This window comes from Argiope bruennichi, chromosome 10 (assembly GCF_947563725.1).
Source record: "Argiope bruennichi chromosome 10, qqArgBrue1.1, whole genome shotgun sequence".
NCBI lineage: Eukaryota > Metazoa > Arthropoda > Arachnida > Araneae > Araneidae > Argiope > Argiope bruennichi.
In genome coordinates this window covers 63,461,188-63,605,366 of record NC_079160.1, presented here as the reverse complement: position 1 = coordinate 63,605,366, position 144,179 = coordinate 63,461,188, and the positions used below count along the sequence as shown (strand labels likewise).

At 28.7% G+C, this 144,179-nt stretch overlaps 3 protein-coding genes and 1 long non-coding RNA gene across 4 annotated transcripts; 1 reads left to right on the top strand and 3 right to left on the bottom strand.

Moving 5' to 3' along the window:
* Positions 1–33,483: 33,483 nt before the first annotated feature.
* On the bottom strand, positions 33,484–53,941 carry LOC129988586 (mutS protein homolog 5-like). Its single transcript, XM_056096839.1, has 18 exons — positions 53,796–53,941; positions 53,647–53,709; positions 51,977–52,048; positions 51,793–51,849; positions 50,790–50,862; positions 49,222–49,331; positions 49,039–49,119; positions 47,735–47,780; positions 45,259–45,300; positions 44,493–44,589; positions 43,067–43,156; positions 41,052–41,178; positions 40,162–40,311; positions 39,479–39,553; positions 39,209–39,346; positions 37,687–37,824; positions 35,814–35,887; positions 33,484–33,774 (listed from the first exon to the last, which is right to left on the bottom strand). Exons 1-18 carry the CDS (start codon positions 53,838–53,840, stop codon positions 33,654–33,656), a joined length of 1,599 nt encoding a protein of 532 aa, XP_055952814.1. The 5' UTR covers positions 53,841–53,941; the 3' UTR covers positions 33,484–33,653.
* An 82-nt stretch (positions 53,942–54,023) lies between these two features.
* LOC129987556 (mutS protein homolog 5-like) lies at positions 54,024–66,027 on the bottom strand. The gene is made up of 10 exons (XM_056095522.1): positions 65,940–66,027; positions 65,300–65,447; positions 63,013–63,139; positions 60,673–60,753; positions 60,144–60,236; positions 59,415–59,536; positions 57,772–57,869; positions 56,967–57,002; positions 55,341–55,423; positions 54,024–54,073 (listed from the first exon to the last, which is right to left on the bottom strand). The coding sequence occupies exons 2-10, from the start codon at positions 65,435–65,437 to the stop codon at positions 54,024–54,026; spliced, it is 828 nt and encodes a 275-aa protein (XP_055951497.1). The 5' UTR covers positions 65,438–65,447; positions 65,940–66,027.
* Positions 66,028–70,962: 4,935 nt separating this feature from the next.
* Positions 70,963–127,292, top strand: LOC129987555 (acid-sensing ion channel 1-like). The gene is made up of 11 exons (XM_056095521.1): positions 70,963–71,051; positions 88,104–88,351; positions 93,055–93,245; positions 94,819–95,068; positions 99,227–99,417; positions 100,451–100,581; positions 101,665–101,845; positions 121,086–121,160; positions 121,498–121,591; positions 123,140–123,216; positions 127,096–127,292. Exons 2-11 carry the CDS (start codon positions 88,110–88,112, stop codon positions 127,290–127,292), a joined length of 1,629 nt encoding a protein of 542 aa, XP_055951496.1. The 5' UTR covers positions 70,963–71,051; positions 88,104–88,109.
* LOC129989303 (uncharacterized) lies at positions 106,382–117,773 on the bottom strand. Its single transcript, XR_008785750.1, has 4 exons — positions 117,640–117,773; positions 116,623–116,773; positions 115,106–115,219; positions 106,382–113,779 (listed from the first exon to the last, which is right to left on the bottom strand). It is a non-coding gene; the product is annotated as an uncharacterized LOC129989303 (long non-coding RNA).
* Positions 127,293–144,179: the final 16,887 nt, after the last annotated feature.

Genomic DNA, 144,179 nt, shown 5'->3' with positions numbered 1-144,179 from the left:
TTTCTGAGATCTGTACAGCGTCTCTACGCCCTTGAGGTTCAAACGCCTTCAGTAGAGAATCTACTAGAGAAGAGAGCATCTGAAATGGGGTCAATTCACGGTCACGTGTCACGTACCAAACAAACCGCTTCTGTTCAATTTCCAACTGTTCTGCGCATGTCGTGATGTCTGCCGATAACGTTGTTGGACCATCATTTAGTAAATATTACGCTAGCCGATCAATTATTAAAAACTTCTGATTTTTTTTTAAAAAAAAGATATTATTTTGAATTATTTAATCCAAATTTTAGTAGTTATATAATTTTATTTCTTATATTAAAATTTTAATTAGTATTTTCAATGGAAATATTTTTTTTGCATAATTAATTAACATCGCTCTTTAATTCGTTTGGTAGTATTGAATCTTATGAATATAGTTCCCCCAGTTAGTTCGTTTTAAAAATAATTATTAGTCTTAGATAAGTTAATATTTTAAAGCTTACTAATAAAATTATTATATTTTTTTCTTATGCAATTACTTTTATAAATTTTGATATTTTCAGTTTGCTCAGAGGAAAGAACATAAAACTCAAATTAGTATATATTGAATAAATTATGTTTACAATTTCAAATTATGAAATATAAAAGACATAAATACCTTTTTTTTAAATCTATGCAACTTATGAATCAGTTATTTCATTTTAATTTGTAGAAATCATTAAAGGAAAACAAACAAAATCACATTTTCATAATTTTTATTTACACATTACAAAACTATATATATATATATATATATATATATATATATATATATATATAATACATATGATAATTATTTGGAAAAATAGGATCAAATGGATATTTTAATGCACTCACTAATTCATAAAAACTATTTACTATTTATCACCATTTATTTTTCCAGACAGAAATAATATAAACACAGTATTACAAGAATGTCAATGTAAATGATGAAATCAGTTTTATTCAACAGAAACATCCTAGATACTGAACAACATTTTTTTTTTTTTTTTATCACCAATAAAAACATAATGTTGAACAATATACTTTTAAAGCAGAACATTTATGAATTTTTTTTAATGCTAAAGTTACATTGATAAAAATTACATTGAATGAATATCATAAAATAAAACAAAAACATATAATACAGTAAATTTCATAAACAAGAATAAGGTCATGATAAATATATATATAGAGAGAGAGAATTAAAATAGGATGTAAACAGTAGTTGAAAGAAATACTTTTATGCTTTTACAGAATTTTATAATTCAAGATTGATATGTTAAAGAAATAGAAAAAAAAAAAAAAAGAGTCCAATATTTTCTGGGACGAATCTCTTTTTTTCTTACAGAATCCTGAAGTTCTTGTAGCTCATTTTGCAAATTGCTGATCCTGTCAATTATTTTAGAAAAAGTAATAGTTTGGGAAGAAGCAGAGTACATTCCAATGAAATCAGAATTCATATAATTTTGCTTAGTAATCAATTCTCTTGCATTTATATACTTAACTAAATGACATGTGTTTTCACAACTTAAATATATATATATATATATATATAGCATTCAATTTATCAAATTAAGAGCACTTTTAATAAAATACATCAATTATATATATATTATAACAGTCAATAAGAAAATTGGATTTTCAATAGTTAGTAAAGAATTCACTTACTAAATAAATCTTTAAGAAATTTATTCACTTCCACCTAAGTTTAGCATTATAGCAGTTGTTATTTTTGCAACAGGAATTTGTTTACTTACGTTAATTAAATTTAGATAAAATTTTGTAGAAAAATGCAATGTAATATTCATGCAAACATTTGAAAACCTTCTAAGCATATTCAAAATTATCAGAAATTTCATCAAATGTGAATAAAGTGAATTAGAAATGCTCTCACGATTTTGTTTGATTGTTTTTGATGGCAAATCGCTTAACGATTTCTTTTTCTTCGAAAAGTTTTTCTAAAAAATTACTGGAACAGCTCCATTTAATAAATGGACACACACTGAATGAATTCTTCAAAATGATCGGAGCATATCACCGACTTCGAAGGCTTGAAAAAATCTATACCAAAGCTATCAACCTAAGTCAGGATTGTTGAAAGGAAAATAAGAAAACATTTTATCATGACAGTCACTCTTGTGTTTCGCATTAACGCATGCATCCATCAGCACACCAATATTTCCTCAGTTAACACATAATAAGAGAAAAGAAAATGATTCAAAAATTAGAACTTCAAATGTAAACAAAAAATCCGCTTCATACTTGGCGGAGAACGTTAATGGCAGACTGCTCGACGAAAGCGGTGCGGATGAAACTTAAATGCCATGCGCCAGAGGTACATGACATGTGACTTTTACGTCACATGAATTGACCCCATTGAAGATGAGAAAGAAGAGGCAGTACAACAGCAATATGTTAAACATCTTGAGAAATTACTGGAATCGGACAAAACGTCTCTACCAAATCTAAATACCATGAAAACCCGTTTCGGCCGTAAGATTCAAGCTCCCAAACGACTGGACCTGTGAACTGTTTGGACTAAAGAACATTTTGAGTTTTCTTGAAAAGAAAAACCCAAAAGGTAGGAGTGTAGCCACGACCTTCGTAAAACAAGGCCTCACAACTGATTTGTGACGTCACACGAGTAGGATGATTGGCTGCCATGAGCAGAATCCCGCTTTCTTCCTTGATGTTTAGGTATATTTTAAATTCACTTAAAAATAACTTATTATTAATAGTAAGACATTTACCTTGCATAAAATTCAAAATTATTTATTTTTTCCCTGAGTGAATAAAAGAAACGGCATGGTAGAAAATTTTAAGGTTCTCTATAGCTTATTGATCATTTAATAACATTCAAACTTCATTTAATAACATTTAAATCCCAATGTAAATTTATTAGATATATACATTAGGGTATTATTGTTAGTTTTTCTTGTTTTAATGGAGATTTTCGTTTTTATTTTATTAAAAATCATTTTCTATTTTCCCTGAAAATATTTTTTAAAGCTTAAAATTAAATTAATCTAATACTTTTTAAAGCTTTTGATGACTTTTTTTTTATTGTAGTGACAAGTAATACATATATTTTATAAGTAAACATAAAATTGTTTACTTCTCAAATTACTTATGAACTTTCAAATAAAATATTAATGTATTTAATATAAAATTTAAATTTTACACCAACTAATTCTGTTGATAAAAAAGAATTACTCTCACAGCTTGTTTTTTCACATTAAGAATTGTTTTCATTTAATATATTAGTAATTCATACAATTTCATAAACTAGCTTTTATTATATCTGATTTTACATTTTAATGCATTTATAATTAATTTGAATTCAATCTGTAGAAACAGTAAAAGAAAACACAAATAAAAAAATATCACACACTATTTGAATCATAACATTTTATTTACAGAGAGACAATAACAAAATACATTTTGTTTTCCAACTTTATTATAAATTTCACACAGACAAATGAAAATAATTATAATATTAAATAAAAATACAATCTTACAAATTACTTCTAATTTGGAAGAAATTAATAAAGAATGACTTAGGAGCTTGAGAAGTGCCTAGACAAATAAAAATTATTTTGTTTGCTTTTTGAATTATACTCCATGTATTTGATTTAAAGTTTTTAAATTTTAAAATTAAATCAGAAAAAGTGTTGATTTTTTCTGTCTCCTCTCTTTTTGCTATGATCTGGAGACTGCTATTTAAAGCTGCTTTTAAGTTTTCCCATTTTTTTTATGTGTTGCCCTATCTACTGGAGTTTCTCTTCTTGCTTTTGATTCTGAGGAAAAGTATGTGGGTAAATTAGGGAAAATTGAAGGTACAAGCCTAGAAAAAAAAATTGGAATTCTTTAGATAAAAAAAAAAAAAATTAGTAATTTATTAAAACTTAAAATTAAGAACAGAATAGATATTTTCTTAATACATAAACTAAAAGCTAACGTATGTTGGACAGTATTAAATAAAATCATATTGAGTATTAAATAATAAAATTTAAAATCAACAGAAACATTCATTCATCCAAAATAAATACGTAGTTCAATATTATGTTGGAATATCTATAGTAATTATTTATACTACCATTCAAGGAATACAATATTCTACATGAATTAATCAATTGATTCTACACGGTATGAAAAATTGTTATGGGCGAGGCTAGAACCTGGGACCGTGTTCTGGTGAAAAGCTTATAAGCCAGATAACAGTTACAAAACACGAGCAATTGCTTTTGTCTTATGGTCTTGTTACTCGGCTGCGAACCACAAGGTCCCAGCTTCTATCCTCGCTCATAACAATTCGCTATATATTCATTATTGTTATTATGAAAAAGAAGATAATCTTTCTTATCATGTGTCCTATGCAATCTTGTAATTGTACCAACAATGAATAGGATAGTTCCAATTCAGAAGTAACATTAATTGCCACTATCTCATTCATCAAAATGTAGTATCTTGTATTTTATGTAATAAATAAGTTAGTAGATGCATAATCCACGATTTTTTGAATAACAAATAATTTTGCTATTGTTATTTTTAAATATTTGTTCCAAATATCTGTTATTTCAATCAATTAATTAAAAATTATTACTTAGTATTAAATATAAAATTTATTAATTGTAATTAATACTTAATTTACTAATTTAAGTAACGTTTGATTGAATTAATTTATCTATTTCAGCTTACTTCTTAAATTTGATTTTTTTCAAAACTATTTATTTAATTTCTTTATTGGAGTGAACCATTTTCTGAAAAATTTGAATTAAATATATATGTCATTTCTTTAAATTGTTTACTTTAGTTTTATATTCTACCAATAGATAGTGCCAGCAGTAAATGGAATATATGCAAAGTCAAGTCACAAGCAATTAAAAAGGATTTGTATGGAATAGTGCATCATCAAATGCGAATATCGGAAAATCAAGGTTACTCTCATGAAGTGGAGCGGCGACTTCACACTTTCCTGTGAAGTCACCGCTCCGATAAATTTCAGTGATATGCAATTCAATGATACGGTAATTCCAGTAACCGGTCCGTTAACTTTTCAATCCATTCACAGATTTCTCCGTTTCTGTTTTGTTCGAGGTTCCATTGTTACTTTCCAGTGAAGTCACCGCTCCGGTAAATTTCAGTGATATCGTATCGATTATTACTTCCTATAGTGATCCAAAACCTGTAATCGAAATAACACGAGTAAGATCTTATCAAGGATTTGAATCACACCCCTCTTTGAAAAGTATTGATCACTGGTATTTGTAACTTTCTGGCATTGGTTACGTAATAACCGCTCGTAAAATATTCGTTATCCCTAGTTAGTAGAAAGTCGACTCTTTGCTTCCGGATGTCACCTCCCTTGCGTCATTTGTACGTTTCGTCATTTCGATAATAATAATAATAAAAGAAACTTACAGAATTATATGTATTACATTAATTTTTCTTAGAAAAGAGAGAGAAAGAGGGATGAAATTCTAGTATTCCCGTTATGATGGCTAGTTCTTGTCGCCCTGGTAAATACAGAAATGTAATGAAGTTCGCTAGCCCCCTATTGATGAAGGATCGTGTCTTCTACGGAAGTGATTGTATCGCGTCCGGTGATGACCTTTAGGCTATTAAAACGAAGACCTAAAATATGAAATACGACCATTGTTGGCGCCAATAAGTCAGCAGAATGTTCCGCCTACTAATTTTGTAGCGCCACCAAGTGGTGAAATGATATAACCCTGTTAGAGTGTTTTGTGAGTGTTGAGAATAAAGCAATGGAGATACTGTCCAAGAGTTTGTGTTTCATTTACATGTAACTGAGTTTTCTAAAAACAGCTATCGCCGGCCAAACAACCATAGATCGTTATTTAAGTTATTTATTTATTATATTCATGTTATATGACTTGTTAATATGATCAAGCGCAGTCTGTGGAAATAGATGCAATATGTTAATTTAATGTTAATATAAAAATTGATTAAAATATTTAATTATCTACTTTTCTACATGTCTCTCTTTAACCATATATATTTCAGATGTTTAACATTTACATATGGAAATTGATTTATTTCTAATTGTAATATGATAATATTAAGGAATATATTTGATATTAGATGTGTTTAGTAAATTATTCCTCTTCGCTTGCTCTTTTAAAATATAAATACCGGGTGCTGCATAAATTCGTGCAAATTCAAAAAATCATAATAAAGAAAGTAATACTCGAAAAAAATTGTGGTTTGCAGGAATATGTTCAGAGAGCCTTTGGATTTTATTTCCAATAAAAAAAGTGTATTTAGAAAATCACCGATAGATGGCGTTCACACGTCATACCGAGACGATTTATGAAAATCAGGAAATCTCTGAACATATTCCCGCAAACAGCAATTTTTTTCGAGCATTACTTTTTTATGATTTTTTGAAAGTTGCACGAATCTATGCCGCACCCGGTATATGCTTATTTCTTCAGTAATTGTAAAAAAAGAAAAAGGAAATTTAAGGAAATTTTTTATACACTTAGAAGTATTGAAGATAACACGATTTTTTTTTTCATTTAATATTATTTTGTGTTAATATGCTTTCATTTCAAGCGTTAATTATTAAACTTTTACTTTTTATATCGCCTCTACATAAATGCGGTTATTAGAATTTGCATGATGGCACCGAATAGGCTTGACGTGTCCCTGTTCTTCTTTAGCTATCACAGCTTCGTGTGAAGAAATGTAATAGTAAAATTAATTACTGACACCTTATATTTTGTTCTTTATTGATTGTGTCGTGCTGCATTTTTTTTACATTAAACCAGTCGCAGTACCTCATTTCACCTAGTGGCCTTTGAACTTTTTTTTCCCGACCGATTTTCTATGGTTTTATATGTATCCTCTTCAAATATGATGATGTTGTGTCCACTTCTCTCGTCAGGACGTCCCCAGCAGGGATACTTGCATTTGAAATGTCCTGTAGTTAACACTTATTTATTATCTTCCTTTTCTGTTTTCATTTCAAAACATAAGAAGCAAAGAAAAATCTCACAATTCTTTGAATTTTCTACGGGAATCGAGAGGAAATACTGTGTGATTCTTAGAAATGAAAGAAACCATTTTTTTTACTCCCCCTAAGAATATCGTTAGTATCCCTATTCATGCAGACTTCGGAATGCAGAATGCAGTCATTAGAAAGTCACAGTTATTAAAAATTCCTTGATCATGGTGAAAGAGAGCAATAGCTTAATCAAAAATTAATTGCATATCTCCATTTCCATGAAAGAAGTTATTTCTTTAATTTAGAATTATCATTTGGTAAAAACTAAAGAATACGCTTGTATCAATCTTATTCTCTCATTTAAAACTACTCAAGAATTGATATAATTTTTATCGATTTGCAATTATAAAAAAATATTTTTAATTTTAAGATTAAATTTAAAGATTCCAAAGAATGCTAGAAACAGACATTACTAAGAAACTAATAAAAATAATTTAATGATTGAAAAATGAGTCGCAATTTAAAAAATGATTGAAACGATGTGACTATAACGAATTGAAGAATTCTATATATATTAATGTTGACTAAGCTATATTTATTCTGTATAGTGTTTTTGAAAAAATATTTAATATTTCTTCTTCACTTACAGATACCGAGTTTCACAAACATGACTGTTGGATTTTGAAAAATCAATAAAAAAAATTACGGAAAGCAATAAATTTATCGTTTGCGGCCTTAATCTTGAGAAATCAGGGAATTTTATTTAGATTAACAATTAGTTAACATTGCCATCGACAGGCAATCTACTGCAGACAATCTACAGCAGCTGTAGTTAAAACAAAGTACTTGAGATCATCAATCTGTTATTCATCGTCAAACTGATAGCGCGACCTGTATTCAATTGCAAATTCGCTGTATCAATATATATATATATATATATATATATATATATATATATATATATATATATATATATATATATATATATATATTTTGTCCCCTTGAACAGTGGATGTTTCTTGATGCGGAGTTCCACCGCCTGGAAAACATTTTTGTTGAAACGAGGCACGGTTTTCAAAGGATCATTAGATAGTGGTATAAATTTTATATTTCAAACATTCGAACGAACGGGAAAGTTTAAAAATGACCGTATTGGAAATGTCAGCTGTCCACGCGTTTCATTTATAGATTCAAATGCTGAAACCATACAGCAGATTGTCCTACAGCAGCCCAAGATTTCCTGTTTGACGTGTTGCATATCGTTCTCAACCTCAACTCTGAAAAATGACCACGCACACACACATGTACCACAGTCTTGAAAGGTTGCCATATAAACCCCTCGGAAAACCCTGATTCCGAATGTCATTAATACACTCTAATTTTTTGTGAGAAAAAGAAAGTCAAATTCTACTATTACATTCTTATTTCTCTAATTATAAATAAAAGATAAATTTTTTCTTATATTCAGTGAATTATAACTTTATACTATTGCTTTTCTGCATACAGAAGGGTAATTTAAAGTCATAAACTGATACGGGGCAGAAGTTGATTAGTATGATATATTCATTATGTTACTACATAAATAACACTTTGTATTTGTAAATAATCTAGAAAATTATGTGTGAAGCTTTGCTGTATCGTATTTGAAGCAATCGAAAATTCATTTATCATGTTAAAAAGCAAGTGCAATTTTTCATTCGAATAAAATATCAATTTGATGCAATTAATGTTTGCTTAAAAGAAGCAATAAACTTTGCTAAACTTTTTACAGTAATAAATTTTTTAAACTTTCTAATAACATTTAGGCCGTCCTACATAACGGCCACTAAAGCTGAAATGTTCTTTTTCTCCTATTTTAAAATCTTTGTTACCGTTTCTGAATGCTATGTCAGGAGTTACGTGATAAAGCCAAGAAGGCTTCTGGTGAATTCAATCATTTTGTGCTTAACATTAGCCTTACGATATTCCCTATAAACCTCTAACTCTGATCAGCAACCATTTTGATTACTTTTCTCGAGTATAAGAAACATAGAGCTGATATATTTCAGCTCTGTGATAAGAAGGGTATTCTCGAAAATAATATAATGTGAAGTTAATAATATTATGTAAAGTAAAGCTTATAAGTACCGGGTGTTTCCAACAATGACTGATAGATTTTGAAAAATCAATTAAGAAAAGACGAAATAAGACGGAAATGCATCATTTGGCCTTATGCATGGGAAACCCCGGGATTTTATCACACCAAATTGCAAATTTAGTTCACATTGTTACCGATAGATGGCCCTGCAGGTGATCTGCAACAAGTGTAAGTAAAACGAAGAACTTGAGATCTGGAAATTTTTGCCTCAGACTGCAACATATTTTTGATGTAAATGGGGATTACATTGAAAACATCATTGTTTAATTTTTACAACATTTTCACACCGTTTTTCATTTTTTCTGTGTTACAGCGCCATCTATCGGTACAATGGTAGCAAATTTGGAAGTTCGCTGAATAAAATTTTTTGCTTTCCTACGTGTAAGGCTGCAAACAATATATTTCTGTTGCATTCGGGTTTTCTTTATTGATTTTCAAAATTTATCAGTCATTTTTGGGACACCTGGTGTATAATGAGCTTGTTTAATAATTAAAGATATATAAACAAAGGATAACTTTAATATAAAAAAATTTAAGTACTAAAAAAAACTTTCGTCAAAAAAAAAATTAAACTGTTTTTATTGTCAGCATAAGTAAACAAAAGACATTAAAAAATTTAAAATAATCAAAAATCTTTCTAGTTATTTTTAAATCTGTCAACATCACTTCATAACATTTTTCATTATGAAGTAAATTTATTAAAAACTACATAAACATATTACTTACATTGTTCCATTTGTATAAACAATTGTTTGCATGAATTACTGATATATTATTTTTAGCTATACAAGTTCCACAAACTTGTTTTGTTAGTTTTCATAAATGCAGGAAGTTTTTATGGCTTTACACGCATTTACTTAACTTTATTTACGCGAAAGGATATTACAAGTATCGATTTTCTCTCGGTTAGATGTGGTAAATTCGAAAAGTTTTGATGAAATGTTTTTTTTTCCCCCGAAGCTCCTCAGTCGTATCCAAAATAAAATTATGGCGACTGATAATTTTATATTCATTTGTAAATCTGAGCATTTATCGTGACCAAATCAAGAATGTTAAAAGGATGTTGAACTGAAATGTCTGAGTGAAAATTTCACTGAGAATTTTCTGATTATTTGGTTCGATGCATCAACTCACTATCTTTTGTCAAATATCAAAACTTGGGGGGGGGGATATATTTTTCCATTAGATGTCGGGTGTAGGGTTAGAAATATAATATTTTTATTCTTTTTCTACTCAATAAGATGTAATCAATATATTGTCATGCTTAGCAGTTTTGCTAGAATACTGTTCATCTATCGTTCTTTTGAATGATTAAGATATTTCTCTATTTGAACAGTTTATTGTGCCAACACAGTTCATTCCGGGGTCCTCATTCATTTCTCTAATTTCAGCGAAGTAAAGAAATTGCCCATTGTCAAATTTCCTCTAATGTTGTAGTATTGTTTCGTCAAACAAACATTCATCTACCGCTTCTCCAATAGGCTTTGTTTCACCTTTACCCAAATAGGCATATCCATTCAATAAATAGTATGACTTTAAATCAGCGGCAAGCCAAAATTTAATACCAAATTTATCTAGCTTTTTAAATATATATTTAATAAACCGGTTTCGAATCTTCGATCCACAATTAGATCTGATGATACCATCACTTAACTAGAAGACAACTCTTCTAACATTAGCGTTGATTAACATTCCAATTTTGAAATCACACAGAAACTATTTGGGAATGGACCCTGGCATTTTTACTGAGATCAAATGACGACAGCGAGGCCTAAATTGGCGTGCTAATCTTCAAACTTTCACGCCAAGATGAAGACTTTTAGCTTTCTGCGATGAATCTAATTAATGCGGGGTACTTATCATAACGGATTGTCATTAAAATTAAATCTTGAAAAATTAAAAAAATTCGGAATTTTAAAATTAGGTCTTAGATTCTATGACCTTGTCCTCTAGACCATGATTAAAAATTGAGCTGAATATCTTTTTTGTATCTTAATGATGAATTTTAATTCAGTGGCACCAATAAATGACAACAAATATAATATCATTCACTAATTTAAACTATAAGATCGCTTGCATGAATAATAAATTTTCCGAAAACCTAATCGATTTATTTTATCTCTTAAACAAGTTTCTTTTCTATGAAACATGTCCTTTTTTTTACTTGTTTGAAGTTGATCAACATCACAGCTAGAGTTAATGGATGTCTTGGGTTGAGTGTATTGATCCATTTTGAATAAATGATTCAGATAATGAACCGCACGCATGCCTCTTTAAAATAGGTTTAGAATTTACATGAAGTAATTACGAAGTTTGAAAGCAATTTAGCTACGTTAAGGCAATTTCGTATAAGCATAGAATTTTGATGAGAACGCTACTATTATTATTCTGTCTTGTAATAAGGTAATTTTGCTTGCCCAGAAAATTAAATAAAATTACTGAAAGTTTCAAAATAGAGTTTGAAGATGTACGAAACGGATGTATTCAATAAGGTAAGACATGAATATTTTTTATATTTATATAATTAAATAGTTGTGATTCATTGTTTTTTGTGATTCAAGAATTGTTATATAAAAAACTCATTTATGACGGAACAATTTTTTTTTCCAAAAAATAATCGAATTTAAAAGAAAAAAATCCAATTTCTTCGCTGTCTATTTTCTTTCCAATTTCAATTTTTATTAATCTAAACCAATATGCTTACTTATTCCACGCCTTTAGAGTAAAAAATTCTGTGCGTTTTATGTTTAGCTTTATAGTATAGTGAGTTGAATCGAATATATATTTTTCTAATAGATAGATTATATCCAAATTTCAAAACTGATCTATACTTTGATGTCAAGAAACTAATTTGCATTTGTTTTTCCTTTTATGTTTTTGAGTTTACTTGCTGTAAGTACACAAGCGGATGAATTCTCTTCTTTTTTTTTTTTTTTTTTTTTTAATTTTTTGGGTACAAGTATGTGAACGAATAGATTTCTGCTGATAGTTTTCATCCTATATACAACAGATATCTATCCATTTGAAGTAAAAAACCACATATCAAATTTAATTTGCCTATTTTCTTGTATTTCTGAATTAACGTGTTAACAATCTCCTTAGTAAATAGACATAATTCAGGTAAAAGATCCAGTAAAGTCGAAAATATGAATAATCTCTAAAATTTAGGTTTATTTCCTTAACGATTGCAATACTTTTTTTCGTATTAAGGGTAAAAAAAGGGTAAAATATTAATTTTTTCGTATATTAAAGGGTTAATTTATTTATTTAACGTTTTAAATAATTTATTTAAAGAATTTATTTAAAAACGTTTAAACATCCAAAAGCTTTTGAGGGACAAATCTTGTTCCATGCACGATAGAATAAATTTATCTAGATTATTTTTTAAATCGCTTTACTTTATCATGAATAATAATCGAGTTAGTTAAAGATATTAATTCATATAATTCACAAACTTACGAATTAGAGTGAGAGAACGGGAAGATAACATCTTTATTGGAGAATATGAGAGAAAGTTTTGCGGAGACCATTCGCGCTGGTTTTTATTTTGTTTCTAATGGCAGCAAATGATACTCCTGAAATATTTATGTGGCACTCTTACCTATCCTTAACATTTTATATTTATTTGTGTTACAAGTTTTTCAGTCACCAACTTTAGGCCGAAAATTTTTATTCAAGGAAAAGATTAAATGAAATTCGACACTTAAGTTGAGTTTATATAGGTTTTTTCGGAGTCCGTTTTTAAAATTCAAATATTAGCTACTCTCCTTTTGTGACCTACTGTTTGACTCACCATATTAATAGCATTAAGTGAGAGATGTCGACCAGTTTTAATGAACTACATCTTATCATATCAAATGAAAGTTATTTTAAATTATATTTTCATTTTAAACATAGAATATTCTGTTTGGTTAGCTGTACATTCAAAGTAGCTAAATTGATTTAGTCACTGAGTTTGTGTTAAAATTTTATTTTGAGATATCTATTGAAAATGGTGAGAGATCTGGCAATCATTGATGACTAACCTAAACGACATGTACATTCAAAAGATACGTTGATTGGGGCTAGGAAATTCTGTCGTGGTTTGTTTTGTTTTGTTTTTTTCCCATAGAGAAAGTACAGTAAAGTAGCATTTTTGAGATTTATAACAAAATTGTTTGGTGGTAGAGATTAAATTACCGGTCAGAATATGTCTAATGATCATGAGATTTCATATGAAATAAAAACTGTCGAAACTAGACCAGTGTCTGAAGATGAGGAACGTACCTTTTGATTTTCCTATTTTAAATATACAGATAATAAATTTTAATAGAAAATTAACTATTGATTAATTAGTCAGTTTTTCCCAATTGATTTCATTATTTACTGTTAAGAATTTAGATTTTATTTTATCAAAATCAGTAGGCATGTTATTCAAGAAATATAATATCAAGACTGGCCTACCTTTTCTGCCGTTCCGGGAAGCAGGGCTTTTGTTTCACTATTTGTTAGCTGCAAAAAATCCATTTATGAATCGACTCCATCAAATAATGCTGATGAATAAAAGATTATATTGAATTTAAAACATGCATTAACACTTTACATATTACTGCACATTAAACACTGAGGAAGAAGAACAAATGTAAGTTTTAGCGTTCAAGAGTGAGCAGCGTTCCGAGTTTATTTTTCGTATTCGAAGCTGCATGTGTGAGATTACCTCTAACGGTGAGAAATAGATATATCCCGCGATAAAAAGAAAGCGCAGTCTATCCTGTACAATTTACTGTACAGTCTAAAATTATCTTAAAATTAATTCCAATTAGTGTTTTTTCATTTAAAAATTAACGAATTCCTTGAAATATTTCTCCAGAACCATCTTCATATTTCTTCAACAGTTTATATCTGATTTATTTAATTTCAATTATTGCCTTGTTTCTTTTCTTTTCTTTCTTTTTTTTCATTTAGCCCAATGATTTTATTGCTGAGAAATATAATTGGAATTTGAAACCCCGCCATACAATGTACACAGACTGGTCTACATATCCTGATGCCACGAAAACAACAGAGAATGGCTCTTCGTGGATTTGTGGAAACTTCAAGAAACGTAAAAAACTCATCAACAAGTTTGTCCAAACGGCCAGTTTGCATGGAGTTAAATATTTGTGCCCTCGACGCAAATTAAGACGCATTTTCAAGTTCTTCTTCAGGTGAATATTTAACTGTCTTTTCCCAGACTTAAAATTTGATTCCGTGTAAATAATGAATTAATCCATTGTAGCTTAGTTTTTTACATTTTTTTTTTGTTAAATTCTTTACAACCAAAGAAAAGGAAGTGAAAAACAAAAGATTATAAAAAAAAATTCGTCCTTTTCTATGATACGGTTTATAACGTAAAATTCAATTCTTTTAATTATTTTTTTAACATGATGATGTTTATAAATTGCCAAATTATTTGTAAATTATCTCTGTACTTGATACAAAAATTATTCAAAACTCTGTATATATTGGATTATTGGATCTAGAACTTATAAATTTGGTACAGAATTTCTACTTGAGTAATAAGTGCTCCGAGAGAAAGGTTTTTAGAATTTTGATTCGATTCTTTATCAAAAATTTAAAGTTTCCAGCAGATATGATGTGTTCTATCTTGCTTTTGTAGTACATCCCTACAGATGATTATAATAGAGGCTGTGATTCCGTCTTTAAAATCAGTGATTGCCATCGGACGCGTAGATGTTATTACTTCAATAACATGTGATAACCACAGAGGTTGATTGGCTCCCTGCTTATTAGAAATACAGAACTATTATCTTGGTCACTGCGATATCCTTGTAGCACTATGTGATACATAGTGCACTTTTAGCACTATCAGTGGTTATTTTTATGATTGCATTAAGAAGACCACTTGTATGTGTCGCCATGGAGCACTATTAGTGATTATTTTTATGAATGAATGGCGCAAGAGCAAAATTAAGCCCAAATAAATGGTGTTAATAAAACAATGTAGCATATAATTCAATACTTAAGTCTAAAATGATGGCCTTTTTTGTGAAAATTGGAAAAATTCATTTAAAACCAAATCAATAAATTTGCAATACATGTTAGCAATGTACAGAATGTTAGAGCACATATTGAATTGAACTTTTCGATGTTTTTATCAAAAACTGAATATTTTATCTTTAGAATAAATATAATCACAATAATTTTTCGATTATCCATCGTGTTTATTAACCACAAAATGTTACTGAAAATTTTAATCTTCGTACTGATTTGTTTCCATCATCACTTATAATACGAATTATCCATGGTGGCGCTGAATCCATTTCTGCAGATTAATCGGGAATTGAAGTTGACCATGTTACCTTTTGTGCATTGAAGTTTTGAAATCATGAAATTCATTTCGATACATAATACTTAATCTTTTTTTCAGGTTCCTCTTTGCTATCTGCTTCTTGCTGATGATTGTCAATTTACACTTTCTGATACAGGAAGCCTTTGGAGAGGAATCGACTTACATGACCAGTGTGAAAAAGGATATGAAAGCTGGGGAAGAAGCAGACCCAGAATATTTTCCTACATATCCTGCTATCACTGTGTGCAGAAAGCCTCCTTACAAAACAGGTAAGATATTTCCTTTCTTTTCTACATTTACTGCAGTTTTAACGGCCGATATTGTTTTATTGTTTGTGCGTGATGCGAGGTATGATTAAATTTGTCAAAATAAAAAATCCAATCCTAAGTAGTATAAGGATGAAAACTATCGATAAGAAATTGAATTACAGTCCCACATATAATAAATATGAAAGTTTTATAATTAGCAGAGGTTAGAGATATTATTATTGTTTGAATGTGATTATGCGGTATATAATTTTGTCAAAATAAAAACTCTTATCGTGAGTAGTATATAGGATGAAAACTATCGATAAGAAATTTAAGTACAGTTCTACATAAATATGAAAGTTTTATAATTAGTAGAGGCTAGACATATTCTTTAAGTTTTTTTAGGGCCATTAGTATGTTTTAATACCAACAACGTAGATAAGACGCAATAGATGTCTAAGCGGTATTCCAAATCTCGCTAAGTACTTTTGAACGCATTCGGACTACTGCAAAAGTTGTAGAAGCTTTTCAACATAAATCTTCTAAATCTTGTACTGGGTGTCGATGGATGATGTTCTTGACATATGCTCATAGAAAAATTCCTACTGGTATTCAATGGAAGATCATTTTGTCACACGTCTTTTCTTTCTTTATTCCACCCCCCTCCACTGGATGCCTGTTTCTACTTATGCCATGATTTAATGATATATTTTTGTGAACTTTTTCTTAGTGGCTGAATAATTAAATTGTGCTGACTTTTCTCTGCGTAATGGAAGCGATTCTTCAATAATTTGAGCTAGTGAAAATAAAAATGCTACCACTAAATACAGTTAACATTAAAGTAGTCCTTTGCGTAAAATAAATAAATAAATAAAAGAAGGGGGAAAAGAAGTAAAAACTCTCATGCATTTTAAATGTTTCTATTGCTTTCTTTTACTTATTGATGATATTTTCCAGATTTTAACAATAGCTACATGGAATTGCTAGAATACGCCTTCTTATCGTTAGGATTTCCAATGGTGAGCTTTACTCCGAAGGAAACCAGCATGGTGACTCAAATGGCCATATTTATTAACGAGTCCTCCGAACTAGACAACTCAACTCTGATTTTCAAGGAACATCTTATTACACTGGAAAATCGATTTCAAAATATGAAATCGAAACCGACCTTTAATTTGACTCATTTCATCATTGAACATAGCATGAAGTATGATTCTTTAATTTTTGAAACTGAACAATTAGTTTTAGAATTATTTTTTCAAAAAATGTACTCTTTAATTATAGAAAACATATACCATATACTTTATCTTTTAACAAATTTAATTAGTGCTTTTTAATTACATTAAGGGGTGATTGATTATCTGGTAAATTTTATGTAACCTGAATGAGTAGCTTTGCTTTATATAATTTTTACAGTCTTGATAGAATCCCTCTCTATATAATCGCTTGGGAAATTCAGCGATAAAAATTTCTTTTTTCAGTTGCTCTGAGTTTTTCTACAGATGCTTAGCTATGGTGCATCCTATGAATTGTTGTGCAATCTTTCAACCCGTCCTTACAAGCCTAGGCTTATGCTATACAATGAAAGATAGCCATATACTCAAGGAATTGAGTAGAGACACCCCCATTGATAGACCTTTTATTATGGATTTAAAGTCACCACCTCATTCAGGTAAATTGCACTACACAGCTATAATAATTAAATTAAAAATACTAGAAAACAATTAATGCAATTTCAATACTAGTAATTTTAAGTAATAGAATCGATAAATTCACAATTAGGCTGAGTATCCACTCTACTAAATAACAAACTCAATTGCTAATTTCTAAAGAGTTACAGACATATTCTGACAGATAGAAAAATATTTTAAATGATGTAGAGAATTATACTTTGTGTTGTCGAATCGATAAACGATTTGCTAAAAAAAATTAAGCAAATTAAACCCATTTAGTAAAATCCTAATAAATAAACTCATTTAATGAAACCGATTCAGTAAAAGATTTTTGACACAATAACATTTAAAAAAACTTCCATGCCTCTACATTTAAAACCCAACCAAGTTATGAATCGTTCATTTTCATAATTTTACAAATAATGATTTCATCGAGGATGCTGATTGGCAGGCCTTTCTCGTGACAGTTGTTGAAATATTTTAAAATCGTCTGAAATGGCAAAATTCAAAGCTTCGTAAATCAATCAGTTTTTAAAAATAAATGGCGTAAAGGATTATATTTTGTATCGTTTAAGTCAATAAACACAATGTTGAAAAAATGAAGGAAATTGAATTTTTCTACAGTCAAGATGCAAGAATTTAATTTCTGCAATTTTCCCCATTCTATGTCATATTCATCATATTTATATGTCAGTCAAAAATAAATCATATTTAATAAAATATTTCATAAAAAGTTTCATACTTCTGCAATAAAAAATGTGCGAGTTAAAAAGCTTTGACTATCACCACATTAAAAATGCGAGTTCGCAAATTGTACAGACTATCTCTATGGCAAAGGATACCGACGTGCTCTGATTGGTCGATTTCTTTCGCACCTACTTCCTATGCTGTAGCTGCTGCAACCCTATTGCATTGTTTAGTTTTTACGTACTTTTTTGCCTGCCATTTTTCAAAATGGAGAAATTAAATCTTCCAGAGAAATTCAATTATAAAATAATTGAGATTGGTGAGAATCGAGCTATTTTTCGTATTTCAGATCTTGTAAATAAAAAATTAGCACAGGTAGCAATTTTTCTGTGAAGTATTATTAAAATAAGACTTGAAAATTAAGCTTTTATTTTACGGGAAATGATCGGCCAATTTTTTTATTAAATTTTCACGTTAAAATCATTACCATAAAATATTTATATGCAAATATACTATATTTATTAAGATATTTAGATGACATTAAACAGAATAGAAATCATTATAATTCTTATTGAATATTCATGCAAAATAAAACAACACAAGGAGATATTTATTTATTAATTTCGTATTCAAATTATTACCATAAGATGTCTATCTGCAAATGGGCCATATTTGTTAAGATATTTCGATTCATATAGTTATTAACAATCTAATTATTAATCTTGATATTTGTTATAAACTTAATATTAAGATTTATAAATATATAAATAGTTTATACATTTCTTTTGCATGCTTATTTCTTGCATTTCTGTAACACATATTTTAGGAATGGATTCAAGAATATCAACAAAGATCGGAAACAGTTTGGCACAGTTTTGCAAGGTTTGAGCCAAATAAGCGATAACTACACTATTATGAGTGCAAAACATTGCCAAAAAGATGCCAAGGCTTAAACCAATCAGAGCACGTCGGTATCCTTTGCCATAGAGAGTTAGTCTGTACTATTTGCGAACTAGCATTAAAAATTATTAAATGATTTCAACTGCCATCTCGAGGAAGATCTGCTAATCAGCATGCTCGAGGTTTCATTGTTTTCTAAAATAATGAAAATCATAGCTTCATAACTAGGTTAGCTTTAATCGCAGAAGAGAAAAGCATTATTGTTTAAAATTTTAGTGCATCAAAAATATGTTATAAAATATGACCGGGGAGGTTGTTTAAAATTTAAATATTACAATTTTTTCAATTATGCGTTTATTAGCTCGAAGGACATAAAATATAATTATATGCGTTATTTTCCCAATTGGAAGTACAAGTTTATCTTCCAAATGGAAGATAAGTTATTAACAATTGGCCCATAATTAGAGTGGACTTCCTATTTTAAAATTCTATTAATCTTAGATTTCACTTAATTGTTGGTTTTCCTTAAATAATTATATTTTAATGATATTTAGATTATTAACGTCCAATGTTCGAGCATTTGCTTTTACATATGAGATTAGAAACGAAGGAAAATTATACCTAAATTAGCATAATGTTACGAAAGTTGGAAATGCTTGTAAATGTTGTAATTGAAATGCTTGTTATTGAATTTACCATAAATGTTATTTATAACACATTCAGATATGGCAATTCGCTTCTTTTCCATTTTCTTCTTTTTAATTGTCTAACTTGAATTGAAATTAAATATTTTTCCTTGGTACATTACACATTTACTAATTTATACTGAATAAAATTCCAAGAAAGTTTCAGGTCCACAAAACGGTTTACAAAACAATTCATATCAAGAATTGGAATTTGCAACCTTTGTCAAAAATTATATTTTATAGTAGTGTGTCTGAGCTTAATTTAGATTAATTTAATTTTATAAAAGTCTGTTTTATTAAAAGTTAAAAATTTCGTGAAGTTCGTAATTTTGAATCATAGTCAAACGATAAGAAAGACTCACGAATCAAATTTCTACGGTGAAAGGAATTTGATCCTAGTCTTAGCAAATGGCGTATTTTGGGTCTCGAATCCAAGACCCTCTAATCTCGGCCATCATACCACCATCCGTTGAAAAAATTGTATGAAGAAGAAATAATAGCAGAATTAAAAAAAGGGGGGGGATTCTTTAAAGGGTGATTCAAAATTGATACTTCAGGTGTGACTGAAAGGTCTGAAATTGGAAAATAAATTACTTTCACATAAGAAAATATAGAAAGAAAATGAACTTCAACATGTCATGTAGAAGTATAAAATGTACGTGTTCCTTTGCTATTCCCTAACTATTGTGGTGAAAGCTTATAAGCCAGTTAACAGCTACCCTACAGGAGCAATTACTTTTGTATTGTGGTCATGTTACTCGGCTGCGAAAGATAAGGTCCCAGGTTCTATCCTCGCACATTCCAATTCGCCACATTAGTGACTTCAGACGGTGAATCCTCAACCTTCGTACAGCTGTTGTGGCGCCATCTACCCACAGCAACGCAAAGTCGTCAGACTCACTTCACGCAGCAACAGCATCAGCAAACACACACGCTTGCCATAACGTTTGGCGCTACTCAAATGGGTACAGGCGCCTTAGAATCAACAACTAATACATCACCAATCAACAGCCCTATCGTTCGTCTCACTTCCGACTCACTGGAGGGAGAGTCTGTGGTGAAAGCTTATAAGCCAGTTAACAGCTACGCTGCATGAGCAATTGCTTTTGTATTGTGGTCATGTTACTGGGGCTGCGAACCACAAGATCCCAGGTTCTATCCTTGCTCATAACATCCGTTACACTATCTGCAAAATTTGAACAATCAATTTTGAATCATTTTGCATATAAAATTGATTGTTGGTTTATTCCTTAAGAAAAAGTATTTCCTGAAAAAAGCTCCTCTCTCTTAAAGAAAAGATTTGAAGGTTTAAAATAAATCATGCTTTTTAATGCTATATATATATCTTGGTCTTCTTTGCTGATGCAAGTGCAGTTTCACTTTCTATAATAATTTTATATCGAACAAAACAATTTCGGAAATCAGATTTTATTAAAAATTTCATTCGTATATTTAGATATTTTTCTTAACTTTCGTAGTTTTCTTGTAGGGAAAGGAGTCGAAGAAGGTTTCAGCGTGTTTCTAACCGATCCTTTGGATTCAATTGTGTCCTTCAGCGGCGATGAAGGACAGAAGATCTTATCTGGATACTCTACCACTATTTCCGTCCACCTTGTAAAAGTAGGAAAATAAAACTTATTCTAAAACATGTATTTAGCACAATGGGTGGATCTTTAAACTCTTAGACATTTAAATGATAATTTGCATGGAATCAAAGCACGCATTTCTTAGATTTGAATTTCGTCGCTGATGTGGAAGGGCATATAGTTTTTTAACCATCTTCCCATCTATTTTCTGCCCTGTTTAAGATGTCATTACCATTCATAGTCCCATTTTCAAAATCATCTCTAAAAGATTCAATAAAAGTTGTTGTTTTTTTCAAATAAACGCGAAATTTTAAGCAAATTTACTTTTATTTTATTCTCCCGTTGTTTCACTTCCGAAATGTAAGAAAATAAATAAATAATAATTAAAAATTAACAAAAATGTATTTTTACAATACTATGCATATTATTATTGATTTACTATACATACATAAAGCTGAGACAAAATGATATAGCGCTCTCGAATAAAGATCTGTACAAACTAAAAGTTAATGCAACAGAATGCCGTTAGAGTAGAATTGATAAATTGAAGATTAAACGCTGAATTCGCTTCTTTAAGATAGATGTTGTACTCCAATAGATTTTAAACAACGGGTGCGTCATAGTTGATCCAAATTTATCAGGAAATATAAAATGTATCGCATTGGGAAAAATAAAAGTATTAAATGTTTGTTTCCTTTGTAGAAACAACGCACCGCCTTGCACACAGCATGGCATGGATTGTCTGAGAACTGCCCAGTTCTACCAGTAGACCCAAGAACTGAACGCTTCACACGCAAAATGTGCAACCAGTTAGTAACTGCAAGAATTCTAAAAAGAAATTGTAAATGCACATCTCTGGTGACGTTCCGTAAGTCATCTCGTCTTCAATGTTTCCTAGCCCTTTTTCTTCCCCCCTTTTTTAAAACCCAAGTGATCCACCCAAAACTTTCTCGCATACTCCCTAATAAAGATGTTATACCACAGAACACCTTGCATGGCATTGGTATACAATAATTATGAAATATTAACCTTTGGCATGTATATATTTTTACTGATTCTGTCGTGTGATCCTTGGCGAGTTATTTGGCGACTAAGCCCTGGTGCGCGAATATAGCATTTGAAATTCGAATCTGTATTTTAATCCAAATCTGTATTTTTTTCAACCGATTGAATGTTAAAAAATTACACTTGCAGTCACAAAATTCAATACTTCAAATTTGTTAGATGTCGACACTATAAACGTTAAATGTGTGCCAAATTGTATCCATCTAGTTCTCTTTGTTTTGTAGTTATCATGTTAACTTATATTCAAACAGCTGAACAGACATACTTTTTATTCAACTGATTTTGCTCAAAATTTGATAGAAATCTACAAATTCGGTGTAAAGATCGTATATCAAATTTCATCTATCTAGCTCAATGCATTTTTGAGTTGTCTTTGTCACAGACAGACAGATAGACTGACGGATATTTTCCAAAAAATCCATCTTTCGAATTCAGGGATGTCTAAAACGTGGAGATTCATCAAAATCTCGAGTTCGAAATTTTTGACGATTACTATATTTTCTCTATACTACGTATACTATAAAGTTAAAAAAAAGCATGAATATAGCATATAAAAAATCTGTATATAACAACACTGTAGACAGTTACTTCAGACATTGTTATAAACATGTTAGTGTTATAGGCAGTTTGAACATATAAGATATTTTTTAAGCTGCAATTTATTTAAATCTTTTATAAGAACTTCAAAATGAAAATTTTACTATCAATAAACACACAAAACAAATTACGCATAAATGAGAAGTATTAATACCAGTTGCCTTTACAAAAAATTACAGAAGAAAAAAATTTTAGAAAAAATTTGTTAATTTCGTTTATTTACTTTTTGTAACAAATGATATTTGCATGTATATATCAGAATGACTTCAGATGCATTTCTGAAATATTTGGTATTATTGTAATAAAATCTTGAAGAGGATTATATTTTGGAATTTGTCGTAGTAGTCTTTGATTTGTCTGCTGTACATTCCATTGGCAAGAAATACGAATATAATTCTAATCATCACTCTTTTCCGTCTCTCTTGATCCCTCTATTACAAAAGGGTTCAAAACAACAAAAGCCTCCACTCAAAATTCTATAGATAGGGAGGCAAACAGAATTCTTTAGTTATTTCGCAGTCCAGGTGATGGACTGTCGTTTTCCAAGAAAAAAAGATTAGACTATACGGAAATATCGGGGTTTTTTTATAGAAAAAATCTTTGTAGACAGGTGCAGCTGAAAAAGAGTTATGGTTGTTGGCAGACTCAAAATGCAATGAATAGGAATTTTGCTAGGACATAAGAGAAATATCATTGTGGATAGATTTACCGTATGGATAGTTTCGTTACGCACAGGTTTCATAGTAATTTTATCCTAAAAAGTGCAAGAATTGAGTCTCATATCGTCAACAGATATATAAATTCCAATTGCATTCAGCTTAATTCCTTATTTATTTAAAAACATATTATTATAATTATTGAAAGCTAAGAATTTCTAAAAACAAGGTTTTGCAATAATTTTCTGAGATTTTTTTTAATAACCATAAAGAAAAAAAATTTCTTCCTATATATATATATATATATATATATATATATATATATATATATAGTAACCCAATTAAAATATGTGATCTCTCATAGAATCTCCTATTTTTCAATCTTCCTAGGAAGTTTGTAATACGCAATTCTGCCATGCGTACAGAAGAATTAAGATGGTCAACTCGTAACTCGAATTAGTCATTACTTTTTTTTTACTGCTGTCGGGAGCCTCAATGTGTCTAAATGACATTCGTAATTTAAATGGATAACCATTATTCGAATATTTCCAGTAACTGACAAAATTTTGCATTTGCATAAACTAAGTTATGAGATTTCGACATATTAATTATTTATATAATAATTACCCAAAGTATAAAACATTTTTCAGGATAGAGCGCATTTTCTCTTGCTTTTAAGTTGCGTGTAAAAATAAAAAGTCTTCACTTTCTCATCGAGGATGCAGAATATTAACAAAATTATCGTCATTTGAATCAGACCATCGAATTTTACATAAAAGTTGTGATAAAGAAAAAAAAATATTTTTAGAATAATTGGAGAAAAATTCAGCGTTGCTGCTGTCACAAGAGAACTGTCAATGGAGTTAAATTCTAAATCAACACAGATATCGCCTGTGAATGAATTCCATGAAATCATTCAAAATGTATAAGAGCTGAAAAACGACCTAACTACACTCATGTCCAAAATTAAGGTCACAAAAATGTTTTTCAAAGTTTATTCTAAATGGCTACCAGTAAAATTTAAACAAATTGTATTTTATGTATTGTGAAGGACCGCTAACACGATATTAACCGTTTTTTGTGAGAAAAAATGTTGTTTAGCATTAGTTTTTGGGGAACTACTGAAATTAGACCGTTTAGGCATTTGGGATATTTGTCTGCAATTTTGTGAATATTGCATTAAAACAAAAATTTTAACCTGTTTCCAGTGAGAATGAGTTCTCATAATCGTTTAGACGATATCTTGAGATGGAGAACCGTTGGTAGCCTTGAGGCTGGGCAGTCTCAAGCGGAGGTGGCTCGATGGTTACAAGTGGCACCGAATGTGGTATCCAGGTTGTAGAATCAATTCTAAACAAGTGGTACTGTAACCAGGAAGGCTGGCCAAGGCCGTCTCAGAGCAAAGACGCCTGCACAGGATCGCTATTTGGCATTAAGCGCATGACAGCATAGGCTGACAACGGCTACTCAACTTGCTCATGCTCTTGCTGCTGCATCTGGAATAAGAATTTCCAAACAAAACGTATACAGACGTCTAGCTGAAATAGCTCTTTATGCCCGACGACCAGTTGAGTTCGTCCCTTTGACTGCATCCAACAGAAAAGCCCGGCTGTTGTGGTGCCTAACATATCAGTCTTAGGCACAGCAAGATTAGGGGCGTGTTCTTTTCAGTGATGAGTCGCGATTTACCACACAGAGTGACACTCGTCGAATATTCATCTGGAGAGAGCGAGGAGCTCGCTATCATCCCTCCTACGTAAAAGAAATCGACAGATTTGGTGACAGAGAAATCCTTATCTGGGGTGGCATAATGTTGGGCAGACGTACGCCACTGCACGTCTTCGATGCGGGTACTGTCAATGCACATCGCTATAGGGATGAGATCCTTGAAGCCTATGTGAGATTGTTCCGGGGTGCTTTTGGCCCAGACTTCATGTTTATGGATGAAAACGCGCTTCCACACAGAGCCCAGATCGTTGATGATTTTCTTGAGGAAGAGGATATTCGATGTATGGACTGGCCCTCGAGGACTCCTATTGAACATGTTTGGGATGGTCTCGGAAGAGCCATTGCACAGCGTAACCCCCCTCCTAATACCCTCCAAGAGTTAAAAGCCACGCTTTTGGAAGAGTGGGCTTTGTTGCTCCAAGCATTTATTGACACCCTCATAAACAGTATGAAAGCTCGTTGTGAAGCCAGTATAGCAGTGCACGGTGGTCACATTCCATATTAGACAGGAATTTTCTCGAGATAAATGCTTTATCTCTGATTCATAATGTAACACTTTTTGATATATCCTGTTTCTTAATTCCCAATTAAAATCTTTTCCACGTTGTTATATGTCTATGTTCTTTCTTCCATTGTAGTGTACCTCTGTGCCAAATTTCGTGGCAACACAGTGAATAGTTTTTCATTTTTCGCAGATTTTATGTTTGTGACCTTAATTTTGGACATGAGTGTATGTTATTCCTTAGCTGCAATAAAAATTCTACCGAATTAGTCTTCGAAAAGCTTGAATGAATAAAAGCTTTATTTAAAAATGTTATTTTCTTTTTCTTTTTCTTTTACAGGTGAAACTGCGGAAAGAATATGTGAGCCTTCGGATGTTTATCACTGCCTGCTATCAAAGAGCCTAAAGAGTAATTGTGAGTAAATGCATAATCAAGCTTGTCTTTAAAAAGGAGAGTAATCATTTTTATTTGTTATAAGAAGTTTCTAATAGTGGCCGGGATAGCCTGGTTGGTAGGGCATTGGATTTGCATCCTTTGGATTGTGAGTTCGAAACCTGCCGGCCGAAGACTCTCCGTGTGTGTGGTTGCTGGCGCACATATTAATCTGTCGTGGCCACAAAGTCCTCCATGTAGAGAGTAATACCATTGGAGGTACTGGTTCAGAGGTGATCGTTCTCTGATTCAGATCTAAATTACGATCGTGGATGAGTGAATGAAATGCATGAATGAAGTCTGCCCCGTAAAAAAGATTGTGACGCGTGAGTAGCTAAGACGTACTCTTGGCCCTAGATGGCGCTACTGAAAAACAAGAGAACGCTCTCTTGGTTTAAAATCGCTGACTTTGTCAGCGGGCTTGTCTATGACAAATGCCATTAGAAACAACAACAATTTCTAATGGAATGCAGAGCAAGACTACTATAATAACAGATTTTAAATGCGTTAAACAATTTGACGTTTAAAAATAAAATATTAAACAAATCGTGAATTTTTCAAATTATGCATAAAAGATTCAATTCAAATGTAACTCGGGCGCTGTTACCTGATAAAAAGTTGGTTTCCAAAGGCATCTAATTATAGCCTATTCATATCATTTTTTACTATTTTTTGGTGATCTGTAACAACTAAATATCAGTTATGAAACAGATAGGCTAATTATGAACTAAATAATAGTTGTAAAGCTACAGGTATATCTTCACCAAAAGTCAAATGAGCTCTTTGCCTAATTGATTTCAAAGAAGAAGGAAAAAAAGGGAAAAAGAAAGTCTCACAAAAATTTTCTCGCTTACGCGTTACTCCCCTCACTTCTAATAAAGGTGTATTCCCTTCCTCTTTAATAAAAGTGTTATTAAAAGTGAATATCATCCCGTCATCGTGCATAAAATTTGAGACTTTGGTTAAGGCCGCGAATGCACGGCAAGATGAATAGTTACGAGATATGGATCTTTGATGTGACTTACTAAATCTATTGTGTGATGCTAGGACTTTTTTTTTTTTTTGCTTCTTAATGTATGCCATGCAGTTGATAGTACTCGAAAATCAAATTTGTATTTCAAACGCTTTTTTCCTAGTCGAATGAAACCAAGATTTGACCTATAATAAAATATAATAAACATAGAACATATAATAAACTTAAGGAATATGAAGATGCATATAATAAATGATGATGATGATGTCGTGTCCGCGTTACCACGGAAAGGGAGTGCAGTAGCTTCTGAAGGTAAAGACCCCTGAGCACCCGAGGGCAAAAGTCTGACTTCTAGCTCATATGAAGATGAAACACACACATTCGCTTGCACAACCCTTTTTTACAGGAAAGCACATTCACACACCTCACAGATAGAGCACAGATGAAGAACAACCATGCCCGAACCGGAATTCAAACCCGGGGCGCCCAGATCACGGGGAAGATGCACTACCCCTATGCAAGGACGCCGGCATATAATAAATCTAAATGTATAATAAACCTAATACAGATTATTTTTTTTTAACTTTGTATTCGACAATTCCTGTGTATGTATACAACGAGAGAGCTATCCCCACAACATTCTCTCTAATAAATGTATTATCTCAGAGAGGGCCTTGCATGGCATAGGCGTGAATTTTTTTTAATCTACCGTGTGATCCCAGGGGAATTTTTTAGTGATTAATCAATGTCATTCGGTGAAAAATATCTGAAAAATCCAATCTTAGTCGCGTTTTTACCAATCAGTTGAAACGAAGATTTGATACAAAACTGCAGTTGTAATTACAAAATCAGGTATGAAATTTGATGTATTTAAGTTATCGTATTTTTGAGTTCTAGAGCTTACATGCTTGTGAAAGTACAGACAGACAAAAAGCCAACTTCTTGATGAATATGATTCAAACTTTTGATTAGAATTTACACATTAAATATTAAATTCATGCACCGAATTTTATTCATCTAGCTCTCTTCGTTTTGTAATAATCGTGCTAACTTATATTCGGATAGCCGGGTCATTGTTTCGTTAAATATTTATGGCTTTATTTTTTTCTAAGGAATTAATATTGTACTTATTATTTGCTCAATTTACCCGAGGAATAAAAAAAGTGTATAGTAATGTAAAAGACTGCAGGCAATTAGATATAATGTATATAATGAATAGAAAAGATGTAAGGCTATTAATATAAAGTTTTAATGTCTTTGGTAAATTGTTGCTTAAGAATGCTTTATTGAGGGATCGTGAATATTAACTTATATATAACAGATTTAATATAACTTACTCACAACCAACATTCCCAGAAGAACCAGATGGTTGCCAAAGGTGCCTGGCTATCAATGTAATCAACAATTATTAGAAACATTTGAAAAATAATAGAATTATTACAACATCATAATATTCAACTGCGCCAAATTGTGATGGTTTTGTTAAAAACGACAAGAGAGTCTTCTGATCATGATGCCAATAGCTGCAAAAATGAAACAAGGCGCAGCACAGGATTTCTTAATATGTTCTAAAAATTACTGTTGCACATGATTGCATGCTCTCTGAAAAATTCCATATATAAAATTAAAATTACAGTTCTAAGTAAAAATATATATATATATATATATATATATATATATATATATATATATTACTTATAACTACAGTAATATTTTTTACACAGATTTTGTAAAATGCTCCTCTTTAGCTGTTTTATTTGTCTCTTCCAGTATCTTATATTCTTAAAGATTGCCATGAGCCTTGCATTGTCTATAAATACCATACTGCGGTCACTTGTATGGGAATGGGCTCTGCAAATATCAGGCAAGCATATTTCTTCCTTGAAATATAAATGCACGTTACTTAATGTTTAAAAATTCATTTAAAAAATTGTATTATATATATATAGTTACAAATCTGTAATTTTGCTTCCCAGCATGGTTAGTTTAATCATTGGAAAGACCGTTGTAAGCAACAGCAACATTACAAATCTGTAATGTTGCTGGGAAATAACATTACAGATTTATAACAATATATAGTTTAATCTGAAGAGTCTTATTACTTACTCTACATTGAAAAAACTTATTTCAATTTTATTGCGGTAGAAAAAGCAAGGAGTAAAGTGGCTGAAAAGCAAACATAGGCGATAGCTAGTGAAAAATAGTGTTACACTATTATCTAAGCAGTTAATCATAATCATGTCGATGTACATTGAACATAAAAATCCTGATATAAACACTTCTTAAAATAATCATTGTTTCTGAATAAAATCTATAAAAAAAACCTACATGTATAAAAACGTACGAGGTACAAAAATCATTCTTATTACCGAATGGCAACTGCCAAATGTCAACAAACCTTCATACAAATTTCAAAATCTTTCGAAACGTTCTATAGCGTAGAATAAACAAATTTGGCGTAATTGCTTTTTGAGTTGTAGGTACTCATTGAAAATGAGTTTTCAAATCTTTAATTAAAAATTAATCAAAATTTTACGTGAATAGGCCAATTTACGCCATTTGAATAGGACACGAGAAGAAGGGAGATGGTCGCCCCAATTAGATGGTTTAAAAATATAAGAACGGCATGTAGTGTAGTTGCCATCATTTTATTAGAGTGGGTTGTTTGAGAATAATCGACTTAAGGGATGATGCAGTACATTTAAACTTTTTTATGTAGAAATGTAAAATAACGCAAATAACGAGTTTAACTCTTTCATTCCTCAACTCATTCGAACATTCAATTGCTCGGGCATTCAGAATCCTGGAATGTCCGAGTTTTTCAGTCAAAGATGAGAAAAAAATTAACTTCACCTTTGTGAACCGTAATGATATCTCGTGTTCTTAAAGGGTTGCTGTAGACTTACTAGCTGATAGCTATTAAGCAAATATATGCTAGGACATCTTTTGAGAGTTCTCAGAAATCCTCTCACCCCCCCCCCACCCATTTGGATGTGTATTTCTAACAATAAAATTCATCGGGTATTAATTCAATTACTTTTAACGAAAGGTAGAGAAATGTTTTTAGTGATATCTATGCATTTAGAGCACGCGCCATATTTTTGTTGAATGGGCATTTGGGACCTGGCTTTCAGTACTGATCGAGTTAAACATAAATACAAGACAAAAAACAAAGGAAACAAAATATTTTCTAAGAAAATCGTAAACAACTATTTTTTTGCAGCAATGCTTAAAATTATTATTATATTTTCGGTGATAGTTAGTTTAGTAATAATAGTAATTCACTAACAATGACACATATTTGGAAGAATTTACGGAATCATTGGTGTGCATTTTCGATCTTCCTCTATTTAGGACCTCATTATTTGAATATTAGCCGCGACTGCAGATAAATTAGGAATATCTATAGTGGAGAATTTCCAACCAGGCAGCCTAAGCAATTGACTAAAGTCGCAAGCAGATCGAATTTTAAAAAATTACTAGTTTAATTGCTAAATAAATTTATTAAAAATACAAAACTTTAATCAAAATGCGAATTATAAAATATCAACACTCATCAAGCATAATTAGTCAAGTACCAGTCTCTTTCATTGTCTATGTACTTTTTCTCTACCTCAGTATAAAACAGGACTTCTGAAAACCTCGGAAATTTTGCTGAGATACATTTTAAGTTTGTCTACAGAAATCACAATAAAGCTTAGGAGTTAATTGTTAAAGGCTTGAATAATTTCGAAGTTTCAGTAAGACTGCAAACAAAAGAGTTCAGTTCAGACTATTTCGAATTAAGGTGGTTTAAGGGAAATAGATCGTTTAATAATGGCATTTGATTATACATGTTTTCTTCATTGTGGCCACAGTATGACTGTTGATGATTGGATTAGGAAAGCTCTTTATTTGGTTGAAACATTTCATAGACAGTTTCAATATGTAATCTTCAATTCTTATCAATTGTCTAGTCTTTGTATATGCTATTATTTCTCTATAACTATGGCGTGTTCATAAGAAAAGGAAGAATTTTACTCTTCAGAATTTGTCTTCTTTCCATGAGTTTTCACTGTAAGCCAGATAGGGGATATATGTGTCAAAATAGAGGGAAGTGATTGAATAACATATTTATAAGAACGGGAAATGTCTACTAATGAGGGAAAGAATAAAGTAGATTTTATTCCAGAAATATCAGCATTTTTTATTGGTATTACTGCTGTTATATGTAATTTTGTGCAATTATTCTAAACGAATGCATCTCAATGTGCAGTAAATAAATTATTTGTTTCCTTTTATATCTCTTTCTTGCCCGTTTGTGTCTCAATGCTTTAATTGTATCAAAATATAACTCCAATAAGAATATTTCAGTTGATGAGAGAATGCAACCCAGTTCTTTATAGCAAAACCGAAAAATATACACTGAAAAAAGAATTTATTATTCATGCATTTAATTATTTGCCTTACTAACCTTTGCTACCCAATTCATAACAGTATTTCTCCTTTATTAAACATTTATATTAGATTTTTCTTCAATATTTTTTTCCTATTTATTCCAGCCGTGTGCAAATACTGTATGATGCACATCAATTCATGTATTTCCAATACCGAACAACGACCTTTTCCAGCATTTTCAGTAAGTAGAACAATCATAAATTTCATTTCTCTGTATGTATCAATCATTTCTAAAGTTAGGTAACTCATGAGAATTTTTGACACAGACTGTTTCTTAAATTTGTCAAAATAAAAACAGAAACAGAAATGCAAGATGACACCAGAAAATTATCATTTGATAGCTATGCTAAAATATGAACCACAGGAGTTATTGCCTATAATTCATTTCAGCACACATGTATACCATTATGTGATGAAGTAGTATCAAATCCATCTCAAAAGGGGTAAATTGTCAAATTAATTAGATTGGAAACAAAAGTAGGACAAAAAACATTTTTTAAATCCCTGATTGCTATAAAGCATTAGCATAATTATATTAAATTAATAAAATACATTATATTCTCATTCATTAGTCTCTTCATGTATATTTTTTTCTCCTTAAAGTAATAAAAAAAAGCGTAAGTATATGTAAAACTTTTATTGATAATGTAAATGTAGTCACATCAGTTATTACTACTTACAAGCCTCCTAACGTAGAGTATGAAATGAATTTTTGTTTAAAAATTATCAGCATTATCAACGCAAATTATTTAAAATATGGTAAATTCTTCTGATGAAAATAATTAATGATAGTAAAATTGCTGTGAGCAAAATATGTTAGCAGTTTTCATGAATTAACTTTCCATTTATGCTTTTAAATTTTAATGCATAAAGATTCATGCACATAAATCCGTTTTGAGAAATAGAAAATTTTTTAAAGTTTTGGAGAAAAAATTTAAGAATTTCTGGCATACAATATCTGTTGAAAAGTATGAAAATAAAAGTAATAATTTCATCTCTTTTGTAGTATTTTAAGTAACTAATCCATAATCAATATTGTTTTAAATTGCTTTTCAAAATTTATTCATTTTCTGAATGTATTTTGAAGGTAATATTGGTGGATCTCTGGGCCTTTATATTGGTGCAAGCATCATTACTGTGATGGAAATCAGCATTTTCTTGATGTCATGGCTTTGGTTCAGGATATATCCTTCAAGGATGGTAAAGAACAAAGAAAAAGCTCACTTTAGAAATTGTTATTTGTAATATAGAAATAGTTGAAAAATTTTGTTCTTTTAATCGTCCTTTTTATTAGGATAATACATTTTAAGGGGATACAGATACTTAAATCAAACAATCAAAATTTTTACAGTAAAAAAACTTGATAAAGATAAATTACAATAAAAAAATACATCATTTTTTTTAATGCTTTAAGGCCTTTATTTAAAGGGAAAGCAAATTCTGTAAATGGTATGAAGAACTAATGAAGAATATGCTTGTTATGAATTTCTTCAATGTGAAATTTAATCATAAAAAAAAAACTTTCATTCATCATTCTTCTCTTATTTCCCACCTCATTTATTTTTCCATTTCATGCGTACAGCATTTCATTGGTGCAACTTTCATATCTGTTGCTTTACAAATCTTTGAAAATATGTCTTCACAAGTTCTTTCTCATTAATTGAAAAATTGCCAAACTCACCACCACTCAAATTTTATTTCAAAAAAGTTTATTTTTTATTTTTTAATAAGATTACATCATTTTGTAATTTATTTATATATTTTTAATAAGTTTAAAGCAATTAAAACAAAACATGAATTGTAAAAATAAAAAGTGAGAAGGTTTTCTTTGTCTAAGAAAAAGGATGTAATGAATATAAATGGTGGATTCTGTTTTAAAATGCTAATATTTTTTGATAACATAAATGAAAAAAAAACAAACTTTGCATCATTAATGGTTATTTTCTTTTATTTTTACAAGAATAAATCATGTAGTTGCTGAAGGTTATTAAATTATAATTAATTAATGAAAAAGATATTTTTAGTGGTCTAATTTTATTTCTTTTCAACTGTGATGAATTATGGTGTGTGGTTCAGTGACTGCTTCCTTGACAAATTGCAAAAAATCTTGAGGATTGCTTATATGTATATCAAGAGTTGAAAACTTTTCAAAAATAGTAAAATACCTGAAAGGAAATTTTGAAAATGAGTATATTGAGGTATTTTGGATGCATCTAAAATTGTATATTTTTACTTTAAGCATAAAAAGCTTAGAGATCAGTTTATAGTGCTATTATTTGTTAAATAATAACTATTCAAAAACTAATTGTGTGTTTTTATATTATACTAACGTTTTTAATACTTTAAACAATAATAATAAAGTGATTTTTTTTTTATTCTGATTGGCTGTTCCTGATTAATTTCTGTTTTACCTTTTGATTTCTCTTATTCCTTGAACTTTGAAACATTTATAATTAACTAACATATAAAAGACACTTTTTCATAAAGCACTTTCATCAACCCCTACAAAGGTCTACAACATTCAAAAATAATACTTGTATATCCTTTACAATATTTCAAACAAATAATGACAAGGCATCAATTCAAAATAAATATCATTTTACATTGCAATATAATAAACATTTTGTTTTCACATATTTTGGATACAAAATATATCTTTACATTAATATACAAATATATCAATGTATTACTCTACATTGATATATAAATATATCAATATAGTGTGTGTTTTTTTCTAGTTTACACATTATTTATTATAAATATGAATCAACTATAGTTTTAATCCATATGTTTGCAAATTAAGTTAAAAGATAAAGAAATAATTATAAAGAAATTATGATTCTGCTACAATAATTAATATGAAAATATGGGATCAATTCATAACAATTTGTAATAAATGGTTTACATAATTTTTACTTTTTCTGTAATTTATATTCAATATGGATTTGCCTAAGAAATAATCTGATAATAACTGCATCAACTTCAATTATTTACTATTTGGTCTATTGCCTTTAATAACAAAGTCAGTTTATTTCTATGATAGGAAGTATTTTTTTTTTACCAATAAACATATTATTAAAACCAGAAATAAAACATTAATTATAAATTTTCCTCAGAAAAATAGAATTTTTCCAGGAAAGAAAAGTAAGTACAGAGTTTTTTAAAAGAAATCTTTCCTTTATTCCTGCTTATTTTCTTTATTCCTCAAAGGAGTTCAGTTTTTAGATATTAAGATTTCTTTATCTGAATTTTAGATAAGCAGAAACACAGTCTTAATAAGATATCAGAACTTTAGAAGGTTAAAATATATCTTTTAAATATATTTTTAGAAGGGAATTTAACTGAGATAGTACTTCAGTTTCAGTGAGTGCAGAAAATAAAAGCCTGCACAGCTCAGAAGTTAAAGTGAAGACTGAATTTGATTGATTAGAAAATATTTTTTTTTAGAACATGAATAAACTGAAATTCATACACATATGAAAGACATATATACATATAAAGTCTTACATTATTAATAAACTTTTTACATAAAAAACAAACATTTTTAATCAAATAAATTATGTACTTAGCTAAAAATTACAATAATTTTGAAATTGATGTATATTAATATAAATTTAAAACAAGGCAATATATGGCTTTGGAAATGGAATCAATTTCATTCTTAGTCAGAAGAATTCAAAACAAATGGGAATTTAACTTTTAATAATTTTTTTAAAGTTACTTTTTTTTTTAATTTAAATAAAAAATATTATTAAATGCATCATTACAATTTTAATATGAAAACTATTTCAAAAAATTTTAATAGGGAAATACTATTAAATCAAATGAAACTTCTCAAAGCTTTTTCTTTTGAATTACCTTGCATTATTTTATTCAATCTATTAGTTTTTAATTGAAAATTCGCTTATAAAAATGTATTTGTAAGTACACAAGTATAATATTAAAGTAATTGAAAGCTTGATTTTAAAATTCATTTTTAATACCGATTAATTATAAGTTTTAAATAAGGGAATCAAAAATTATTAAATTAAGTATATTACTCAAAAAATATAAATATAGTTGGATAGTTTTTAAAAATAATCTAGTTACTTTAAATAATAAATTATCTTGTATAGAATTTGTTACATTATGCTTGTTCTTAAATGTGCATCCAAAAACATTACAGGAACACTTTCAGAATACTCAAAAACAGAAACTGCCTTACCTTCTTAATTTATCATGGACCCAACTGGATTCTTCAGGAAAAACTGGTTCTCTTGCTTTAAGAGCTTCAGCAATCTAAAATAAAATTGATAATCCAAATTAACCAAATTTTATATTAATTTCAAGCCCATATTAAATCATTTCAAACTTTTATTTTATGTATGGAAAATAATTATTATCCAAATCAATTTTCCATCCTGTTGCAAAGAGGATTGATTTGCAATGTCTAAGTTATTGAACCAATATTTAATTTTAAATTGATTGGTAACTGTGCAAATTTCATATTCTATAAAATGTATTCATAATCAAACCAATTAACTTTAAAGCAATATCCTATGCTGAGAGAATATTTAAAGAAATATTTGGTCTCAAATACATAAATTTCATAATATTAACATTTCTCATATTATATATATATATATATATATATATATTTCAATGTTCAGATATACTTTTCTTTTTAACAAGGCATTTACACATGACTTTAAAATAAATATAGGATTACGCTGAATAAAATGAATTTGAAAATAATGCAAATACAACTTTATAATATCTTATGTTTTGGTAAGCATTCATTGATACAATAATACTGGATACATTGAAATTATATGCATTTAAATTAATATGATACTTCAAATTCAGCAAAGAATAAAATGCTTTAGCTATTAAACATTTAGCATCATTAAGCTGCTAAAACATTCTTTTATACATCAGTATGACATTTTAAACACTTAATTATTTCATCTCAGATGATGACTTTTGAAATAAATTAACAATTTTCTAAAAACTCAGGTAAAATAGTTATCTATTTTTTAGTTCTAGATATCTAACTACATAACAAAAAAAATCCTTAATATAAAATACCTGGTTTATATTTTTTTGTGTATGCCTAAATGAACTGTTATATAGAATGCTGGAAATACACTGTATACTATAAATGTTTCATAAGAAATATTTATTTCTAAAATCACAGCAACTTTTTGCAAAATTATTTTATTCTTTTGTGCAAAATAACTGTTTGAAAAAATTGCAAATGCTTGGCATTAATCTTTTGGTGACTTACTGGTGTGCAATGAATGCTGGTTTTATACCATTTTACTTAAATATCTTACACAATTTGAGCTGATGATAAAGTCCTTTATGATCAAATTATGACATACATTAAAATTGTTATACAGGATTGTTATCACATCTGTTTTGCTTATTGTATATGTGAACCTTTCAAATTGAGTTAAATACCATTGCATCAAAGAAAAATTAATTTTATTTAGGAAACTTATCTTCTAATTGTGCAATGTGCTTTGTGATATTGAAAATACATTTCCTAATTTCTTATGCAAGCATCAGAGATAATTGACAGAATATTTCTCTCTTTTAACTCTCAATAATAGAAGAAAATCATATGACTGAATACTTTATGATAAAAAAAACTGTTTGCATTTTATCGCAGTAGTTAATAGTAGTGTTCAAAATTATACAAAAAAATATTTTTAACACATTTGTCTAAATTGAAAATATATATATTGAACCAAAAATAATTCGATGGCATTAAAAATATTTTTTGAATTTTTAAATCATAAAAGTAATTTTTGTGCAATAATGTTTTTTGGAAATTATCATAAATAAATGCTAAAATCTTCATAATTAATTAAAATTTCAAAACAGCCTTGTAAAGTCTTGTAAAGTAGATTTATGCCAAATTCAGAAGCTCTAGATAACTACTCAACTATAGAACTAGACAATTAGATAAATAAACTATAGAACATCAACAGACACACATTTTCATTATTAGTTTCACATTCTCAGTTTAAGTCATTGGGTTTTGAATGAAATTAATGAGAGTCTACAGAAAGTACAAAAGAATTTTAATTTACTTTCAGGTTTCTTTTCACTATTTTTTTAGACAGCCCAGCTTTCAGTGCTGTAAAGGAAGCAAAACTAGATGTTGCTGTACCTTCTACTAGCTGATAGAGAAATGCTAGATCTTCTTCATTTTCAATAACATCCATTGTCTACAAGAAGTACTTTTAAATATAAATTCAACAAAATAGATGTTTGAAAGAGCAATAGTAACAGCAGATATGGAAATTTCTCAAATACAAAATACACAATTCCATTTTAAATTGTACTGCTTCCACCAGCATAAATTATTTATTAAAAGTTATGAAATGAGTTTTAATGATTATGAAGACAATAACGAGAAGACTTTTCCTGTTACAAGATCAAAGAGAAATATTTCCTTCATTTAAGAGGTAATTATTTCCTTGTAGTTTTGTTTGAACTAATGTTGAAAAAGCTTGAACTAATGTTTAAAAATAGCATAATTACAAAGAGACCAAGATCATCAGTTGATACATATATATAATAATGAAAGATGAGAGACATACAAAAGTCTAGTTAAGTAAATGAATAAAATGCACAATAGTTTAATAGTTTTCACACAAAGACTAAATTTACAGAAATGTGCCAAAAACCTAAAATCAATTTTTTAAAGAATATTTTACAAAAAGTTTGTTTTTATAATTTTATAAATTGTATATAGATTTAAAAATAGCTCTCTATGTTGTAGAATACTACAGTGGTAAAGAATATTAATTGGAAATGATATAAGATTCTTAGTTGAAGGCACATTAATTTCTACAAGTTTTAGTACAGAATTCACTAGTTTTACATTAAAAGAACAAAACAAAAAAAAAGTTGCTATTAAAATGATTAAACAGAAATAAAATTATTTGCCATCTGGATCCGTATTTTATTAGAATAAGACAACAAAATTAAGAAGTTAAATTTCTAAAATATATGGAAGGATAAAATTATGTATTGTATGAAATATTTCCTAAAAATAAACATTTAAAATAATCATTAGGTATTTGAATTGTTTTTCCCCCCTTAAAGTATTTATGCCTGATAATACTTTCAAGCTTAAACATTAAGATATAAAAATTTCAAAAAAGTAAGCAAAATTTTAAAAATATTTTAAGCCACACATAGTTTGGGAAATCCTTAACTAGATCATTCCCATCCCATTTTCTTTGCAATTTTGATGCAAATGTGAAATAGATAAAATTTTGTTACAGCATTCATCGACTTGGAAGTAATGTTGCACATTATAAGATTAGTATCTCTAAATTTACTCAATATTATCTTGGGAATTTGTTAATCTTATTAATAATTATATCTTGTTTTGACAGTGACCATTTTTCCATTTTTTTAAACACAATTTTTTTTAAAAACAGGAGCATTATTTTATACATATTAGCAGTAGTTTTGGCAAACAGTATTCAGAAAATGAAAAATATACATGTAGGTAGTATAATAATATTTTTAAATCTAAATTATATCATAAACTGATTCTAGGGTAAAAATATAAAGAAAATTATTGAATTAAACCCTTACCAGGAATTTAATCGACAAAGATTGAGAGAAAAAAGTACTCAGAGACTGATAGTGAGTAGCAAGAAAGATATGAGGAGATGCTAATCCTTTCTGAACCCAAAATTCCAAACTAGCTATCAAAAGAGCCAAACCACTTTCCTGCATTGTAAGAAAATAAAAGTCAATATGAAATAGTAAATTTTTAAATTATCATCACAAAAGAAAAAATTCGGTATTTACTTCTTGAAGAATATAGGATTGATATTGCAAAAATAAGTAATAATTTCTTACTGATTCAGTATCTTTACCAAATTCATCTACAATAACTAGAGATTTTCCAGTAGCATTATTTAAAGCACCAGAAAACTGGAAAATGTAAAGAAATTAAGAAATATGGATAAAAGACAACAAATATTAAAGAAATAAAATATTTGTAAAAATGAAAATCTTAAATTAATTAATTAAAATGAAACAAAGGCATACCTGCCCTTTTATGTTTTTGCATAAACGTGAAATTTTGTAATGCTATAAAAGAATACTAGTTAATCAATGCTGTAATTTGTCTAACTGGGCACAAGGTTTCAATTTTGATTACAACTATAAATGAATAAAGTAACTACAATTGTGGCAAATACTATTTTGATTTAACCATCTCATGGTCACATCTGCTTAATTACTGCTGCATTATTTGCAATTAAAAATATAAATAATTGAAACATAGCTTCCTTATAAAGAAAATGTTAAATAAAAAAGTAAGCTTTAAAACTAAGGAGATTTATTACTTACAAATATTCAGAAATATACTAATTAAAAAATAAAATTAACTACGATTTCAATACAATTCAAGAAATATCAATACAAGAAATTACTTATAATTAATATCCTAATATGTAATAAAAATTGTTAGATATTTTATGTAATAAATTTGAAAATAAAATACAGAAAATATGGGAAAAAATAAAATATTAAAATACCTGATTCAGAGAAATTAAAAAACCTGATAAATTGAGAGAAACAGATTCAGCTGAATAAATGCAGGTAAAAATTTTATCCAATGTTGGAATTTTTGCTCTTTGTGCAGGTACAAAGCTTCCAACATGAGCCATAAAAGCTATCAAAGCAATCTAAAAGTGTAAATTAATCTAATAAGAAAATTTTAGCCAAATCATTGAAATCATTAAAAACTAAAATTAAATATTCAAAATACAGCAAAATTTAGATTTAATAAAAATATGTTTAAATATGAAAAATGATAGAAAAAATATAATCAGTTTTGTTACATGTTTTAGTTATATCAATGAGAAAAATGTTATATGCCGTTTCATTACAATAATCAGAATCATAAGTGTGCATTGTGTAATAATATATTTCTTAAGAATAAACAGTTTTTATCTAAAGTAAAAATAATCAAATGATAATTAGAGGATCTATTTAAGAATAGTGGCATATTAATAATTATTTCTTCAATATTAATTTCTATCAAATTAGTGAAATGAAGCTAATTTCACTAATTTACTATATTAAAAACTAAAGCCATATTTTAAATTTTGGAATATGAAATGTTAACTTTAAATGCATTATTTCAATATTTTTAGTTTAATGCACATGACTTTTTACTTACAATTTAATAGTATTTTTAATTAGTAATTTATTTATACAATATATTTTCAAAACATTTTATTTAAAAGTATATTTTTAAAGAATAGTAATTGTAATTTTTATCAATTTACTATAGGTACCTATTTAGATTAATTTGATAAAGGTCACAATCATCCTTGCATCTTTGTTGATTTAAATGCAATATATTTATTTTACTCTGAAATTATTGCAAAATAGTAAATAAAATAAATCAATAAATTTTAACCTGTGTTAAATAGATGCTTTTTCCGCTAGAGTTGGGACCAGTCAAAATTTTTATTTTACTTTCATTGCCTCCACTGTAAATATCATTTGCAACAAATGAAGGAACACACATTTCTTGCAGTGGATGCCTATTAAAGAAATATCAGTTTTTGATTTGACAAATGATTTGCTTTGTAATGACTAATAATAGCAATAGCTATAAAAGAGGATTTACCTCATATAAATGCAGCTTTTAAAGTAACAAAAATTTTTTATAGTTTTTAAAAATAATTTTATTAAAAAAAAAACTTTATTTTGAAAGGTAATAAAAAAATAAAAATAATGTACAGAAAAAAGCTTGAACAATTAGAAATCAGTATTTATAACAAAATGAGCTAAATTATTTTTAACTTTAGACATATGAATACAAAGGACATTTTCCCAGTAATAAATTTTGAAATTCACAGCATTATTTAAATGTTAGCTGTATCCCAGTATGTAATGGCTTGTAAATATCTTTTCACAATTAATATTCCTCATTATATCAGTTCTGAAACAACTCCAAAGTGCTCAACTTTTTGTAAAATAAGCAAAAAATTCAAAAAATAAAATGAGTTTGATATAATTTGATGATGAAATGATGTAATCCAATAAAAAAATACACAACTACTGTTTGGTTTTTAAAAATTTTACATCATTCTAAAGTTTATTCAGAAATATATTACATTCGATGATGTCTTAAAGGAAACAAAATAATTTTTAATATTATGTACTGATAAAAAAAGTTATTTAAAGTTTTAAGATAACTAATTAATTCAAAATTCTCTTTAATTATAGATGAAATAAGAAAGAAGAACTGCATTACAAAACCAAAAAGAATAAAATAATGCTTTAATAATTAAATAATTTATTATATTCTGCTATCTATTGCTTTTGTATAAAAATTTTTTAACAGATATGAAATTATTATCTATTAATATTTAGCAAATCAAGAATTATGACAAATTTCAATTTAACCAAAAAGAAGAATTAGAACCATTTATAATGTTATTACTAATTAATAATAATCAAGTTAAAAAAGAGGAGCTAACCTAAGCAAGTAAATAACATGATAAATTTACTTCATTACTACTTCAATAAATAAAAAATAAGTTTATTGATAGCAAAACTGATAGGCAGAAATATAAAGACGAAAACAAAATACATATGACAAATATTTAAAAAAAAGAAAGAAAGAAAACTAGTTCCTGAAATCAGTATTACATGTAATATTATTAATAAAATTAATCTCAAATAATATACATAAAAAATAATATACTAACACCATAATGGCTTCATAGAAATCAAGACTAGTAAAAAATTATAATTTATAAGCTGACATCTTTTGTACAAACCTTATTAATAAAAAAAATTTTGAGGGAATCTATTACAAACCTCTATTACAAAAGTGAAAAGTAAAAGTGAAATTTCTCATAGCATTTTCCATACAAATATAATTAAAACCATTAAAAAAAAAAAAAAAAAAAAAAAAAAGAGGAATTAAAGAATTCATGAAAGCTTAAAGCTTAATTTACTTTCTAAATAAATGGTGCTTGATTGAGATCAATAACTTAAAATTAATTATTTGTTTGTTTAAAAGTTCGTTAAATAAAAAATTGTAAATATCCAATGAAAAAAACCAATAAAATAAAGTATTACATTACATTATTAATGCACTTGTTGATTATGCACTAACAATATAATATTTCCAACTCCTTATTTAATAAATTAATGAACAATACTATCACCATATTGTTCCATTTTATAATAGCTATAAGAATTGAAAATATGTTTTTCTTTTCTGAAACACTCACACGATACTCATTAATTACTATATTCAGAAATGGCAACATCCACACCAAGTTACATAAGAGATACTGAAGAATTTTGGAGATATTAAATTTATTAAGTTGATTTTAAAGCAAGACCTCTATTACAAGGCAATATTCAATAATGCAGTGTGTTTTTATGAATTATTAAAGCTGATTTTTAACATACCTTCCTTTTTCAACTACAAAATCTCCATCATTAGATATTTCAGGCTGAACCCAGTTATATTCTTTCGCAGTTACAGCTAGAGCAATCAGGCTAAATAAATTAAAATTCTAGATTTAATTTTTTATAATGATTTTTAATACTTTAACATATAATATTATCATGAAGTAGAATGATTGAAAGTTAAAAATATTTAAAAATTCTTTTAAAGAGCTTTCAATTTCTGTTAGGGACTAGGCAATTATCACATCCCTGTCTACTTTGATGACCATCAGTAACATTAACAAAAGTTCTTTAGCATATTTTTTGAAAATTCTTAAGATTTTATTTCTTGAAGAAATCAAGATAATTTAAAAATACAAAGGAAATTTAATTTACTTGAAGTATTAAATTTTAATTACAAAAGGAAAATCATCATAAAAGAAAAAAATTTTAATATGCAAAATTTTACAATATCTGTTTTATAAGTCATAACATGTTGAACCAATAAAAACTATCTAAAAATGAAACTTATCATCTCCATTAAAAAAATAGTAATAATTGTATAACTGTAGACATTGATGTCAATTTTAAAAACATTATTTATATAAAGAACATTTCAGTGATTTAAAAGTTGTAACTTTTAATAAAAATCAAATATTTAAAATAAATACATTTTCATGATAGAATGGAGTAATTTTTTAAAATCTGAATAGTGCCTAACATCACCATTGAGGATTTTGAGTCGCTTGTTGAAAAAGTTTAAACACTTTATATATCTACATTCTGTAGAAAAGGGCAGGCAGAATATTTTTAATGATGTAATATAGACTACAAACACTTAAGAATTATGGGAAGTATGTTTTTCATTTCTAGAAGGAGACAGAGATATTCATAATCTGGGAGATTTACTATGAAATGAACTTTTAATTTAAAGATAACTTTTCACAAAAAATAAATAAGTTGCAGCATTATAAGAATATTTAAAAGTTTAGAAACAAATTCATAAAAAAATTGGTCACTATTATTCTAGTTAACTTATTTGTATAGAATAATGAATCAAATTTGTTAAGTACATTTGTTGTTGTGATGCATATAAAGGAGACAGATCCATGGTATATTTGAGCAGCAAAAATATGCATAGATCTATAGTATTTTTTTATTATTCATATATTGCATTTTCTAAGAACACTTTGTCCATAAAATATCAACAATGACTACCATGCAAATGAATTGTCAATATCTTGACTTCTTAACTTCCTTAATTGAAAACCAAATATAGAATTGATAAGAAGCACAATTATATAATTGAAGTAATCTATAATACATTATTCAAACTTACATCAGCAATAACAAAAGTCAACTCAAGCTTTTGCCGATATCAGTACATTACAAACAAATTGTAGAGAGCTCAGTTTTATTTTATAAAATCAAGATGAACATGCATTACCAATCCAGTTTAGCAGCATATTCCATCACACCAATGAGAACATCTTTCATTTCTAAAATAACATCCTGAAGTTTGTGCATTATTTGTGTTTCTTTATCTGTGAAATAGAATTTTAAATTACTTAAATTATCTAAAAGCATAGCATACTTTATTTTAGAATAAATAACATTTTAAAAAATTCGAAATAAAACATAATAATTTTTTTAATTGCAGAAAAACTCATTAATTGATTTCACTGCATTCAGTTTAAAATTACAGACTTTAAAAATGCCATTAGCAAATATTTTTTAATTCCTTAAATAATTATTTTTATAAGTAATTATTGATTTGAATCCTTGCTTGCAGGTAGCCATTTATAAAGTCTTCAGACTAGATCATTCATTTTTTCTAATTTTCCATTTTATTCTATTTATTAAAGAAGAAGAATCTTAAAACTTATTTAATGTTCCTATTTTGGAAAATTTCATATGTGTTCTAGATGTAGCAGAATTAGCGCACTCTAAATGTAATGTTTTTCCTCATAATCCCCCCCCCAGAAAATATCTTTCAAATAGGTTAATTTATTTAGTTTTATTTTAAGCTTTGCTTTTATATATTCATAAGAATAAATCATATCTTAAAAATTACAGAAGTTAAAGATGGAATTATTAAATATTTATTAAACATTCATTAGATAATGTTCAATATAAAAAAAATTTGAAATAATAATGAGCAAACTATTCAGACAATCGGTTTCATCTTTTAGAGAAATTGATATCATACATACCATAAATATCACAAAGTGTATCACCAAGGAGGGCATCCAATTCTAAAATAATAATATTAAAATGCTATTTACAACATTAATAATTAAGAACAGAATATTTTTTAACAAGTCAGTCACAAAAATTAAATTTATGATTTAAAATAAATATGAATAAGCTGATGTTATTTTACGGCATGAAACAATCATCTGAAATTTATGAAATTGAAAATATGATTAAATAACTGTAAATGCTTAAAAATATTAGAAATACATTAAAACTAAAAATTAAATAAAAATTGTTGCATAAAAAATTTGTGCAACAGAGTTGCAAATAGTATCACAATATTGAAGTTAAAATGGTTTATTAACAAACAAATTAAGAAGCTTATACTAAAACTTTAAAACTTAAAATGTACTTTCATTTTGCATGTTCATAAAATCTTTTCATAATTCTTTCCAAAATTATAGAATATATTAAATAGTTTGAATTTTTTTTTATTGTTAAAAATTTAAAAACGTTTAAAAAATTTAGGCTGAATGGATTTTATCTCATAAGTGTTAAGCTGGTAAGAGAATATTGTACCATATGCTGTTGAAACAAAATTGTGATTGATGAAACAATATATTAAAAATATCTGCTTATAATTTTGTCTAAAGAAAATGGAAAATGCTTTAAAAAAAAGAAAATGGATAAGCCAATAATAAGTAAGCAATTAAAACCTGACTAAAATTCATTCTTATACAAGAACAATCAATTTGAATCAATGATAAATTAAAGTGAAATCTTCAAATAAATTTTTAAAAAAGTGATATCTTGGAGATGCTAAAAAAAAAAAATGAATCTGAGTGCAAGAGTTGATTTAAAACTAGACACAAAGAAGTGCCGATATCTATTTATTCTTATGTCTTCTAAAAGAATTTGAGATTAAATCCAAAGTGTAATCCATTTTAAAGCAAAATAAAAAAAATGAAACCCTAAAATGGAAAACATTTACATAGCAGATGAAAATGCAACATTAAAAAAATAAATTTCTTTAACATTTAAAATCCAGATACCAAAAATTCATGCTTTCTATTCTTTATAAATATTCAGGCGTAAATAGGATGGCATTTTCTTTTCTATCAAGAAATAGTACACATGCATAAATTAAAATTATGCCCCAGCTAGAAAAATTGTATATGTATTTGTTTTACAATTATTTTTCAGATTACAGTTTTATTAATTTGCATTTATAAAAACATGAAGTGTTCTTAAGCTATTAGAAAAAAGCATGCATTTTTATAAATTTATAAGCAAATGATCTGCTACATCATTTCATTGTAAAAGCAACAGTCAGAACGGTCATGTCATAAATAATTAAAAAATATATCACTTTCACTTCAGTAGTGCTATATTTCATACAACTATGTTTTAAAATTATTATTTATGTTTTCAGATTAAACCATAAGGAAACTCTCAATTTAATTTGGAAAAATTTTACTAGAATCAATAATTTTTGAAATTCTTAGCTTTTCAATAATGTTATTTAAAAATTATCAGAAGACTAATCATGGAAAGGAAATGAAATATTAAAGGGCTTATATTTAATCACATAAAACTGATATTAATGTCACATAACCGTAAGCAGCTGTTGAATGATATTAATGTAGAGAATCTACTGAAGATTAAGAATTTTTCTCCCAAATTAAATGGGATGCAATACCAATTTTTGTGGAATTTGAGCTTAAAAAATAGGAAATAAGCATTTTCCCTACCATTATATTTTTTTAATTTGCAATTTTTTAAATCAGATTATGGGAAATACCTATGTTAGAAGGTAACTAATGCAGCAATCATCTTTATTATCACTGCCAGATTGTTAAATTCTACAATCGAGAGTGCTAGCAATACTCTATTGCAATTCAAGGGCTTCGTTTCAAAAGTTCAAAAAGAAAAATATTAGGAATATGCTGGATTAAGCTTTGAATTGCTGGTTTTTGTAATAGATTTAATGGCAATAGATTTTTTTAATGCATTGGATCAAGCGTTGAGTAAAAAAAAATTGAATGATATTCAAAAGGAACAATACCAAACATTGTACAAATGCACATTCATGATTTAATAAATATTTTTTGAAAGTTTGTCAATACATATACTATAGATTAATAAAAAGAGGCCAGCATTTTGAAAACAGTGTCAACATTTTACAATAAGCATCAGTTTCCTAGGCACATTAAAATAAATTGTTGCTCTTTATAATAAGCTACATTTTTTTAATTTGTTTATTTTATATATATATAATAAGTTAATGATATTTGGTAAGTCCATAAGTTTAATTTGATTTGATTTTATACACACAGGAACAATTATTTTGTTTTGCAGTTTAGATCAATGACATATAATTTAGAAAATAATTAAAATTAATTAAAGAAAAACTATATTTTTAATATTAATTGCACACATATTTTTATAATGTATTTAAAAAATTGATAAACTAAAACTAGGAAAAAAACATACTTTTGGTATTAGCACTTTTATAATGTACAATATCATTCACAATGAACTAAAATAAAAAGAAAGTTGAATCAAGAATGATTATAAAATAATTACAGAAGAAAATTTAAAAATTCAATGGGAAAAATTTCATTACATTCAGTTAATAAGAAGTTTCATCATAACTCTGATCTAAAGACAAAGAGAGTAAAATCCATGAAAATTAGGGAAAAGAAGAAGAAACTTAAAATTTCAAAAAAAGGGTAAAGAAGATAGCAAGAATAATGTAGATTTAATTCAGTATAATATCTAAAATTTAACTTTAATGAATAATTTTTAATGATAAAACTAAAATCATTTATACAGGTATTACAAGAAGATAAAATTAGCTATACAGAGTGCTGAAAATAACAGCATATGAATGACCTAGAACCTTAACATGGCAATATAACACATTACAATGGAAGTACTGGAAATTGTTAAATAGAATTTCTTTTTACAGTTATATATCTCTAGTAGGCTGAAGAAAGCAAGAAAATCTAAAATTTTGCTTGAAATTGTATTTAAATGTATTGGACATGCTTGGCATTAATATGCTGATGAGACAATGAATGATTCATATCCTCTAAATATTATTCAAAACATTTTCTTTTTTGGTATTTGTTATTTTATAACTCAATTCTTCAATATCTGATATACAAAATTTAGAAAAACTAATCAGAATTATACCATTTTTTATGACATAAATGATCAATCCCGTAAAGTTCTTAATGCATATGAATTTCTAGCCAACCATTTGTTATTCCTTCTGTGCTTCTCTAATGACTTTCTCTTTCTTGCAAAAATAAAACTGAAAGAATCCCATCACTGAGAGCCAAAGTAAAATTCAGAAGATTATGGATATGTGCGCATAAAATAGTTTCCAGACTACATTCCAGTAATGGCTGAAATACTGAAAGTAATGCAATACTGTGCAAAGTTTTATTTTTTTAAAAGGAATAGCTTCAAATTTAGATATAAATGTATATTTTTGTCAAGAGAGATAATGCATAATTTTTTTTTATCAAAGCCTTTAGCTGCATGGTCAAAAAGTTTATGAAACATGAAATTTTTCTTTTATTTGAAGATATAAGATTACAATATTTTAAATGGTTACAAACTTGTTGTATACTACTCCAAAGTAACTTTTAAAAAATTTATTTTGTTTAAAAAGCAAAATAATTGATTCATTTAGAATACAGTAAATTTAGTATTTCAAGCATTTATTTGCTAGTTAAGATATTCCAATTAAACCTTAAAATTTGAAACATAAAATAAAACAAATTTACCATGAATCGCAGATTTGGGATAGAATAATCTTTGGCTCCTTTCATATGTTCAGTAGCAGGAATGGCTAACAAGTAACCTAACTAAAAAATAAATATTAAATTATAACAACCATTCATTAACTAAAACTTGTAGTTTATATATAACATCCATATAGAGCAAGAATTCAACTGAAAATAATTTACTTGTGGAAGGTATATAACACTGCATTGTTGGACGTCTTGACTGAGATCTTGCAATTCTTGGTAAGCCACTTGAGTCATGAAATCTGGAAGGCCATTGTAGGTTCGCTTCACTAAAAAATTTATGTTTATTATTATCACTATCATTAGATTTATATAAATTATTAGTTTCATAAATACTTTTCATAGCTTTTCATAATTAATGAAATTTTGCTACCAAACAATAGATATTTGCATATAATTCTTATAAATTTAATAATTTAAATTTTTTGAATTTCTTTTACATTTTTTTTCATTACATAATTCTCCACATTTACAAATAATTTTTGTTGGGCACTAATATAGGATATGTAACAATCTTAGATACAATATACAGAATTTAATAAATAATTGATAGTGCAATATAATAACAAACAAATAATTAGCAAATAAAATTGCTCAACTATAACATTTCTCAAGCACAAAATAAAAATAATTCTTTCCAAAAAACACAGTTATCTTTAAGAGATTTATAAAATATTTTGTAATAGTAAGTATAAAGTATTTTATAATATAAATGATATAGAATTGCAAATTCAAACCAGCATGAAGATTTATTTAATTTTTTTCTTTAATGGAATGAATGCATTTTCATGAATATGTTACTAATCATATAATATAGCACTTGCAGTAAGTGGAGAGGATAGTATGTGGAAGGCATGTTATAAAACTGTATGTAATTATAAAAAAGAAATGCATGAGTTCTCTCTTTTTTTGTTTTGCATTTCTTACTTTGGATTCATTATTTCAGCATTAAATCTATCAGGATCAAATGTCCAGTTTTCATGGTGCAGAAGTTTGGACTAGTGGAGGAAGGGAGTGACAGAGCTTGTTCAAAATTTTAAAGTCCATCCCAAAATGGCCTCAGTGCTGTTTCAAAATGGGAGTTAATAAAATTAAATTATATTAAAATGATAATTATTTTGTTTCTTTATTAGCATCATGATAATACTTCTATGTGAAATTGTTTCTGCGAATTGCATGTTATTAAAAAATATTTGATACAGAATGAAACAACTCAATTTCTAAAAAGCTTAATTAATGAATATATTAATGCAAGCTAAATGGATCGGATCACATGTTTTATTATTTTATTGAGTATTTATTTTTATAGATGCTTTTTTTGCCATTAATTTGTATTTTTTCCAAACTTCTAAAAAAATTTTTTATTCTTGCTAGTTTATTTGGATATCTCTCAAAAGGTGTGTGTATGTTTTTTTAATTTGAAAGTATATCCCACAAAGCGATCTCAAATTCAATCGTGATATTTCAGAAATGTTTAAATTTTCATTTTTCTCAATGTGCATCTGCCAATTTCTTTCATGAACTGGGTTCAATGAATGAGGCTGCATCATGAGTTTAGGATATAATTGAAAATTGCATTCATTTGTAAGAAATTTGTAATTTTAATTTTGGATAACAATATTATATGTTTAAATTACTAATAACAATAATCCAAACAGCAATACAATTTTTTCATCAGATAAAATTAAAATTTAATCATGATTAAAAGGGGATGAAAATTAACTCACTTTTATCTAATTCGCTATCTACACCAGGTTTCACAACAAAATGATTCTGTTTTGCATACTCCTCAAAATCAATCTATGAAATAATGAAACTCATTTTATTTATCACTTCCATTTAGTATCATTAATTTTGTAAAACAATTAAATTTGAATTTCTTAAAAAAACCTTTTTGACAGCATAAATAATGCTTTTTATGATATAATTAAACTTATGCAAGTATCAAATTATATAGTATCATAAATCATATGCATATTTAAAACCTAAAATTCCAAATGTTATTTTATATAAAGTAATAAATATTGTATTAAATCAAAGTTATTATTCTTGGACCAGTAACATCTCTTATCATTAACATAACAATTAAAACAATAAGAAAAATACTTTATCAGAAATTAATATTAGGTTTGAAATAAATAATTTAAAATTATTCTTATTAAAATTATTCAATAAATAATTCAAAATTATTCTTATTCCAAAACTGAATTTGAATTAATACAAAACAACTATTCATATAATAAAACCAGCATTTTTATTCTTACTTGCCAAATAAATTCTGAAATAATTACAATTTGGACACTTTTTATAGAACTTATTAAAATTTTTTTGATTAAATGAAAAATTTTTGTGGTAAATGATAGAGTAAAAAGGTAATTATTAACTAATAATAAAAAAGCCAATTGAAATGTTTATTATATTTAAATTCTTGAAAAAAAAACCTACATACTGCATTAGTGAAATTCTGATACTTTAGATTATCTAGTGTAATTAATAAAGATAAATTTAAAAATAGCTTTCCTTTTATTTAAAAAAAAATCTGAACTTTCTCCTAACTAATTACATTCTTATAACGTATACTAATACATGCTATTATCATGATCTTTTAGGTTTCATGCCTATGAACAAAATCCATAATAACACTGAATTAAACAAAAACTTATGGAATTGAAAACGAAAAAAAATAAATAATAAGTAAAAAATGGAAATAAATTAACAATAATAACTTACAATTTTGTTCAATAAGCTTGCAATTCGAAACAAATCAGTTGAAAATACTACACTTATCTAAGAATTAAAAAAAAAATTATAAACAAACACTATATTTTAAATAGGCTATTTATAATCATAAAACTACCTTTTGAAAATTATTATGAATTTCAGAATTTATCAGGAACATACTTAAAAAACATACCTGCTTAAAAATTTCCAAGCTATTTGAACGTGAACGACAAATTTCACCAACTAACATAGCATGATAAGCAGTCTGTAAAATAATTATACATAATTTCAAAAAATTCAAAAGAAAAAACATTTGATTAACAATTGAGAAACAGAATACAATAATAGTCCAAAGTGAATTAAAAGCTTCCATAAGATGACAGTGTAATATATATTTTTTCAAATTAGTTATTATTTTCTTTAGTGTAGTTTTGCTGATATTGCCAAGAAAAGAAATGCAGATATACTATTTTAGCAACTAATATATATTAACTCTTAACATTAAACATTACAAGTATTATTCAAGTACATTAAAGTATTTCAAAATGCCATATTAATATTGAATCTGCTAATTATAATCAAACTATAGTAGTTTAAAATTAAGAAGTTAATTTTAGATAGCCAAGAAGACGAGAATAAACAATTCATGTCATCGAAACAAATCTTTCAGCATAAATAAAGAAATTATCACCAAGTAAAAAGCAAAATAGAAAGCTCTTATAACTTATTTTGGCACTGACTGAAGCATTTTGCTTTGTAAATTTGCCTTTTATTCTCTATGGTATGATATGGTCAGTTGATTGATTGGTTAGACAGTTAGATAACAAGAAGAGTAATTGTAATGACAGTTTGTAAAATTCATCTTTGAATTAAAACTTAAAAAAAGTTCTTCTGATGTTTCTTTATTTTCTTTTTCTTTTTTTCTTCTCCCCCCCCTCAACTTGTGAAAACTACAAACATCAGTCAACTGGATCAAATTTCAAACATAATATGGGGACCAGAATGCAATATATCAATCAGAAATCCTTTAAAAATGTTATAGAAATGCCATTTCATAGGCTAAATGAAAATTAGAGAATAAAATTAAAAGCATTAATTTCAGCTATTTAACAGAACATGCTGGCTTTTCCAAAAAGAAAACAAGATAAATATTTATGATTTTATATATTTCACATTTACCTCTGTTATATAGGATTTATAGAACTTATGATTTTGGTTGTTATCATATTCAAACTTTACATAAAAATTAAGATAGGTAATATATATTTTCCCCATCATCCATTATACATACAAAATATTATCTATCTGCTGGTACATTAATAGTCGAAATAATAAGTATATAAAATTCACTTAGGTAAACAATTTTGAGTGAAGTAATCATAGGCATAGAAATTTGAGTGAATAATAAATAAAGTTTTTAGAATCTAATTCCACAAGAAATTATCAAGCATATGTCCCTTTAACATTTAACTGCTTATTATGAATGCAAAAAGGATTGAAGTGAAGGTATAATGATTTATCGTTTGTTTTATTATCATGTTAGTTTTGTAAAGGTATAATGATTTATTGTGTTTTTATTTATTATCATGCAAACTTGTTATGTTTATTATTGAAAGTTCTAATGGAATTTCAAATAAAATTTATTAAAAGATTTTTAAAAAATTCCAATGGGATACTTTAATTCTTATTTTTATAATAATTTTTAAATTATAAGAAAATAAAGAACACGGTAAAACTTTGGATTTGTCATTAAAACTGATATAATTTATCATTAATAAATATGGATGAAATATCTTGAAGAAACATTAGCCAAGATAAAAATGCAAATAAAATGTATGTGTCATAAAAAAAATTTAACAATACCTTATATAGTGACTGCCAGTCATTCATGGATGCTTGAGCAGTTTTCATACGAGTTATAATTCTCTGTTAGGAAAAAAATGATTATGCATTTGAAGATAAAAGATACAAGGTTGTGAAGTTGCATACAAAATGAGAATAAAAGATTTTACGGGCAAATATTTTATATGTTTCAAACTTCCTTGTAAGGTATTCATAATATCTGCATTTTTTGAAGACACAAAATATTTTACAGCTGCTTGTCGCTCTTCAAGCAATTTTCGATCATTACTAGGAAATAAGAACCAACGCCTATAATAATCAAATTTCTATATTTATAAATAGATTCAAATTTGTTCACACACAAAAATTTTACAAGATAAGTATTATTTCAAAAAAAGTTACTTTAATTCTTTCTTCCCAATTGCTGATTTACATTTATTGCAAATACCTGCAAAATGAAAACTAGTTTTTAAATATATTTTACTAAAAGAATGATTTTAAATGAACTTACAAAGAATATTTTTATTGCATAATTAATACATAATAGGAGATATAAATTTATACTATAAAAGTAAGAACATATTTGTAATTCAAAAATAAAAGAATTTTAACCTACCATTAAAATAAGTATAATTTGTATTTAAAAGATAGAATAATATCACACTTTTTTTTTTTGGAATTATACCTAAAATAAGTGAAACAGATGCAATATTGTTCACTTTAAACAAAAAAAAATCTGAGTCATTTTATTTATAAACATACACAAACCTGGACATATTTTAAAATTAGACTCAAAGAATCAAAATCCAAGAATGTCCAGATTAATCAAGACATTTGAACATTTTATTTAAATTAAGGCATGCCATATTTCAACTACTTTTATATGTTACACCATCTCAGCAATTCCAAATAAAATTACTCAGATCAAGATCATTTTCATAAAAAGTACAAAAGTCATTCGATAAAAATTTCAAAATTTAATGTAGGGGATTAAGAAGAAGAATGGAACTAGGAGTTATAGGAAATGGTGAATACAGACTGCTAATGTTCACCAATGAAGTCTTGGAGAGCTAGAAAACTTGCACCGGCTTTAAGGTACTCTAGAGAAAGGTAAACAACAATTTCCCATCTTTTTTTTTTTTTTCATTGTCATTTTCTAATGCTTACTTTAATAATTATTATTTTTAACAAATTGGAATCAAAACTTTTCTAAACATCATTATTTATTTTCCTCATCACTTATCTGTAAAATAAATTGCAAAATTATAAATTTCTTGGATCTAAAGAATATAACTGCTAAAAGTAAATCTCAGTGTTCATTTTTGGATCTTCTTTTAAAAAACAAGGCATTGTCCTCAGAAATACTTGACAGTTTTCATTAAGAGATATTTAATAACAGAGTATTAACATTATAAAAACTTTTACAGTCCATGCATTTTGAAAATTATATGACAGGAAGTGAAATTAAATATAGGAATGCTGTAATGTCCTGAATAATCAACAAATAAAATTAGAATCAACAAGTATAAGATGTTTCTTAATTGTAAATTTTTCTCTTCTTCTTGATGTTGCGTATATTTGATTGAAAACACAGAAAATGTACATTCTTTTCAGATCCTTAAATTAAATAAATGCCCATACCAATGATTAATTTTTTTTAATTAATATTATTTATGGAATATATAAAACAAAATATTTAAAAAATAAATCAATACCATATAAACTTAAACCCTCTTTAACTCCAGAAGTACTCTTGTACACTGAAGGATGCCTTTCTTCTTGAAATATCTGAAGAGCTCTAAAAAAAATCAATTTTTTTTCCCCTTAAAGCAAGTAAGATTCATTTAACAAAATGTGTTAATATCTTAAAAGCACAAGAAAGTGAACATAAAATTATATAGTCATTGAGATACATATATAAATAAAACACAAAATAAAATTATATAGTCATTGAATAATATAGCCACTGAGACACAAAACAAAATATTAGTTTAAATTTATCTGAACTAAAATATTGATTTGCATATGTATCTGAAGTTTATTGAACAGTTTACTCAATAATTATAAAAATGGCTGATGAATAATAAATAATATTAAATGGAATAAACAATTTAAATGAATATGTCTTAATAGATATAATTTTTTTTAATTTTTAATATATTTATTATTTTTTGCTTCTTAGTAATACTTGTGAAATAAACAATTACAGATATATAGCCTCTTATCTTGATAAATGTATAGTTTGACTGATTTATATCAAAATACACAGATCATCTTTCCTCCTTCTCCATGTCTTAATTTTAATAATGAAAAAAGAACTTGCTGATATTTAATAACAGTTTTTTTTAAGCAATGGGCTTCAATTGATTGCAAAAAAAATTATTTTAAGAAAAAGAAAATAAAGATGTTCCTGCATTAAAGCCTTAAAATTATTTTGAGAGTGTACTAAAGAATTTTTTCTATAATCTTTTATAAGCAAAAATCAATGAAATAATTATATTTAAATAAAATCATGAATCGGTTTTTAATAAGAGTAGAAACAGAGCCGATTTATCCAACTAATAAGATAAGCCAAAAAGAGTATTCAATTAATGTAGTGACATTCACTAAGTGGCTATATTTTGTTTACAGTAAATTTTCTAAACAAATTAATTTATTCAAGTATTTGCATAAAGTAACTGAATTAGACTGACCATAATCATTCAATTGTAAAAAAAAAATCAAAGTTGTAAAATAAAATAATAATTGTTATATATTGATATGCATGTAATTGCTTATATATAAGCATTCAGAAGAAATTAAAAATTTGCTTCAAAAGACCTTTCAAATCTGAATATATAGAAAAATCAAGAATTATTCTGAAATAAAGACTATATGATTATTCAGTAATAACAGTAAGAATTTCAAATTGTAAATGCAAATAAATGCAACCACTTTGAATAGAAATGTTTTAAAATACTATAAAATTGCAAAAAAAGAGAAAAAAATTATAACGATTAATATTTTATAGAATATTTGTTGAAACAATACTGGAGGTTCAAGTAATACATTAAAAGAGAGAAAATTGCCCCATTAAATTAGAAAGCAAAAATAAAGAGCAATTACATCTACAGGAACTGTAAAATGTTGAATGATTTTAACATTACATCCAATAAAAACTTATAAAATGATAGAAGTACTAAATCTTTAGAATGATCAATAGAAAATAAATATTATAAAAGTTATGCGATTTAAAAATTTATAACAAATAAAAAAACTGCATATTGTAAATAATATAACAAGCATATACTTCTCTTCTCACAATAATACATCAAGAGATGCCTTTTAGAGCATTAACCTACCTGTATGAATTTTCATCAATGCTAATGATATTCTTCCTATAAAAAGAATGGATAATTTCTTTAAGAATAAAGCATTTCAAAACAAACTACAGTGATCATTAACAATTGCATACAATTTATAAAAATATATGTATTTACTGATATAAAGAACAAAATAAATAATTGAAATAAAAGCAGCAGATGAATTTGGAGAGTCCGAAACAAAATGACCAATTTTTCCCAATCACAAATTAAAGATTCACCAGCTACATGTAAGGAGTTTTCACATCAGCATAAATTTTAAAAGAATCAGATTCTGAAACATTTCATCCAATTAATTTCTAAGTTCAGGAAATTAAAATAAAAATACTCTGAATTTGAAATTAGTTTTTAAATTCAGAGAATTCTTTTTCTCTAACTATCAACAATATATGCAATTACCAGCGTAATAAAAAAAAATAATGTAGTGCCAAATAATGTGCATTAATAAAAAAAATTAATTTAGAGGCAAATAATGTACATTAATAAACATTATTTCTAAATCAACCTAATAATTTACTCATATAAATTGTAATCATTGATGATAAATAATACAAAATCTTGAGAAAATTCCTGATTCTGATTTTATTAAAACATAGATAGAAACTACATTATGAATTCAATAAAAATTTTCATTCAGAATTTTATGACTATATGTGTATCAAAAGGGAGCAAATATTTGTGATGATTACACTTTTGCTAGTTTAACAATAAGAAGTTTCAAGAGAAATAAATGCAGTACAGAAAAATACTACTTTAAAAAAAGAAATAAAATCTGAAAAAATACAATATAAGAGTAGAAACAGCTGAAACAGTCTTTGAATCAAGACGAGGGCCAAAGGGGTTATTCTCAATAAACTTTAATAAGCCACCAGCCGCTTTCACCTAAAAAATAAAAATAAATAAAAATTATTTTTAATAGTTTTCAAATAAATGTATGCAATAAAATTTTTATTTAGTAATTACAAGCAAACAAGGAAAACTGATGATCGTATTAAACAAAATCTTTTCAAAAGTAGTTATTAACTAAGTTGGTAATTAAGATGCAAAGTTAATGTATTTTATAAATTATTTTTTAATTTATACCTCTTATCCAAACAAGCATGCTTTAAATTAATTGGGGAAACAAGGGAATATATAAAACAGAAAACAATTATCTATATTCATTGAATCCATCATATTTACATGAAAGTGATACTAAATTTCTCTGAGAATTTATTAAATAAATTATTCCATCACATACCCTTCTCCTTTGTGAAATATTTTGCAATTTCTCTTTCAAATAAAAAAAATAAAAATACATATCAACTGATAGGTTTTAACTACATATTTTTTCCTAAAAAAAAATACTTAAACTAACAATAGTTGTAAAGCATCTATTTTTCCTCAGAAAGTAATTCAGCCAGAAACAGGATCCATAATTTTAACTATGCATTTTAAAATATTTTAAATAATACATTTCATATTATAGTCCTTTGACAGAACTTTAGAAATTTTCTTCCCACATTCTCAAAAAAACATGTTTCCTCAATTTGGTTTTTTTTATTACTAATTCTTTGTGATCCACTTATATAATTATTGTAATTGCTTTAGTATAAATATCGATGAGTAAATTTTGAAAAGACTTTGATTTTTATCTTCCTTAAATAGTTTTACAGAAAAATCAATTATTAAATTACATTAATTATTAATTGTTAAATTTTTCTACACAATTTATTGTACTTTGGTGAGCTCAAAAGATCTTTCATTTGAAAATTTTAGTAAATAAATGCTTTAAAAAAATTGAAAATGATTTCTTTTGTATTATTTATATAAAATTATTTAAAATGGAAAAATTATTTTGGATATTTACTCTATGATCAGAGCCAGTACGATTAGAATGATAGAACTTGTTGTTTCAAACTAGAATATACAATCAAAAAAATTTCAAGGATGAAATTCATAATACTGGGACAAATGAAAATTTGTCTATAAATAAGGAACTATTTTCAAACAAGTTAGCATTTTCATTAAAAATTATTTAAGAAATGAAATATAATTTTATGAAAATATTCTGATTTTACTCTGTTCCTAATGTAATAAGAAACATATGAAAGGAGTGAAATCAGTCAATTGATTCTAAAAATAATCATATATTCCTTAACTGATAACTAAAAATTGATAAATAACATCCAAGTCACTTTCATTCAATTCATGGAGCACAGCATATTTACTAGCTTCAGAAAAGCAAAAATTTTAAACATGTTGTTATTTAAAATAGCAAACATAATATACTTTTGATACATCTCTCAATGTAACACAATAATTTTTTTTTTCAAAATTGTTTAAAATTATATGAAAACAGTATGCAAATATGAGTATATTCAAATAAAATAACAAGAAAAATAAAAAAGCAAATTTGAAATTTTCTTTAATAAATAGTTATTTTACCATACAAATGTTTGTAAAATCAACTAAAGATGAAAAATAGATTCTTCTTTCAGCATCATTCATATTCTTTGGAATATCAGGTAGTTCTAAATTTTGTAATCGGTGGCGACAAGCTTCAAGTGCTAAATTAAAATTAATAATTATTAATCAACCATTTTTATGAAAATATTTGTAATTTTCTCAAAAGCTTGACAACCTATACATTCAACAGACAGTTGTTTGAATAGGATTTAAAGGCTAAGTAATCATTGCTGTTAATTGAAAAAATATCTAATATATCATTGTGTGTGTGCATGCATGTGTGCATGTAAATTTTTAAAAGCATCAAAGATAATATTAATTCTTACTTAAACATCAATAAAGTAAATGATGGTCCATAAGAGTAAGAATATGAAACTGTGTTTAACTATAATAAAATTAGATTTAAATATTTAAAAAATAATTGAAATATAGCAGTAAGAAAATTAAATAACTAATAGACTGAATTAAATGAGAATTGTTACCTTCTTCATATTCATTTGATCAACAATTTTAATAACACTAAATAATGGTATTTTGAAGTTTATTTTTAAGAATGATTTCTCACATAATGCTATAAATTTCTTAAATAATTTCACTAATAAAAGATAATTAATAATCCCAAGATATTCAGCAGCATTTCATTTTATTGATCAATCAAGAGATATTGTACCTTATAACAGGAAAAAAAATTGTAGCATGTTTACAAACCAAAATCAATCCCAGGTAGTAAATGCAATCTGTCTTTTTGCAGAGGGGACATAAGTGAAGTATCTGAGGATTCTGAAGGCCTGCTAAAATTATCTATAAAGATAAAAAGGGGAAGAGTGTAAGACAATATATAAATTTAATTAAAACAGAATCATTTCAGACTCAAACCTTTATTACATATGAATTAAAAATGTGATATGACATACATTTTGATTTGCAACTCACAATGTTCAATTTAATATGCATTATTGTTTAAAAATAATTATTAACTGACAAAAAATGAACTTTCAATGGGTTTTTTTCCAAAGTTATATTATGAATCTATGGAGTTTAAAAGTGTTTAATGTAACTAATAATCATATTTTAATTATAAATAAAGTTGCAGCTAATTAAAAGCAATTTTTATGTAACCAATAATATAAATATTTTTTATGTCTTTAAAATATAAAGAAGAAATAAGAAGTTCAATCACAAAATATTCTACATAAAAAAAAAAATTCAACAACAGAAGAAAAAAAACATAGCTTACTTATTTCTTTTAATATACTAAGAATATTCTCATCTACTCGATTATTGGTAATGATAGCACATGGTTGAGTCTGCTTAAGAACTGGAACAGGAAATGAAAGAAAAAAAAATGTGAAATAAATTAGTTAAATGAACAAAACTGTTGTAGTCAAAATTTGTACAAAATGGTACACATTTTTAAACTTGTAAATAATGATATACCTAACAGGAAAATGATTAAAGCTGCTTTTTTAAAATTTCATGCTTCATTTAGAATGGACATTTAAAAAATCTATTTTATAGTTGGTACGCAACCCCTGGGGGGACACCACGAAATGAGGATGAGATGCTTCAGGCATGGTGATTGGATTTCGCCACCCTGGAGGGTACACAAATAGGTGGGGGATCTGACTCCTCCCATCGATGACGGGAATTACTTCCTTCGAGGAGGATTGTACCATGGCTGGTGATGGCCCTTAGGACTCAACCACAGTTCCCACCAATGTTGCTGTTGCGGCGGTCTGGTCATTCAGCTTTTATGATTTAAATCTGTATACCTTTGTGGCGGGTCGGAGAGTCAGATGGCTGACTTATAGATAGTACTCATGAAAATGTAACAGTATCACTTAATTCATGTATAGATATAACTAATTACTCTAATATCATATTTAGAATTTAACACATAAAGTGGATCAGATAAGCAAAAATGATATATAAATACTGTAAATGGCTTTATGTTCAATAAATCCACAAACAATTTTTTTCTTTAATGTAAATTGTTTATAAAACATTTAAGAATGGACATTATTATGTAAATGTCAAAAAATCCCAATAAAAAAAAAATGTAATAAGGGAACAAAAATTGGCAGAAATTTTGGATATTTAATCAAATTATTAGAAAAAATGTAAATAAAGGGTCTATTTTACAATCTTTATCTTTTAATTATAAATAAACATAACATAAAATATTTTTAATAATATATAAACCATATACAATGATTTGATAAGACTTAATCACTAAATGATAACAAAAAAAAATCATGGGCAAAACTTCTGAACAAATGCAAAGTATACCGTACCATATTTTTAAGAAAGCTTGAATAAAATTGTATAAGAAATCCCGATATCCCAAGCATACATATTTAATCATTAAGGCTTAAAAAAAATTTTTTAAGTAAAACATTTGCATTTCCTTCTTTCTCATTTAAGGATTGGAGCTTTATAAGATAATTATTATTCTTAAACTTGAATTAGAAATAATTTTTGGCCAAAAATATATTTTTTGATTTCTAACTTATATTTGAGATTTGCAAATCTATGTAATCATTTCTTTAATAAAACTTAAAACTTTTTTTTTGTCAATTAAGTAACAACATATTCAATCAAATCACGTCATCAAAATGCATTAATATTATCTTTAGGAATCATACTGTATCTTTTCTAACACTTTAAACTGTTTAGAAACAAGTCTAATTTTATATTACAATTAGCTTAGATTAACACAATAATTAATAAAATAATTTAAAAAATTCTTAGAATCTAGAGTTAAAATTATTAATGAAAAAATAATAAATAATATTAAAAGACAAAAAGTTTAAAAAAAAAAACTGCTCCCTTAATTTATTCTTCAAAAATGAAAGTATAAATAGTATTGCTGACAATATTCTTATTTAGAACTTTTAGATTTTTACAACTCTCTGGTACTCAACATTGTTTGCTCTACCATAAATAAAATTTGATACATATTTCAAAAGAAAATATAATTTCCCAAATTAAATTATTATGAATATTAGATTTGAATTCATATAACTAATATAGAATTAATTTCAGTTATTAAAAAATGAAGATAATCAACAGTTTAATTAGGTGAATTTACAAACATTTAATTTTAAAACACAAGATAATCAGATAATCTCTTAAAGAACTGCTACTTTCTTTGTACTTGATTGTACTGTTTCTTCTGTACACTTGTGTTATAAGTCTTTACCACAAATAGAGTAGTATACAAGTGGAGTATATACATTTAGAGGCACAAGAACAACCCTAGTGCATGTTTTTTCCAGAATTTTCAACAATAATTAATTTTGTATGATTCATTAAAACTTGCAAATGAAGCACTAAATGGTGTTTAAATAAAATTAAGAAAGATGAAAGAAAGTTATTATTTGATCAATAAAATAAATATATTTTGCAAGTATCAAAAGAAATTTCATCATTAATAGGCCATTTACTTCTTTTCTCTTTATATATTCCATTAGGCTTTTCCTCATGTATATAAAAATAGATTCTTTAACAAAAAACTTTTTGTCTACAAAGTAAATTATAAAGCAAAATGGAATAAATAACTTTTTGGAAAACTCACGTAGCCTAAGAATTGAATAAGTTGAAGAAGTTTCGACATGATCAGGAAGAAGGCATAAATGACATGTATCAAGGTCATAATAAGCAGCACCCATTTTATGCCCTTGAAAAATAACACTCAGTACAATCTATAACAAATAAAAAAGTGTAACAATCTTAGAATAACTGTTTCAAAATTTAAACAGACAATTATCTTAAAAAAGTTAAAAACCAAAAAATAAAATAAAAAATGATAAAGTGCAAATTATATTTTCTAACAGAGTTGCATGAATATCCTAAATATTTATATTTTTTGACAATCTATTATCCATTTTATTAATATTAAAATCTAAGTTGCAGAATTAATTCAGAACATAAAATTAAGCAAAAATATTTATTTTAAAGGAAGAGATGTCTTTGGATTCATTAAAAGTCTGAAATAAAATTTCATTGACTGAACTGATTTGAGTTTTTTTTTTTTTTTTTTTAATTTCTCTCTTTGTTTATTTTATTTTTAAAACAAAACTTATGTTAAAAAGAATAATTTTTAAAAATATTATTAAAATTATATTAACAAGCTTTATATCTATATTTTTTTAATATCTTTAAAAGCATTAAAAAAAATTCCATTACATAATTCAACAAGCCAGATAATGCCTTTTACATAATGCAAGTTGTGTCACCCTTCCCTCCTCTCCCCCCTAAATTTCAATAACCTAGTCTTTTCTATTAATCTTAATTTAATATGTTTAACAATTTTTATGTAACACGTGCTATAATAAATTAAAATAGCAAAATATTTCACAGTAGGTCACCCTAAAAAAAGTTGATTTCAGAATCTTGCATATAAAAAAACACTTAAATTTAAAAATATATTGAAACAAAATGGTAAAAAAACTTTTTAGCACATTCTATATACTAGAGTTTGCAAGTATTATTGTCTAGCAAGTCAATTTGCAAAATGAAATATATATATATATATATATATATATATATATATTAATCTAATGCACTAAGCATAATACTTCCTTAAGCAATATTTGATTTTAATGTGAATTTGTTCCGAGTACAAGCCTTTTTAAAACAAATATAAACACAAAATTAGATTACCCTTAAAATAGTGTAAAAACATCTTGATATCCCCCCCCCACACAGACATCCATAAAAGTGAATTAGAAAGTTGAATTATAATTATAATTAGAAAGTTGAATATTTTACCTATTGGATTATCATGTCCAACATTTAAAATCATCATAATTAGAGCTAAAAGAATTTTGTTATTGGGGGAAAAACTATTAACTAAATTAAACTAAACTTAACAAAATTAAACATAAGATTGCTTGCTTTGTGACTGTAAGTAAGCAGTTTTAAATTTTATTCTTCAAAAAGGTAGTAAAAAGTTTTTTTTTTAGGGAAAGAAAATATAAAGAATAGTCTTATGATGTGTGTGAATATGGTTTTTATCAATGAAATATTAAATTGCTGTTATATAATAAAATTAATACAAACATTACATCAGACATAGAACAAATTATAAAGAATAAACAAAATAACTTTTAAATAATATGAAAATTGTCATCATAAATAGTTACATAATATTAGCATATTTTAACTGAAATACTAATTTAAGAAAACTATTTTAAATTAAATCTGGCTAAAGATTCAATACTTAACAAATATTAATAAAAATCATTCACAATAGAGATCTTACTGCGAGAAGTGAGAAAATTATATTAATACAACAAGAAATAGTTGTTTTTCTAAAACTTCTGTCATAAAAATTCACGACTGATTAATTTTTTAAGAATTCTATTTATTTAATATCTTTTTATTTTTTAACCAAAGTTAAAAATAGTTATGACCTTTTCGTACTTTGTATTAACTGCAGGACATAGGTAAAATGGCACATCAATAACAAAACTTGGTCAACGGATATTGTAGTTAATATCTCATCTTTGACGTTTAATTTTTAGTTGCAATGCACATGACATCTTTAGACTTTAATTGCTGACATCAAACAATACACAAGTACTGAATCATATTTTTTTAAATTTTAATTAAGAAATTTACTTATCCGATACATAATACATAGTATACACATATTATAGAGATACAGTCCATCTATTATAAATTTATATATAAAATGCTTATATTGTTTTTTAAATAATGCTAAAGTATATTTAAAATTCATTCATATCAGAATATACTGGAAATACCCAAATTAAGAAGAGAAAAAATGTTCAAAATTTGCTACAGGCAGGAGACAGGATAAAATGGTTTTAGAGAGCAAGTTCAAATATCAGTCTCACCAAAGAAGATGCATCTTCTTCAGTCTCTGTTGAGAATTCAGGATTGTTTGCATGCAAACTTTCTTTTGATGACGAATTGCTTTTTTTAGTGCTTTCAGATGTTAACACATTTCTATCCCAGCAAGTTGAACTTGACATTGCAAAGATTCTAAAAGTAAAAAATGTCAATGTTTCAAGACCACATAAAAAAAAGTAACATTTTGCCTTTTTGATGGAAATTTTTTTTAATAAAATAATTTGCAAATATAGAAAGCGAGAGAGTGAAAAATGATAATAATAGTTTATATCTGGTAATGGATCAAAATTCTAGCATCTTGTCTCATATAATATCCAAACTTCAAACTATTATGCTTTTCTCATAAAAATGAATTAAATCAATACGATATGTTATAAATTTTCAAAATTTCTTTAACCTTAACATTTCAAAAGCCAAATTCACTTATGTTTACTTTGAAAATCTCTGAAACCTTATATGTTTCAAATATTCTGCAATTCTATAAAACATATAATATAAATACAAGATAAATTTAATATTCTACAACTACGCTGCAATATATAAATGCAATTTATATATAAATACATATAAAAAATAGATTATTCGAAACAAAAAATGAACCTTTTTCCGAAACAAACGACTTACACAAATTCGAATATAGTTTGGGGGATTTATGATGAATTTGAATTACCGCTACATAAAAGTAAACATCGTCTGCTCACTTTTGCTTCACTTCATTTTATATACCAGCATTTTTTGTTTCGGTTTAAAATAAATTAACTGGATTAAAAAAAAGTCAGCACACTGACCATGTTACTATTTTTTTTTTTTTTAGTTCCTTTCTGCAAAAAAAAAAAAAATGGAAACCAATATGTAATTTTTAAAAATGGCAGAATTTCGATTCTAACTTCGAACAGAAATTAAATTTTAATGAAACTAAGGTAATTTAGTTTCTTTAAAGGTCTCGCTCTCTCGTGTTGAAACTATTTTGGGACGGACTTCAGATGGATATAAGGGTCAATTTGCATCGTGTCTTGCAATTTTTAACCATAGCCATTTAGCGGATTGTATTGCGCGAGGATAGAACCTAAGACCTTATGGTTCGAACTCCAGTAACATAACCATATGCAAAAGCAATTGCTCGTACAGCGTAGTTGTTAACTGGCTTATAAGCTATTCAACACAGACTCTCCCTCCAGTGAGTTGGAGGTGAGACGAACGATATGGCTATTGAGTGGTGATGTATTGGGCTGTTGATTCTAATAGGCCTGTACCCAGTTGAGTAGCGCCAAGCGTTATGGCGATCGTGTGTGGGCGAGTGGTTGCTGATGCTGCGTTTTGCTGCGTCAAGTGAGTCTGACGACTTTGGTTTGCTGTGGGTAGATGGCGCCACAACAGCTGTACGAAGGTGAAGGTTCATCGTCTGAGGTCACCAATTTAGCGGATTGTATTGCGCGAGGATAGAACCTGGGACCTTGTGGTTCGCAGTTCAGTAACATAACCATTATGCAAAAGTATATGCTCGTGGAGCGTAGTTGTTAACTGGCTTATATGCTATTCACCACAGCCATGTGAATAGAGTAATATCCGAGTCAACACTCTCACTTACTTGAATTCCTCTCCATTTCAGTAAGAATAGTTTTAACTTATGACATCAGATCTGCAGTGAAGCTTTATAAGCCAGATAACAGCTAGGGGACGCAAATAATTACTTTTGTCTTTTCACTCGGCTACGAACCCAAACGTTGCGAGTTCGGTCCTCGCATATCGCCAATAGATGCAGATCTAACATACATTCTGATCACAAATGTGGTGGTTTTTTTGTAGAATAGGAAACATCAATAAAATCTATTTACTTCGGGTTTGTATGCAATATCTGAATACATCAAGAATGTGATCTTCCTATTTATCCATTTTAAATTGAAAAACACAAAGTTGGGGGGAGGGGGGCATGAAAAAATATCGACTTTCACAAAGAAGCTTGATTTTTCTCTGAGCACTTAGACTTCTCTTTGCGCCGATCTCTGATTAAGCATGCAAATTAGAAGATTAATTTCCTCCTTTCTTTTTTCCAGCTAGGCATTTAGCTAAGAAAAGTACTGCGACAGCAAGAATAATTAAAGAGGCTTATGCAGGAATCATTATCACGTAATGTAAAGTTTAAAGTTCCAGCATTTTCGCAGTAATTTATACATTGATTAAATTGAAATTATGCTTGTAATTTCAATTTAAATGACATTGATTATTAATTATAATTATGTACTTATTATTTATTTATTATAAAAAACCTTTTTTCAGCTAACATATTTTAATTTGGACAGGGGAAGAATGAATTCAAGGGAATATAATAAAATAAGACATTAAAAATTTTAGTTTCATTATTTCTAGGGCATTAACTTCCGAATTTTTTTTTCCGAATTTCTATAATCAACCATGCTTAAATGGAATAAATGAAATATGGCACAAATATTGTATTGCTTATCTGCAGCTGTTGCTGATTTGTGGCCCAAGGAAAAAAAAAATGCCCAAAAATCAATGTCGATCTGCTCAGTTATTATTAAAAGGTACAGTATTTCAAAGCAAACTTAAAATTATATCTAGGAAATTGGGAACTCTTCAGATCTTCCGCGTTGCTTTTAATATTCTCTGCTATGATTTTACCTAAGCTGGCCGTCAAGTTCGATAACGAAAACATTCCTTTATCTGATTCCCTTTTGAAACGAACTTCAATTAGGAAATTAAGTAAGAATAAACTGGTCACCTTTTGTATTATATTAGTCAGGAAGGGTTTTTTTTACAAGCCATGTTTTTATTACCCTTTTTCAAATTTTTTGCAAAATATTTCATTTTTTAAGACTCTAATATGTTGCAGTCTGTGTATTGTAATCCGTTGATCTCAACATTCTGAATTTAAAAGGAATACTAAAGTTAATGTAATTTGGAACTTAATTTGTATTTCTCTTATTTTTTCATCCTTTCAATAAAATGTATACCTGGCAGATTTATACAAGAAGTATTATATAAGATATATTTTACAGATTTATATACGAACAACTTTTATTTATTATTCCATCTAATATTTGCTATAAAATTCATGTAAACTTCTCTTGCAAACTTCGAGATAAAAAAAAAATTCAATTTTGCTTTAAAATTGAATTAAAATAACTTATTAAAACGCATGAACTGTAGGAATGGTCAAAGAAGTGGTCTCCAATTTTTCTCTTCTGTAAGTTATTTCGACACTTATTTCGATTTCCGATTCCTAAAATCATAAAATCTCGTAATCTAAAGAACCCTTTCTGTGCACGAAATTTGGCAAACACGGCAAAATGTTGCGTAAATTTAAAACAATAATCACGAATAAGATTTGCATTTCTCTTCTGCTTTGTTCGTTCTTTATTGACAGAAAATTCGATAGTTCAGGTTTCACTTTTTATCGATTCACTTTCCGTGTGCATATAATGTTAGATTTTAGCTAGGCTAAGCTAAAAAAATAGGGGGGGGGGCATTTAAATATTCTATCTCTTCCGCAAGAGTGAGTTTTACGTATTTTGAAATTCCCAATGATGTTTCTATGACATAACAATGTACTTGACGGCTAACATATTTCGTTAAACTGTCTTTAATATATAATGCACATTACGCAATTTCTCAAAAAACATTTTTACAATTAAAATTTACTTTTCTCTTAGAAACATTTCCAATGATAATAAGACTTGATATTATATAAAAAAAAAATTTCTTAATAACGTCTGTATGACAACGTTGAGAATAATTATGTGGGGGGAAAAAACTATCTCATCTTATAATTTAAACAATATGAACTTTGGGATAAGAGGATAATATGCTTAAAAATACTTGTTGATCATATGTTCATTGATTCAAATAAAATTTTTGTTTCGATTGTACTCATGAGTTGAGTATATTAAATATTACAGATTCTCTAGCTGGAATGGGACTAAAGAATTAAGAGTGAAGTATTTGGAAAGGAACCTTTCTTAAAACCTAACAAAAGCTGAAGAAGATTAGTTAATTTATATTACATTGTTCAAAAAATGTTAGAACTTTCTAAAATTTTTCCAAATGAGAATGATGATATTTTACATTGAGCATGCAAAAAGCCTCATGTTACTAAATATGTGCAGCTGTTGCCTGTAGTTCGGAATAACAGAGGAAAAGATGTTTTCTTCAACTGCAAGGAAATTATATACAATCAATTTCTTGTATGGTCTTAGAAACACAAAAGAAAAATATATTTAAGTTTTTAAAGTCTGAATCATTCGGTGAGAGACCAAATCTTAGGAAAGACTAAATCTAGCTTATGATATCACGACCGACTTATGACCATCAGAATGATGCACCTGGATATAACTGCTTCCTGTTATCAAATTATCTTTCAAAATATCATATTCATGTATTTTCGCAATCAGTTATAATCTTGATTTCGTATCATGCGATTTTTACTTCGGTTAAAATTTTGCTTAAGGGGCAATGATTCTCAAATTCTGAAGAAAAGCAGCAGGAAGTGACGAAGGAACAAAATGATAGTGCAACAGGAGGCTTGTACGTCACATTTACATCATTGTATAAATGACATTAAAAAAATTCATAAGTTGATAAAGTAATTACATTAAAGAAACACCAAATAAACAGGTTTTATTTGTATCGATTCTTCCTTAGTAAAAAAAGTTCCATAGTATTTTGATCAATATCAATATATACTTTTCTTCAAGGATAATATAGTAACAATTCATGCATAATATAATTTCTATCTACATTAAATATACAAGAAAAATATAATGGGAGAAAATTAAAGGTCTAGTGTTTCGTAACATAAAGTCAGTCAAATTATAATGGAAATATTATTTCCCTTTTCAATTATGTTTTATTTTAATATATCGGTAGAAGTGCGGCCCCCTCAGACAATAATTTGCATTAAATATTCATCTATTAATTTTATCTGTAAATCAAGTTCAGTTTCCTATACAATTAATTAATTAATAATAATTCGTTTCACCAATCTTTAGGAAATATGGTACCCAATTCAAACAGAAACTTTAAATAAGCTAGAGTCAAATGCTATTATTGTTGACTTATTTCCATCGCTGATACATTAACTGCTCTACTTATTCGAACCTCAAGGATAATGCAAAAATAATTCCGTAATCTTTTCAAAATAATGCAAAAAAAATTGAACATTCAATATTGATTAAACAAACTTGGTAGCTATGTCTATAGAAATTCTTTAAACTAAAGAACATTGCAAACTGACCGAACTGCTGAATACCAACAACTATAAATTTTCTACATTTTTATCGCAAATGCTGAGTGTTTTCGTCGACAATAAGTAATGATTCTTTGCAAACACGCTAGTTTTTATCACATTATCGTGCTAGGTGGATTTTCTAAAGCACGAAAGAAAATCTCTATAGAAAAAACAATAATGGCATTCGTAACTATCTGCATGATTTCATCGGAATGTTTAAAGATGCCAATAAACAATTTCGAGATTTCGGTAGGCCAGAAGAAATCACTGCAATTTGTTAACATATATCGAACTAAGGGATTCGATTTTTGTACAGGAGTCCCTTATAGCTATTTTCTTTCGTTGATTTTTGTGATACAAAATGGTAATAAGTGTAGTAAGGTTCCCTAAATATTAGAAGAAAGGATTCAAAAGTTCCCAGATTTATGAAATAGACAGTGGCCTAGAATTGTTTACCCGCTGAATTCCGATTCTCCAAGGAAGGAATTTAGGTGAGAATATTTATATTTTTTGGCTTTAAAAAATATAAGCGCCTACCTACAAATTATAAATCCGTATTTGATAATTTAAACTTAAATTTTTGAAGAGAAAACGATTCTAAACGATTTGGACAATCAACTGCTGCCTAAAACAAACACTATCCTTTGATTGCAGATTCTCTTTCGGGAAATCCTTTGAAATTATCTAAAATCGTTTCAAATAGTGATATTTAAAGCTTCAGAACTCGGTTAGCTTTAAATGTAAAAAAAATTGTACTTTTTTTTTACTTATTTAAAATATTTGTCAAGAATATTTTACTAGATATGACTGCATAACAAGAAAATATATAAAAATTTATGCGTCATAATTATTTTCAATAATACGTTTATTGATTCAAACATGAAAAATAATTCTTTACTTCGATTAAAGAATAAACCAAGAAGTTCAGAAATTAATCTCTATTGGTTTAGAAATTAATTTGTAAACTCAGTTAGAAAGAAAATCCTGTATATTGATAGATAGAGAACTTGTGTTTATTTATATTATTTGAAAATGCTATACAGCATTATGAATATTGTTATAAGGCCATGCATTTTATGTTCTTTGGAAATCTTGGATTATTAAGATATGTGACTATAGTCACTTAGTTTGCCATTCTTTTTTTAAAAAAGTCTTTTTATTTTTAGATGTATTTCAGCGGTCTTTTCTTGTATTTACCCAACATCAAGACATTAACTTAATGTTATTCTATCATCAGTGTCAGCAATTCAACAGCTTTCAATTGTTTCAGTCACTAAAAATCAACAGCTTTCCAGAGCTTTAATTCAACTTTTAGAAATTCGACTATTGTCCTAAAATATTTATAAATAATCTTTTATAACCTATAAGAAATCATCTGGTTTTCAATTGCAAACAAACTGTATATTAAGAAGCAAAGCCAACTGACGAAGTACTTCTTTCCAAACATGATGATACCGATAAATACCTTTCTTTGCAATAAATAGGGACAAGTCAGTTTCATTTCGGTAATCGATTTTGGCATCACAACAATGAGGCATTACCCATCAAAAGAATGCAATATTGTCTATTGAATAAATGCCTCATTGAAGATAAAAATTAAATTTGATTTCTATACAGTAATCTAACAAAACTTTTCTGGAAATCAATACATTAATTCAATCATTATAAAGAGCAGAAGAGCATAAAGTTAATTTATCTTTAATTGTAACTGCATTATTGTAATGAATTTTTGATGTGTAAAATGCAAGCTGCTAAGAAAAACATTGAACATACTTCCCCCCTTTTTAATGCTATTTATTTATTTTCGTTATCAAAAAAAATCAATAATTTCTTTTAATATCAAATTGGTTTATATTCGGATGTGTTATTTCTGGTTATGCATGCGAATATGTTAAATTCAGAAATATAAAGGGGATGTCAAGTTCACTGATTAAATTTTGTAATTTTAGCACCTTAGTTGAGATTAAAACCCGAATCTATCGCGTCATATCAACAAAGAATCAATCATTGCAATGTGGACTTAAAAAATTAATTAAAAGAAACAAATAGAAAAATTATTGACGCTGTATTTTCAATTTATCGTTCAAATGACTTAAAATATTGACTTCATTTCTTATGATGAACGTGCTGCAGTTTTATAGATTTTATCGAATGTTTTTTCGATATTCTTTAACTCTTTTGTTTTATCCGACATTTTGCTAATATTGTGTGATATGACGCAAAACGCCAAATTCTAAAGATTAAAAAAAAAAAAGAATATAATGGCTGGGCAAAAAATAAGGTTGCAAAAATGAAGAACTAATCATCTATGTTCTTTTGTAACCTTTATATTCACATAATTAATAAAAGCTCTTTTTTTTCTCCTCTACACCGAGGCAATAACAAATTAATCAATTATATATATAAAAAGCATGAATTATCGAAAATTATATTCCGTAATGTTTATATCTCTCAGATTCCTCGTAACTTTCATATAAGAATATTATTTAAAGTCTGTTTCAAAACTGCTTTTGGTTAAGTGATAAACGAATCAAAATATCAAATTTTCATATCAATAAAACTATTTTGTTATTTCGCATTTAAAATTATCATCACAACTATACATCGCATTCAAAATTATCTTTTCTATGGACGGTGTGACACTGTTGATTTTAATTTCACCGTTTTAATCTGAGCATGTGAAATAAATCATTCTTATGCCATCTTAAAATTAAAAAAAAAAAAAAAATCAGATTCGAACCTCTAATGTGGAACATTGCGACGTAATGATGTTTTTGGAATGATTGGTCTATTTTTATATTGTTTTAAAAATTTAATTGTAATTGTACCAACGATAGCGAGCACAAAAAAAAAGTATTTAATATCATTAAGTGGCGCATGTATATAAAAATAAAAATAAAAGACATATCATATTTATAAAATTTATTTATTTGTGCTTTACTTATAAACATATACATATAATATGAGCTGAATTATACGTGTATAAATATATAATACAATAAAAAGTACTGTTGTGAAATATATTTAAAAATAATACGAAAGAATATTAGAATTAAAGTAATACTGAAAAAAATTATCTCTATAGACTAACCTTTAAATTCGAAATTGCATAATAATGATTTTTTGAGCAAGAATATAATTCGAAGTTATTAAGAAATGTTAAAAGTTTAATAAATTTTTAATTAAAAATTAAAAAATTTTCTTTGTGAGCATATACTATTCAAGAAATAACTAAGAGCCAAATTTGGTAGCTTTAAGTCCAATGATTTTGTAGAGCGTTTTGAAGGATTTTTTTTTTCATCATGTGCACTGAAAAGCTGGAAAACCTAGTACAAGCGTACATCTCTACTTATATAAAGCTGAATGTGTGTGTGTGTGTGCGTGTGTTGGCGTTCTATAGACCAGACCGTTTCACCTAAAGCTACCAAATTTGGTACATGCATACCTTGGAGGTGGGGAATGTGCACCTGGGGTTCCTTTTTTCGAATTTTTAATTAGAATTTTAATTATTAATTAAAAACCAACTTTCCCGCCAAAAAAATCTTCATTTTCCTCACCGCCAAATGAGTAAGGCTTCAGTTTTTTTCCCACACTAATGAGGCTAGGGTTAACATTTTTCGGTCGATTATTTCAAACAATTCTGTTTATTTTCTTAATGTTTGGTGCATTTAAAATTAAACATTGTTAATTAATCGATCTGCTTATGATGAATCTGAGAAAATTTTGTTGACAAATTCTTGAGATATTACATAAATTAAGATATATATTCTTTAGTGCCCGTAAAGTTTAAACGCTCAGTGACTCTGTTTTCAGTAATCCTATTATAAAAAAATGCTTTGTTTCAGTAAAAAATATTATTATATTAATTGCAGATTCATCCTTTCCACTTTAATTTAAAGCATAAATTCTACGGGAGCTAACAGAAATTTAGAAAGATACATATTACATTATGACTGAAGGCCTTTATAATATTATGAGTAAATTATATGACTATTAAAATTTGAAATTTTAAAATATTTTGATGAAGAAGTTATTAAAGTAGGAATTGCATAAAATATTTAATTATTAAAATTTTAACGAACATTAAGATTGGCGAACCAGCTGCTCGCTAAAGGCGGCTAGTATGCAAATAAAGGAGCAATGTAACCAATCAAAGCGTAATATGATGTAGTCGGCAGTGCTTATATAATAGGTATCTGGCAAAGCTGTTAGGTTGGCTCTTTCTGATAAATTACATGTTCTCAAGATTTAAATGATTGACATGGCGTTAAAGTCGACAAACTGGAGATGGGACATAGCTTTTTCTAGATAATGATGAAATCAGGATTTTCGAATATGACAGTTTCATAAGTTTTCCATTAATGTTGATTATCGATAAGACATCAAATCTCCAACATCGGTGCGCTTGGAAAAAGATCTTGAAAGAACAGGACCATCGATGACGTGTGATAAGCCTTAAATAAGAAAAATGACCAACGGTCCCTGAAATTGCTGCGAATTTCAATGCTGTGCATCATCAAGTGTCAGTGCGTAAACTTTAATTATGCAGGGTATGGCAAAAAAACTTGGACAAAGTTATTACATTATAAAATAGAAGTTAAATAATTTCTTTTTAATTTGTGCTTCTTTCTTTTTGTCTACCACTTCAATTATAAGATATTTTATAACGTATCTTTTAGTTTACATATTATTTTTTGGCTTTTTTACAATTTCAAACAAAAGATCTGATATTTTAGAGCAAGGAAAACGACAGTGTGAAATCATTCGTTTGCTTAACATATCTCGGCAGACTGTGTCTGATGCAATCTGTCACTTCAAAGAGCTTGACAATGATAGTCGACTTCCAGAAAGGGAACGAAAACATATGCTGAACACTTTCAATAGCTGTAAGGCCATTAAAAATCGAATTCAATAAAATTCGAGGGTTTCCGTGAGAAAGATCGCTCGTGAGCTGAGAATACGGAACCGATCAGTTCGACGAATGGTAAAAACAGAGCTTGGACGGAAGCTTTACAAGTTCCAAAAAGTTCAGCTTCTCACTGAAGAAAAACTAAACTCGTGCGGCTCCGAAGACGTCGAAAACTTTTGAGATGGCTGCAAGCGAGCGCTGGGAGATATTCCTTAAGCTCATAACTTCTTGAACTATAGGATCCAGTCTGTAGACGCTCTAAGCACTTCGGCAACTGTTGAACATCGACAACATCCAAAGTCTGGTCATGGTCTGGGGCGGAATCTACGCAAGCCGCAAAACACCTCTGGTTTTTGTGGATGACGGCGTTAAAATAAATCAAAAAGTGTACCAGCGGAATATTCTAGAAGCTGTTAGACTTCCTTGGGCCATAACGCACTTTGGCAATGTAAAGTGTACGTTTCAACAGCACTCCGCATTAGCTCACAAGGCTAAAAATACAGAAGAATGGTGCAAGCCGCATTTTCTGGACGTGATATCATCCTGAAAGTAGACCCAATACTCACCGAATCTCAATCCCATGATTACAGTGTATGGTTCATTTTGGAGTCTAGAGATTGTACTAAACTACACAAAAGTTTGAACTCTCTAAAGCAATGGCTTCGGCGGGAATGAGATAGATTATAGGTAGAAGACCCATTGCTGAAAATTTCAATAAACGTTTCAGCCTCTACATCACTACAAAAGACGGCCACTTTGAAACCAATTAAATTTATTTATTAGTAAAAGTCTTCTCTTATTCTTTGTTATGTTTTGTTGATTAATTTATTTTTAATAAAGTTATATTGAAAATTGTTTGTCGAGTTTTTCAGCCGCACTCTGTACTCCATATACTTTAAAGTACAGTGTGCATTTACTTTAAATATATTTCATATACTTTAAAGTAGAGTGTGTATTTACTTAAACTATATTTTATATGGGAGAAAGCAAAGTGGTTTAAAATGGCGAAATTCGTCAAAATTCCGAGAACGAATTTTTTGAAAACTAGAATTTTTGTTCAAGAATATTGTACCAGAAAGAAAGAAATTTTCTCTTGTATAATCGATTGCTTAATATTTTCCATCGCCTGTTGATTAGGAAATAAAAATAGTTTAATTTGAAACTATGTGCTAACGCTGTGTAGATAATTATAATAGCTAATCATGTAGATGATTATGAAGTCTATTACTTCATCTATTTGTAAATGCAGTCAGTTCATCGACGTGATTATGAAACTTGTTTATGAACTATAACGATAGTTAGAAAATAATTATTCTTTTTATTACTTCCGTGTTTTTTGTCATTAGCTGCTTAGTTCATTTTTTATACAATTTTCGAGATAACTTTTAGAAGTGGATATTTTTCTTTTTATATTAAGCCTCATTTCTTGTAAACAAAATAAGTTAAGCACAAATCTGCGTGATATCTTCACTTAAGGCTTGATGAAACGATATGTTTATGTTTCCAGTGCACGAAACGCTTTTTTTAATGTTAGAGATTTAATGTTACTATGGCAAAATAGTTTCATTAAAATAGGTATATATGAGAATTAATTGTTAGAACTTCGCAAATATGTTGAAATTATTTTAAAGAGGTATATGCAAATTAAAGAAAACAGGCTCTTCACAAAAAAAGTGGATTTTGCAGATGTCTTTTTAAGATAAGGATATAATATTTTTATTTAAATTTTCAAATACCCTTAAACCTTGGAATATAGGCATGTTACATCACTAACAAATTATATACTCGGCAAAATCGAATTTCGAAAAGTAGGAACATACAATTAAAATTACATCAGTGAAGTGATATCTCCGAAACGTTTTCGCATAAATCTTTTATCCAATTCCTTTTCCAGTATAAAAATTTTGTACTTTGATCAAAATCGTGAATGCTAAGATCTTTATTTTCAGAGCTCAGCAAATGAGTGTTTTCAGTTTCAGCAAATAATTGTTTTATATCAAAAGGAACGAGATACATTTTGATCTTTTTTTGTGGATTGATTGAAATCAAAATTTGCCCGCGTCCTGGCAGAGGGGTAGCGCGTCTTCCCCGTGATCTGAGCGTCCTGGGTTCGAGTCCCGGTTTGGAGATAGTTGTTCTATCTGTGAGATGTGCCCTTCTTTAAAAAGGGGTTGTGCAAGCGAATGAGTGATGAGTGATGAGTGAGTAGCAAAATCGTACACTTGGCCCTAGTTGGCACTACTAAAATAACAAGAGACGCTCCCTCACCGGCTTAAAATCGCTGTCATCGTAACAGTGGGCTTGTCCATGGCAGGTGCATAAGAAACAACAACAAATCAAAATTTGACCTAGAATTGCAATTTCAGTAACAAGGCCTCATACCAAATTTCGTTTATTTAAATCATTATTTTTGAGTTATTGCTTTTATATGAATGCAATTTTTTAAATTGACCCATTTGTCATCCCATTGATGGATTTGGTTCAATATGTGATACCGATCTATATTTTTCAAATAACGAAATTGCGATTAAAAAAATTATGTACTGTGGTCAAGGCCTTGAAAGCTGCGAATGTATTCAGATTTTTATTTTCAGAGTTCAGCATATGAGAGTTTTCTGCTTCGTACTATGTTAAAAAGAAACGAGATACATTTTGGTCATTTTTTGCCAATTTATTAAAATCAAAATTTGACCAGAATTTTAATTTCAGTATTCCAAGGCTTCATGCCAAATGTTCTTTATCTAAGTCATTATTTTTTAATTATCGCTTTTACATGAATGAAAATGTATAGAATGACTGATTAGTTAAGCCATTGACGGATTTGGTTCAATATGCGATACGGATTTGTATTTTTTTAAATGATAAAAAAAATACAAATCCGTATTTCAAAGTTTGAAATTTTGTAGTTAGCGTGTTCACTTGCTTTCAAACCGATGATTAGAAATATTTCCTATGAATGGGGGTTGCTCAAAATTTGATTTTTAAAAAATCTAAAAATTTGCTAGAAAGGCAATAAACGAAATTTAGTCCATCTAGTTCAAATCATTTTTTAATCAACTTGTTTTTAGATAGACAGACAGATATAAGTCCAAAAATGAATTTATATTTCAGATCCGCTGAATTCTTTAAAAGTAAATCAAAACTCAAGTTCGGAATTTTTGACAATTACAGTACTTGCTCTTTGCATATTTCATATCTTAGTAAAAAACTATTTTTTTTTAAACTTAAATATTGTTGCAATTAAAAAGGAATAACAAAATAAATGTTAACTGAAAGAATTTTGAAACTCCAATGTAAAATTCTTCTCCATTCAAAATAAAACAAATTATAATTGGAGGGAAGATGAATTTTTATTGCAAAATTAGACAGTTCTTTCCTTATAGAGCACCTTTGTTCAAGTATCATTGGATACTTTGATACTAGACCGAATCTTTTCTTCATTCTCCAGTATCGTTCTTTTACTAAATATAGTTTATAGCTAATTCTGTTGAAGTAATGAAACTTAGAGCTTAGAAACTAAAAACTAGTAGTTTTTAGAAAGTTTCTAAGCCTAACTTACATTTATTTTTCTTTTGCTGCTTTATCATTTTCTCGCCAGAAATCATATTAAATTTGTAAAATTAAAAAAAGTTACTAGGACAATATATAACATGCTTTGCTAAAAAAGAAATTATATTGTTACACATATTAACTGAAGTAATTCGGATAACACATACGTGAAAAATTGCGTTCTGTAATTTGCGTTAGGCGAAGTTTTACGGTAATTCTTTTCTTTTACATATATCACATTCTTAACTTTCTTGTTTAAAAAGATATTTAAAGAGAGGATTTTTTTAGAGAAACTAAAAGAGGGCGGATATTTTATTTTAAGGACAGAAAATAAATTTATGTGTCAATATTTGCGATTTTAAAATTAATAAGCTTTCTAAGATACAGGTGAAAAAAATTATCTTAAATAAATAAATTACTTTGGAATTACTGAGTGAAACTTCAAATGCTATACTATGGAAATTCAATACGCATCATGGGGCCATAATGGCCTGATGGCAAGGTTACATCTTTGGGAGCAAAGGGCTCCAGGTTCGCATCCCGATTCCGCCGAAGAGCCATCCTTTAAGCGGAATTGGGGCACGCTAAATCCTTAACGGCGAAATATTCCCCATGCCGGTGCGGCGCGGAGGCTTGGGGAGCTCGGCTTGGGAGGCTCAGGCGCCATCTTCATCAACTGACCGAGGCTCAAAATTACGAGGCCGGTTCGAAAATATCCTTAGTGTTGCTTTAAAAACAGGAAGGTAATTAAATTAAACCAAACTCAAAATTCATCTCATTATTTGACTTCATGTTGTTGCTTCACAGTATGCTTAGTAATTTTTTTATCTTATTTATTATGCTCACTTATGTATGTATAATAAAAAAATATGATTAAACGAAATATGTTAAATATATTTCATTTCACTATCTTGTTATAGCTATAGAAATTTGAGATATTATATACTTAATCAGTTTTAAATTAGATGTTTTATGCAACGAGTATGTTCGCCGAGATTAATGACTTTTTAGACTGTTAAACGATTAATAATGCATTCTTTAAAATATTTTTAAATAATATGCTACATTGTTAATTGATACGATTGAAAAACATGAATTTAATTGAATCAGTCTGCAACAAATTACTGTAGAGATTTGTGCGAATTAATAAGTGAATGATATTACGAAATAAAAACGGAAAGGAAACTTCTACTTCGAGTTGTCCAAAGAAAGCAATTTTTTTTATTTTCATTTTAATATTGAAAAAAAGCAAGAGATTAAATATTTTAATGGAGCAGTTTGAATTTCATTATAACATTAAAAATATTATTACAAATTGTGTATCAATTAAAATTATTAAAAGTAAATATAAACTGCACAGAAATGAAATTGATATTATTAAAAATTAATTTTTTGAGTTTAAGATAATGCAAAAATTATATTTTTGGAATAATATATTTTAAAGACAGGAACATAAATTTCCTATAGTAAAAATAACATAAATTTCCATACGCAAGTTACAGTGATTACTCATCTGAAGATAATTAAACCTATTTTCGCGCTCAATTAATCTTGCTGTTTGACACTTATTTGTATTATTTTAGTTTGGATGGAGTTTTTGGTGACGATGCAAGCCTGGCCTCTGGCATTTCTAATAATATTTTGCATCTTCATAAATTCTTTAAGCGATGTGGTGAATTAAGTACAGCTATAAAAATGTTCAAAGGAGCAATCTGAAAGGCTTGTACGGAGATTTGCTTAAATTGGATTGCTGTCATTCGACAGTAAATAATCAAAGCAATTTCTATGCCATGTACATAGCATTTTATATATAAAAATAATTTTACTAGTAAAATCTCAGCCGTCCAGCAGAATTAAGAAAAAAATAATTGAAGTTGTGTTCAGTTGAAGTGAATATTTATCCTTCTACAATATTCATGTTTTTTTAAAGCTTTAATATAAATTAAAGGAATTCATTACGTACTCTCGAATAAACTCTATATTAAATTTTTATCCAAAAATTTTTTAATTAAATTTTATTTAAAATTCTGATGTTATAAGCTAAAAATATATCCATTTAACTTGCATTTTAGAGTAACTGCCTTTATGTACACATGAGCTGACAATCTGTCAGACAATCGACTGGCCACATATGACAGTCAACAGCAATTCTGATGGTAAAGTCCCATTAACAATTTTAAGTATGAAATAAGAATTATGTATAAGATTGGTAATAAAGTTTCGAGTAAATTTATATAGCTTATATGCACAAGGACGATCAGTCATCAATACATTCCGACTCTTTCCTTTGACGAATTTTTGAAATTTTACACAAATATAAAAATTTATGACAAAAATCCTATATTAAATTTCATTCATCTAGCTTTTTCGGATTATTTTATAGGATGATGTTTATAACCTGGCATAGTATCTGTAAATCACAATATACATATTTCAAAAAACGCTTAAAATACTCTATAGAGCAGACAGCTGCATATAGAATTAACAAATTTAGCATATGGTTACATCTTGAGTAGTAAATGTTTTCTGTGGAAGGATCTTTTAAAATTTAATTAAATTTTTTAATTTAAAAAATTATAGAAATTTTTATTCTTTTCATAAATAACTTTATAGCTTATTATTATACAAAAAATAATTTTTTATACCATTTTATAGTTTAAAAGTAATTTTTACTGTATTTCCATTTTTATTTCTATACATTTTTGCCCCCATTTTTTTATAAATTTGTAAAAATATTTTTAAATACATTCTACAACAATATTTTTCACTGTTTTAGGTACAGCATTCAAACTCATGCAATTGTGACACTGTTAAATACATTCTTTTTATGCACACTGTCACTACCATAAGGAGTTAAGAAAATTAGGAAATAAAATAAAAATGAACAAATAAAATATAGCATTATTACTTTGCCATTTTTCAGACAATACTTTTTTTTCCCTCTGAAGTATTGTGTTCATTGTCAAAATTTTAAAAATGATTTTATCGAAATTTATCGAAATAATAACAATATAAAAATCACTCGAACTTTTTAATGGACCCAATTCTTGATATTCTTCATATACGTGAAAATGAAATAGTCGGAAATATTTGCATATATCAAAACTTCATAAAGAATTCTTATTGATTCCTTTTCAATTCATCAGGGAAATTAATTACAGTATTTTGTCATGATATGACACGAACAGTGAGCCAGAATTAGGAACGTGGTATTATGTCATCCATATTCAATTTAATAAAGTATCTTGTAATTACATATTACAAAAAAGAGACAACAGATGATGGAAATGATTAATACGGAAAATTTATGGCTCGTTCGGAAACCGGAATATGTCATACAATAATAAGCTATTGATATTAACAAATTAAAAATGTAAGAGCTGAAACTTATTTTGAAAATAGTTAGTGCGTTAATAGTCTGAAGCGATTGAATTTCCATTTCTTTTAGAAATAAAATATAAAATGCTTATTAGGAGGATAAATAATAGTTTATCGATTTATTTTTATTTTTACAACTGTGGAATTAGAAATTTTATGGAAAGAAAAGAATTGACAGTTGGAAAGAAAGAAATTCTCGTTGGCTGTTCAAAAAGATTTCAAATTTTCAATGCCTATCAAATTTATCTTCACCAGAGCACTAACCATAAAAAAAGTGTTTTAAATATTTAATTTCAAGATAGCTTTACTAGCTGAAAAACGAACATTGATTAGATTACAAATTGCCCGATATGTTCTATACCTTTTGAAATATATGATATAAAATGTGAAAATATCTTTCCAGTCTCATTAGTGCATGGAAGGTGAATATATGAGAGATAAGGAGGACCCCGTCGAACTTTTAGACAATATTTTGTAGCCTGGAAGGAATGCTGCCATAGGATTGGTCGAATTTAAACAATTGATTGGCTATATATAATTGCTTGATTTAAAAAAAAACTTTGATCAGGCAAAAGAATGATGGAAATAATTTTTTTTATATTCCATATTTTTTGGCCTAATATATCTAATTTCCTTGAGCATGACCCCTTCCTTTTAAAATGTTTCTATCTGTCTCTGTTTGTATAGTACTTGCTTCTGATGTAAAAATTTCACGAAGTGTCCCAGCTCTTTCAGAGCAAATAGCTCATTAAAATATAAAGTAATCTTACAGATTCTTTATATTTTAATTCTTTCCTTAATTTTTTTAATTACGGATATTATGATGTTGATCGGCAATCAATTCAAAATTGGATCAAAAATGTAAAATGTGCATGTTATATTATCCGTTTCGAAAAACCCCAGGAGCACTTCGAAATGAGGATGAGATGCTTCCGGTATGGTAATTGGATCTCGCCACCCTGGTGGGTACATAAATAGGTGGGGGATCTGGCTCCTCCCAACGATCGGGAGGGATTGTACCATGGCTGGTGATGGCCCTTAGGACTCAATCATAGTTCCCGTCAATGTTACTGTTGCGGCAGTCCGGGCATTCAGTATTCTTTATCCGTGTGCCTTCGGGCGGGCGGCGAGTCAGTGATATGACTATCCCTTTCGAAACTTATTTATTAGCTTTTTAACATCAAGTGAAGATTATCTCATGTAGAACAGAAGCTTCATTCTTAAAAACGATAGATTTCATGGAAAATTATGCAAATTGAGATAGACAATTTCCATTGGGGAAAAAAGCTAATGTCTAAAATTGATTATTAATATAATTTTCATTATTTTCCATAAAATCTTCACTCCTGGAAAACAGGATTCCTGCTCGATTGCCAAAATAGTTTCTGCTATGAAGAACAATTTTGATTTTATCTTGCAATTCTCAGCTATTGCCATTTTACACCCTAATTACTAGGAGTATACTAGGGGCATGAATTAATCTAAAAAAGTAATGACTATTAATAATCTCATTCCAATTGTTTAATAGATGCGAAAGAATTTTCCATTCAAAAGGAATTAATAAGAAGGCTGCAAGACACCTTGTCGAGTGAAATCTTCATTCTCATCTATTTACAAGGAGGATCGTTTTATAATTAGAACTGCTTTGAAAAAATATTTTTGTCTCGTAGTTTCAAACATTCCATCGCCCTTGACTATGTACATAACATAACATAACGCCATCCTGTACTCCCGGTGCCTATGACACTGAGTTATTTAACCAGTTGGATGAGCATAAGATGGAAGGAAAAGAAGACTATCAGGTATTTCCCTAATTGGTAATATTACGATAATCAGATTTGTCCATTGTTCATAATAAATTAATACCTCGTTATAGGAAGAATGGTAACATAACAAATAATATCCGCCTATTTCTTTTAGAGAGTCGAACTTTCCAAGGAATTCACAATTCTCCAATAATATAAAAATGCTATACAATGAGATGTGGTGCCAAACAATGGTGCAATATCGAAAAGGTGTCTACGTATACTACGTGCATAAAGAATATATCTAAGTATCCCGTAGATAGAATTTATCTACTGAAAATTATGGTATGATATTGCCATTTTCTACTCTTATATGTAAACGTATTAAGGCATACAGAAAAATCAGGAATACAATTCTCCCGAATTTCTCGTATACTTTGACAAAGTAAGTTTTGTGTTCAATCTTTTCGTACTGTAGTGAAGAGAATCAGGAGGAATACTCATCTTTGTGAGATTTAAAATTTGATATACAAGTTTCATGCAAAGACAGCAATCATCCACCATCCATCAAAATTCCATTTTTTAACATATTGAATTTTGGGGATAGTATGCTCACAAAGCGCAAACGAAATTACAAAAATGTTTTACTAACTCACCAAGATGTGAAATATGGAGATTTATCAAATTTATTGATAATTACCTCTCTTTCTTTTTGTATTTGGAATCCAAATAGAAAGTACTATGATATAATAACTATACAAAGAGAATTATACTTCACCAGGTATTCAAAGAGAACTGTACAAAAGGGAAGCATTGTACTACATCAGATACACAGAAAGAATCTACATACTATGTTATGTTACAAGGAGAAAGTTTTGCAATATACCAAATATAAAAAGAGAAAATACTATACTGAGCGCATACAAAGAAAGTACTGTTCCATACGAGGTATACAAGAAAAAAGTTCTGTGCTATACCAAATATACAAAGCGAAATTTATACTTGATATACAAGGGGACATGCCAGGTATTCAAAGGGATATACTGTAGAACTCTTTGCATGCAAATAAATAATAAAAAAGTGAGATGTGGCATGAGTTTTTTTTAAATAATGGTTTAACTCTTTGAGTGCATTTGATCGCTGAGACTCATCATATAATAGTTTTTCCTAAGTTATGGATGACGAATTTAATTTACCATTATTTTATAATAATAAATTTAATAAAACTTTTATATGCTATTTAACCTTTTTTACCTACTATTATGCTATTTATATACTATTCCACGCATCGTCAAAATAACGCAAAAGATCAGCACCCAAAGGGTTAAATATGTTCTGATAACTATAAATTATTGATTTTATAACATCATCTTATTGAGTAAGCGAATAGAATATAATATTTCTTAACACGAAGATTTTATAGCCTTACTTTATTAGGAATATCCATTTTACGCAATAAAAAATGTCACGTTTGTAATATAAAATTCAGTTAATACAAAGTTTTAATTCTATTTAACACAAACTTTTCACATTTATTGCCAATTTAAATACAACAGCGCGAAATCTTGTCAGAATATTAAAGAAATACTTTATAGTATTCATTTCTGTGACATATTAATGACTTATTCCAGTAGACAAATAAATGGAAGCTATGTCAAAATTTTCAAAAAAAAAAAAAAAAAAACTGCTGCAAATATTAAACAAACCTGGAAGCGTGCTGACAAAAATGGAAACTCGAAATGAGTATTGATTGTTATGTCGCTTGAAAGAAATGACAAAGAGGCTTCCTTACGAAAATTGGCTTTTTCATCGGAAATGGTTTTAAAGAGAAATGGTAATTTGTAGGGTACTATTGATTAACCACAGGTGATGCGCCTGTTGATGATAGACGACATGATGGGAGGCCAGGTCAAACAGTTTTCAATCTTCAGAGCTCGTAACGAAATTTAAATGGTGCACACTCACGGCCCTCTCTGTGTTTTCAGAGTTTTGAAAAATTATCTTTGTCATCAGGAAAGACAATAAGTGAATGTTGGACATTAACGTGTTGAAGTTTTTAAGATGAATCGAAAAGTTGTGCGGTTCCCTACAGGGATATATATGGAAAACTGTTGAAATAAATTATTCTTTAAAAGGTACGTATTCTTTAAAATCTTGTTTTACATCATGATTATATTATTTAATTTTATCACTTTATGCAATTATAATGACAGTATGAGATAAGCATTCAATAGAGACCTGCACAATATCATTAATTTGAATTCTTATTATTATCATTATTATTTATCATTCTTATTCTTATCATTATTTGAGTTTGATGAAGATTAAACTATTTCTGATTATGCAAGGCCAACTATAAGGTATATGCAAACATATGGCTCATAAAAAGGTTTAGGGTCATATTTCAAAAGGCTAATTAAAAATTCTATTCAATGTTACAAATATTCTATTTGCTGGATATAAAAAAACTGTTGTATAGGTTTTGAAACATTAAAAGAGAATGAACAATACTCATATTTAAGATGGAAGAAACCAATCATTTTTAAAAGGGTAGTAAGATGAAGATGAGGCACTTTATGAAGGATGTTTTTAAAAATAATGTGAGAAGAATGAAAACTTTGAATCGTTGAGAATTAAAACGGGAGCACTCTATAAGAATGCGCCGAATTGTCACTAAGCATTGAAATTTTGTGCATCGAGGGGTGGTTGTATATTTGACCTAGTATCGGATTTGCCAAGTATTTGAAGAAATTAAAGAAAGTACTGAGATCATCAAAAACTATGACTTTGAAATTTTGATGAATTTCCTCGTTTTAGATTTCCATGTGTTCGAAAAACACTTCTTTATTTGTAAAAGCAAACAAGGAAATAAAACAAACAAGACGGGTAAATTTAAAGTATGACCTTTTGAAAAAATGTAGATTTTGTTTTCTGTGTGCATGTGAACGCGACAACTCAGATGGAAGAAATCTAAATAAACGAAATTTGGCATATAATTGTACCTGTTGGATCTCAAATTTTCATCAAAATTTAAAACAAATCTGAATACGAGTTAAGAATCAACCTTTCTGCCTATTCTTATGAATGTAAATGTATTAATTCAAAATCTCAAAAAGCAATATAAATAAAATTTATCATCTTTTTCCCAAAACTATTTATCTATGCCAATTTTAAAACTAATCTGATTAAAAAATAGAGGCACGAAATACATTATTTTCTCCACAACACGGTTGTGAAGTGTAAAAAAAATTATGCCATTTTATGAAAATATAAGATAAAGTTGAGAAGAAAATACTCCTACTGATTTTCATTTCGGTTTTACCAGAACCAGAATTCAAATCGCAACCATCTTATTTTGTTATTTAAGCCCGTTATTTTATATAAAAGAATAAATAATATGAATTATGCAATAGAATGAATAAGTCTCAAAAGCTTGCCCTTTAATGAAATAGTATTTGAAAAATGCATTTTTTTGTATACTCGTCATACATACTGAAATTTTATTATTTATTTTATCTAAAATTATCTCATTAAATTCTTTAACGAATGCAGATCAGATTCTATTATAGACTCAATCCTTGTGGCAAACAGAATGACTTTGTGTATATTCAGTGACAATTTAAACTTATTGAAGCACGTTATATCAGACGTAAAATTCTGTCTGATATAACGTGTTTTTACATATCTCAGGTCTTTTAAAAGCTATTTAAATAATTTCTTTTGAAATATAGACATTTATTACATGGCAAGTAGATTTATTTTCTTAGAAACTGAATTCTGATCAAGCTTATAAATTACTTTTATTTAGTACTATTTCTTGAACGTAATGGCATACGATGTATTTTTATCATACAATCTTCTTAAGTTGTCATTAAAAGTCTCTTAGATCCTAAATTTTTGAGCACAAAGATTGCATTTCTACTGGTTATTGGCAAAAGTATTGAATGTCTCTTCTTGTTTAGATAGCCATGAATACATCGAAAACACTCGCTTGGAATACAAAATTGGGGCACCCTAGCGATCTGGATTGGGGTTTTGATGATTCTCACACCCACCAAAAGAAAGAGCCTCATGAATCGAGCTGGAACTGCGGCAATCCTAAGAAACGTAGGCAGTTAGTGGAGAGATTTGCACAGACATCAAGCGTCCATGGAACGCATTTCATTTGTTCCAAAAAGAACACATCTTGTCTTCTGAAGTTCATGTACAGGTAAGGGAAAAAATTTAATGAAGTGCTAATTAAGTAAGATTCCAAAGTGAACTTCCTGGTTTCTAAGCGAGGGGCAGAACAAAATCTCATAAATTCATGAATTATTTCAGTTTTTTAAAATTTAATTAACTCTTGATCGAACATAACTTTTCATTACATAAAGATCTGTATTTTTAAATCGATCTAATGTTTACCGTTAATTGCCTTGAAATTTAAAGGTCTTTAGGACCTTTAACAGCTAAATAGACCTCAAAAGTTGGTCAAATGTGACTCTCCCTAACGTAAGAAAAAATTCTTAAATTTAATATTTTTAAAATTTGATAAGACATTTAACCTTATAATTATGAATGCTTTAGTCAGTGAAATAATTTTCATTAGTTGAAATATATGGGGAAAAACATGTTCCATGAAAATTGTAAAAGACATAATTTGCTTTTGCTTAAAGGTTTTCAGAAAATATGCAATTTATATTAAAAAATGCTACACCAATTTACTCCCAAAGAGCATAACTTGATAATCATGCAAAGTGATAGATATTTTAACAGATTTATTGAAGTTATTTTACTTTTTTATGTTGTTAAAATATGCTAAAGCTTTTTAAAAAAATATTTTTATCATATTAGTAAGCACCAAAAAAAAATACATAATAATACTTTGATTTTGTATAATTTTCTTTATTATGTGTGTATATATTGGAGAAATTTCATATTGATACGACGAACTACTTTTGTTTAATCATGCGCACAAGTTCTGCAAATGAAAATGACTTTGAAGTAAACGTTCTGAGTGAAAAGTCAACAGTGACCTCCATGTTTTTGACTATATCTTTTAAACTAATAAATGTACACACATTTGAAATACCGCCAAAAAAAATCTCAGAAAGGTTTCGGTTATAAAATGAAATCATAAAAAAAAATTCGAAAAATTAAAAGGTTAAAGGTCATATAGCCCTTTAAATTCAAGTCTTCAGATCTGTAAGGAGTTCTTTTCTTTATCGTCGTTGCATTTCAAAGGAATGATTCATATCTTTTCATTGCTTATGCTTTTTATCTTTTTACTGCAATGTTTTGTCCTTTTTATTGTTGTTTCCCCTGTAAAGGCTTACATTCTTCATCTGTATTGTCTCCAATTAAAACATCGTATACCTACTTCTGTAACATAATTCATAATTCAATGTTCCTCTTAAAATAAAGCAAATTGAAAAAAATCTTGAAATTAAGCCTTCTTTTTTATTTCTGACGATTGATTAGCACTTGGTTAAAAAGTTTTACTTTTTAAATTTACGTTTTGTCAAAACAATGATATAAAGCAAAAAACATTATTAACTATCAATGCATATTCGCTTCGATTGTTTTAAATTTTTACAATCGGTTGCGCAGCTGGTATATCTCATCGTTAACAATTTTTTAATTAATGAGGCGATTCCCAACAATCAAATTAACCTTTAATAACAAATTTTACAATAATCAAAACTTTAATTTAAAAAATTTACAGTAATCTATTTAGAGATAATTGCTTCACAATTGCTGCTCATAAAATTAATTTCAAGATTTCTTGCATACACCACATCCTAAAAACAAAATTCCTAAATTTAAATGCCTTGAATATTGACCTGATATATCAATATTGGCATGTCATCACATATATAATGACTTACAAATTTGCGTTAAAAAATGTATAATTTTATGAAATCGATAAAAATTCGTAGAGGATAATTTATTTAAGAATTACATATCTTAAACTTTTATATATTAACAGATCCCAAAACTCTGATTTAATTAAATGTTTTCTGCGAATTAAGAAGTCCATAATTAGCAATTCGTCATTATTAACCCAGATTTATGGAAAAGTACTAATTTATACTACTTATTGATATCTCTACAAAGAAAAAATATCATGTGAGTGAATTGTCTGTCATAATTCTTATGCAAATAAAAAGATAAATATTGGCTCAATGCAGCAATAATTATGTTCTAGAAATAGTACATTTACGTAGATAATATTATTAAATGCTAAAAAATAAACTTGATTGAATTGAACAACTTCATAAAAATGAATATTTCGGACAGATACTGGAAGCAGGTATCTTTTGCATTTTCACACATTTATGTGCTGCTTAAATACATATTTTCATAAACAATATTCACGCCTCACTTTGTAACCAATCCTGTAAAGTTTTAAGGTGTTTTTCAGGAATCCATTTCTTTCTAAATAAAACTGAAGAAGTAGAAATATTGTTTTCTCGTTTCTAAACATTTATGAATTATATTTATGCTCAAAATATTTACAGTTAGCTTTATGTTTCATACGCCATTTTGTTAAAAGCAATGATGAATCAAAGCACTAAACTCCTTTATGTAATAAAATAATTCATCTCGGTATACTTTAAAACGTAAATAAACTTAAAAGAGAAACAGCATTATCACAAAAAATGTTGGTCTGATACTTACAAATTTCTTGGTTTTGATAATGATATTTGGATACGCTGCTCTAAGTGAAGTCGCAAGTGCTGAAAAGGATTCATCTTAAAAGAATTTGGAGACCATTTCAAAATGAAAATTCATTTTTATAGCACATACAACATACCAGAATTTGTATGCCTTTTGGCACGAAATTACTCTGTTATCGCTGCTTTGGAAAGATGGTGAGAACGGCGGGCATGAGAATTCGGTCAATATTAAATTGGTCCTGCGAGGTGTCTAAGTCTTAAAATTGCCAAACCAAGTTTTTCTATGATAAATCGCTCAAACATTATACATCGTCCATCAATTTCTTTTTAACAATGATGACGGGTTAAAATAGGGTAAATTATTTACCCCGATAAATACTTCAATGACCACAATTCAAATTATTAATGTAATTCTTATATCTGCGACCTGTCTCACTCTTCAATTTTTCCAGTGGGCTTCACTATGGACTCATAGTGTGTTGTAATGTTTATAATGCTGAATTAGAATCAGTAAAGGCATAAGAATTGGAGATTACTTCGTAATCCCTTAGATAACGACATAAGATGAAGAGTTAATTTCACATATCAGGTATCATTCATCGCTTTTAAATTCATTCATTGATATTTCAGTCACAGTAATATGTTCATCCCACAAACATGTTGATGAAATTATCGCTTCTTTCTACTTTCAATAGTTCTTTGCCGATCTCAATGCACTCTTCTAGTTGTCTTATCTATTTGCCGCCATCTCTGTTACTTTCTACTTTAATTTGCTTCTTAGTACTTCTTTTAGAGAGTAATTTTAGAATTAGATGCATAAAACCTTGAGTTCTGAAACAAGTTTTTCATCTCACCTGAAAATTAGTGTTGCAAGTAGGGTTTGCTGCATTTCGTAACATTGTTTTTTTGCTGCCCTTTTTTTACTGATACCTTATATCATTCGGTTATACTTCTTTCATTTTTCTTCTCGTTATTGAAATTCATGTAAAATACATTTATTCTCTTCATGACTTTGATGTTTGAATGTTTGTTTGAAGCAGAGTCATTATTATATTTATGTTTTGACATCACAGGTTTTTTTTTTTTTTTTTTTTGTACTTAAAAACTCAAAAAACTTTGTTACCATTTAAAAATTATAAAACTATGCTTAAAGTTGAAAACTACTGTAATCTTTTCAACATTTATTCTAATTTTTTTTTCACCTTGCTTCAAATTCCATTCATCTATATGTTAAACTCCATCATGTTGAAGCACTTTTTTTTTTATATGAAGACAGTTAATGCTTTAAAATTAAAAGCAGGATTGCGCTGGCTTTTCTAGGTTACAGTTTACAGTCTAGGTTTCAAGATTACAGTTTCGAAACTATTCAATCAAACAACTTCCCATCACAAGTAAACAGCTCTTTGTCAGAGTTCAATTAATCTTGTTACAGAGGTTCAAACTTCTGCTCAATTGTGTATAGTGGCACACTTTCATATTATAACTCAACCCCCCCCCCCTTCCAATTGTTTGGATGCTTCTGGCTATTTAATTTGAATAAAGCAGAAGTAACATTAATAATTTGACTTATCGTCTTGTTCGTTCTTTGGAGTTTTCTTTTTGGTAAATTTAATTATGATATTTTTTGTATAGTACCTAATTAATGTATGGAAATCAAACCTTTTCTGCTTACGAATTTTATTAAAATTTAATTTTTGTATTTCTTTAGAAAATGATAGTAAATTCAAATTGATTTCATAAATTTCTTCATTATTTTTTTACACAATATTGTAATTTAAAGTGTTTATCTAAGGAATTAAAACCAAACCCAATTTGGAATTTTAGACATCCAGTACATGCAGTTCAGTTATATTAATGCTCCGTTTTAAAGCAACACTAGGGCTATTTTGGGACAGACCTCGTAATTTTGAACCCCGGTCAGATAACTAGGACTACACCTGAGCTGGGATCCCCTTTCCAAACTTCCGCATTACACCCGTTGGAGAAGGTTTGGCCCCGACAAATTTAGTGTGCGCCAGATCCGCTTACACGACAATTCTTCGGTGGAAATCGGGTCTCGAACCTGAAGCCCTCCGGTTCCGAGTCCTTTCCACCAAGCCACCGTGTCCTTCCAGTATATACAAGCAAGTAGACATGCAGATGCTGATTAATAAAATCTTTTTAAAATTCAAAAAAAAATTTAACTTATTTTGTAAGCTCCTTAAATATTCGAAATAATTCACATTAAAATGAGAAACACAATATATATTTTTAGGGTTCTATTTGCTCTATGCATCCTATCGGTGTTGGGCAACATAACGATGCTGCTACAAGAGGCCTTTGACAAAGAATCCACCTTCATCAATACAATCAATAAAGACATTGAATTGGGAAAGGAAGAAGATCCGATATTTTTCCCAGAATACCCCCGTATCACGCTTTGCAGAAAGCCTTTCTACAGAACAGGTAAGATTCTTTTCCCACATTGTTTACCAATTTTTATTAAATAAACATGATAATGGACATGTTATAAAGTACTTTCTCTGCGAATTTATTTACTTTCTGATAAGATTATGAGCAAGACCAAGTTGAATAAAAGAAGTGATAATCTTGTTAATTATATGACAGTAGAATGCAGATGCCCCAAAATACACACATTGAATAATTGCATAGATAAATACAGTACACTCCCGAGTATCCGGCCTAAAGTGGATGAAGAGTAGGCCTGATAGCAAAAAAGCCAGATAGGCTGGAAGTCTTGTTCTATGGTAACTGAGTGATTGGCTGCAATTTAAAAAAAAAAACAGAGTTCTATGAACTCATTTCTTTGCCCTCCAATACCAGAAGACAAAGTTTTAATACCAAAATTCAATGTTATAATACGTATTTTCACACTTCTTATTGAGTACTAAGCCTTACATTTATCTCAAACCACGTAGAATCGGAACGCAGTCCGGTGTATCATGGAAACAGTTGCTGGTACGTGTCAAGTTAAAATAGAAAGCTCTGTATTGGTAGTTTATATATTTTTATATACTGTACTGCACATTTCAAGCATTTATGTACTGTGTACTGTGCAATTATAATCAGGAATAGCGGCAACAATGAGGTCCGTTACACACTGATGAAACATTAAACAATGAGTAGCACGTTTCTCTTTTCCTGTCAGAACTTGTATTTCGCACATGACACATAGAAAGATTGTAGCAGACGCCCTCTCCCAATGCCTTGGCAATGTTGCCAATGCCTTGCCTTCCTCATTTAATTACGATAAAAGGAAACTAGGCCGGATAGTCGCTTACCGGATACTCGGGAGTGTACTATAATTACAACTGTGCATGTATGCATTGAATAATTATTATATGAAGTTCTAATAACAAACATCTAAATTTCTTAATACTAATGTGAAATTTTGTCAGTTAATGGATGTGTTAGAATAGCTGATCATTATTGTCCACGGACGCTATTGTCGATGGAATCATATCATTTGGAATATAAACACAACTTCTTTCTACGTATTTCATCAATTGTTGTTATCCAAGGTACTATTAGCATTCTGTTTCTGGCATCCTCATAAAAATAAATCCATTAAGAATGAGATCTTATAAATTTGGGAGAAATATAGTATTCCCTTTTCCTCCTAACCTTATGTTCATCAAGTTTCATCAAAGCATACCGTGAAGTAATATAGTATTTCCTTTTCCTCCTTATCTTATGTTCATCAAGTTTCATCAAAGCATACCGTGAAGTAATATAGTATTTCCTTTTCCTCCTTATCTTATGTTCATCAAGTTTCATCAAAGCATACCGTGAATTTATTAATAATTATCATTATTAATAAATTTATAACATTATTAACTGATGTCCGATTAATTTCATTTTATTGTTTATGTAATAGATATTAAAACATATACGTTTCATTAAACTTTCGATATTAAACCAAATGTACACAATATACATGCTTCGATTGTGATTATCCTAATATATATACTAAAATATGGTTAGACACACTTAAAAAAACGATTCGTTTCTCTTACAGATTTAAATGACAGCTATTTGAATTTAGTGGAGTATTCCTTCCTGGCCCTTGGTTATCCTTTCATTCCTCTCACGCCAGATGAGATAAGTATGGTGGTTGATATATCCACGAAAGATAAAGAAAATGAGCTACCTTCCCATATATTACAGTTCGAGAATCGCTTGAATGAGTTGGACGAGAGATTCCGAGCATTGCGGAATATCAGCGAAAGCTTCAACCTCAGGGAATTCGTTATCGAAAACAGTGTTGGGTAAAAATATTTTTCTGAATACCAACTTAGATTCTTTTTTTTTTTTTTTTTGTCGTGCGACAATTTTAAGCCAAATTTTGCGCAGTAGCTTCTGAAGGTAAAGGCCCCTGAGCACCCGAGGGCAGAAGTGTGACTTCTAGCTCAAATGAAGATAGCACACACGCACTGGCTTGCACAACCCTTTCTAACAAGGGGGCTCATTCACGCACCTCACAGAGAGAACACAAGGAAAAGAACAACCATGCCGGAATCAGGACTCGAACCCGGAACGCCTAGATCACGGGGAAGACGCGCTACCCCTATGTCAGGACACCGGCACTTAGATTCTATTGAACACTTATTTGGTTTTTCTAGAAGATAATATTAACCAATCATTCAATCTTTTAATAAAAAAAACAATAATACGTTAAAACTTTCATTTATCAAAAATATTATCTCTCCTTAAAATTTTCTTTAAAATTTCATACTATTCTTTCAAAGTTGTAAAAATTTTTGGGTAGTTTCCCCCACGATTTCATAACAATAACTACCAGATGGATTTATTTCGTCATATTAAAAATAATTATATAAAATCTATAATATTGAATAAAATTAATAATATTGAAAAATAATAATAACAGTAATAATATTTTGAATGGGGAGTAAATTTTTGACATTCGATTGATAATTATTGGACACATACAGTGGGTAAAAAAAGTCTCCGTACGGAAGACTAAAATAAAAATAAACTAGAATAATTTCTAAACTTTGCTTTTTATCTTTGTAAACTACTTATATATGGTTAAAATGGGTCTTTAAAAGGGAGTTTCATAATAAATTTCTATTTTTACAAAACGCAGCAATTCTTTTTGCAATTTTTAAGACAAATGACGAAGTGGTATGCAAAAAAAGTTTCCGTACGCAATTTGGAATTTCCTCCTGACGTGTTCTACAACTGGCCCGGAGTAAATATTCGATATGTTAAAAAAACATATTCATAGCCCTTCCCAGTCTCAAGATTTAATCCCTATAAGACATTTATGGAAATGAATCAGTCATGTACTAAAAAAATATGACGCAAAGAACAAGGTTGAATTCAAAAGGATCATTCAAGACATTTGGAGCAATATTTCTTCAAAAACAACTGCAAAAACTTATGGGGGTTATGCCACAACGTTTGAGAGAAGTGACAAAGGCGAAAGGAAGGTTTACCGATCATTAAATGCAAGTTGGTCAGAATGGAAAAGATCTTTCATGTATTATGTAAATACCGTACGGAAACTTTTTTGTTCCTTATTAGTGGTATCTTTTGATTCTTTCAATTTACTTATTTAATTTTCACCATACTTATTTAATTTTCCTTTATAATATTCATAAATAATAAATGAAATTGTGTTAAACCAATTTTCAAATTTTTATTTTCATAACAAAATATTTTGTGTCAAAAATTAAACTTTCATTAGCAGTCATAGCTGCGTACGGAAAAATTTTTTACCCATTGTATGTCTTTTCCATTGAATGTCAAATCAGTTTTCCAGAGTCGAACTATGTATGCTTCTAGAAAGAAGAAACTTATAATGATGGAATTTCTCCTCATTAACTTTCAGCACATATCATCATAAATGTTTTGAGAATTATGAGATACCATGGCACAATAAATATATCATTATTGAAAAATTTTTGCATGGCATAGTTCAATTTATTACCAGCTTGAATTATTGATGACAATATATTTGGCGTATCTAGAAAAAAATATTCTATATCTTTTAACTGTCTAGACAAAAGTTTCGTTTCTACACTATTGACTTCTTATTTGACCAATGAGCTTTTCCTATGCTTCTTTTTATTTTCTAATCCTAGTTATCAGCCAAGTTATTTTGAAAATGGATATATCAATTATGACCTAATCGCGTTTTAATTCAATAGTGTATATTAAGGAAAACACCATTTTTAATGAAAATTTTCTTCAGACTAAGCGAATAAGTGAAAATGTCTCATTGAAGAGAAGATTTATATCGCTTCATTTTGTTCGCCATATTTTTCAGAATATTGATTGATCTAATGAAAAACTGCATGCCATCATAAAATCTGTTAATAACTAATATATTTTCCTCATTTTTCTAATAACAATTTTGTATATCGACTTTCTTTTTTTTTTTTTTTAATTTCACCTATACGATGTATAGAGAAAATACTGTAACCGCCAAACAATTTAAACTCGAAATTTTGACGAATCTTCATATTTCAGACTTTATTGAGTTCAAAAAACACATTTTTTGGTAATATGTCAATGTTTGATCACAATAATTTAAAAGAACTTTAAGCTAGAACGATCAAATCTGGTATACGAATTTTAGATCAAATTTGCATATTTTTGCAAAATTTTAAATGGAATCCATTCAAAGGAAGTTTGTTTGGCTGGCTGTTGGAATACAAATGAACTCGATAGCTACAAACCGTACAGGGTGATTCGATAAAAATGGTACATCGGTTTAGTAAATTTTTATTGAATAATTCTTGGAAATACTGCATAAATTATAAAAAATATCTTTTTTTACACGTAAGGTTATAATGCTGAAGGATTTGATTTTTTATAGTCATATTTTTTTAAAAGTATGTTTGATTTCAGCAAAAACATTTTCATATTTATTGAAGTTTTATCTCTTCCATTTTAAATTCAGATTTAAATTTAAATCTTAAGACAGCTGAAAGTAAATTAGAGAGATATATGGACAATGTACTGAGCATCGTAAGGCTTCTATAATAGTATGAGTTATATGACTATTAAAATATGAAATTTAAATAATTCTTGGAAATAATGCATAAAGTATAAAAAATATCTTGTGGTACACGTAAGATTATAATGCTGAAGGATTTGATTTTTTATAGTCATATTTAAAAAAAAGTATGTTTGATTTCAGCAAAAATATTTTCATATTTATTGAAGTTTTATCTCTTCCATTTTAAATTCAGATTTAAATTTAAATCTTAAGACAGCTGAGAGTAAATTAGAGAGATATATGGACAATGTACTGAGCATCGTAAGGCTTCTATAATAGTATGAGTTATATGACTATTAAAATATGAAATTTAAATAATTCTTGGAAATAATGCATAAAGTATAAAAAATATCTTGTGGTACACGTAAGGTTATAATGCTGAAGGATTTGATTTTTTATAGTCATATTTTTTTAAAGGTATGTTTGATTTCAGCAAAAACATTTTCATATTTATTGAAGTTTTATCTCTTCCATTTTAAATTCAGATTTAAATTTAAATCTTAAGACAGCTGAAAGTAAATTAGAGAGATATATGGACAATGTACTGAGCATCGTAAGGCTTCTATAATAGTATGAGTTATATGACTATTAAAATATGAAATTTAAATAATTCTTGGAAATAATGCATAAAGTATAAAAAATATCTTGTGGTACACGTAAGGTTATAATGCTGAAGGATTTGATTTTTTATAGTCATATTTTAAAAAAGTATGTTTGATTTCAGCAAAAACATTTTCATATTTATTGAAGTTTTATCTCTTCCATTTTAAATTCAAATTTAAATTTTAATCTTAAGACAGCTGAGAGTAAATTAAAGAGATATATGGACAATGTACTGAGCATCGTAAGGCGTCTATAATAGTATGAGTTATATGACTATTAAAATATGAAATTTAAATAATTCTTGGAAATACTGCATAAATTATAAAAAATATCTTTTTTTACACGTAAGGTTATAATGCTGAAGGATTTGATTTTTTATAGTCATATTTTTTTAAAAGTATGTTTGATTTCAGCAAAAACATTTTCATATTTATTGAAGTTTTATCTCTTCCATTTTAAATTCAGATTTAAATTTAAATCTTAAGACAGCTGAAAGTAAATTAGAGAGATATATGGACAATGTACTGAGCATCGTAAGGCGTCTATAATAGTATGAGTTATATGAGTGTTAAAATATGAAATTTAAAAATATTTTACTAAAGAAACTATTTAGAGACCAAGGTGCATAAATATTTAATTGAAAAGTTTAGGGAGCATTATTCCTGGCGAACCAGCTGGTCGCCCAAGGTGGCTAGTTATAAATAAAGATAATGTTAATCAAATGTCCTTTTTTTGTATTTATAATTTAACATAAACTATTTCATGATTTATACTTACCCATGCATTGTTTCAATAGATGTAAAGATTTCTTTTTGTATTGCATCGCTTTGGTATTTCCCTTGGATTGCTGTAAGATCTTCCAACCTGTTCTAACAAGTATGGGCCTTTGCTACTCTCTGGAGGATAGATCAGAAATCCTGGATCTAATAAAGAAGTCTCCCATAGAATTCTCTGTCATTATAGACCTCGTCTCACCCCCTCATCTCGGTAAAATATATTCTTCTTTCATAATCTTCGCTTCAGTTAAATGTCTATGCTTAATTTATTTACTTATGACAACGTTATCTAAGTCAGAGAGTGTAAGACACTATATGTTTATGATTGCCGATATATTTTTAAATACGCATTTTTTTTTAAAATTTGCTTTGGCTGTATATTTTACCATCACTATTTATGCTTCCAGATCAGTACTGAAATGAAAGGAATGTTCTTTGTTTCTATGAGAACTTCATTTCTCTCAAGTAACATACGCATAAGTAGAAAAAAAATTAACGTTAAGTTTATTGCAACTTCCTTCTAAACAATCGTTCAAAAACGTTCCAACCTCTATAAAACTAGAAGATTCACTTTTGTTAAAAAGATACAGCTCTTTCTTGATCGCCAAGCACACATTTTTTTTCATCAAATTAGCTGCAAATGATTAAATGAAGTAAATTCTTGGAAATTCAGAACTGATCCTGGGGTTTCCTTGATTTACTGATTCTTGTGTGGTGCGACTGATTGTACTGTCTACGCCTGTTTATATTTTGAGTATATGAAATAATAAATAGGAGAATTATGTTATTACTTGTTCTCCCATTAGATTTCTTTGAAAAATGTCTTTTATTTTATTTTGATCCCTTCCCGTCCATACCAATTTCTGTTTGAATGGAAATGATATATAGGCATATATATTTCAAACCTACATACATATTTCAACCTTGCAAACCTTCAGCTCGAAACACATTAGAGTATACTTTAATCCCAAATAAATTTCGTCACAAATCAAATTTCATTAGCTTAGCGAATGGAAAAAAGAATGGACATTATCGAGTTGTTTTCGCTTTCACATTCCCAAAGTCTATTTTACTAAAATTCTGCCATGAGTATGTACATAGTATCAACTTGCCGATTTGTGAAGAGATATTGTTGAAGTACTAATGCCTTCTTCTCTGAACAAAAATTGAGTTAAAAGAGGCTAAAACTATTTGCCAAGATGACTACATACTTTGTGCGATTCACTTCTCTTACTTTCTTCCAGATCGTGAGACTGAGGAAGGCTTCAATGTGTTTATGACTGATCCTCTTGAAATGTCCCTCCTCTTCCAACCATCTGAAGGTCAAAAGATAGTACCTGGCTTGCTCACTTCCATCAATGTCCAATTGGTTAAGGTAAGATGATTGAAGATTTAAAGTAAGATTACTGAATGGTTGTGTTTAAAAATTATGCTTTCATATCTGATTCATAACAACAAAGAAAACATGAAAGAATGTCTAAAGATAATACCTCAAAAGAACAACTGAAAATGTAAAATCTATATAAATAATAAATAACAAATCAATCATGCGAAATCAATCCAAATGTAAACAGAAGAAATATAAAATACAAATTAATTTAAATTATTGTAGAAACCAAAATTCATCAAAATAATTATTAAATCAATCGTTTCCCATCATTGCATAATAAAGCGTTTTTGCAATAGTTATTAGACAATTAGAATATCTTATTTAACAAAATGGCTTAATTCACAAGTAATACTTAAATTCAAAATAAAGTCCCCATTTCATGTTGTGATTAATGCTTTGTAGTACTAACGAAAAGTTTAATTTCTGATACAATGTCTAACTTATCATGATTCCATAAGGTTTCTTTTAATCGGCACCAAAAAACGAATAATGAAAACACTCGAATACTTATTTTGGATAATGGTCTATAGTTATGCTACTTTTAATAAAATCCTTAATAAGAGCAGAAACATACATTATCCTTGTAGCACCAGAACTGTAATGCATCACCGGATGTGATGACAGATCTCTGCTTTAAGCGAACATTCTGGCAACCCTGACACCGGAAACAGAGTATTTCCGGAGTTTTTCTTCAGTCTGTGTGCGGTTCCCTTGCTTGCATGTGAGGAACACATGTTTATTTAAAGAATGTAATTTTTATAGAACTGATTAATTAAAATTTCTTTTAAATTATTACTGGACTAATATCTATACCCTCTCATTCTCTTGGTTAGCTGAGAGGTCAGCCATTTAAGAGAGCTCAGAATTCATGAATGTTCTTTTCGGCACCTTTTCCAATTTCTTTCCTTGCGTGCATAGGTGCGTGCAGCAGTAAGAATTACGGTACTGGTGGGAACTCATTTTGAAGAAATATTTACAGTTGCAAAAGACATTAAGTCAAAAAATGAGCCTGGTTATGGAAAAAAAATGTATTCACTCATGATCAATGTAAGTATGCATCTTTTCCAGACGGAACGCAGCGCATTATATACTCACTGGACCAGCATAACGGACTCATGCCCAAAGTGGCCGTTTGGTGTGGATTCCTTAGCCGAGGATTCAGATCGTTATTCCCATCGCGTCTGCGACACTCTCTCCTATTTCAGCACCTTACGAAACGCCTGTAGATGTGAATCCATATTCTTCCCAGGTAACATAATCTTGATATTTTATTCGAGATTAATAGTACTCTAAATCAGATTTTTTTTTAATTTGGATTTCGACAATTTTCTCTTTATTTCCACGTATATAAGATGGCTCTTTCCACTGCATTGGTTAAAATTTCAAAAGGAAACCAAACTTAAAAGTTAGAATGTTCCTTCATTCGTTGTTTCGAAGATGTAATACGATACGCTCGATATACAACCACAGATATAAACAAATACAAATCTCAATTTAGAAATTAATTTATTCGTTTTAGGATTACGAGACTACCGCTTTCCGACGCTAGTATTTCGAGCCTCTTTACTCAGCGAATAATCTGATTTTCTTCTATTGCTAAATGTAAACATCCTTCACTGGCGCTTTTTTTTTTTTTTTGACGAAATTAAACGCCCTCTCAGGCACGTGCAAAAGTGCAGAGAGCTTCCGAATCCGAGAATGAATAACATCCATTTCATCGGTTATCACTACATAATGTTCAATTTGGGTAGCATGGTGAAAATAGCCTAGAATAAGTACAGTTTATCTTTCCTATCAATATAGTGCTTCACTGTTTCTCTCCCCTTCAATAGTGTCTAAGAAATGCATAACTAAAAACTTATAAAAGAAAGCAATTTTAAATATTTTTCACTTGGTGAACAATGAGCTGAACACCATGTAGCATCCCCTCCCTCCCTCGTATTAGTCAGTTATTCGCCTCGTGTCAGTTTATTTACTATGTTTACTATTTTAGTAATATATCATGGCGAAATTTTGTAGAAACATAAGGTCCGTGTTTGTAAAAACAAGCGATTACATTCTATCCTAAAAATAGAGACAAAAGTATAAAATATAATTTACAGTAAAAATAGGAATGGGATAAATTTTTTTTCCATACGAGTGCAATTGTAAACACAGCATGAAACACATTAGGGTTAATTTATTAGAAAAAAAAAAGTTGAATATGTTTTTAAAAAATAGGATGTTGCATAATTATAGACAATGTTTTGTCGATTATATTTAATGTTCAAGAACACAGTGACAAATGTTGTTATTTAATCGTGTTCCCGTTATGTTTTAACAATCCAAATGATTTTTCATCGAAACTACTAAGTTTCGCATTACACCTGGGGACAGTCCTTACCATGCTTGCTCTATCACCGCTTTAAAATGCGCGATTTTGTATCAATTCACGTGTCTTTTTTTTTTTTTTTTTTGCTAGATATCCCTATGCATTCACCATTGGATTTATCCAGTCTAAGCAATGGTCAGTCCATTGCATTGATATTAATAAAGGTTGAATCGCATATTTGGAGAGTTGGATACATGGATGGCCGCTCAGTTCTTGTTGAAATACAGTTTGGTCCTCCCAGCAAATTCTGTAGTGAAATAAAATAGTCCTAAACCATCCGAAACCATCCCAAGTCATTACGGATCCTCCATTTTCCTAACTTCTTCGTTCAAATACTTATACTTTTCATTGGCATGGTTTAATATCTGGTTCATACCAGTTCCCATCACTAAAATAATGTTGATAGCCATTTACCACCATGAAACAAAATTTTCTTAACTCAGGTTAAACTTCCATTTCGTGGTGTATTTTTAAGCATAGCTTAATATTTTCTTGAAAGTTATTCTTTCAGATTCTAGTAGTATTCTATGAATTTTATGAATTTATCTATGAATTCTTCTATGAACTATTTTTGGCTCTTCAGATTCGGATGTATTTTGTCGCAATGATATTTTTTCTAGTTGCCATGCTTCAAACTATTCTTTCACTGCTGCGAAGACATTCTTACTAGACCACTTGTTGCGATAAAATTGTAAATACTTTTAAAAGATTCCTTATGGTAATAAAGCAATGGGTAATGGGCAATAATATCTTATGGGTCGCCATAATGCAAAATTTTATTGTTTCTTAATGGGCATATCTTTACATTTTAAATCCAAACTTAAACTTTCGAAAGAGACAGTAATTTCTCTTGGTATTTTGTCAAATTTATAAAAATATCGATTTTTTAAAATCGAAAATGAGCTGAAAAATTATTCCAAATCAATACAAGTCAGAAAAGCAGACGATGAAAACTCAAGAAATGTAAATATTCGTCTATTGAAAAAATATTTAATAATATTTCTAAGTAAAGTCGGGCGATTTTCAATTTAAAAATTTACGCAGTTTTTACTTATTTTCTAGTCCATTTTACAATGAAAATCGAATAAGTCAATAATATATCAATCATTTTTAAAACTCCACGAGAGGTATTTTAGCTTGGGATGTCATTCTTGATCTGTATATTTGGGACAGGGTGTACATATTTAAAATTTCAGATTTTTCTTCAAGATACTTTGGAATTTGAAAACATCAAGATTTCATAGCAAATAATTTTATACATTATCTGGAACATAAGTATTTTATTGATAATTTTTTTTTATTTCAAACAGAAAAGTTCATTGATTGTTACTTTGCAGCATAATTAATATTTATAAAACCAAGCAGTTCCATTTTCTCAAAGGGAAGCAGTTTCGATTAAAAGAAACTACCTGCTAATCCGTCTAACAGGAAGGAAAAGTTTCGTTGCATATTATATATTCCATATTTTGCGAGTGTTTTAGATTTTAAAACACCCTGTAAGAATTAATAACAAAAATAAATTTCCTTTAGAAATGTTTCTAACAGACATACCAAACCATTCATACCCATTGGAAATATTTTTTGGGGCATCTTACCAAGTCAGAAACGTAATCTGTAGTATATTTCGTGAATTAACTGGAAAAATTTGATGAGAAAAATTTAAAAACCCTAGTCGGAAGGAGCAGAGATTTTATGCTTTCAAGTTTAACATGTTAGATGTTAATTGCATTGGATATACAAATTCCTAACTAGCGCGAAACTGCCTTCAAATTGAATTGTAGGAGAAATTGCTCTGTATACAAGAGATTAGATTTTCCTGCAGCTTCACACTTTAAAGTTTCAACATTGAACAGTTACAAAAATAGTAGATAACGACGTGTAATATTGATTTTGCATTTTATATGCAGGAATGAAGTTCGGATTAAGCTTTATCGATAAGATTGGTTATCACTGGCACTAAAAATAAGCTAATTCCCGTTTAATATTAAGTGATAAATCCATTTATCCCGAAGTTGATGGTATGTAAACGAACGCAGATTTGAAAATAGAATTTAAATAATCAAATCTTTATTTGCACAATATTAAAGACTAGTAATTATAAATTCATACGATTACTAATGTGTTCATTTCTATGAAGATTTAATTATTAATTTTACTGCCCATTGCATTAAGGGCATAAAGCGACGTGTTATTTTAAGATAAGTATAAGGACATAAGCCATTAATATAAATATGCGCTGCACATGCTTTGAAATTTTCCAAAGTATAGCATTACAGGTTTTGCATCTAAATCGTAACGTAAAGATTAAAAATTCTTTCACAATGAATTCACACGAGAGAAGGATTTGATAAACAATACGAATGGTTTCGTTTCATTACAATAAAGGGTTATCTTTATCAACCGAATTGTTTAAAGTTTCTATACAACTTAAAAAATCTCGTCAAAATAGCATCACTGGAAAGCTAATGTTTTGGATTTCAAGAGTGTATAGGAGCCGAAATTTTTCGATCAAAATTTCGAAAAATTAGGAAAAAAATTGATCAAACTTCTTGGAATAGGTTTTTACAAATTTTCACTAACGTATCCAATTCGATTATTAAACCAAATTTTATTTTTACCGTTTAAAGCGTAGTCCTACAGAAGACTACAAGTTAAACCTAATTTTTTATTACCTCGAAATTCCCGAGGGGAACATGCAAGACTATAAACACAATTCTCAGCTTCGTTTCGAAAGAGAATCCATAAGTTAAATGCTATTAACTGAAATGACTAATCACTTGGTAAATTTGATAGAAATATTCTAGAAGCCAGTCTGATTATGGAAATAAAAGTTTACCTTTTAAAATCAATATGTTCTATCCCTATCGCTTTTCGTACAAGCAAAAACAATCTCAAGTACAATTAAAACAGTTCACGAGTAACCGGATTTTTTTTAAGCGAATAAACGAAGTATCGACACTCAATACTTCACCTCTTTTCAAATAATCGATTCAACGACTGAAGTTGACTTTCCCTTTCAACATTCATTTTAATCAGACCTAATTCTATTAAAAGCTAGAAAGATTCGCATTGGACAGTTGAAATTTCAAAATATTTGAAAGTATTAGTCATTCGAATTTATCACTTACACAAGATGCAACAATAGATCTTCCAGTTAAGTCTAAAAATTTATAGAAATATTGAAGAAATAAGAACTCCAAATTATGAAAAAAAGTTTATTAATGAATGCATTTGTGTTAACAAATCAAAGTTTAAAGTTTCATATTGCATGAAAAAGAATAGAACATTTGAATAATTACACACAATTTTAATAGAAGTCTAAAGTACTATTTACAATTATTATATCTAGAAACAAAATGCTAGAAATAACTCGACAAATATAGAATACAGCTAAAAACTACATATAAAATCGACAGCTGCAGTTTTGTAAAATTATATACAAGATTCATTGGTAAAAAGAAAACTCCATTTTGAAGGAACATTACACAGGAGAACTCTTTCACGGGTTTAGAAATGTATGTTACAGAACACAAAGTCAAAGTTTGAAAATTTCAATTTAGTATTTTATCAAAGATAATTTCATTTAAATTTCACCAAGTGAAATTTCAATGCAAAAAAATTTACCACTTTTACTGACCAAATGTTAAGTGAAAATGTTAAGTGACCAAATGTTAAATTGAAAGTGGAATATATACTCTCCACTTTTCCAGTACATGTGGAAATATTTAAGTTAACATTTGACCACGATTACAAGAGCATATATGTACAATACAAAGCTTAAATAGTAAAATAAGAAGTGAAACATTTATACACAATAGGCAGATTAATAAAATCGAGCCGCTTAACAATTAACACTCGCTCAAGATAAAAAGCTTAAATTTAATTAAAAGCTTAAATTTAATAAATTAAAAAGTTGGATGACAATTTCCAGATAAAAGATTTGTCTGTTCTAGCATATAAAAATCAATAGCTTAAACAACGCAAGATTGAAAATAGTTTCGAGTTTAACAATCAGATGGATTTGAAAAAACAGTTTCAATACAAGTTGTCTTACAATACAAGAGGCTTCTCTATGTTTAAATCTTTCATACGTATGAATGCTATTTGAGAAGAAAAATGCCAATATTTGCAAGATGCGATTTTATATTCATTGAGCAACGATTTAAGTTGCTTGCCTTTGTCTTTAAATATTCAAACAGCTTCCGCTTTTTTTTAACAATACTACGGAATTTAAAGACATTTTAAGTACTTTAGATTCACGGAATTTGTTACATTGGAACATTCGTTGAATGTAGTTTAAAGAAATGCATTAGAATTAAACTACGTTGTTAAAACTATCCCACAAATTTAAAAGCTTCCGTTGCGATTACACTCTTCAAAGAATGCGAGCATATTTAATTTTTAAGCAGTTACACTCACGAGCTGAATGGCCGATTTAATCGAGTTAAAACATTACCACTCGGAGGAAAGAAGTTTCTGGGGAAATCAAGTTTTAGAATACTGTAATCAAAAATTTTGAAGTTAAATAATTAAAAGTAGGCTGGATGATGCATTTTTTAAATAAAAACTTGACTTACTCTTATCTATTCTTAAGTTGCTGAAATTGTTTTTTACTATTACAAAAGATTTCTCGAACAGAATGAATGCAGCGTCATTAGAAGCGTCATCTAGGCTTATTTGACGGGCCAATTGATTTAGAAGGATTCAATGTTTTGCTTTCTATAAATGCGGAAATTTGATTGTAAGATTTCGAATTTCAGACATTTAATTGCCAGTTCACCTTTAAATATACTATTGTGGCGCATTGGAAGCAAAATAGCAAATTATTTTTATTGAAGGGAACTTATTTTGGCGTCAAAACTGTTTTATACTCTGTGCATAAACGCGATTTTAAACCGACTTTCTGAAGCTTTAGTGCCAATTTCGGTAAAGTTCATTGTTGACTTCTATGAGATGGCAGAGAAAATCGGGTGGGAAGTAAAGAATGCGGTCGGAAAACAAGCTCAAGGGAGTGCCGACGAATCTTTAGATCGAACGCTTTAATCTAATTTTTACTTTTAAATCCGAAACATTGAAAGGCGCATTCATGAAAGCGAAATATGGAATATTTTTTTTTAATCGCAATTCTCACTGCTGTATTCATCTGCTGAAATTAAAATTTAAGGGAACGGATACCATATTTTAAAAGAGCGAAGTTTCATAGAAGGCCACGATGCACAGTTTTTGTATTAAAGGGAACATCCGAAATTTACAGTTAGTATAAAATTCACTAATTACTTCGATAATGCTCAATTCATTTTATAGTTTGATTCCGATTCTTAGACACCAGCAAAACTTATGGAATTGCTAACGCGAGGCTTAAATCGCCGAGGAAACTACATTTTCGGTTAAGTGCTGTTAAATGCTTTTAGTGCAATACCCAAAATGCAACAATAAGACGACGGTTACATTTATGGAAGTTGTGCCACATTCGCCTTGCCAATGCAACGTTTCCTGCCGGACTCGGCTCCTACCTACACAGTGAACATTCAAATTCCAGAACATTTTGACTACGATGGTGATCAGGCATCGAGTTCAAAAGTGTTGAGGAATTTAGAGGATTGTCAGTTAACCGGCTAGCACAGTCGCTGACAATCTTTTCCTAACCTGAAGTCGGCAAATCTGAGCAATTGAAATCCTAGATCAATCATAAAAAATGAAATTTTTAAATTGAATGCCATTAAGATTTCTGAAGAATTATCGAATAAATATTTAGCAGTTTATAGTTTATGAACGATACCGAAACAATTTCACAAAACCAACTATACATAAATATAACAAAGATTACTACCCTGCATATATTTCTTTAAGGTTTAATGCAATTCCACAGTTTTACTTGGCGTCCAAGATCGTAGAAGCTTGTATCTGCCATTTTCGTTTTAATTTCAATTTAAATCCAAATGAGAAGTGTTTACTCACCGCATCTAATTCGTTTCTCTCAGGTCCAAATGTTTTATCTAGCTTTGCTCAAATTTCAAGTTAATACTTCGCTACATCAGAAGTTAATGATTCAGATTAACATTTATGCCGACTTAAATGTGGTTAAAACCTTTAGTACCTTACTCAAAGAAAAGATTATTGCGTCAGTCGACACTAATTCACTTACCAATTAAAAAATTTGAAAAACCTGTCAGACTGCAAAAGGTTTAAAGTTCAAAACAAATAAATCGTATCTTAGTAATGCACAAGCAGCAAAAACCTTTTTAGACCTAATGCACATTATGGGGGGGGAGGGGGGTAATGAATGAGCAATCCAACAAATGCGCATGAAAAGTTGAATACTTTTAAGGGTTCAATCTCAAATGCGCTCCAGACAAGTTCCGTCACTGACAATCTAGTAGATATTAGAAAGTTATGTAAACGTTAAAGTGCTGTAATAACCGATTTAGTATTTAATCCGTTTCGAATTTAAAGAGGGCAGGGACATTGCGATTGATATTCTAACTTGCCGAAATAAGAATTCCAATGCTTTCCTAATTTTACACTGCAAGATTAGGAAAATATTTCGAAAAATTTAAAATTACTGCAAGCTTATACTAAACGAACTATACCAACAATTCATTTTATTTGGTACGTTTTGATCCGATGTTGGCCAGGCATCACGATCAAAACGCTTGTTTAGAAGCAGAAGACTGTCCATTAGCTTGCCGGCACAGCTTTGGACCTTCAGCTGAAAGGAAGTGCTACCTTAATCGTATTGATTTGTATTCAATTGCTTTAAATTTTAATCATGCGACGGAAAATTGCAAGATCTTGTGCTTTAAAGTTATCAAAAATTCCCGAATTTTGTATTATATCCAAATTGGACGAATTCAGATAAAGGGATAACGGACTTGTCTGGTTCACGCATTTTAGATGGGAACTATTGATGTTGAAGAGTTGAAATTTCTTTAAGAGTGGCGGATCATTTTACAGATTCGAAATTAAATACATTTTTAAACCTACAGATTTTAAAAAAACATTCATTAGTCAAGACGATTGCAATAGGTAGATCAATTAAATTATGTAGCTTTAAATTTTGGCGGTTATGACATTAAGTTAATGCAAGGGTGAAATTACTTCAAAATTAAATTGAAATTAAATGCAGTTTTCGAAACTGTCAGTTTCCTTGTTTATTGTTCAAAGCGATGCAGAATATTTAATACTATTAAAATCCATTTATACGTAACGTTTATGTCGGGATCCACAAAATTTGGCGAAACTAATCTAACGATTTTTAAATACAGGAGTAAAATACACAAAATTAAAAATTGCTTCAGCTAGACGGATTTTAAATTTCAAGTTTTCAGACATTTTCGGTTTAAGAATTTCAATGAGGAATCATTTACCTCTACATGAAATAGTTGCATATCCGTCTTTGCAAAGTTGATGTTCGAGACTTCTTTTGCCATCAAAATCCAATTTTAAATTCCATTTGAAAGGATTTCAGTTTTAAAGTATCAGCTTTTCTTATAAACAAGTTAATTATATCAATCTTGATATTTTAATTAACTTAAAATTTTAAATACATAGAAATATTTATATTTTATCTAGAATAGCTTGGTGAAAAAGCTTAATTTAAGATTAAGCAACTAGAAGCGCGAAATCAAATTTGAAGCCTTTGCTACGTAATTGTTTTAAATTATATTTTACAGCCATTTTTATTAAAGATATTCACGATTAAGTATAGAAATATTTCACTCGATCGATTTAACTATACACCATCCAGCCAGAATATGGATTCGCTAATTTTAATAAGTAATCAGAATTAACACAGAAAATATTCCAGTTACAAGGTGACAATTAATAGCGTTTCGAGGCAGCTTTAAACATCTTTATAACCAGATGAATAGTGTTGCAATCCAGCCATCCTTCATTAGAGTACAAGTAAATAACAGTTTCAAAGCCTTAAATGAATAAAAGTTTAGATTTTTAAATCAATTTTAAGTTTACAAAAATTCATTCGTTTAATATTAAAATTGCAAGGGAACTTCAAAATTCAATAAAAACTGAATCCTTGCCCGTTTTTCAATTATAGCTCTAAAAGAAAATGTTTGCACTATTGATGTAGACATGTGAACTACCGCTGTACATTATGCGATTTAGATTGAGAAGTTATTCTTTAGAAGGCACATTAAAAAATTCCAATTTGGACGTCTAAATTATTACAATTTAATTTGAACCAAATCTTATCAAAACGGTAGTAAATTAAAGTCACTTAACGGAATCTTTACATTCAAATGAAACGGATAGGAATTTAAGAATTAGATTGGCTGCAATTAAAGATGAACTAAGAGTTTGTGCTTTATGGTACAAAGCCATCTTCGGCTAAGTTGCGCCATTCTTGGAATTAAAATACTTGTATTAACTTATAAAATCGAACGTGGAGTGTTCCCAAAGTGCAATTGTCTGAAAACGTAAACAATGCGTCATAAAAGCTCAACAGTGATGCAAAATATAATGCCTGAAGCAATTAGAACCTACAGGTTCACGAATTAGGAGTTGTAAATACATCAAAGTATAAACCTACAAGAGTTCCACTTTCTAAATTGTGCTCAAATCCTTTAATGGTAATTTATTTCGTAGTTAAATTTTGCCAAAATATTCAGTAACTTCAGAAATAATTACATGACGACTAAAGGAGTATAGGAGGAGTGGTATCCATGCAAGTTAGAATCTTAAACTATTAATAAAATTCTAGTTACTTCAAAAATTTTACCCAACATCAACTCTAACAAACGTGTAAATATTGCAAGCTTCCTACAAATTGTAATGCGTCATTCCTAATTAGATTCGTCACCTACAATTTAAAACCTTTAAAAGAAATTCTGATCATGACTTTAAGCTACGTGAAATGTTGACAGAAATAACGGAAGTGTTAAAATTTTAAATTTCAAGTTTTCTATTTCGCTTGTTTTTTCCTCCAATCATTAAACAATTCATTTTCAGGAAATTGCATTGATTTACCGTCACTTTAATTTCTACTTACCATTGCCAATATTTAAAGTAAAAATTACACTTCAGAGGTTCAAACTCTTGTCCCTTGTAATACTAGTGTCCAGTCATTAAGACATTTGAAATCCCACTTAACACATTTACAAGTCCCTCTGATCCTTAATACATTAATTTAAGTTTAATTTTTAATTTAACTCGTTAATTAATCCACTTAATACATTAATTTATAAATCCCTTAACTACAATTCTCTATTTTTAAGACTACTTCTAACCCTATCCGTCATTAACACGTTAAGTACTAGTTCCCTGGGGACCGTTACTTTCCGTTTAGACCGTCGGTCCCAAACAGCCTAGACGGAAAGTAAACAGGGACCAGAATATTAACGTGTTATTTCCATTCTAATCGACCCATTCTCTAAGCCTTATTTGATTGTTTCAACTAACCATAATGAACCCGTTAAGTGCAACTTTCACTGAAGACATTGGCATCTGCAACTATCTAATTAAAACCCATGCCAGCTAAATCTAAAGGATCTTTTAAGTTTAGGGATTGGGTACAACTTAACAATTTGAAGTTACTTTCCTTGGAGAATTTTAATTCAAAAACTATCAATACATTTCATGTTTTGTTAAACAACTTAAGGTTTAAGGTTTAAGGTTTAAGTTTTCGTGTTAAGAAAAGATATTAGGAAGCTGCGACTTTAAATTTAATGCCTTATGGCCGTGGAAGTTCTTAATACGAATCGATTTCGGTGGGCATATTTGATAGATGCTTTCTGATTAGACGCTTTATATTTAAGAATTTATTAACATTTTTTTTCAATGACTTGAATTCACAAAGCAATTACATGATTTATTTTAAGAATTGGAATAAAACCTTAAGTAGGAAGACTCATTCCTAGTGAATATTGTAAAAATCGTTTAAAATATTGATTGAACCTCCCTTGCCATCTAAGTACAGGGAACAAGAAAATTTGGTTCACTAGGTTTTTTTTTTTGAAGTACAGCGACTATTGAATTTAGAGTCAATCTTGTTGGATCAAAGAAGCGATACGATTCTTCAGAAATTTACAAAATCCCAGAAAGCGACGATCATTACCCGGGATACCACTCTGTATATTATCCTGGTCATTTCAGCAATTGTACCAAAAATGTGGTAGGACCAAAATAGTTGCACATAACTTGAACGTCGGAAGAAACGTTCTGTAGATCTACGATGGGAATGACTAGCATTATGGCGGCAGTACAATTGTTAGGGAAACGGATAGTCAAAAGACGAGCCATTTAAAGTTTTAATACACATTTATCAAGAAATGGGAATCAAGCTTGAACTGATCGATATCAATTTTGACCCGGAACCGAACATGACGCTTGGGCATATATCGACAGTAACTTGCAACTAGTATAAGGAGTGTATAGTTAGCGACATTCTCATCCGTTTCATTAGATACATCTTAAAATTAAAGACACTAATTCGAAAGCGTTAGCTCTAGGTGCATTGAAGTTCCCTTGCATAATGGTACTGAACTATTCATAGCCTGCTTAGTTAAGTTTAATTTTAAAGTGTACAGCTCGAATAACGAAATAAAACTGATCACTAAAACTTTAACAGAAAATGAATTCATTTCATTAATCATGCAAAACAAGCAACATACTGTGCCCCAGTATCAAGTCTAAGCATATAGTAATATTTCAGTATCCAACTTTACCATCCAACTTTGTGACTGTAGACTTCGGAACATTGAAGAATTGGCAAGAAGCACGACTTCATCGAGATTAAGGCACACAGATCAAGTCTTGTTCTTTATGTTCACAAAGAAATTCGTTTTTCTCAGGAATCTGGAAAAAATTGTATTTGATAAATATAACTAATAACCAAAGTTTAATGAGCTGCCCAAGTAGTGCCATTAGACAGCTAAAATATGCAAATTATGCAAGTAAGAACGACAAAGTTAAAATCGGATCCGGCTTAGAAAGATTTCTAACAAAGGAATTTTATCACAGAGCAACAGAAGCAAGATGAGCAATAAAACAACTTCATATGATTCAAGTTTAGTATATTAAAGATTCCTATAGTCCAGAGTCGTCAGCATCTTAAATTCTATGTCATTTGATTTCCACTCCCACCGTCGTCTTGGTGAAAGCGGTTGTTTTTAAACTTTAAGTGTCAGAATTTAGAATAAGTGGTTTTTGCACACTTTTCAATACAGCGTCAAAATTTAATCATTCAGAATGAAAAAGCTAGGATGCAATGCACAAGAATTGTCTGCATACAAGTTTGCTATGATTATTTCCGATAATCAATTTTTTTCAATTCCAAGTAAGATAACATGCATTTGAAGTTTTAATATTTATGCACGTCCTTTGTCGATAATTCAGACAAACGAGCAAGAAAACATTCCAATGAGCTTACCCAATTAAGTCGATAAGAGAATTATCGATATTCGTAAGTTTACAGGCATGAAATAAAATTTCATTTCTTGCGTATTAATTTTTTTAAGTTCTTATTCGTAAGCATGCCGTCTATTTCACGAAATATGAATATTTTATCAATTGCATATTTGTTCATTATTGCAAAATAGAAGGACGCAAGTTGACATGAACAGATGCAGCTTCATAGCTGAAGATTTAATGAGAAAGTTTATTTTTCCGATTGAACGTTACAATTTTCTAAATAAAAGAACCTGGCTATTTCACTGCATTAGGCTTTCTCTACACCATACAATTAACTAAGTCATGAATAAGAAAATTGCACCTGGTTCAAGTCCTGCGATTATGCTGTAGAAGCAACTCGACTCTACCGAGCATTTTATTTAAGACTGGTTCTCAAAATTTCACTAAACAACCCACATTTGACTTTGGTCACTCCATGTGTATAGTCTCGCATTGATTATAAATAGAAGCATATTTAATTCATCTTGCTTCGGCCTACAAGACTGTTTTTCAAAAGAATTGGAATTAATAATCAAACGAGATATAAATAAGTTTCTTCTGAGCATATAATTTAGACTATTTATTCGAGAGAAATTGATAGCCATAATCCCATTTATATCTTCTTAAATTTTTATTAATTTAGTCTTGCACCAAATATTTGAAAATTGGTCAGAAGTAACGGATTCTCAATTGCCGACATTTCATTTTAATATACAATATTTCATAACGTACCTTTCAAACATTACACTCCCAGTTGCTGTCAGAATATTTGAACATTTCAAGGATGAATCGCCACTTCCATCTACAATTACTTTTTCGTAACGATTGTTGGAAGTCTGAAGAAATCTATGAAGAAAAAGTTTGAGATTAGATTCCCACGTGAAGATGTATATTGAAAAGCAATAGTATGTTGATTAAGCAAAACCGATCCATTAAAGGCGTATGTCGCCAAGAAATAATCCGAATCAAAGAACTGCATCCGAGCAACGGAAGCTTGCAAAAGTAGTTTAAGGAAAGTGTCAGACGATATTGGTTCAAACCCTGTAATTGCCAAGATCAATCGTCTGTAAGGTCCGCAGAGTAAAATGTTCTAATAATAGCAGTGAAAGATGCATGCGACTGGTTCTTATAAAATGTTTCAGGTCGAGAAGACTTCTTAAAAACACAGGACTTTTATTTCTTGAGACAAACAAACATTTAATACATTATAAAATATCACCGACACAGACTACTAACACAAGTGAAAAAAGAAAATCTGAATCTATGCATCTAAGCACGAGTGCTTCCGCTCTTATATATAGTGAAAAACATTTGCATAAATAATTGGAAGCATCATTTCACTTCATTTGATAAATTGATTCGAACGAGGTTCGAATCATCAAACGTTTGTGTGCACGCATTCGGATGGAAAGAAAATATGAAACGAGCATCCTATTTTTGCTAACAGAAAGTAATACCAGAATGAGCAAATAAAATTTAGATTTCTTTTCTCCAGGGCTTTTGTTTTAATGTATTTAAGATTCAACGTATACGCGAGTCGTTTATGAAACATTTTATTTAACCCTTTACACTCAGATGGCGACTCGCTCACCATTCAAGATGGTGCGTCATTGACGTTTCATTTAATTTTTATTGTAAAAGATACCTTAAAAGTATTAAAAAGATGCAAATTAAATGGGCGAATTCAATTTTAAATTGCATATCTTTTTCTGAGCAATAAACAAATATTTGTATTAGGTGAAGAATTATACATTGAATTACTTTTCCGAGTGCAGAGGGTTAAGACTTGAAGTATAATTATGGAATTTTACTTCAAGGTATTTCTTGTATATTTCATTAGGTTTACTCTTTATGTGAATTGAGTAGCAGATGCTAAGCTAATCTTAAATTCTTCGAGGATGATTAAGTGCAAATTGTCAAATTCAAACGATTGAGTTCCCGGATGAAATTTCAGTCCAAGTAATTCATTATATTCCCTTAAACATGTTCAAATAAACAATTTAATCATTTCTCGAATACCTCCTTCACTTAGCCGAGCAGTACGAACCTCGCCTAGCGAGAGATGTTTGGGAGATAGAAATTGTTGCGAGAGTTCCTAGCAAGCAAGTGTCCAGAAATGCTTCCGAATAGAAGACTTTAATGAAAGACTAACTTGTCAAATATTCAAGCAGAATAGGCATTTCACAAATACTTAAATTTTTGATCCTGAATAATGTAAGTCTTAAAGTAATTCAACTTTCTTTTCTTACCTTGAGAGCGATTTCGTTTTCCTCTTTTATAATAGCAGGAATAATGGCATTTCCAGTTCACGATTGGAGATATGGCATTTTACCAATTAGTATTTTGACGTAGAATGGCATAAATTCATAGAGCAGCAGCAACTTGGATTTTTCGGAGTTTCTGTAAGGGAAGTAAAGACTACGTTTAAGAAATATTTCTACGCAATTATTTGAATATTTAGATAATGCGTAAAGTAACCAGATCGCAGTTTCACTAATATTCATTCGTTCTTTCACCTACTTTATTACTGACAATAGATAATGATAGACAATAGAAATACATCTTCGAAGGTAATAATTTGGGTTGCAAAACGCATACCTGCAGCACAAGGGCCAGTTTGAACCGCCTTCTAGGCTAATAATCGTAATTTAAAGCCCACCTTAAAGATTAGTTGAAAGTTAGAATAAAAACCAGAAATGCTCGTTCATTGCTCATCCTGATACAACGTTTAAAAGACTAACGTTCTCGTACAATATTTTGAAGAACTTGCTTCCTACTAGGGATTCGACTCGTTAAGTTTACTTTGAAATTAAGGACTTTCTAGAGAAAACAGTCCCACATTACGAAATATCCAGACAATTTTCTAGACTATCCTCTGAAGTGTTCTTAATAATTGATTTCTATTAATTTGTTTAGCAAGCCATATTTTGCTTTTAGTAGAGCTTCTCGTATGTTTAATAGTGATGTTAGTAGCAATAACAAATTTGCTTGTATATTCATTGATTGTTCCATAGCATTAAGTTTATTACTATTTTCGTAAAAATTAGGAAATTTTATGTTGTATTAACTATAAAATACACTATGATTGCAACTCCTTTTAGATTAACAAATTCAAATGTTAAAAAATTGATTAGTTAGTCAACATTTAAAAACCACAATTATTTACAGATCGACTATGAAGTTTATAATCGCGTATAAAATTTATAAAATAAACATTCTGTAACTAAAAAAATTATTTTTAATAGAAACTTGTAAAAAATACTTACCAATAAATGAAACGGCAGTTTACCGCCAAGTCTCAACAAGTGCATAATATATGCTGCGCACAGAAATAATCTTTCATGAACTATAACAATCCCGCAAATAAACATGTCACATAAACCAACTTAGAAAATACGACAAAAGAGAAAAAATACACAATGACTAATCTATTATAAAATGTCCTGAATATCTCTTGACCAATCAGTACTCTTTCCCCGTCTGACAGTTTGGAGCTCATTTGCATAAAACTAATTCCTATATATTAGTTTCAGCACCTTAATGGCATAGTGGATGTGACCATACAGAGATCTCTGATTCTAAATACGATTTCCACTGATGATATGCTTGTATACAAGCAAAATGCCGGTTAAATCTGCCATCGTGTTTCAAATGTCCTTACGTCGATCTAGCGTGCTCAGACGACTAGTGCGTCATTTCGAAGGTCTCAATCCGCAGTCTCTACACTAATAATTTTTCATCTGTCAAAAAAATTTATTTAACTTGAATTTGTTATGGTGTCATTTCAGCTTTTGACTATGATTCAAAATCTCAAGATTCGTGTACTATTACAGACCAATTTGCGTCACCAGCCTAATTAGAATTATCCCTACTTTAATTAGAATCATCCCATGTTCAATAAACAGAAATTTACTCTTGAAATTGGCTAAGAGAAATAATGTTCATTAGCCAAGTTCATAGCTCCATGTTAATTTACCTAAATTGGGCTGAACGTTTGAAAGTCTTCAAGTAACTTTAAAACGGGGTGTAAATTAAGCAATCCATCGTCAGTGTTAATAAAGTTTTGAAAATTTTACTAATCAACTGTTATAAAAATAACTATTAAAATTAAAATGCAAGTTGTTTTGGCCTTTTCTTATTCATTTTATCTCCTTTTTTTAAATTACTTATTTATATGGTTACTTATTAAGATATTGGTCCATTTGTTTATTTGTGCATAAATAAAACAGCCGAGCAATCATAACGTTTTTACAGTACTATTTATTTTAAATTATCAGTTAAATATCAAATATTAAAAGAATATATAAGTTTAATAAGAAGGAAATTTGCTGTAAACGGCAAGACCGCAATTTGTTAAAAAGCACCGGTGGACATCATTGCGATTATTGCAGGAATTTTGAGCTCATAGAATTGTATAAAATATTTTGATTCTCATTTTCGTTGTTATCTCTCATTAATAAATGTGATGACATTCGAAATGACTGCAAGTGATCTCCTGAAAATCAAGATTTATTAAATTAATTAGCATAATTTATGCATAATACATCTTTTATTTGTTCATATAATTTGTTTTACTGTCTCGAAACTAATACAAATCCCTTTTTTGTTACTTTTTCATTAAAACTTTTGGAATTACCGAGGCTTTTATGCAGAGTTTCTAGCGTTAAATAGGTTTTCAAATCTTTTAAGGCAATCAATAACGTAATTATGGGTATTCGTGCGTAAGACTCAAATTAAAAAGTTTGATTCTTGAAGTGCCTTATGAAAATGGTTTCCTTATTATATAATTATGTATTATATATATAGTATTTGTCAAATGCATGTTCGATATTTAACTCTTTTGATAGAATTAAACACACAACACAACTTGGGCCTCATAAAATTGCAGTCATCACCAACAAGGGTCGCAATCCATGACTGTTTGCTGTATTTAGAAAAGCGCTCTTTTTTCCATAAGACTTAACTCTTCTTTGCATGATTTTTTCTTTGAAATAAATCAGGGTGATATAATTCATGCTCTAGATTAAAGGGAAAATGTTTTTAAAAAATACTAGCGTAAATATATAATATAAAATAATGAAAAAACAATATAATAAAATTATCCATCAGCATGCAAATTTACAAGTTAAGCTCAGTACAAAATAAATAAATAAATATATATATATATATATATATATATATATATATATATATATATATATATATATATATATATATATATATCTTTGTATCATTTTTATTCTTCATGATAATTTTAAAAAACAATTATTATTCTTATTTAGATCCAGATTAATTCCACATTTATTGCATGAGATTGTAGAATATCTTTTGCATTTAGTGTATTTGCTTTTAAATGACCCACTTACTTTTTCCAATCTCCAATGTAACTCTCTTCTAAAATACAAAATAATATAAATCTCTTCAAAAATAATATAAAATAAACATATAGTAAAAAATATTTCCTTCATACATTAAAAGAGAAACAACTGCATAGTGATGCAAATTTCTATCACATGGAAGGTTATTTGAGGTATTCGATGTAAATTGTACAGAAAATAACAGGAAAACAAACCTTTTTTGCATTCGTTATTGCTTTTATTAGCAAAAAAAAATCTCAGACTAGTTATAAAGAAATATTCAAGAAATCGCACGTTTCTTCCAACTACAACAAACAGCGGAATAACAAACTCAACCCCGCTATAATGATTGTGATATTTGATTTTTTTTTTTTTTTGACAGCTACGTTCTTTATTATGCAATAGTCATGAAAAAAGTTGCCAGCAACAACCGATATAAAGTACACGAATTTCGAGTACAATTTTTTGTTCACTAAATGTTATGATGGAAATTTCCATCATCATTCATCGAAGGGTTAATGAGACAAGGCGATTTATTTTCGTACATAAAAACACTTTTAAAAAGTCTCTTCATATATAAATTCAATATATAATTACTACAGTTAATAGAGTATGATCCATTTCAATTGGCTTTGACTGACTACTTACCATTGCTTGCCAATCAATCATATTTAAAATTCCTTTTCTGTAAGCACTTCAGATTGACATGAAAGAAATCAGATAATAAAGTGCGCAAAGTATCAAAAATTTTAGAATTTTTACTTCCTCATATTTGTGGTATAGAGGAAGTATAATAATCATCAAAAAAAACTTCGAACTCGGGATTTTAACGAATGTCTAAGTTTTAGAGCGAATTTAATACTCTCCCTTTTATTCAACTTAATACATTAGGAAGAAGATTCAGAGAAAAGAAAAAGATAGAGGATCATCATCATAGTCAGTTTTGTTCTAACTGATACAACATAGTTACCTTTTTTCTTTTTTGTTAGTATATTTAAGAGCAGAAATATTACTAGATTCATGAGTATTTTATCTAATTAATGTATCAAAAATTATTGATTGTTCTTAAAGGATGGAATAGCAAATGAAACCCAAAGGAAGAGAGTAAGCTTTCAAGGAACAATAATGATTTTATGTTAATGTTATAAGAGACATAATTTATAGCGTATTGTTGATAATTTTTAAAGGCTTTCTTTTGCTTTAGAATTCTTGTTGATAATTTTTAAAGGCTTTCTTTTGCTTTAGAATTCTTGTTGATCACTTTTAAAAGCTTTCTTTTATTTAAAAATTCTTGTTGATCACGTTTAAAGGCTTTCTTTTGTTTTGGAACTCTTTGCTTACACTTGTTATTGCAGGTAATGCCACGATGAGGTACTGTGAGCCAAAAGATCTTTACATCTGCTTCGCAGGAATTACTATCGCAAGCAATTGTAAGTATAACGACAGAGCTTCCTTCAATAATTAATGCTATTTTTGATACATAAAAAGTATATTCATTATCTTTATACTCATCTGGCACTAAATATATGCAAACAAATATCATTTTTTTTTTTTTTTTTTTTTTTTTGCAAATTTGATTGTAGAATAAAGTGGAGTGTACTATTTAAAAAATTATATTACTTATGCTACTTATGAATATACTTTATTCGTTTTTTAGACTGACAGAAGGGTTTTAAGAAAGATTTCTAGATAGCAATAAATATTGTTTTCTGAAATGCAATTGTGTCATATTTCTTTAATTTTCAACTATCGCATTTTTGTTTCCAGTTTCTAATCTCATGGATATGTGTCTGCAACCATGCATCACTTACCAGTACAAGAGTGAAGCTTCCTACATTGGACTTGGAGGCGAAAATTTCAGGTGAGGCAATCATAATAATCTTTTTTTTTTTTTTTTTTTTTTTTTTTTTTTTTTTTTAACTATTTCTGACCTGATGTGACTGGAAGAAAGGAGTAAATACAAAACGATGAAAACAAAGATTTATACATAGGCCAGATTGTGTGTGTGTGTGTGTGTGTGTGTGTGTGTGTGTGTGTGTGTGTGTGTGTGTGTGTGTGTGTGTGTGTGTGTGTGTGTGTGTGTGTGTGTGCGTGCGTGTATATGTGTGCGTGCACTGATATTCGAAATTTCGTAAATATTTTTCTGGACCTTTCATTTAAATAAAATTGCCAAACTTTAAAAGAATAGAATGTCAAGAATTATTATCACCATAGAAATGAATAAAAAAAATGTGTTTTATTGTTATTTGCATATAAACAAGAATAATAAAAAAAATCATACAGTTTATTATGTTTCTTTTTATATTTTCGAAACAAATAAATAAAAAAATTCCCATAAACTATATTGAATGAATTGAAAATCTTTTAATGAAAACAACAATGTATAGCAAACATTATTTTTGAATGGATTAAGATTGCAATCCGCTGATTTTATGTGGATGAAAATGTCTACTCTTGTATTCATTTTATAGAAACTTATATTCATTATTTTAACAGTAGATGGCGCCATAATAGCATAATTTCTTTTTGTACATAATTGTGTTAGATTCTAAATATAAGTGTAATTCTAATATAATGAGATATAAGATTCTTAATATAATGAGGGAAGAAGGAGGATTCTGAATATTTCATTCGATGAAATATAATTATAAATGCAATTTATGAATTACTAATTTCTTTCTTTAAGGAAAAAAAAGATGGTAAACTACTTGATAAATAAAAATTGCATACAAATGCTATTTATGAATGAATATTTCACAAAATGTTTTTTCTTTTTGTTAATTAAAAAATAAACAATGGTGAAAATCAAATATTTTCACTAATTTATTAACTAATAATTTCATAAAATATATCAAGACATATAACTCATTTGATAAACTTGAACCATTTATTATAATAATGACGTACATAAATTTAATCATTAAATATGCATATTTCACAAACATGAATGATAATTATGTTTTCATATTATGAATATTTTTGAAGATTATGCAACTTGTGCTGTCTTTTAGATCCCTTTATATTATTATTTTTTTCGGACTCCTGACTAAATCAGAAAATATAAATAAATTTAGAATTAGACTATCTTTTTTAGCAGTTGATATATGTACGTTTAAATATAAATAAAGTTTGATTCTGATGTTTTCTGACTGAGATTGGTAAAAATTCAACACTTTTTCAAGAAGAAAGAAAAATTTTTTAACAACACTAAAATTTGTATTGCAATCAATTATGATGCTTTCTTAAAAGAAGCTTAAATTGTAATGGTAAAATAAGGATTTAATAATACTGTGCTGCATTTTTTAAAAAATTTGGCACATATTTTCTTAAATAAATGCAATATGAAAAAATTATTGAATTTTAATTAAATAATTTAATAGCTATATATAAAATAATTCATTTGTTTTAGCCGACTGGAAATCATGTACAATTCGAAACAGTTCGTAAATCACGAATACAGAACTGCAACGATGTCAAGTCTCTTTAGTAAGTATCTTCTACAATATCATCATTTAATTTATTGTGTGTGGCCTTCAAAAATAAGCAAATAAAACAAAATAAAAACTTTTATTTTATACGAAACTTCTAATTATTTTTCTGCCGATGAAAATTTTTATCATTGCTTAATAGAGAAGTAACTTGATGAGAGTTTTCGCAGTCTTTAAAACCGTGCAGTATACAATCGAATCTGACTTATAGTGGAAATTGGTTACTTCGATTTCGACAGTAGTTAGAATCCTTTAATTTGTCCTTTGAATATGCATGTTACAATATAGCCTACTCATGACTGCACCTACGTCTATTTGTTGTATAAACATGTAAGAAAAAGCAAAACGCGTATACTTTTAAGTCGTATAATTTTTACATTCAACTTGTGAGATATCTTTAATCTGAAGCAATTAATTACTATTCTAAAGTCCTGGCATTCATTATTTTGTTTTATTTCGAATACAATTTTTGATCTCGTTTTTATTTCTCGTATCATTTTTTTTATATTGCAGAAACTATCCACTGCTTTTGGAATTATTTATTGAATGTTTTTCCCTCTCTATTTTTGTAGGATTATAATTAATAACTGTAATAAATAAATACTGTATACTGTAAAATACTGTACTGTATAAATACTGTAAAATATACACTGTAATAAATAAATAAAGGTATAGTATGACAAATGCAATATAAAATTATTGCAAGAATCTTAACAAAGTCAAAACTAATTAAATAACAAAATATTAACTGGTGGAAATGAAAATCAAAAAGTTACATTATGGACATTTTTAAAATCTTAAGGAGACAATATACTCTAATAGATATTTTTGTGAAATATTCACTTAACAATGAATTTTTATTCTATTTTTTAAAAATATAAATAAGTTAATTATCTTTAAAAAACTCTTTAAAACAAGATTTTTTTTAAAATTAAATAATATATGTTTTAAGCAATGTATTTTTCATTTTTTTTTCTATTTTTCTTCGTTATCATATAAAACTTTATTGGAACAAAACAGATTTTATAATTCCAATTACAAGTTAATTTTTAGAAATATTTTTACGTAAGCGCACTAAATTTTCATTAAAATTTTTTGTTTGTCTTAATTAAAATTAACTGTTAACTATCTAAAAGGACACAAAAACGTAAAATGCAAACTCAGTTTTCTCTGATATTTAACCGAATTTTTTGTTAGGAATTTTATATCATTTCCTCAAAAATTAAGTTATTGGTATTGGATTTAATGAATTAGAACATTTCAAAGTATTTCAAATTAATTAAAACATCGGTTTGAGAAAAAGTCCTTAAAAATATATTTATTCGTTTGATCATTTCAAACATTCATTTTATTAAGCAATACATTCTATAATTCTATTTTAGTTGAATCTGAGTGTACATTTTGGTGATGAAATAGTAAAAAGGTAGTTTCGTATTTACGTCATTCTTTTACTAATTTCAAAATACACCAACCCTTTAAATAATTTTTAACATTAATTTTAACATTACAGAAGTTTTACAGCAAGACAATCTACTTTTATTATACTAGTGTTACAGCAGAATCCGCGATGCTTATATGTATGCTCCAAGGTAATTTTCACAAACAGAATCTACCACAATTCTCGTTATCTTGAATGTTTGGCTCATAGACTTGATTAGATTATAGAGCTTATAAGTTTCCGAAGTAAGCATCTTGAAGCACTGCGAAGTCTCAACTTCCTTACAAAATATGCATAGTTTCATTTATATTTTTAATTTAAATTCATAGGTGACAATATAAATTCGTAAATTCAATTCCATGAATTATTTAAAGTGGATTGTTTGGGATTTGTGAATAATTCCATGCGGATTCACAAATACAGAAAAGGATAATTCGATAGAATCATGTGAATCATCGAAAATTAAGTGAAAGTAAAATTCAGCAACTTGGAAATGAGTTTTGTTTGTCAATAAACGTTAATTATCCTCTCCTCAGTGTTAAAATTCAAAGAATTTTTTTTTTATTTCTGCTTGCTGCTTTTTATTTGTGCGAAATTGGATTTTTCTGGCTGTTGTTGTCATAATATCAAAGTATGCCTCGTGTTACGGCCGGTCTTGGCATAGGAGTATCGCGTCTTCCGCGTGATCTGGATGCCACGGGTCCTGGTTCGAGCGTCGTTGCTTTTCTGTGTTCTATCTGTGAGGTCGCCCTGCAAAAAGAGGCTGTGTAAACGAATGTGACGCATGAAATAGCTAAGTCCTAGGCTTGGCCCTAGTTAGCGCTCTTGAAAAAATAAGAAAGGCTCACTCGGCTTAAATCGCTGACAGATAACTGTCAACGGGCTTGTAAAGTGCCATAAATCACAACAAAAACATGGAAAACCAGTATAATAATGGAACGGCGCGTATATAATTATACTCTGTTTAATTTCACGATACCAAAGATTATATAGTTATCAATTCATCTATCCCGTTAATGATCTATATGTTTAAAATAATAAAGAATTGATCCCCGAAATCCTAAATATGTTCCGATTTCGTTCGAACTTTTTGTTTCAAATTATGGCTTCTAGATATGTCATTTACGCTAACCCAGCCCCCCACCATCATCACGAGTCACCATTTTCGAGATAAAAAACAATACATATTCCGTGTTGGAAAAAAATAACTGAACAGAATCCCCCATCTCCAACCTCTGTTCTGATTTCGTTGATTTTTATTTCATGTGAAATCTTATGACCCAAAGATATGTAATCAATGACCACCCCCTCCCATTACGCCTTCTATTTTTGAGAAATATTCCAAAATAAAACTATGAAAAAGCCTCGCATTAGCAGAGATAGATTTCAAAGGAATTATTCTTCAATTAAAATATTTAAAAAAATATATTCATGAATTCTTAATTTCGTCAGACGATTATATACACTGTCAGATTTAAAAAGTCAAAATCCCTAGATTATATCATTCTTTTATTTATTTATGTGTATTGAGTTGTATGTGAACGTGTTTTGTTTGTTTTTAACAAACCTTCACGAAAAATACTAGTTATAACAGAGATTGGCCACCTGTCGGATTATAGAAAGTGTTCAGGCTATAGAAAATTATATGTAATCATTTAATTATACACTGACGCATTTTTTACTTGTGGAAAACGAGACATCAATATTTTAAGGAGAAAACAAGTAATATATAAAAAAAAATTTAAGTCAATTCCTACTTTCGCAAGTATTGAACTCGCATTCTTCACCTTCACGTGAAAAATACTGAAATCCTTGCATTTTACTGATTGAGCTACTGCCTGTTTTTTTTTCAATTTTCATTACAAACTGCTAAAACTCTATTTAAAGCATTAAAAATTAATTAAATTTAATAATTAATGAATTAATATTTGAAAAAACTATATTAACATCGAGTGCCATCCACTACAAGTTTAAAAAAATGTATTTGAACTTGAGTGGATGAATAAAAAGTATTTTATTAATGATTGAAAATTTGAACAACATATATAAATATATATAGGGAGAGTGTGAACTAATAATTGAAATTGAAAAAAATGCTCTGCTGAGATGTTAAGGAGAGCATTGAACAGACAAATCATTTACTGAAGGAGGAAGGTTTCATGTTTTAGCAGAAAAGAATAGCTCATCGCCAAATAACATATTTCAACAGGTGCGTTGTATTAATGGGAGGGCCAGATTAGAGAGAATCTTCTATATTTTTCGAAAAGTACATACTTGATGGAATTTTACATTGGATGTTTTGATAAAATCTGAATTAAGGGCGTCGAAAATTGAAAAGTTTCGGAAACCACTGGACTAAATGAGATTAGCAAACAATACAAAGAATAGGATGTTGTAAATTAAAAAACGAAAACGATTATCTTTTATCTTTTTTTTTAGGTCAAATTGGAGGTTCTTTGGGTTTGTATCTGGGAGCAAGTATAATTACAGTGGTGGAAATCGTTGTGTTCGTCGCCTGTTGGCTATGGTACAGGGTATGCCCATCAAGGAAGATAAAAGTTCATCAAGAACCGGCCACTTCCCATAAGCATCATAAAGGATACCACATCTACAGTGACAAAAAGGAATATTTTTGAGATATTTTTTAATGTCAAAATTGCGACCGATTTTATCAATAAAGTATAGTTCTGAGTTGGTGTATTTACTTTCGTTTTCTATATAATTCTGAGATGGTGCATTTACTTTCATTTTCTATTACCGTTAAACTGATTAATTCATTACCAAAAGTCAAATAAATTTAGATTAAAAAAAGTTTTAAAAGCTACTCCTAAAAGTGTTCAAAGTAACAAAATTTTAATTATTTTAATTATTTTCAATCTCTCTTCTTTTTTTTTTTTTTTTTTCTTTTTTTAATCTTTAGATCTATTGTTTCTCAACTCACTACTAGGTGTAACCTCCAATATGAAATCAAATAATAATTTAAATGATGAGTATTGCATAGTTATATTATGCAAATATAAAAAATAGCATAGTATCTGAGAACAAATAATTTTTTATCTTCATTAATCGTTATTTTTTATTCTTTAATTCATTATAATAAATATTGTGGAGTCATCAAATTAATTCTTTTCTCTCACATTCATAACTAAATAACATTACATGTTCAAATAAAATGTAATTAAATTAATTCCATTAATTATTAATGAAGTTATAAAAATATTTAAGTAGTATACTGTCATCGAAAATAAGTAAATGATATAAGTATATATTCTTGAAGTGCTTTAAATTCTATCTCTTCAGGAGTTGAACAAAAAATCGAGTGCAAAATTTCATATTTACAAATATAAAACGAGTTTAGTTAAATCAAAGAATTTAATAAAAATATTTCCATTTTTTTTCTCTCACCGTGAAATTTATTTTCGCTGTCGTACAAAAATTAAATACGGAGAAGTCGTTATATTTGAAAATTAGTGAGAATGGTTTTTTTTTTCGAAACTTTATCGCCTTTAACTTTTTATTAAAGACGATGATAGGTTTTATTATCACCTTCACTTTTTGTTAAAGATTTATACTTTTTTATTAAAGATGTTATTCCCTCCCTCCCTTACAAAAAATTCTAAGCTTTGGAAAAGGCTATGAACTCCATGAGAGCACAGATTTTTGTTTCGAGTAAACGAAAAATGAAGTCTTGATTAATGAAAAACGAAATTCTATTAAAAAATTATTTTTTAAATTTTAATATCAATTTCTAAATCCTGATTTTTTAAAACTTTTATTTATTTATTTTCACTGTCCATTTAGTCACCATGATGGAATTTCAGGATTGATTTTTCACTCTCTTCTTTCTTCTGCTCTACTGTTTTTACATTTATGAAAAAAGTTTGATATTTTTAGAAAATATAATTAAATTAATCATTAGAAAATAAGTAAAAATAGTCGTCTGATAGATTAATTTAATTAAATTTTGATTCGACATAAGTGGCGCTATCTTATAGTGAATTTAAGGAATGGGTGGACACTTCGTTATTATGTTTATAACCAGTGAGAGTTGTCTACACGAAACTTTCTCATATATTCACTAATATAAGTGTTATCTTCTTCCTTTCAATAAAAAAAATGGATCGTAGGGAAGATGTTAACTCTTCGAGGGCACAGATTCTTATTTTGACACATATGTGCTTCGTAATATAGTAAGAAAATCCGACATTTGTGTATTAACTGCATGCCCGTGGCAAATAATAATTACAAATATAAAAGATTTGTGAACATGGAAATGTTACAAATAAAATCATGTCAAAGCAGACTCCAAACTCGACTTCATTTGTAATTTAATAGAGATTATTGATTCAATGAATTATTCTCCACCGAAGGAATGTGTATGTATCAGAGAAATAATTTGTTTTATCAATAACGTTAGCATATACCAATAACGTTTTTATTGATATATGCTCTCTTTGGCCATTAATCACTCTCATTTTTCTAATACATGATAGTAGAAAATTGAATATGTAGTTTCGACGCTTTTTCTTCAACCAAATTAAAATCAAGTTTGAACTACAATTGTAGACGAAAGATCAGTCACATACCAAATTTCATTTATTTCAATTATTGAGTTTCTTTGTTACCACATGCAGTAGAGAGAGTACAGAACGATAGATGGTTAATCCTGCATCGGATTTTATTCCGAATTTAAATCTACATATTACATGATAAATCTGTGCACCAAATCTTATTCATCTAGCTCGTTTCGTTTTGTAATTGTCGGCTTCTTACACTCGGACAGGCAGACTTTTTCTGAAACGATTTTGTTCAAAACTTGGTAGAAATCTAAAAATTTGATGTAAAGTCCATATACCAAATTTCATCCGTTTAGGTCAAAGCATTTTTTGAGTAATCATATTCATAGATAAACGGACATAATTCTAAAAAATGTGTTTTTCTAACTGAGGGTGGTCTGAAATATCAAGATTCATCAAAATCTAAAGTTCGAATTTTTTGAATTACAATACTTTATCTTTTTATACTTCATATAAGAGAAAGTAAATATAAATTTAAAAAATACTAAAAAGTAGGATATTAAATGTTTAAATTTAATTTTATCTGTTAATGCTCTAATAAATGAATGTGTGGGTGTGTTTAATGTTATTCCTTACCATTTTTGCTCACAGATGCTAAAGAAATTGAAAGAAAAAAAATGTTCCAATACTTTTTTGCTTGATCTCATAGATTAAGAAGGATTGGTTTAGAAGTGAATTTAAATAGTCTCTTCTTTGTAGGAATGTGAGGTTCCATAAACTTCTTAAGTAACTGATTAAAAAGAAGGATGATGTTATTCTAAAAATAGAATCTAAATCAAAAGAAAATAGCAAAGATTACAGCTTATTTAATCTTTATTGAGAAGCATTTAATTTTTTAAATCCATAAGTTCTCTCAAACTGAAACTGTAGAATGAGAGTTAGTATAGTTAAGCAAGTTGACGTCAGTATAGTTAAGCCTTTTATAGATTTGAAATGGTTAAATATGTTATTTTTAGATTGCTTTTAATCCTTCACTCAGATAAGAAAATCTGTGGACGTCGCCAATAAGAGAGATGTTTCGCCCACTTTTCCACTAATATTATATATATTGAAATGACAAATAAAAACAAAAATCTACTAAAAAACTTACATTATTGTACAACATTTCGTAATTCGATTTGCTTTTAAGTATAAGTGAACAAATCATCAAATCCATTTAAATAAGTACAGATGATTTTATTTTTATACTAGCCGCCTTTGGCGACCAGCCGGTTCGCCAATCTTAATGTTCGTTAAAATTTTAATAATTAAATATTTTATGCAATTCCTACTTTAATAGCTTCTTCATCAAAATATTTTAAAACTTCAAATTTTGATTATCATATAATTCATTCATAATATTATAAAGGCCTTCAGTCATAACGTAATATGTATCTCTCTCATTTTCTGTTAGCACCCGTAGAATTTATGCTTTAAATTAAAGTGGAAAGAATTTATCTTCAATTAATATAATAATATTTTTTACTGAAACAAAGCATTTTTTTATAATCTGATTACTGAAAATACAGTCACTCAGCGTTTAAACTTTATGGGCACTAAAGAATATTTTTTTAAATTTATGTAATATCTCAAGAGTTGGTCAACAAAATTTTCTTAGATTCATTATGAGCAGATCGATTAATTAACAATGTTTAAATTTAAATGCATCAAACACTAAGAAAATAAAACGAATCGTTTAAAATAAACGGTTGAAAACAGGTTTTAAAAAAACTACTTAAAAAACGTTGTACTTAAAACTATAAGCATATACAAAAAATATATAACTAACATAAATACAATTTACTTACAAAAGCATGTAACTAACCCAAAAATAATTTAAATCATCCATTGATAACGTTGTCATGGCAACAATCAGAACAGAATGCGCATGCGTGAATTTTCTTCGCCGGTTACGTAACGCAAATACGTGATTTTTTCTACGCCAGTTGGGGTAACGCTATGCGGATTAGAAATTTTTAATTTCCTTTATTCTGTTTTATTTTAATTCAAAAGTGCTTCAGAATGAATCTGAAAGATTGATTCATTAACAATGTTTAATTTTAAATGCATCAAACATTAAGAAAATAAACAGGACCGATTGAAATAATCCGCCGAAAAATTTTAACCCTAGCCTCATTACTGTTGGGAGAAAAAAAACTGAAGCCTTTCTCGTTTGGCGCTGGGGATAATGGAAAATTTTTTTGGCGAGAAAGTTGGCGGTGGGGAAAATGGAAGATTTTTTTGGCGGGAAAGTTAGTTTTTAATTAATAATTAAAATTCTAATTAAAAATTCGAAAAAAGAAACCCCAGGTGCACATTCCCAACCTCCAGGGTATACATGTACCAAATTTGGTAGCTGTATGTCAAACGGTCTGGCCTGTAGAGCGCCAACACACACACACACACACACACACATTGAGCTTTATTATAAGTATAGATAAAGAAGCAGCCAATTTCGTTTTATACAAATATCTTTGCATACAAAGAAAGCAAAGGAATCCCGATAGTGCACTAAAATATCATTCCACTTTGCGATGGAATTTCAAAAATATTGTTGCAAATTTGTAATAGTGCTTCACTGCGTAGTACTCTCCTGGCAAAGAAACTAGTTTGACTGATATAGTAATGAATGGTGATTGAATGATGAGTCAATAACCTTTGGAGACAAACTTGGCAATGGATTTGGCGACTTCTGCGAAAATATCGAAGATTCCATATACTATAAGAATCTTGGCGATTGTTCCATTAGTATTTGAGTTATGTCGTTTGTTTTAGACGCTTCTGTGCGCTTTCTCAGATATTATTTTTTAAAAAACCGACGGAGCTGTAGAGTCGGTATTGAGACAGTGAGAATGAGTGACTACTCGAGAAACGTAAGTAGTTAAATGAAATCTTTTTCCTGCAAATTCTCACTACGCACTTTGTGCTGTTACAGTTATTTAATTCCGATTTATTGTTTGTGTGCTGCTGTTTACTACAATTGCTGTTCTTGAGTGCGCTCCGGCTGTGTTTTGCTACAGCGTATTTGTGCATTTGTGTAGAATAAAACGTCATTATTTGTTACTCAACTTGTTGGACTCTTTTTAGCGTCACATACACGCACACACATACAGGATGACATTTTTTCTCTAATAATATTTTGTGTAAATAGCGGCTAAATAGAATCAAAACTTTTAGTACACAGCTTCTCATCACAGCAGTGAACACGGAAGAAAGTTCATTTCTATAATTCTTTTCATTTAACTGAAAACTTCATTATGATTCAAAATGATTCTCTGATGTCAATAAACGACATTTTTCGTTTGTCGGTAGATTTAATGAAAAAACATATGAAGTCCCCAAATTGGTCACCGAATGTAAGACTATTTTTATTTCAGTTGTAGAGGTTATTCCATTAAGAGATCAGTAAAGTTATGATTAGACACACAAAAGTAGCCACTCACAAAAAAAAAAAAATATTTGTCATTTAATATAGAACAATATAATATGAAACAGCCAAATAACATTTAAAACTGATAGGAGAAGAAAAGTGAAATAATTCATATATAGATTATGTTTACTTCTTATTAAACAATTATTCATAATTTTTTTTACAAATTTGATACTTTTTATATAAACCAAAAAATTAATTTCCAATAATTTTATTTCTTGCTATGTTTTCCTGTGTTTAAAGCAAAACTGCATATGCATACTTTATTTTGCTGATTCTTTGGTCAGAGCATTTCTTGATATTCCACTCATAATATTATGATTTTTTAAGTCAGAAAAATATTTCCAAAAAACCAGACAATAGAAATCGATTTTGCAACTGGCTATATTGGTTTTTTTTTACCAGAAACTTGATCTAGAACCTTCTACATTTATATATCAAAATTCTCATTTAGTTTCAATTTCGATTTCTTTGTCGTTTCGCTTTTTTTTTTTTTTTTTTTTTTTCTTATATGCTTGCCTGACGAGTTTGCTGGTCCATTGATATACACTATAGTATATTGCTTTGTCCCTCTTAGGAGAGTGTCAATATTTGGCAGTAAAGATATAACCTGAAAATGAACATCGTCACTTCTTTTTTCTTGTTTTGTGAGAAACGAGCATAATGCTATTAATTAAGAAAATTTAGGCTGTCCCAATATTCAGGTTTCAGTACAATTGCCTGTACTTATCTCTGCATCAAAGTTGAAAGAATGACAACTATTTTTATTCCTTTCCAAGCCATTAATGTTAAAAATTTCTTTCTATATTACTCTTCAAACATTTGTGTGTTAATAAAAATAGTAATTTAATGCATTTTATAATAATATATATATATATTTCTAGATCAGAAACCGTTAAATCCGAATATTTCATTGAAAACTCTAACCTTCCTTCCATTTTTAACTTTGCATCTTTGAGATTTTAAATTATATAGTCATTACGAGATGGCGCCACAAGTTAGAATTTCTGAATTTTTCACAGCGTGGTATCGGAAAGACGTCCTAGAGCAGAATACATTGTTTCTTTTAGTTTAATTTTTTAGAGCATTTATTTATTTACTTTTTTCGAAATACAATGACAATCAGTCAATGATGTAGAGAGATTAAATGGAACACAGTTATACTATAATTATTTCAATTCAAATTGTCAACAAAGCTAAATTATTTCTAGAGCTGCTACCATTTTTTTCACCCTGCCGTTGTATTTTACTTTAAAATTTCGCATAAATGCATTAATTTTTATTTAATCTCCATACACCTTTTAAGACTGGAGCCTGGGGCATCTATAATCATCTCCTTGGCCTAGTACCGTTACATCCTTTAACACTTTATTTAATCGAAATTTAGGAAAGCAATGCAAATACAATAAAAACCTAAAAATCAGCAACATTAGACTTAGTTTATCTCTAAAGTATTGATATAAAATGTTGATAATCTTAAATAAAATCAATTTTTCCAATTGCTCCAAAAACTAAATAAAATAACGTTCTATTCTGATATTGTTTTCGAGAGAAATATCTTTTTTAATTATTTGTTCGTTCAACTCTTTTTTTATAGTCAAATTCTTTTTTGTTCATCCCTATAATCTTAAAATGGGAAAAAAAATATGAGTAAATTCATTTTTCTCCTTAAACCCAGAGGAGTTATAAGCAACAAACTTTGCTCCTTGACCATTTTCCCACACTGAGCTACTGTATGTGTGGTTCAATAAATATACTTAAAAATTTCATAAAGAAAGCCAGAAAAACTCAAAGCAGTAGCCTTAATTACGCTTAAGGGAGAAGAAACGAAACTGCAAAAATGATTTAGGCTTGATTCATCTCGCAGTATAATACTTTTTTATAAACTTTTTATTTCAATAATTTGCATATATCAAAAAAATTCTGTTCTGATAAGGTTAACACAAAAAGTTTATATTTCAATAACGTACACTCATCAAAAAATTGCATTCTCATAACGTGCACAAAAAAATTATATTTCGATAACATGCACACATTAAAACATTTTATTCTGATAATGTGCATACAAAAAAATTATATTTCGATAATGTGCACATAAAAAAAATTCTTTTAATATGATAGAAATGCTTAAAAATTATTATAAATCCAATAAATAAAACAAGGAACAGTGTACAGAGAAATCTCTCTTAACGAACATAATTCTTTCTGGAATCTTACTCGAAATACTGGTAAAGAGAAACATTTTTTTTTTTTCAAAGGAATCTATATTAAACACTAGAATGGATTCTATTCCAAAATAAATAAATAAAATACTCAAATTTATAAATATATAATTTATTATTTGCTATGTATATATTTTTTTAAAAAGAAAGCTTTCTAAAGACATTTGTCTTGGGCTTCGCTTCAAATGTTTTGAAAATGAGATGCAGTATTCATGTTAAATGAACTTGCACCTCACATTACTAATGTCTTATCAAGGGGGAAGCTTCTCAACACGCGATGTAATTATTCCCATGCTTTTAGTATCTGCTTTATTTCATTGAAAGGTTGTTGTTAATATGTTACCTTCATTATTTCTTCCTCTCCTGACCAAATCTGTTCCTCAACTTTTTGTTGTGACGCTTAATGCAGCTTCATAAACTCTTCGATAGTTTTGTCTATGGTTCTTCCATTAGCTCATCGACGTCATTGCAAACCACTTCTAGCTCCATAATCTTGTCAGAGACACTATTTCGGCAATTAAGGTGACACAAGTACTTTCGTAAACTTCTCGGGGTTATGTCCGACAACGCTATCCGGCCTGACCTTCTTCCATACAACGAATACTTCTTCTATATAGAAATAAGGGTTTTCTTCAAACAACCGCTCAGAACAGAAGGATACTCAAGACAGGCCCTCATTACCAGAGATATTCATTAAACGAATTATAAGTATAGTCGTTAAGTATACATTAATTTTTTAAAAAAAAGTTAAATTGGGGAAAATTTCTATAGAAACAAACCTGAAATCCCTGAAAAGTTTATTTTTGAATTTTAATCATTCACTAAAACAATCCAAAATACTTTCTAATTTCCGATTGATAAAGACGATTATTATAGGAAAATCAAACTACCAATGAAATTTGAGAAATTCCGAATTTATCCACTAGAAAAGATGCTTTTGCTTCATGTAATTGCAAAGATTTTTTTGTTGGTTTAAAATAGTCCAGATAAAGAAAAGAAGAAAAAAAAACCGAAAGAAAGATAAAAGACTCATTAAACCCTCATTAAAATAGACGGCAAGATTTCCGTTTAATCATACCGTTTTCACAAGAACTATTGATGGTAAAACGAATAACTCTTAAACGTAAAAAGAATAGCAAGAAAGAAGAAAAGAATAATTTTTAAGAAAATCAAACGTAAATTTTTCTTTAACACGCTAAGCGTCATGTCAATCATCAGTGGATATTGATTGAATTTTCTAATTGGACCGCGTCAGTCACCGGAGAGTGACATTAAACTTTCCAGCCAGATCGAGACAGTCGCCGATGACAGAGAATATAGAATACATTAAAAACTAAAACATTCCATTAATAAATTAATAAATGCACCTAAATATTTCTTATAAAATATTTTAATGAATTTTACTAAAACATGGTAAACATCTTCTGAGATGAATCTGTACACTGTGAACATCGGCGGAAACCAAGAGCAAAACGGAAAGAAAGGCAATATTGGTGTGGCGCCCTAAAGTATTAAGCAAAAATAAATTTATATGAATAGAGAATAAATAGATGAAGGAAATATATTCGGAAATATATATAAAGGGTGGATAATAAATCATAATAATAAAGGGAGAGGTTCGGGATCTTTTATACTATTTTTTTACTTCCTTGTATAGAAAAAGTATAGTAATCGTCAAAAAAGTCGAACTCGAGATTTTGAAGAGAGCCCCCCCCCCCCCCCCCCCCCCGTTTTAGACCTCCCTGAGTTCGAGAAACACATTTATGGAAAATTTCAGTCTGTCTGTAACAAAGATAACTCAAAAAGTCTTTAAGCTAGATAGACGAAATTTGGTATACGGTCTTTAGATCAAATGTAGAAATTGCTATCAAATTTTGAGCTAAATCCGTTCAGAGCAAGTCGGTTTGTCCGGCTGTTTGAATACAAGTTAACACCATAACTACAAGACAATGAGCCAGATTAATAAAATTTGGTACATAGGTTTAACATCTGTGATATAGACACCTATCAAGTTTTGAGTCAAATCCAACGAGGGATTGACCGTCTATCCGTCTGTACTTTCAGAAAAATATAAAGGTGATAACTCAAAGACGGAATGATTTAAATATATCGCCTGCTATGGGATTTTGTGATTACATGTGCAGTTATGTGTCAAATTCTTGCTTCAATCGGTTGGTAAAAACGCATCTAAAACAAAATTCGATTTTCGGATACTATTTACAGCATGCCAGAGATGAATCGCCAAAAAAAAAAAAAAAATAGCCAGGGATTATACGATAGATTCAGTAAAAATGCTATCTCCACGATGCATTTTTTAAATTTTGCACCAGTCCAATTCTTTTCGTATCAAGATCATCTAATATCTAAAATCTAACGTCTATCTACAGTTCGATGATAAAAAATGCATACTAAATATCTACTTAGCTTTTTACGTTGTCAACATTTCATAGTCAAATGCAGATGGAAGAAGAGATAAATAGGCTTCTCTTCGGCAATTTCAATCAAAAATTTTGAAATAAAAATAATGCGCCAAGTTTCTTTTGTTCTGTTTCCTATTTTGTATTACAATATTCACAGATAAATGTAATAAAAAAAAATGTTTTTCTTTCTCTACTTGGAGACCCATGAAAGTCTCGAAGTCGACTTTCTTATGATTATAATACTTTCTTTATGCTTTATGCGGTCACTCCGAAACTTTCTCGCGTTCCCTTTAGTAAAGGAGCTGCCCTTTACTTTAAAGCCCTTTACTCTAAAATTGTGGACCTTGGGCAAGGTCATAAGTGTCACGAGTGCACACATGAGAGTTTTTCCACTGATGAAAATCGTGTGCTTCGCTAGATGGTTATACAAAAATATTTGTGCATTATTGTATTCACTACATGCCATTAGTGAGAGAACAATAGTTGCAAAAAATCAATCTTTGGAAATAGTTTTTCGACTAAAAAATCGAATATGTATTTAGACATCTTTTTCTCAACCGATTGAAACTATAATTCGCATAAAGCAACAATTGTAATCGCAAAACCACATACATAATATATGTGGGTGTGATGGGTTTTAATGCATCAGTCCACTTGGATTGGCTCAATCTTTTTATTCTTTGTTAACAAATGATGATTATGATGATTTTTACAAGTGAGAATTCAATGATGAAGGAGGAATTTATATTACATGAAGATGGACTATTGATGATGTTCAAAGGATCTTTCCCACCTACGCGTGGTACATTGAGCATTTGCAGAGGAATTCTTCTACGCAAGAATCCCAGTTTCGGCCTTTTTTTCAGAGTATCATGTCTTCTCGATTTCCGGTCGCACCCTTCTCGGCGGACTTCCGTCTCTCCCGAATGAACTCTGAACTCTGCCCTCCGACTGCTGGCTATCACCGGAAGAATGCAGAGTGCCCTCTCGTGGAGTTAATTCACGACATATATACCATAATATATAACACACATAAATATATACCAAATTTCATTTATCTAAGCCATTTTATTTTTGAATTATCAGCATAAGAAAGTACAGACCGACAGACGGTCCGCCATCGGACATATTTGATTCAAAGTTTGATTATAATTTATACTTTAGAACCTAAACTTTCATTTACCTAAGTTACTGTTGTTGGTTTTTTTATTCATCATGTTTTACAGCCATGCAAAAGTACAAGCCGACAAATAATGAACCATTTGACAGATTTGGTACAAAATTTAGCATGGATCTATATTTTAGATTTTAAACCTATGTACCAAATTTTATAAGCCTAAATCTTTGCATTTTGTAGATATCGAGTTCACTTGAACAGCCAGACAGGCAGAATTTCTCTGAATGGATTTCACTTAAAATTTGATATAAATCTATAAATTCGGGTGTAATTCCATATACCTAATTTCAGCCTTCTGTTTCAAAACGTTTCTGAGTTATCGTATTCATAAACAGACAGGCAGACAGATAACATGATGTCTAGAGGTCTAAAACGAAGAGATTAAAGTCTCGAGTTTGAATTGCTTGGCAATACTTTCTCTTTTATCCTTCGTCTATGGGAAAGTAAAAAGCGAATGAAACACCAATGATCACTTCCGTAAACATGTTAAATTGCATTTCTTGTTATCCATAGTGACGTAGTGATGACATATTTGTGAAATAAACTTACTTACCTTGAAAGCCTTAACTACGCTAACCGCTTTTGATTTTTAACTAACTTGTAACTAACTACTTCTGCACCAGGAAGGGTTGAACTAGGAAACGCCTCAACTCAGGAACGTTTTCAAGGTCCAATGATAAGCTGGAAATTTTCAATGGGCAGCAAAATTTTCCGGGTCTTTGAAATTTGTCTTAAATATGCGATTATTCGCCGTTTCCTACCTATCTCAGAATTTCCTCAAAAGAGGGGGGGGACACACAGAGAGAGGGGGATTTTCAGCAAAAAGAATTAAAGCAAAATTCTTATTCTTCATGACATCAAAATCAGAAGACACTTAAAAAGGAACGCTGTTTGACAAAAACTGAAAAAGTGTCAACTGGAAAAATATGTTAACCCTTTATTTACTGAATTATGTTGCCATCAATTTTTTCAACTTCACTTTTGCACTAGTAGTCAAGTTTTCTTGCAGAATAATCCCAGGGAACCCAAGAAAAATATTTTAATTAATAGAAATGTCTTAATTATTTTAATTATTAATTAAATATCTTTAATTCCTACTTTTAGCTTATATTAACTTCTTGCTATTTGGGTTACATTCTCCGTGTTCTTTAGAATACCATCAGCAAAAATTGTCATATTACGAAGATATAAGTCAGATTTAAATGATACTTTTAAGTACCGTCAATAAATAAAGGGTTAAATTGATTATAGGAAACTTACATTTGATTACTTGGGTTGAATTCTTAAATAGGCAAAGTATTATGAGTACCACAACTTACGGGAGTCCAAAACCTCTAACATTTTTCTGAGGTATTTTAGAAATTATTTCATTTTTGTGTTTTTATTTAATTATAAAAGTCATGAAAGCGAATTTATACAAATTAAAATCAAGAATTAATTAAATTAAATTTGTAACGTTATTCTAGAAACAACCATTATTAATCGCCATTTGCAAATTTCTTTACTATGTCATTTTATAATTCTAAAAAAAAAAAGTATTATAAGCATTAAGTATACAATTCCTGAAAAAATTCCTGTGTGGTGATTTTACAAGACGTTATATTCAGTTTAAAGCCCTATTTGATACCATGGGCTATTTTTGTCTTCTAAATTTCTACGTAACTAATGAAAAACATCTTCAGACGCTTCTAAGTAACTTCTGAAAACGATTCATATAAAGGCGAAAATAAAAATCTAAAAACAAAAACTGAATACTTATATTTTGTTGCTAGAGATTAGAGAGTGCAGTTACAGAAAAATAAATCGAGCGTAAAACGTCTAATCCGTTATGAAAAGTACATTCGATTGTCAAGTTACAAAACAATGGGATTCAGCATACGTAGTATTTTGAAATTTTGCAAGATTTATAATTTAAATGAGGTCCATTATGAGGCATAGCCCTTTATTACTCAATAAATAAAATAGTTTAAAAACCCAACAAATAAAACAGTTTAATTGTTATTTTCCTTTTACTCTAAATTCAGTTTAGCAAAAATAGTTTTTTACTCCTTTGCTACTATGACAAGAAGTCAAACTATGAAAGCAAATCATGAAAATTATTTTCATTATAAGTTGAATTCTAGCAGAATCGTCTGCAACGAATTTTTTTGTTTCATTGTCTTTCTCTCTTTTTTGCAAAACATTTTTTTTTATTTTCAGTTGCTTGTTTCAATTTTTATCGTCTGCAGTTCGCCAGATGTTATCATTGTCACGTAGAAAAATAAATGTACAAGATCAATATTATTTTTTTACTTGACTTTCATAGCTTTATTTTATGTCACAATGATTTTGATTTCGCTGACATTTATCATGTCACGGGCAAAGCCATGCGGTTCTCTTAGTAGATGAATAAAAACGTGTTTTTGAGAATTGCTTTTGTTATCTTTATATTCTTTACGCTCTACTTTGAAGTATAAATGTGTTTGAAGAGACCTTTTCAAATTAAAGAAATTGGTTTAATTTAAAATGATTTGTAGATATAATTAGCCTTGGTAATTAATAGTGATTGTTGTAATTTCACATACTGATTAGTTTTTCACTTTTCTAAATAATAATCTTATCAGAAAATTTTTTTTAAATCTGAAGCTAGAGACAATCAAATTTATTTTTAAAAATCTAAATTCATTATTATTTTAAAAAAATAAGCGGGAGAGATCTCCGCAGAACTTTAATAATATTCGGAAATCGAATTTTGCTTTTGCTTTAGAAACGTTTTCCCAGTTAATTGAAACAAAAATCTGACACAAAACTACACTTGTATTCACAAAATCCCAAACCAAATTTCATATAGTTAAGTCTAGGGTTTATACAAAAGCCGACTTTTTGAAAAACCGGTTTTCGAATTCAATATTTCCAAAAAGCTGGTTTTAACTGGATTAATTTTTGACAAAAAAAATATAATAGGGAAAAATATTTTCTCTAAGTTATATAAAATAACAAAAAACGAAATCAATATCAAAGTCAAAATATATATATAAAATTAAGGATTACATATACATATTACTTACACAAAATAACGAAAACATAAAACAAAAATTTTGAATAATATTTATATTGTATTCACTAATTTTAATTTCTCCCAAGAAAATTGGATTTTAAAAAACATAAAATATCGACTGAACGGTGGCTCTTGTTCTTATTTTGGGCACAATATTGCCTGAAATTGAAAATACTCGTTCATTAGCTGCTGAGCTTGTTTTAAAGTTTTCATGGCATAAAATAACAAATCTAAGTTTTTTGTTCTTTTATTCGTTGCCTCAAATAATGAAAATTCAGCTTTCAGTGGCTTTGGATTTGTAAGTTTTTCTTCAGTGTCTTCAAGAAACTTATGAATTGATTTTTCCATGGCTTCTTTTAAAGAAGCACTACTCTGATGAGTAGTTTCTTCGATTTACTCTTCATCAGAATGGTTTCCACGTAAGAATTTGGAAATATTCTAGACAATATGCTTCCAGATAACTTAATAATTGCGGTGTTTGAAGCTAAAGAAAGTACACTACATTTCTTCGTTGAACTTAGAAATGTTTTGTGGATTTTGAAAATGTAGCAAAAGAGTTGTAATTCTACTTGTCTTCTTTTTTGAATTTGTTCTTCTAAAGCATATAAAAATTTTAAACATTTCAGTGTTCAAATTTTTTAGTTCGTTTAACAGAAACTCAAATATGCCTTCACTTGTTAACAAATTCGCATCTCGTCGCCTTAAGCCCACAGCTGCTAGACAAATCGGTCCTAACCAATATTTTTTTTAAATTTTTTTTTAAGAATTGGAATATTTAGACGTTCCGGAAAACCGGTTTTCTTACTTTAAAAATCGGTTTTCAAATGTGACAAATTTACTTAAAAAAAATCGGTTTTTTAAAACCGGGTTTGAAAAACCGCCAAACTCTACAGAAGTCAATTCGTTTTTGAGCTATCGCATTTACTTGTTTCTGAAAGTACAACCAATAGACGGTCAACCTATTGTGGGATTTGACTCAAAATTTGATAGGTGTCTAGCCTATTAATGTTAATTCTGTGTACTGCATTTTGTTCATCTGTTTCACCATTTTGTAGTTATGGTGTTAACTTTTATTCAAACAGCTGGACAAACCGACTTGCTCTGAACGGATTTTGCTCAAAATTTGATAGAAATCTCTGAAGGTCGTGCACCAAATTTCGTAAATCTAGCTTAAAACCTTTTTCAGTTATCTTTGTCACAGACAGGCAGAAGGACATTTTCCTAAAATATATATTTTTCGAACTCGGGGTGGTCTAAAACTTCGAGATTCTTCAAAATCTGGAGTTCGAATTTTTTGACGAATACTAAACTTTCTCTATACTACATATACGAGAAAGTAAAGGGGATAAAAAAAGGGAGCTTAATTTTCTCTGTTCATACGTTTAAATATCTAGAGATTATATATTTATTATTCTTCCCCTCTTCACTTCTAATCATCGTGCTCAGAAATCAAAATGATTTTATTTCTTTCGTTTTCTTTCTCCCTTTCTATTCAATGGCAAAAAGTTAAATATGGTTAAATGAAGGAGGCCGCCTCCCCCCTTTTTTTTCTGCTACCATATTTGCGTGGCAATGTTCTTAATAAAAAGTTAAAAGGAAAAGTTCTTCAAAAACTTATTTTTTAAAATTTAAATCTAATTTTATTTTTTTCTCACTCGAATCAGCCGTTGGAAGATTTGGACAGAGAGCCTGGGCACAAAATCTAATCTCCGTTTCCTAAGGTTGGTTCCGCAGGTGCACGACTCAGATTTTTTTTAAATCTTCCCTTAAGCAATATATGAAGATCGAATATGTAAAGCAATATAAAGATCGATAATAGTAGAATTTTAAAAAAAAATGGCGATTTTGAAGGCAGGGATCGAAAGGAAGAAGACTCCACGTCTGAATTGGCATAAGAATCTTGGCTATACATTTAGAGGTGGTATACAAGTTCTTTCATACTCTCTACCCCGTTGTGATTGCCAAAATATTCTCTCTTTTTTCTTTTTTCCACAACATTCCATTTTTCTCGCCCAAAAATGTATACTTAAACCGAACTCAAGAACATAAAGAAAAATCATTAATGAATGATTAAAAAAGTTAGTTATATAGCCAAAAAATATTAATTTGCAAATTTTAATGGTTATTTTCTTATTAAAGGGACATGTTTTTGTAACTTAAATGGAAAATAATAGAATCACGTGCTGTAGGTCCAACTCTAAAATTCATATACAAGATTTTTTGCGGGGACACAAAACAGTAAAAATTACCTTGTGTTTTTTTATTACTAATTCATCGTTATTACAGTGGAACTTATCTTTATTGAAACTGAATAGATCACAGTATTTTTTTAATCTTATTATTTGTTTGTTTTATATCTTTACTTTCCAATTTTTATTTTCTTCCCCCAAAAAATGGAACTAAGAAATGCTGGATTTAAAAATTAGAATTGTAAGAGAAAAATGACAATTTTTTAAACTAAAAATGATACATTTTTAACTCAATAATTTTAATAAGTAATACATATTAAATAATTAATAGAAAGCAACTTTAATAAAAAGATTGTTGCTAATAGTAATAAATAATTATTGACTTTAAAAATAAAAATTTCAATAAATCAGTAAATACTTTTATCATACAAATCAATATACGTATCTGAAACATAATAATAAAGAATAACTTATAATAATAAAGAAGCCAAT

Bases quoted from the DNA above. Each gene is read 5' to 3' on its own strand.
- LOC129987555 (XM_056095521.1), top strand. From the start codon at position 88,110: ATGAATACATCGAAAACACTCGCTTGGAATACAAAATTGGGGCACCCT. The intron at 93,246-94,818 runs GTAAGATTCTTT...TTTCTCTTACAG, and splicing joins AAAGCCTTTCTACAGAACAG to ATTTAAATGACAGCTATTTG. The intron at 101,846-121,085 runs GTAACATAATCT...TTGTTATTGCAG, and splicing joins TGAATCCATATTCTTCCCAG to GTAATGCCACGATGAGGTAC.
- LOC129987556 (XM_056095522.1), bottom strand. From the start codon at position 65,437: ATGTCAAGTTCAACTTGCTGGGATAGAAATGTGTTAACATCTGAAAGC. The intron at 60,754-63,012 runs GTGAGTTTTCCA...TTCCTGTTCCAG, and splicing joins TTATTCAATTCTTAGGCTAC to TTCTTAAGCAGACTCAACCA. The intron at 57,870-59,414 runs GTAAAATAACTA...TTTATTTTTTAG, and splicing joins ATTTTACAAACATTTGTATG to GTGAAAGCGGCTGGTGGCTT.
- LOC129988586 (XM_056096839.1), bottom strand. From the start codon at position 53,840: ATGAATACCTTACAAGGAAGTTTGAAACATATAAAATATTTGCCC. The intron at 49,120-49,221 runs GTAAATTATTTT...TTTATTTTTTAG, and splicing joins GTGTTATATACCTTCCACAA to TTAGGTTACTTGTTAGCCAT. The intron at 45,301-47,734 runs GTATGTTTTTTT...TTATTATTTTAG, and splicing joins TAAAAGTGCTAATACCAAAA to AATTGGATGCCCTCCTTGGT.